The sequence below is a fragment of the Gobio gobio genome (genome assembly GCF_949357685.1).
Source record: "Gobio gobio genome assembly, chromosome: 8".
NCBI classification, from domain to species: domain Eukaryota; kingdom Metazoa; phylum Chordata; class Actinopteri; order Cypriniformes; family Gobionidae; genus Gobio; species Gobio gobio.
The window spans coordinates 20273923-20418101 of record NC_137114.1 but is presented as its reverse complement, the minus strand read 5'-3'; the positions used below and the strand labels follow the sequence as shown (position 1 = coordinate 20418101).

The following is a 144179-nucleotide window of genomic DNA, read 5'->3' as shown; positions in this document are numbered from 1 at the left end:
TCTTCTTTTTGGGGTGAGGTACTGAAGTATCTGTAAAAAAAAAAGGGAAAAAAAGAATTAAAGTTATTTTAGAATTACTTTTATTGTTTACTTGTTAACTTATTTCACATTCTCAGGTTCATACCTTCATCAGAGCTGCTGAGATACACTGGACGTTTTTTCCTCTTGGGAATGTCATCAGAGCTCTCCACAGAAGACTGCACAGCTGCTCTTTTGGACCACTTTTTAGCGGTTTCATAATCACCTGAAGTACAAATACAGTGAGTATAATTTAGCATTCAGTAACAGTAGTCGCACTAACATTTTGTTTGAATGATCCTTTAAAGTAAAATGAAATACCTGTTTCTGCAAACACTCTGACCCTGTGCCTGGTCCAATTTGTTTTATCAGGAAGTTCAAGTCTTTTAATGTTTTTGGTCACATTAATTGGTGGCCAGTAACAATATTGTACCTGCAATAAAATAGTACAATTAAATTATTAAATAAATATTGTAGAAGTAGAAAATAAATTCAAACTGAAATATGAAAGCAAAAGTAACTGAAAATCTAACTCAAGTAAAAAGTTAAATGTAAATGTTAATAATTGAGAATTGTACTCAAAACATGCTAAATAGAACTGACATTCGTTGGGAGAACAATGGGTTAAATTTGAAAAGAGAAAGATGAGGAAAAAAAGAAAAGAGTTGTCCTTACAAGGAGGTAGGGCTGCTCGATTATGGAAAAAATCATAATCACGATTATTTTGGTCAATATTGAAATCACGATTATGTAACACTATTATTTCACATGACTTTGGGAGTGTGTTGTATTTATTAAAAATACACCTTTCAACAATTCAATTGAAATTGTAACATTTGTTGTACTTTTTGAACTATTAAAATAAATAACAAATATTCAAATCAAAGTATAAAAGTATTCACGTAAAAATGATAACCACAAATAAATAAGATCAACAATATGGTTCGGCTAGATATGCTTTTCAGGTAGCCTACGTCTAACATTAGTTTTCAGGTACAGAAATGTATCAAATGTAAAATAACATTGCATATTTGAGTGCATAAATTAAAGATGAATCCTATTAAACTTACAAAAGCTATTCAATCCGGATCGGATATGCGTCGTCTTTATCGACTGTATAAAGTTCACTTAAGGCATATACAGACTATGTCTGCTAGGAAACTCATCAAGATGGACATGTTGACATACGTTTTGTGTGAGTTTGTCCGTTCAAGAGCAAGACTTGAAAGAGAACTCAATATTTGCGCGCTGAGAGACGTGTGCGCGCTCTCGGATGAGCGCACAGAGATACATTTCCTCACAGCGCGCGCGGCTTCTCATTCGCGTCTTCTGGCACTAAACCCGGGTGATGACGGTGAAAACGACTGGTCATATTCAAACATACGACAGCACTCGCATGCATTGAACAAAGTTTACAAAGAGAGATTAATTTGAAAAATATGAGGGGGAAAAAGGACGTTTACACGGCACCCCTGCTCTCGTCAGTTTTTGTTTCTTTATTAGATTGTCATAGGTCACTCTGTTTAATTTTCAAGTGGTTAAACAAATTCGTGGTGTTTCCTTGCGTTGCAGCCACTACCATGTAGCAAATCTTGCACGTAGCATGTTTCTGCTCGTCGTCTGATTCCTCGAAGCCAAACTGTTCCCAGACAACGGAGTTGGTTTTGCCTTTTTTGCTCACCAAACGCTGCTGTAACTGCCCTCCTTCTGCCATCTTTACTCGCGCCGAGTTTTTAAATTCTAGCGGATGATATGCACACGAGACTCACGATCTGAGAAAGTTTGTGGCTTCGGGAGGGGCGGATGAGCGCGTGCGCGTTTCATTCAGAACGCAAGACAAAATAAGAGTGTTCTTGCAAAACTGAACATGGCAAAATAATCGTTTTTTCTCGATTGTACTATTTTGGTGATCGTTGGGAGGCGAAATCGAAATCGAAATTCGATTAATTGCACCGCCCTACAAGGAGGGCATGAAAATAATTTTGTAAAAAGATTAAAAGGGCTTTACAAAAAAATGCGTGAATAATTAAAAAAATGCACTGTTATGTTCCATAAAAGAAAGAATTGTCAATTTTGATTTTGATGGTGACTGTAAAGATATTTGTTAATGTATGTTTTTGATACAAGTGAGATTTAATACCTCGTCTTCTTTAAAAAGCCAGGTCTGTAGAACCAAATCACAAGTCCCCTCCTCTAAAAATTCAACTATTGAATACATTCTGCAAGAAGCAAGAAAAATCATTATAAATGGAAAAGAAGCTGATTATATTTACCAATCGCCTCATCACATCATACAACAACCTATTACCTTTGATTATAACTTATGGAGGAATGACAGAAAAATCATACTCCTGTCTTCTGTAATCATCTTTATTGCATGATTTGTGAGTTCTGATGTTGGAATCCATTTACTTGTGTTGTTTTTTTGGTTGTACGTGTAGGCTCCAATCAAAAATGATGTGCATGGACTGTGGAACAGTGGGTGCGGTTTACTGTACACATGGCAAAACACTCTTTCTTCCTTGTCTGCCACTTGAAGAATCTCACAGCATCGGCCCCCACTGAGGATATATGCACAGTCTCTGGCCTTTGTAGAGATTTTCTGTTCATTTGTTTTGTTTGGAGTTTTTTTCTGTTTGCTCATCTCTTCCAGTCTCTTAGAAACCTGAATCAGTGGGTGTCTGCCAGAACGCACCATCTTCTTCAGTGACTGCAGGTAGTTTTCAAACATGAAGGCACAACAATTTTCCAGACAACCAAAGTTTTCTGCATCACTTGCTATGTGCAACATGGTATGGGTGTTGTACACAAGGAACTCCTGTCCATAGATTGTCCTACCTTTTTCCACAAAGTATTGCAGAAGTTCATTGGCATATTTGGAATGTTCCTGCACAAGACTTGGACATACTAGGATTGCCATGGCCCCATTGAAAGAAAGGAAGTGTAAGTACACGTCATCTGGCAGTATTCCCTTTAACACAATCTTCCCTGTGTATAAAAGGAACAGACGAAACTCGGTTGCTTTCCATCTGTCCAGCTCCTCAAGACCCCTAGGCTTTCGCACAAATGCAGATGGTATGCAGTCCTGAAGAGACAGCAGTCTTGCACTAATTTCTTTGTTTTGGCTGGCCGAAACCCTCACAGCTCTGTCTCCTCTGGTCCAGATGAGCAGGAGCCTTTTCATTACACCGAGACAAGCCTGGTGCATGTAATCAATGGGAAAGCACCTCACCATGTCTATGGGGAGGTGAGACACAGGTGTGTTCCCATGGTGATGCTGAAATTGTGATTGATTTCTGAATGCTTCATCTGTCCGGAGTATGAGGTCAGCAGTCTCTTGGTATGTGACTCTGTTTAACCACACACCTTTTTGCTCACATCGGTCACAGCCAAAGTACCCGGAATACTGTTTGATATTTTTTACTAATGCACGAGCTGGAGCATCACACACAAAGCACCTCAGATTGACTTTTATTTTTCTTCCCATGAAGGAAATCCTGTCATTCATCAGATGGCCCAGGTCCCTTACTGTGTCTTCCAAAAAACCAAGATCTGTTGGTCGACTTGCACCACATGTCAGAGCTGTGGGGAAAATGGTAACAGGATCCAGCATGACTGCGCAAAGGACTGGCCACATAGATCTTTTGGAGCTTTTGTACAGTGGCAATCCATCAACGTTCAGGGATAAATCAACAGAGTGTAGTTTAACTACTTCATCAAGTGGGTAACTTTCTAATGTTTCTTGTAGTTTCTGTTTAAGTGGAAAGTAAACGTATTCCTTTCCAGATGTTTGCTGCGTGTCAAGTTGCCGGGGAGTGTGCAAAAGTGTCCGGGCAGTTGAGGGTAATTCACTGTGTCCATGCCTTTTTAACATTTTAAGAAGGTTGTCAAGTGCATTTTGTTTTATTTGGTACTCTATGGCCCAGGAGGACAGCTCTTCTGCCAGTGACATGTCCTTACTGTCGTCGTCTTCAAGGTAAAAGGCCAAGGATTCATTTAAGCTGTTAATTACCTCCCATGTTGTTTCTATTGGTTGTTCTCTTGCATTTTCAGAGTGCAAATGGTGTTCAGTGTCAGATGCATATTCCCCACAATTCTGCTCCATATCAACTGACAGTACTCCGTCAGCACCTTCTGATTGTTCTTCAAGTGGAAGATCAAGTGATTGTACTTCAATGGCTGGATTAGTGTCCAGGTGAGATGGCGATCTGGACAATGCCTGCCTTGCGGTTCTCCAAGCATGCACATATTTCCTGTGTATCTATCTCTTTTCAGAGCTCATTCTAGGAGAGTAGCATTTATTTAATTTAGATGTAATTTGTACACCATTTTGATACCAAATATGAGCTTTCAAGTCAGTGAAATTAATGTCAAGCTTATTTTTCTAAAATATATGGGGACCACCGATTAACAGATTTTATTTAATTATTAGATTTTTTTATGTTTGGTCCTTTGTGATCTTTCTACATTAAAAACAAATCCTACTAGAAAGAACATGGTAATGTACATTTGTAAATATCTTACCTTGTAGTGTTGAAGGCGAAATGAAAGAACTAGTGGATAAAAACTGCAACACATCAATGTGAATGGCTTGTTATTTTTAGGCACTTGCAATCGATATTAATTGGTAAAAAGTTACTTTGCCATATATTGAACAATTCACATGAAATTAAATTGCAAATATATAAAAACAATCTAGTTATCAAGTGGGAAGGTTTGTTTACATTATGGAGAACACATTTAAGTGAAACTAAGGAAATGACTTGCCTTGAAATAAAAGAAAATACTCAGAACAGGCAGCAATGGCGGATGATCTAAAACTAAAGAAATCAAGGATGTCTGTTTGCAGACAAGGAAAACAGAAATTATCTGTTTAGTGACTATATGAATATTTCAGTATCAGATATTACATGAGTCTGAATTGATAGATGTGCTGGAGAACTTTTAAATGCCATTAAATAGAAGATTTCAAAAAATATGTCTGATTGTTAGTCAAACATATACTTACAAATCCAAAGATGATCAGTGCTAGGGCTCTTAAAAGAGCCTTTGGGGTGTAGTTAGCTGCTGTTGACACATGGAAAGGGGAGAAAAAATCGTAACATGAATATGAGTGAGATATATCTGTATGTTTTAAAATGCATTGTTTTCAACAATATGTGATTAAACAGGATGACTGCTTGATATACTGCTTGCTTACTTACAATAATGAGATGGTAATTGATAATGGAAAAGAGAAGAGAATTAATTTTATGGTATATATTCAAAAGTTAATAAAGGCTTTTGTCTAATACAATGCTTAGTAGCCTACAATATGTGTACAATAATAATATAGCATAACTATATCCAGAAATCAATTGCAATAGTACATTGGGATTTGTTTGTTGTTGTTACAGCATTGTTAGTGCTGAGAATGTTTTACGTGAATATTTATTTATTTATTTATGCATCAAAAACGAATATATGTTCATCAGTGGTTGGATGTCAAGAAGGGACACGAGCGACTGGATGAGCGAGACCACGTGATTTGCCTGTCCGACGTGGTTTTTCTTGTTTTTGGGGTTTCTACCATACAGTCTATGGTTTTCTACCAAGGATATTGGTGTGTAATACAATTGGGAGTTTGCACAGGGTGTTTATTTTGAATTTGACAATGTTTTTTTTTTAAACTTTTATTTTGTATTTATGGTGCGGCTTGGACGCGGAATCCATCAAAAATAGACTAGGCGCCTATCTTTAGCGAAGCAGCACTGTTGAACTGTCTCAACTGTAGCCTACCCCCCTGACCACCTCGAACATTTCAAGATCATTTTACAATGATCTTGCATGACACAGTCATATAATGGTTTTCAGAGCACAGATTAAGGTTAACGAAAATGTAAGTTAACTTTAACAGTCCTGTAAGAATGAGATGCTATTCAATGTGGAAGGGCCGTGAAGTGAAACTTACCTTAGAAAAAAAAACTTAGACGATATCTTCGTACTGGAGAAGCGCATGTATTTTGCACATTATGATGATCATTATTGTCATTATTAATTTAATTTCCGATCATTATTTTACAGGTGTTCGTTTAAAGATGTCCTCATTTGGCTGATTTGGAAGGACCAAGTGTCAGCATTACAAGAAAGACACAGATTGGTGAAAGATGAATGACACACGAGTGTTTTACTCCAAAATAGTTTATCCCCCCCCCCCCCCTCTCTCTTTTATTGGTCCTGCTTCTAAAACTATTTGCGGAGTTATTTATTTTTTAATGCTGTAAAAATCTTTGTTCTGTTATTCCTATTTTAATAAAACTTTTAAAGCCTGTTTGTGTTGCATTGTTTTATTTAGTCATTACTTTATGACAACGTTGTGAGGACGTCGTGGTAAGGGACACGAGCGACTGGATGAGCGAGACCACGTGATTTGCCTGTCCGACGTGGTTTTTCTTGTTTTTTGGGTTTCTACCATACAGTCTACCATACTGGTCACCAGATGACTTTCTAGAAAATTGCGTACAGTATTATCCTAGTGATGTATGCCATTTGGATATATGGGAAAGGTAGCCTACTTAATTCATTAAAGATTTTATTAAGTTATCTGGTGACCAGTTGACCACGTCTCTAAAACGTTTTCCATGGGATAAACTAGCGACGTCTTTTGAGGACGTGCCCACGACGTTTCTGGAACGTTAGTCAAGATTCTAAAAAATGGAACTTTACCACGACGTCCTCACAACGTTCCCTGTGGGATAAACTAGCGACGTCTTTTGAGGACGTGCCCACGACGTTTCTGGAACGTTAGTCAAGATTCTAAAAAATGGAACTTTACCACGACGTCCTCACAACGTTGTCATAAAGTAACGTCACGCTGACCAAATGACGACTAACTGACGACGTCGCCACAACGCACTGTGTTAGCTGGGTATACGCTTCTGGTTTATGTCTAGAGCACTATAGTATATGAAATATGTCCATGAAAAATGTTAACGCGATCGCTCCGGTCTATATCTGATATATGATCCATGAGGAGAACGCTGTTAATCTCATCACTGCGCTCCGCACAGAAACCGCTCTCTCTCTCTCTCTCTCTCTCTCTCACTCTCTCTCTCACTCTCACTCTCACTCTCACTCTCTCTCTCTCGCCGCGTGTAGTTTGAATTCTCCACAGTAATCAAGGGTTGAATCCGAAATCGCCCCCATAACCTCAAATAGGGCATTATTTGGAGGGGACAGCGCTTTGTAGTGGTGTCCGAAACCCTAGTGGACGTTATTGAGTGCACTCATTCGATCCCATTGCACCAATATAACGAGTGTACAGCCGATGTACACACATTGCTGTCCGACTTCACGCACGTTTTCTTTCACTACTTAAAATAAAGTGATAACGTAGGGAATAGTGAATGAGAGTATAGGATTCAGCCAGGCTGTGCTGTAATGCGATCTCAGCTGTGCTCTGACTGCTCTCACTAGTGTGCAGTGCATCAATGAAATGGGTCCCCTCTCAAACAATGATGCACTGCGCCGCGTTCCGAACGTTGTTTAAGCGACATATACCGGTATTGCGGTATCATCAAAATTCATATCATAAAAATAAAAAAAATACCGGTATTCGGTATGAACCGGTATACCGCCAAGCACTAATACCTCGGTTGTAACGAGTGGTTATTTCAGTCAAAGTTGCTCTTCTATCAGCTTGAATCAGTCGGCCCATTCTCCTCTGACCTCTAGCATCAACAAGGCATTTTCGACCACAGGACTGCCGCATACTGAATGTTTTTCCCTTTTCACACCATTCTTTGTAAACCCTAGAAATGGTTGTGCGTGAAAATCCCAGTAACTGAGCAGATTGTGAAATACTCAGACCGGCCCGTCTGGCACCAACAACCATGTCACGCTCAAAATTGCTTAAATCACCTTTCTTTCCCATTCTGACATTCAGTTTGGAGTTCAGGAGATTGTCTTGACCAGGACCACACCCCTAAATGCATTGAAGTAACTGCCATGTGATTGGTTGATTAGATAATTGCATTAATGAGAAATTGAACAGGTGTTCCTAATAATCCTTTAGGTGAGTGTATGATGGTCACTTCAAGGAAGTGTAAGACCGCTAGAATTCGCTCCAAGGATCGGTAGCGAACCGCGGTGTAGGCCGCACGCGTTCAGTGTTTCAGCTGGAAGAATGGATTTGATTATAATATTGTTTATCTGACTCAATTTATCATAGTTGTCGCATTTAGAAGAGAATGCCAACTGGTTGTTTGATCATCTATATTTGATAGTTAATCATACACTTGATCGTTCCGTTTTAACCTTTTGTTGCAATTAAACCGTTCCACATTGGAGATAGTTAATAATTACAGATTAATTCAGAAAGGATCAAAATGTAACAATTTATTAACAATCAAGTAAATGTAAAATGTCAATTACATCATAGACATAAATCTTTTTTAAAAGGAAACACAAATTCTAGTTATGGTTACACTTAAATTAGTTTCAAATAGATGTAAACATAAACCCTTAATTATGCTCAGTAGGCCTCTGCCTAGAATGCTACCTGTGAGATAGAGAGATAGAGAGATAGAGAGAGAGAGAGAGAAATAGAGAGAGAGCTAAAGAGCAGCTCTCTCTAGAGAAAGCCAGAGAATCCAAAGAGAGCGAGCTTGAAATCTTCTTTTATCCTGTTCCCTGATGTCACCAAACTCAATTATGACTCTTTTAAAACTGACCAATCAAACCAAACATGTCAGGACGCCGGTTTGATCTGTCTTGTTGGGTCTGTGCCGTTGTTTGTTTTTGGAGCGCATGGCTGTCTTGTCCGCGCACACGCTTTGGCGTGCGTGTGTTTGTGTTCGTTCGCCATGTGCTTCAGCACGTGTTATGTGTTGCCGTGCGTTCACTGTCAGTTGTCGCCCTGCCATCACTGCTCGTTGCTTCCCCGGCCTCATCCACTATCCCGTACCTTCTGTGTTGACTACTCTTGGTCGAGCGTTACCGCTCTTTGGACTCTGTCTTTTCTTCCTGAGGCCGTCAATGACTGTAGACCCAGCTCTTGCGTCTGTTTTGTTCTCCTGTTTTCCCAATAAACTGTATTACCCTGCAAATTGAATCCTCCTCTCTCAGAACCCTGACAAAACCGTAAGACGTTTGAAAGTAACCAATCAGACGAAACTTCTCCCATTGTATCAAAGGTGCGAAAACCATTTGGCCAGCCAGCCATTCTTTTGTTCTTCTAACTCCAACTGGCCCCTCTGATGGTGTTAAGGGGGGAGGGGGTTGAGTCGATTTCAAATATCTTGATCACGGCGATGGGTGCTAACAGCAAAGCAGATGATTTTGTTCTATTTCAAATATCTTTGATTATTTTCCACCTTACAGAAGTATTTTATTGTTTGTGGTCATGAATGTTGAATCCTTGCAATTCATTTTAAAGCTAGATATGGTGGGAGAGTTCGAGTTAACGTATAAACAGAGTAATTCAAGTTTTGTTTTGTTCAGATATACAGCAAGGTAAATGTGCCTATACCTGCAGGGTTCATTGAAGAGACGACACACATATAAAGCATATATTAAAATCGTAATATAAATTGTATATTTGCAACATATTAACAGCTATAACAAGTTATACCTGTTGTCACCAAATACATAGATGGCACATTTTAATGCTCCAGGCATGTCGACACGCCTGCCATCTTGGAACGATCAGCGTGTCGTCATTCACAGTAAGAATCTATGATGCCACACCACTGCGCAGCTTCTAGTTGTGAAACCACAGGAATTTAATCTCCAGAAGAAATGGGATAATCTTTCACAGGTGAGAAAGTGTTTGTGTTTTTATATGTATTAACTCATTACAGGTTTTTATACTATGGTATTTTTAAAGGGTTAGTGCACCCAAAAATGAAAATTCTGTCATTACGCTCATGTCGTTCGACACCTGTTAGATCATGATTCAACTCGCTGATTGATAATGCTTCGAAGCTTCATGATGCTGTGTTTTGAAATCGGTCATCACTATATGTCGTTATTTAGGGTTTTTTTGCGCACAAACTATTCTCGTCGCTTCATAAAGTTATTGTCGAACCACTGAAGTGAGATGGACTTTGTAACGACGTCTTTAGTACCTTTTATGGGTCTTGAGAGTGTACAGTGCATTGTGCCAATGGAGGCCTTTCTGAGCCATCAGATTTCAACTAAAATATCTTCCTTTGTGTTCCGAAGATGAACGGAGGTCTTACGGGTGTCCAACGACATGAGGAGAAGTAATTCATGACAGAATTTTCATTTTTGGGTGAAAAAACCCTTTAAATGTTTTTACTTTTAGTATGGTGACTTTTTAACCTGATGCCTTTGTCTATAGTGTTAGTTCACCAAAATCACCTGCTCGAATGTTTATGGACCGGCTTTGATTGTTCCAATATGGTGGGCAGCTTACGGATAATGGCCCACAGAAACAGCCCCATCTATGTATACAGTGGGTACAGAAAGTATTCAGACCCCCTTAAATGTTTATTTATTAAAAAGGAAAAACGTCTCAGGTTACTTGCGTAACCTATGTTCTCTGAGTAGGGAACGAGACGCTGCGTCACTTTAATGACGTAATGGGACGCCCTCTGGGTGTGCCGATTGTCTGAAGCCCTTATAGAATCACGCCAATTGATTGGCTGATGGCGCGCACGTCGCCCCACCTGACGTAGTCACCTATATTAGCGCGCGCGCCATCTGCTCCTCAGATTTCTCTGCTGAAAAGGAAGGCCTGTCGGCAGCGCGAGGAGCTTGGCAGCGTACGCAGCGTCTCGTTCCCTACTCAGAGAACATAGGTTACGCAAGTAACCTGAGACGTTCTCTTTCATAGGTTCACTCGACGCTGCGTCACTTTAATGACGAAATGGGAACGATATACCAAACACGCCAAGCTAAAGCACTGCCGTATCTGGCTCAAAGAACACCAGATAATCTGCATGACTAGGTTAAGCAGACAGGACAAGCGAACCCGGAGCCATGTCGAGATCCAAACTATAGAATCTCACAAAAGTGTGCGGAGAGGACCAACCTGCCGCCACACAAATATCTTCCAAAAGAGCCCCTCTAAAAAGTGCTTGAGAGGAAGCCACACCTCTGGTAGAATGCGCTCTAATATCAAGAGGTGAAGGTAAACCACGCACCTCATAAGCTAAGGAAATAGCCTCTGTCACCCAATGGGAAACCCTTTGCTACGAAGCGGCAAGCCCGCGGCGGCCAGCACCGAAGCACACCAACAGCTGGTTAGATTTCCTCCAGCCGTCTGAACGGTCAACATAACACTTCAACGCTCGAACTGGGCAGAGCAAATTAAGTTTCTCGTCTTCCTCCGAGTCAAACGGAGGGGGGTGAAAGGAGTGAAGAGTAATAACCTGAGAGCGAAATGACGTGGACAAAACTTTGGGCACATAACCCGGCCTAGGTCTTAAGGTAACCTTGACTAGGCCAGGGGCAAAATCCATACAGGTACCGTTAACAGAGAGAGCCTGTAGATCGCCCACTCGTTTCAAAGAAGACAGAGCTAACAAAAGAGCAACTTTGAGAGTCAGAATTCGCTCAGGAGCTGACTCCAAAGGCTCAAATGGAGCAAAAGCCCTTCAAGGACCTCGGAGAGGTCCCAAGAGGGAATACCTGGGGAGCGTGCTGGTCTCAGGTGCCTAACCCCTCGCATGAAAGATGAAACCAGTCTATGCTTGCCTAGAGGGATTTCGTCCGACTCCCTACCGGCAGCTATAGCTGCGACATAGACCCGAAGGGTGGTGGCCGCTGCTCCAGCAGCAAACTTCTCCTGCAGGAACTCCAGAACTGAACCAACCGGGCAGTTAACTGGATCTGCTGCATGAGTCGAGCACCACGACTCAAAGACCCTCCACTTGGAGGAATAGAGCTTCCTTGTGGAGGGGGCTCTCGCATTAGCAATGATCTCCTGAACGTCCGCAGAAAGACCAGCGTTTAGTGTCGTTGGCCCTTGATGGGCCATACCCACAACTTCCAAATCTCCGGGTGAGGGTGCCAAATCCTGCCCTGAAGTTGTGTCAAAAGGTCCTTCCTGACTGGTATCTCCCATGGGGAGGAGTCCAGGAGGAGAACCATCTCCGAGAACCAAGTCTGGGATGGCCAGTGTGGAGCCACCAGCAGGAGGCTGGCCCCACTCTCCCTTACTCTTTACAGAACCGCCGGAATCAGCTTGATGGGCGGGAACGCATAGAGTTTCAGATTGGGCCATGGATGCGCGAACGCATCTATCCCCAACGGGGCCGGAGAGCTCAGAGAAAACCAGAGCCGACACTGGGACGACTCCTTCGAGGCAAAGAGGTCCACTTCCGCTTTCCCGAACATCTCCCAAATCTGTGACACAGTTTGAGGGTTCAGCATCCATTCCCCCGACCGGAGCTTCTGTCTCGACAGATAATCTGCAGCGAGGTTTAAGACTCCGGGTACATGGACTGCTCTCAGGGACAAAAACTTGTCCTGAGACCACAGGAGGAGTCGGCGCGCATGCCTGTCCAGGGTGCGCGACCGTGATCCTCCCTGGCGATTTACGTGAGACACCACTGCCATGTTGTCGGTCCTGACAATGACATGATGCCCCCTGAGTGAGGGGAGAAAATGCTGAAGGGCCAGGGATACCGCTCTCAACTCCAGGCAATTTATGTGCCAGGAGAGAACTTCCCCCTCCCAGATCCCCATAGCTGGTCTGCCCTCGAATACCGCACCCCAGCCGGTAAGAGAGGCGTCCGTCGTAACCATTTGGCGACGGAAAACAGCCCCCATCTTGACCCCTTTCTGAAGAAAAAGAGGGTCTCGCCACATTGATAGGGCACGAAAGCAGCCGCGTGACACCTTCAATAGGCGAAGGGCCGATCCTGTTGACCGAGCCCCTGAGCGTTTCATCCACCAGAGGAAGGGCCTCATATGGAGCAGTCCAAGGGGAAGCACCGGGGAAGCTGCGGCCATGAGACCCAGGAGCCTGCGACACGTACCCACAGAAACATGATGGCCTAGCCTGAAGCGGACCAAGCATGTTGTGATACTGGAAATCCGAGCAGGGGCCAAACGGGCCTGCATCGGAACGGAATCCAGACGAACACCTAAGAAGGTGGTCTGCTGAGCCGGAGTAAGAACGCTCTTGTCTGTGTTCACTCTCAAGCCAAGAGATTGAACGTGTCGAAGAACGACATCTCTGTGATGACAGGCTAACTCCCTGGAGTGGGCCAGAATGAGCCAGTCGTCCAGGTAATTGAGAATACGGATGCCCTGGAGCCTCAGCCGGGCCAGAGCAGCATCCATACACTTCGTGAACGTCCTTGGTGCCAGGGCAAGGCCGAAGGGAAGGACTTTGTATTGATAAGCCTTCCCTTTGAAGGCGAACCTGAGAAACTTCCCGTGTCGTCTGACAACCTGAATATGGAAGTAAGCATCTCTCAGGTCTATAGTGACAAACCAGTCCTCCGCACGTATCTGAGACAAGATAGTCTTTAGCGTTAGCATCTTGAACTTCCCTTTGTAGAGGGCGAAGTTCAGGCGGCGGAGGTCCAGGATGGGACGCAGACCGCCGTCTTTCTTCGGAACAAGGAAATAACGGCTGAAGAAGCCACATTTCTTCTCTGTTGCCGGAACTTCCTCTATTGCCTCCTTTAGGAGGAGAGAAGAGAGCTCTTGTTGTAGCACAGAAGCCTGAGAAGCGCTGTTTACTACCGTCTGAGCGACCCCGTCGAATCGAGGAGGGTTGTGACAGAACTGAAGCGTGTAGCCTGACTGAATCGTGCGGAGGACCCAGGATGATATCCCTGGCAAAAGCTTCCACTTGTGAGCCCCTCTCCCAAAGTGGGAGGTATGATGAGGTGCGGTGGACATACCTGAGTTAGGGTGTCGAGCTGGACCTCTGAGGGGGGTGTGGCCATCCGCAGAGGAGAGCACGTGGCGTCCTGGCGCGGAGTAGGCAGTGGAAGGCTGGGCCGCTCTGGTTCCCGGAGAAGACTGGATGTGTCTCCGTCTGGACGAGCGGCGGATGGTGAGCCAATCAGACGTGAGGGGAGAAAGCAGACAGCGTCTCCTTCCTTCAGCGGCGGAAAAGGCGAGGATAGAGTCGGTTCTGTATTCCGAAGCACGCTGGGCGGCGGAAATGACAGAGCTGGATAGGGAGAGCTGGGGGGGGGCTGGCAGAAACGCTTGTGCGGTCTGACCCAGCCCCGGTCGTGAACTGCAGCTCCCCTTTTTCTGACCGGAGGGTCAGGAGCGACTCGAAGTGGCCGAAGCAGAAGGTTTGCTGGGCCGCTTTGGGTCAATGCGTCTGTGAGGACGTTGACGGGGAAATGGACGACCGCGAGCTCCCCAGACCGTGGTGGGTGGAGGATAACTCTGGTCGCTCCTCCGGGCGGTAAACTCTCTTTTGAAAGAGGGGCGATCTCTGGACTGAGAGGGGGAGGGGGAAGGAGCGTCCCTCGCTCTCCTCGGCATGAACTGCTTAAGAGCGGCAGACTGGGATTTTGCAGATCTGAACTTCTCAACCACAGTATTAACCGCCTCCCCAAACAATCTGGACTGGGAAATCGGAGCGTCCATAAGGAAAACTTTTTCCTTATCGCGAATCTCAGTGAGACAGTGTCAAACCGGTGCCCTCGTCCATTTCCTTCAATACATCCGCCTGATAGGCCTGGACAATGGCCATAGTATGAAGGGCCATGCCAGCCTGACCAGCCTTAGTGGGAAGAAGGGGGCGGGACTTCCACGAAGGAGCTGAAGATGGCGCGAGGTGAGTGGCCAGCGTGTCCTCAACCGCGGGAATAGCGGAATAGCCCTGTTCCTCAAAACCCACGAGGTTGGTGAAATCAGCGGCTGCCGCGTTAGTTAGGCGGGCTGAGAACGGCTGCTTCCAGGATCTGGAAATCTCACTGTGTAGATCACTGAAGAATGGTAGCTTCCTCCGCGGAGGCCTAGAATTAGGGCCACTGAGGAATCTCTCATCCAACCGAGAAGATTGAGCTTCGCGGGGTTCATCCGGCCACTCGATCGCGAGCTTCTGTGTAGCGTGCGCGAGTACATCCACAAGCTCGTCATATGCCGCTGATGGCCGCGCTTCCTGGCCGCTTGGCGGGAGAGCGTCGTCAGTATTTGCCGCACCGAAATCCTCGGAGTCAGATGCTGCAGTGAAAATGACATCCTCCAGTCCGAAGGAAACCGCATCACGTGCCTCCGGGCTGGGACAGAGATAATCATGCGAGTATTCCACAGGCGGAGTCCCGCGCACGTGCTCGGGGGAGAGAAGGAGAGAAAGGGCGAGGCCCGTCTGCTCGCACTCCACATCCTCGAGCTCTACATCCGAACCCCAGGTTGCGGATCCAAGAGAGGCCTGCGCGGCCTCGGGAGCGCGACGGGGAAAAACGGATGACTCCCTCTCAAAAACCGCGAGCCTCGAGCGGAGGGTTTTGAGAAGGAGGTTATCGCAGTATTTACAGTTAGAGAACCCCTGAACCGCGTCGCGTTCGTGAGGAAATCCCAGACATTTAACACACTTACTGTGGGGATCGTCGATCGCAATGAAGCGAGTGCACGGCGGTGGGCAACGTCGGAAATCCATAGCACTTCACCACAAGGAGAACAAAGTTCCACAATCCGCGGTCGCTGAAGTGCTGAGGTAAATATCGACTGAATCCTAGAATTTTGGGCCAGAAAAATCGATAACCGAAGGGCATGAAATGGCCGCTTCGTGAAGGCAGAGAAATCTGAGGAGCAGATGGCGCGCGCGCGCTAATATAGGTGACTACGTCAGGTGGGGCGACGTGCGCGCCATCAGCCAATCAATTGGCGTGATTCTATAAGGGCTTCAGACAATCGACACACCCAGAGGGCGTCCCATTACGTCATTAAAGTGACGCCGCGTCGAGTGAACCTATGAAAGAGAACTGAAATATCACATGGTCCTAAGTATTCAGACTCTTTGCTGTGACAGTCATATATTTAACTTAGGTGCTGTCCATTTCTTCTGATCATCCTTGAGATGGTTCTACACCTTCATTTGAGTCCAGCTGTGTTTGATTATACTGATTGGGCTTGATTAGGAAAGCCACACACCTGTCTATATAAAACCTTACAGGTCACAGTGCATGTCAGAGCAAATGAGAATCATGAGGTCAAAGGAACTGCCTGAAGAGCTCCGAGACAGAAATGTGGTAAGGCACATATGGTTACAAAAAAATGCAGCTGCCTTTAAGGTTCCTAAGAGCACAGTGGCCTCCATAATCCTTAAATGGAAGACATTTGGGATGACCAGAACCCTTCCTAGAGCTGGCCGTTGGAAAATTATTTTATCTTCAAAATAATCAGGATTCAGAGAAGTATTGAAAGGTGTCTGAAAGCTTTATACCACCACCCCCCACCCTCGCGCGCACAAGCTGCCGCACTCAACATCCTTTTTATTTTCTTTTGCAGCTTGCACACGGAGGGTTCACAAAAGTCATGTATCAAAAACACAACCATTAGCCTAGAAATCTAGACGCACCCTAGCGGTAGAAATTTTATTTTGCTACGAGTGTAGTCTAGCAACTCTCGGTAGACCTGAGAACTGGAAAAACCAAACTCTGGTCAGGCCAATCACAGCATGTGTAGAGTTGGTAGGCGGGCTTAACATAATGACGGCACGTCACGGCAGAGTTGCGGAGGTTCTGCGTGCTACTCGTAAACAAAGAAGCTGGCGAACAGCGGTCTTTTGAATCGGCTTTGGCTGCGACTCTGGAAGACTTGGAGTTAAGCTTTTATTTGAGAAAATAACAAAGGACGGCACTGAAGTCATTCTTAAGAAAAGAAGATGTGTTCGGAGTTTTGTCTACCGGATACGGCGAAAGTCTATCAAGTAACGTTAGCTCCGCTTCACCTTCTTCTTCGCTCTGGTTGTGGCGCTCATGGCGCTATCCAATTGTGTGCAGAGGGAATTTGAAAGACAACCGTTTATCCCGCCCCTCGGATTGAGCCCTGTCAATGGTGAGTTTCCAGACCCAACATCTTGATGTGGGTCTGGCTTGTCAGGCTACATAACCATAGCATCCCAGCTAACAAAAAGTTGTTGTCAGAACGTTTTGTTTACAGTCCCTTTAAGTTATGAAAACGTTATTTGGGAATGTTTTGTACACATTGAAAACATTTTGTGATGTTTTTTAATGTATTAAGAACGTTTTTTGTGGGGTCTCTGTGAACGTTACAGGAACATTCTATTCAATTATTTTGAAAACATTACGAAAACGTTATTACGGAATGTTCTTTAAATGTTTAAAATGTGCGTTTTCTTCATGTATTAAGAACATTTTCTCTTGGTTTATGTGAACGTTGCAGAAACATTCCATTCTATCATCTTGAAAACGTTATGAAAACGTTATTACGGAATGTTCTTAAAATGTTACAAATGTCCTGTTTTTTAATGTATTAAGAACATTTTCTCTTGGTTTATGTGAACGTTACAGAAACATTCCATTCCATCATCTTGAAAACATTACGAAAATGTTATTAGTTAATGTTCTTTAAATGTTTAAAATGTCCAGTTTTTTCCATGTATTAATAACGTTTTCTCTTGGTTTATGTGAACGTTACAGAAACATTCCATTCAATCATCTTGAAAACGTTATTAGTTAAAGGGATAGTTCACCCAAAAATGAAAATTCTGTCATCATTTACTCACCCTCAAGTTTTTCCAAACCTATATGAGTTTCTTTGTTCCGCTGAACACAAAAGAAGATATTTAGAAGAATGTTTGTAACCAAGCAGATAGAGCAACTATTGACTACCATAGTAGGGGAAAAAATACTATGGTAGTCAATGGTTGCTCTATCTGCTTTGTTTTGCCATGACCCATTGGAACACTATGCCGAGAGCTGTTTTTTATGCTTAACATGGCCATGACTCTCTACCACTGCCTTCAACCCGTTGCTGATGTTAATGGCAGGACTCCTCAAGGAGAAGCCTATTTTAAGCAATGCAAAAACATTAATGAAAAATAATAACATTACTGCAGATTTTGTAGGCTTCATTATATGTTAAATTACTATTACCATTCTGTATGGAAGAAAGATTCTTAGTATTTATCTAATTAATTGTATTATTATTTGTCTTTTTGAATATCTGATTTCCAGGTAGACCTAAGGTATCATACAACTCAATCAGCAATATTCAAGATAGGTTGACTATCAAGAATCAGCCCACTGACATTTGTAAATTTGATAGACATTTTTGTCTAAAGCAACTGCATTCACAAATAACACGTATTGGGAATTCTTGTGTTCACCATATCATACTCAAGACCTTTAGCATTGGTCATGCCATGCTCTACCAGCTAAGCTACAGGAATGTACTAGAAATATCTTCCTTAGGCTTCAAGGTATTATTTCCCAATTTATAATTAAAAGACTGACTGACTTGTCTCATTTGACTCTGCGGTCTTGAGCGCTGAAAAAATATTTTGCAGATGGAATAACTAGAAAAGAAAATGAAGGATAGCCACTGTCACTTGATAAATCACATAATAACGGATTACAATATGATTACCTAATACAATGCCAGGTTATATGTATAGAATTACTCTTTTGTGCACAATTATATGTGTTGTTCCCTTTCGTTCAGTCACTCCGACGTACGTCAGTGACTGACGAATGGGGGTTTCGCCTAGAAGCCAATTACCTTCGAGGTGTTTAACAGTGCCCAATGGCGTGCCAATGCCATGGGCATGCGGAATTTGCATGCGTAACTCCGCCCCACCGTGTGGGTATATACGGAAGTACGCTGGCAACATCGCATTATGTTTCTGCTTTGGAGCCAAGAGTATCTCTTCACTCCTTGAGACAAACAGCTTTCCAGAGGTGTTGGATCTACGGCGCGTTCCAGCGATCTCATGCTGCCTGCCTGCTGATCTGTGCAGTGATCTGCAACAGCTGCGTGTGTGTTTCCCTGGGCGCTTCGGGACTTCTGCAGAGCTTTCCTCTCAGAAAAAGAGCTTGCGCGTGGCACGTCTTTTTCAAGACGGTTCGCCCGTGCACTTCAGGGTGCGATCGATCTCCGTTGCTATGGGCACATTCACTGCTCGATGTGTTTGGGCTTCAGCACGTTCGGGCAGTGTTTGTGGATGTGTCATGTTCCCACTGCGGGAACGTGACCATCGCGATGTCGCGGTCGAGACTCAGTGATCTCTGTGAGGAGAGAGAGTCCCCTCTGCCACATCCCAATCTACCGTCTCCGAGAGAGGTGGTACTTTGGCTGGTGGCCAGGGTGACCTGAGGGCGGTGCCGTGGTATTAAGAACCCCAACGATCATTCCTCGGGCCACGCCCCCTCTCACACATCGCTTCCCACGAGTGTTGGACTGAAACAGCGGCCCGTCTCTGACGCCTTGTACGTTCAGTTCACGCTCCGGATAGCAGTGAGATGTCGATCGCCGCATCCCAAGGTGGGCTGGAGTCCTTTGGGGATGACGGTTGTGCTCCGCCTCCGGGTGTGTCAGCGCTGCCTGATCCGACCTGAAGTTGACAGTCATGATATCTCGGGCAGCCGCGGGTCTCGCGCTGGTGTGGAACTCCGCCCAGCCGCGAGTGCTCGTGGTTGCGCGATTGGTTCTTGGGGGCGGCACCCAACAGCTGTTGGGCCCCGCCCCCAATGCCTTTCGCTCCCGAGGTGCATGAGGAGATCACGCGGTCCCGGAAGTCCCCGTGCTTCCCGCGATCGTTTGGTGGCCTCCTCCGCCTTCTCTGCCCTTGATGGGGCCGCGGCCTAAGGGTACACTGGGGCCCCCTCTCCCCCACTGTTGAACTCTCTGTTGCGCACTACAGTGTCCACAGAGGGCTTTGACGTGGCGTGGTGTGGCTGTCCTAAGCACCCTCCCAAAGCCTGTAGGCTCGTCTACTTCGGTGGCGTGGTCCTGCAGAGCTACGGGCAGGCCGCCGCCCCTTTGCACATGCACAAGGGTGGAGCCGACCCAGGGCTCTTCAATGAGCTGCGTGCCGCAACTGATCCCGCCCCCCGGGCGGTGAAGGTGGCCACACGCTCCCTGGGTCGGGCGATGTCCACAGCTGTGGTCCGGGAGAACACCTGGCCTTACCTGGTGATGTGGAGGACGTTGAGCGGGCCCGCCTCCTCAACTCGCCCATATCCCAGGCTGGCCTCTTCGGCGGCGCGGCTGAGAACTGCGCCCAACGGTTCTCGGCCGCCCCAGAGCAGACTGAGGCTGTAACACGTACTGCCCCGGCGGCCAGCTGCTGCACCCAGCCGCCGGCTCAGTCGCCTCAGTCCGCTCGCCCGCCGAGGGCGCCCTCCCTCCTCCCGCCCGGCCCCAGCAGCAGCCTTCACCTGGGCCACGCCGTGGAGGTGGTTGAGGATGACGCCCAGTCCGCTCCCCAGCCTGGTTAAACGCCAGGCTGGAGGTGGACAACTCAGAGATGGGTTCCAGTTCTTCCCAGGGGATGGTAGCAGGGCCTCTCCGTCCCCCGGTGGAGGGCCGGGGGAAAATCCTTCCGCTGCTGGCCCCCGGGCTAGCAGCGCTTGGTAAGAACTCATGTTCCTGTCTCTGAGGACCCAGAGACCGGTGATGACGGTGTGCGCCACCCACGGGTCCCGCCACTCGCATCCCTCTCTGTCGCCAGCCTCCTGGCAGAGCAGACCCCAGTGGAACGCTCGTCCTTCCCTGGTCTCCTCTGTCAGGACGCAGCCGTTATCCGCACCCCCACACCGGGACGCTCAACAGCCTCCCTTGTCCAGGTCGGTAACGCTGCATCGCTGCCCCACTCCGGGCACGTCTGTAGTCCGAATGACCCCACTGGTGCAGTTCCTGGGAGCCTGGCTTCAGATTCAAGGGCTGTCCCGCTGGGTCGCGAAGACAATCAGACGTGGCTACGCGATTCAGTTCGCGCAGGCTCCTCCCTGTTTCCGGGGAGTCCGCTTACTATGGTCGGGGCTAATGCCCCTGTCATGCGAGCGGAGGTTGCCACCCTACTGGCGAAGGGTGCGATCGAGCCTGTCCCTCCAGCCGACATGAAGTCCGGGTTCTACAGCCCCTACTTCATTGTACCCAAAAAGACCGGTGGGTTAAGACCGATCCTGGACCTGCGCATCTTGAACCGTTGCCTACACAGGCTTCCGTTCAAGATGTTGACAGCGAAACGCCTTTTCGAATGCGTTTGTCCGGTCGATTGGTTTGCAGCGATCGACCTGAAGGACGCCTACTTCCATGTCTCCTACCTCGACACAGACCGTTCCTACGGTTTGCTTTCGAGGGGCGGGCATGTCAGTACGCGGTCCTCCCATTCGGGCTATCTCTGTCCCCTCGCGTCTTTACGAAGATTGTCGAGGCAGCCTTTGCGCCCCTCCGGCAGCACGGGGTTCGCATCCTGATTCCTCGACGACTGGCTCATAATGAGTCACTCTCGAGAGCAGGTTTGCGGACACAGAGATCTGGTTCTCCACCACTTAGCCCGTCTGGGCCTTCGGGTCAACTGGGATAAGAGCAACTTTGCCCCGTGCAGAGGATCTCTTTTCTCGGTATGGAGATCGACTCGGTCGCCATGTGCGTGCAGCTTATGAGCGAGCGCGCGCAGTCTCTGCTGACTTGCCCCCGTCAAATCGAGAGCAAGAGTGCGGTTCCACTGAAACACTTTCAGAGGCTCCTGTGGCATCTGCAGCCGCGGTGTCGCAGCTCGGATTGCTACATATGAGACCGCTTCAGCACTGGCTTCGCGATCGAGTCCCGAGATGGGCATGGCGGTCTGGCACGCTCCGGGTCCAAGTAACCCGGGCCTGCTTACAGACACTCACTCCGTGGTCGAACCTCAGTTTTCTACGGACCAGCGTGTCCTTAGAACGAGTTTACAGGCATGTTGTTGTATCAACAGATGCCTCCTCCACGGGCTGGGGTGCCATGTGCAATGGACAAGCAGCCGCAGGCTCCTGGACAGGACCCCAGTGCCTTCTGCATATCAATTGCCTCTGGCAGTACGGTTCGCCCTGCACCGCTTCCGAGCGTTGCTGAGGGGTCAACACGTACTTGTCCGGACAGACAACACAGCCTCTGTAGCGGACATCAACCACCAGGGCGGTCTACGCTCCCGCCGTATGTCTCAACTCGCCCGCCATCTCGTTTTATGGAGTCAGAAGCACCTGAGGTCCCTTCGTGCTATCCACATCCCCGGAGATCTGAACCGTGCAGCTGACGAGCTCTCACGGATTCAGCCACTTCCTGGAGAATGGAGACTCCATCCCCAGACGGTCCAGCTGATTTGGGAACAGTTCGGCGACGCACAGGTAGATCTGTTTGCCTCCCACGACTCTTCCCACTGCAGCCTGTACTATTCCCTGACCGAGGGCACGCTCGGCACGGATGCACTGGCGCACAGCTGGCCCCAGGGCCTACGCTTATATGCGTTTCCCCCAGTGAGCCTTCTCGCACGAGTACTGTGCAAGATCAGGGAGGACAAGGAGCAGGTCATGTTGGTCGCCCCGTATTGGCACGGCCAGACCTGGTTCTCAGAACTGCTACTCCTTGCGACAGCCCCTCCCTGGCCTATCCCTCTGAGACCGGACCTCCTCTCTCAGAGACGGGGCACTCTATGGCACCCGCGTCCAGCGCTCTGGAAGCTCCACGTGTGGCTTCTGGACGGGACGCGGCAGGTTGAGTGGCCTGCCACCTACGGTGGCCGCCACCATCACTTCCGCTAGGGCAGAGTCTACAATGACACCTCTATGCGTTGAAGTGGAACCTCTTCGTCACCTGGTGCTCTTCCCGCCAAGAAGACCCCTGGAAATGCCCGATCGGGGCCGTGCTTGAGTTTCTCCAAGAAGGGCTGGAGCGAAGGCTGTCTCCCTCCACCCTGAAAGTGTATGTGGCTGCAATATCTGCCCATCACGACCTCTTGGGAGACAAAAAGGTAAGTCAGCACGACCTGATCATCAGGTTCCTGAGGGGGCCGAGGAGACTGATTCCTCCTCGCTCTCCTCTCGTTCCCTCTTGGGACCTCTCAGTAGTCTTAAGTGCTCTGCAGAGGCCTCCCTTTGAGCCTTTGCGGTCGGTCGATATTAAGTTTCTGTCGATGAAGACGGCTCTGCTGACCGCATTGGCCTCTCTTAAGAGGGTCGGGGACCTGCAGGCTTTTTCGGTTGACGAAGCGTGCCTAGAATTTGGGCCGGCTAACTCTCACGTGATCCTGAGACCCCGGCCTGGATGTGTGCCCAAGGTTCCTACCACTCCCTTCAGAGATCAGGTAGTGAACCTGCAAGCGCTGCCTTTGGAGGAGGCAGACCCAGCCTTGGCATTGCTCTGTCCAGTACGCGCTCTCCGTGCTTACGTAGACATGACACAGTGTTTCAGGACCTCAGACCAGCTCTTTGTCTGTTATGGTGGAGAGCGGAAGGGAAGAGCTCTCTTTCAAAGCAGAGGTTGTCTCACTGGATAGTGGATACCATTGTTTTGGCTTACTAGCAGCACGGTCGACCATGTCCCCTTGGTGTGAGGGCACACTCCACCCGGTGTTTGGCCTCCTCTTGGGCGCTAGCGCATGGCGCCTCGCTAACAGACATCTGCAGAGCTGCAGGCTGGGCGACACCTAACACATTCGCCAGATTCTACAATCTCCGAGTGGAGCCAGTGTCCGACTATGTACTCGCCCCCCCGAGGGGCCGGTATGGACCAGGCTCTGGTGTCTTCGCTTGCTCGCCACTCCACTCCACATACTGGATACGTGCGATATTCTCCTCAGGTGAGCTCCCAGAGAGCCCTGAGCTCCTCCAGCACTGTCGACGCCGACATCAGTTCAGTCTGCCCTTTTGAGCCCAGACCCTCATGTCCGGCCAGGTGCCCCGTGTGCATGGTTCTCCTCCGGCGACCCCCACACGAGTATTTCCACCGTAAGCCTCCTCAGTGAGCAGGTGTCTTTCCCTTGGCAAGCCCCTGCCACCCCTAGGGTTAAAAATCCACCTTCGGCTGGTACCCTAGAGTTTCCCATATTCAGCCCACAGCGGGTCATATGTGTACTCTCTAAGTCCTCCCCACGGGTAGGCATCATTAGGCATTCCCTCACTGGGATATGCTTCCCAGTGTACCTTGGTAATCCTGTGATAAGTGGGAGTCCTACGGCCTTAAGTGGCGGGATCTCACACTTACGCAGGGCACTGGATGACAGCTGAGTGGCGCGGTTTTACTGGAACCCCCATTCGTCAGTCACTGACGTACGTCGGAGTGACTGAACGAAAGGGAACGTCTCGGTTACGTATGTAACCCTCGTTCCCTGAGGAGGGAACGGAGACGTATGTTCCTTAGCCACGTCAGCTGTGCTGCTGGAACGCGGAGTTCAGATCTTGGCTCCGCAGCAGATACATAATGCGATGTTGCCAGCGTACCTCCTTATATACCCACACGGTGGGGCGGAGTTACGCATGCAAATTCCGCATGCCCATGGCATTGGCACGCCATTGGGCGCTGTTAAACACCTCGAAGGTAATTGGCTTCTAGGCGAAACCCCCATTCGTAAGTCACTGACGTACGTCTCCGTTCCCTCCTCAGGGAACGAGGGTTACATACGTAACCGAGACGTTCTCTTATTTATGGAATTATTTAATATAAAAAGCAGACTAATAACCATTGTACAAACATTACTCAGGAAGGTGTGCTTGAGATCAATTTTGTCCCAGAAAATCTCTCAGGTCTTTTCCTTTTAATCAGTTCATCATCCTCGTCATCTACGAAAAATAAATAGATTTTTATTAGTGCTGGGCATCGATTAAAAAAAATTAACTAATTAATCGCACTTTTTTCTGTAATTAATCGCAAGTTTTTAATATTTTACGGTTTTAATATTTTGATATTGTAATAATTTCAGTTACTCTCCAAATTAATGTATAAACAATTTAAAGACAGCATATTTTAAATATGTGTTGTATTGTCATATTTTTATGAATGAAGGCAAGTATCACTGATACTAAAGTGTCTATGAAACATTAATGACGTTACATTACAGTATAACTGAAAGCTCCCAATTTCAACATTTATTAGGCTTTAAAAAACAACTTTTAATTTAAGTGAACTTAAAACAATCTTTACATAAACCCAAAATAATAAATGTTATATACCCATGGCCTTCCCTGTTATACATACAGAAATGTAATAGTTATCTTTCTTAACTGCATAAATAATAAATTAAATATAGATGAATCATCATTAAAGCTACACTTGTCTCTGTTCCCGTTGTTCTTTGATGAACATTAATGACAGGCATCATCAGTGCTCCTGTCACTTTAAGAACAGCCGCGGATCTCACGCGCTGTCCCGCGCATCTCATTTCCTCACAACTCTTTAAGTTCATTTAAGACGTTATTTAACTAATTTAAGACTCCTAATATGAGAATACTCAAAATCCTCTGTGTTATTGTTTGTTCAAGAGCAAAAGAGAACTCGATGTGAGCAGGAAACTGACGCGAGTCTCTCTATGCGTCGAGTGTGTGTGTGTGTGTGTGTGTGTGTCTTGATTAGCTGACACGAGACGCATCCACACAGACAGGACACTGCCACACACACACACACACACACAGGACTTTGGCATACAGCGCGTTCGCTTGTGTCTTGTCACGCTTGGAAGCATTTACATGAATAAGAGCGTGATGATCATGTAATGCTAAGCAAAAATGGATATAAAAACGGACGCTGCGTTATTTGCGTTAAATATTTTAATTGTGTTAAGCTGAAAAAATTAATCGCCCGCGTTAACGCGTTAATTTGCCCAGCCCTAATTTTTATATTTTGAGATATATTAAAAAGAAACAACAGCAGGCCTTTCGTAATGACAACACTCATGTCTCGTTGAGTTATTAAACTCACCATCATCAACATCTTCTCTGTAATGTGTGGGTTTACAGATAAGTCTTCGAGTAGGCTCGTCTTCACTCTCCAAATTTGATGAAAACATGGCATGCTGAACTTTTCGCTTGGCTTTGGCATATGTCTCTGTTATGAAAATATGTACAGTATTACGTTATTTAAAAAAAAAAAATTCAAGCACAAATAACATGATAAAGACCTTGCAAGAAGGTGAGCAGTGTTGTGCTAGTTACTAAGAAATAGTAACTAGTTACAGTTACTAGTTACTTCATTCAAAAATTAACTCAATTACTTTGTTGATTACTTACACCAAAAAGTAATGCATTACTGTTAAAGGGGTCATAGAATGCCATTTTTGTACAAGTTAATATGATTCTTTAGTGTCTAAAACAAAAGTTTGTAATATACTTTAATTAAAAATTCTCATTAGTATTGTAAGAAAACACTCATTTTACCTGGTCAAAACCAGCTCTGTTTTCAGCAAGTCATTTCAGTGTATGTGACTTTAAATGATAATGAGCTTTGCTCACCCCGCCCCTCTGCTCTGTGGGGCGTTTGGTCAACACCACAACACACGTGGAGTGTTGCCTTGACAACAGTTGAGGGTATATTTTTCGAGAAATAATGGCAACGGGAGTCTCTGAGGACACATCTGAGCAGCCTTATCATTTTGAACCGGAGTCGGACCAGGAACAAGATGACGGCCCCAATGAAGTTCGAACAGGACGTTTCTGAATGGTTGGTTAACGTCATGTCACTTTGATCTATCTTTGTACTGGCAGAGTAGCGTAGTAAGATACGAATGCTATGTGTTTACTGATGTATATGTTAGTTCATTGACAGATTGATGTTATGTTATAAGATTTTTTTTTACATTACTTCTTAATCAGTAACAGACACCGTTATAAACCATGTACAAAAGTAAGCTTAGTGTAGTGTTACCACGTTAACTTTATCACCCGCGTACACAGTTTGTAATAACAACCATAACGCGTTGTTCATTATAAACGTGGGATTATGAATTATATTGAGAACGTCATACACAGAAAGCATGCCATAATGTAACTTACCCTGTAAACTTTTCCTTATTCATCGTGAAGTGTGCAAGCGATTTGCAAAGATTAATAAAAAAGGTTAATAAAACTTTACACTCCTTTCCTGAGGTGCAGCAGGAACACGATCCTTTTTTCAAGAGCAGCTTATTAGCAAAACCTGCTTTATACTGATGCTCGTTTATAAAGCAGTCTGCTGAGAAATTATTCGGGCAAACATTGACGTTGAACGGGGGGAATATTCCCTTCTAAAACAAAACTCAGCAGCCACTGGGTCTTCAGCGGTTTGGATTTAGGAACATCAAAATGACTGCTGTGTTCGTTATTACACCCAACAACACAACACCACAATCGCTTAGACGCCATTCTGCTCCAGCATATCAACAATGGCGGACTGATGACAGCTCGCTCAGGGCGGGTCTGTGTTGAAACGCTGCTGTCAATCAACAATCTTAGGAGGGGCGTACACCGTGTAACGTCACACGATCAGACGGCTCGATTTGAGACAGGGGAAAACATATAAGGAGATTAAAAAAAACACTGGATGTATTTTTATCATTATAGGATGGTTGTGTACAGGCACTGCCAACACACATTTCCGTATAATCAACTTGTAAAAGTGCATGTACCATTATATGACCCCTTTAAAAGTAACTTTTTAGTTAGTTTTTTAAAGAACGTTCTTTAATGTTCCCATTAATGCCCTTTTATGCGTTATGGTCTATACAAACACAAAACTGACTTAAAGTAATTTTTAAACACTTTTATTAAAGTCAGACCAGCACGAACTGAATATATCACAAGGATTTCTGAAATAAATAACAAAACAAGCTGAATAATATATTCAGAATCAAAAACTAAAGTGGCTTCTGCATCATAAAAGCTGTTGTGTTGAGCCCTTAAAAATGTTCCTTTCACAGCTTAAGTATGAAAACTATCAACAATGTACAACACAACGCAAAACATTTTGAAATAAATAAATGAAAGCAATCTGAATTATTCAGAATCAATTTCGAGATTCTCAGCACCAAAAAAATGCTATTATTGACAACCATAAATTATATGCATTAAAAAAACATAAAAATATATAAATGCTGTTTAAAAATGAAATCTATGAGCAATTTTCAACCTAACCACAAATTAAGAGTTGCATGTCACCAACTTATGTAAAGTAAGCTGTGTGTATTCAAAGTGCAAAATCTGCTGTTGTATATGTCCATAAAAATGTATAAACAAACAAACAGACTATCAAAAAAACAGCATTTTTCCTAGCAATACAACGTAATGCATTTTATAATGCATAAAATTAGTGTTCTAAGATATAACAGAAATTTCACTGTGGCTACTAAACTAACCATTATTTTTAACAAACAAATATTTTTAATAACAAATGTGTGCTTATTTATTTGGAACAACAAAAGGTGCATACTAGCAAGGACCTGAATGAACGTTTAAGTTGAGTTTTACCCTTCAAACCAGTGGTTGTACCGCATGAGAAGAAGTCTCTCAAACCTTTGGTCAGACAGCTTGTTCCTCTTTGGAGACAGTACAAGACTTCCCAGGCTGAAAAGTCTCTCAACAGGTGCACTGGATGGAGTAGCTGCATTTTTCTTCAGAGAAATCTCCTTTATTGTGGGAAATTGTTTAAGAATCTCCATCCCTGTTTCGGCTGTTCTCAAGTAGGTCATTACTTCAGTTTCCACAGGGCTGAAGGTATCATCAGCCTCCTCAAAAAAGAAAAAGTCCTGCACATTATAGGAGCTTGAGGCTGGTGTTGTCGGAGACACAGGCATCTTGGCTGCTTGCTGAACAGGGCCAGGGCGAGGGATGAGCTTTTTACACTCTGTTGCCAGGATTCCTTGGACCATCTCTTTCTTCCTCTGGTCTCTCAACCATCGCAGTTTGAACATAGGAAGTGTGACAGCGTCCAGTATTGCATCATTGCTTTCCAAGACGGATGCAAATCGTGTTTTGATTGCCTGCAAAAAAAAACCCACAGTGACAGAGATATTAGAATGAGTGAAAGATTCCCTCTATGTACATTCTATGAAAGCTCTGCACCACTATGTGATTTTGACCTATAGCAGTGGCGGCTGGTCAATAGAGGGCGCTGGGGCGCCGCCTCCATCTAAATTCCAGAAATATACATGTATACAAAAATGATGTAAAAGTGAAATAAAAATAAAATAGTTTACTCATACGATGTGCTGGCTGTTAGTAAGAGCCTCAGCATTTAATACAAATTGGCTTTATCGGTTAACTATTTTATATGTTCTTCAATATGTTTCATGCGGTTTCATGTGCGAGGGACGCCGGACAAATGGATGTCTATATGAGTCCAAAAATATACGGGCAGCATGTGACCTGAAGCTGGTCTCTAATTGGTTCTTAAAGATCCTCCTCCGGACGCAGGTCGCTGAGTCCCTGGCGAATCAGAATTGAATGCATGTTATTTTATCCAATCTGACTGGTTCTCGTCACCTGTCATTCAACTTTCCGTTCTTGGCCACTAAAGCGAATGTGCGCGGGCGACATCACTCCGACTCCGCCAAAACCTTGTTATGATGATCAGTTTCGTAGAGATGGCAGCAGTTAAACCAAATTGTTTCACAAGGCATTCGTTGGAAGATCCCGAACCGGACCAACGCGATTTACAAATCCAGCAGCCGGCCAGTGACAGAGGACGCAGCTACACTCAGAGCTTCACACACGCTTGTTATGAGAAACGTAGTTGGCTGGCTGGATGTGTTGTTAGTAATGCCCTTTATTGCTTTCCTTGTCTTTTATTTCAAAGTGTCGGTACTGAAGTTTTGTGGACAAAACCTCAAATATCTGACTGAACAATGCAAACGTCATGACACTACTGAGATTACTGACTTTAATCAGAGAGTCATTGAGAAATTTGCTGGCCAGAAAGAAAGGAGAGCAAAATTTATGTTCAAGTAGTCAACATGCTAGTCTGTTGTGGCTGTTTTCTTTTGTTTTTCCTTTCCTCATTCAATTATATGTGGGAAATGAATGTGTAAAAAGATAAAAGTGAAGACACTGTTTTCTCTTTAATGCTTGAATTTAGTCAACATGCATCTTGATGAATTCCACCTTGTGGAGCATGGCACAAGCAGTTTTTTGCCAACCAAATCGCCCACTAACTCTGAAGCCAAAGTAGACCGGCTAGCCTTATTCCACAGTGCTGTGCACTTGGCGGTAGCACTTCTGTAAATACCTTTAGTCCCAGGATTTGAAAGCAGCCACTTGTCCACATCAGAGCATGAAATTAAGCTATGTGTGTGAGAGGCACACCTCAGGTGTGGTGGTAAAACAATCCCCTCCTCTGTGGAGGTGTCAAGCACGTCTGCAACATTTGTGAAGGTAACCTCTTCATCCTCATCGTCAGAGAGCGATTCTGGCTGATACATTTGGAAGGCTTTAACAAAGTTAGAGCCGTTATCAGTAACCGTAGCTGTAACTTTCGTTGACAGTCCATATAATGAATGAATGTGATCGATCTCAGCAGCAATGACATCATACATGTATCTACCTTTGATCCTTTTACAGGCCAGTGCAGCTTTCTGGCGCTGAAGAGTAGCGGTGTTTATCCAGTGGGCTGGCTGTCATACCTAGGAAGCTTTTGTTGTGGACAGACCAAATGTTGTCCTTCAGCTCACTTTCCATTTTTGAATATTCTTTATCCAAGTAGTTGGAAAAAGTTTTTCGTCCCATTTGCTGTGTGCCGCCTGAACATGATATCATGCTAACGAGCTGCCTGAAAGCCGGCGACTCCACAGTGGAGACAGGCTGCATGTTTTCAACAACATACCGTGCAATAGCTTTGTTGATCTGTCCCTGGCTAACAGATCGGTTAAAATCTAGTCACTGTTGTTTGGCTGGAGGGGCTTGACTCACTTCGAGTGTGTCCACCGACACCGGGTTAGCTTCTAGCTTTGTCGAGTTGCTATTTATCGCAGTAGATAGGACCCTCGAACCAGAAAGACACAGCTTACATTTAACTAAGAGGTTTTTTTCTTTATGCTCAACTAAGGTGAAATAATGAGTATATTTCCACTTTGAGAAACTCTCGCCCTGACTTGCCATGACTGCCGCTCATACTTGAATAAACGGAAACACGCCCACAGTGCGTCTTCATGTTTACAGTGGTTGGCATCCACCAATCCTACAATGCGTCGCTGCTGTAAACAGGTTATAGGCTACTCTTCAGCCAAAATTAATTTATTTTAAAAAGTAACGGACAACGCACCATATGGTAACGGTAACTTACGGAGTTAATTTATTTAAAAAGGAGTTAATTTATTTAAAAAGAAATGCGTTACAGTATTAGTTACTGTCAAAAGTAACTGCGTTACAGTAACTAGTAACTACAGTTACTAGTAACGCGTTACTGCCCAACACTGGTTGTGAGAACGTTTTCACTCAACATTATGAGAACATCAGTCAAGCACAAAAAACATGATAAAGACGTTGCAAGAACGTTGTTGTGAGAATGTTTTCGCTCAACATTATGAGAACATCAGTCAAGCACAAAAAACATGATAAAGACGTTGCAAGAACGTTGTTGTGAGAACGTTTTCGCTCAACATTATGAGAACATCAGTCAAGCACAAATAACATCATAAAAACGTTCCAACAATGTTGTTCTAAGAATGTTTCCTCTCAACGTTACGAGAATGTTTTTGAACTATGAAAACATTATAAGAATGTTCCTGAAACATTATTTTTAGGAAGGTTTTTTTCTAACATTTACATAACTTTTACATAACGTTAGTGAAAGTTATGGAAACATTCCCTGTTAGCTGGGATGACATATTCCTTAATATAAATACACTCTGTGTCTGCCTGTTGACGGGCAGAAGTTTCCTCTTTTACAGTTTCGCTGAACTAGGCCCTTTTCTTGTTATTTAGTTTCGGCGAAACTAAGCAGAACTTAATGTTCTCTGAAGTTTATTTTAATAAGGCATCGGTTATTGAAAATTATTTAAAGCATGCATTAAAATTCCCATTACATTAAAATTTCCATTACACCATCCGGCCAAACTGAGCTATCGGGGGAGAAGAGCCTTGGTGAGAGAGTTAAAGAAGAACCCAAAGATCACTGTGGCTGAGCTCCAGAGATGCAGTCGGGAGATGGGAGAAAGTTGTAGAAAGGCAACCATCACTGCAGCCCTCCACCAGTCGAGGCTTTATGGCAGAGTGGCCCGACGGAAGCCTCTCCTCAGTGCAAGACACATGAACGCCCGCAGAGTCCAAGATGGTAAGAAATAAGATTCTCTGGTCTGATGAGACCAAGATAGAACTTTTTGGCCTTAATTCTAAGTGGTCCAACCTGTCCAATACAGTCCCAACAGTGAAGCATGGTGGTGGCAGCATCATGCTGTGGGGGTGTTTTTCAGCTGCAGGGTGACTGGTTGCAATCGAGGGAAAGATGAATGCGACCAAGTACTCCCTATCCTGGACGAAAACCTTCTCCAGAGTGCTCAAGAAAATGACCCTAAGCACACAGCTAAAATAACAAAGGAGTGGCTTCACAACAACTCTGTGACTGTTCTTGAATGACCCAGCCAGAGCCCTGACTTAAAACCCAATTGAGCATCTCTGGAGAGACCTGAAAATGGCTGTCCACCAACGTTTACCATCCAACCTGACCTGACAGAACTGGAGAGGATCTGCAAGGAGGAATGGCAGAGGATCCCCAAATCCAGGTGTGAAAAACTTGTTGCATCTTTCCCAAAAAGACTAATGGCTGTATTAGATCAAAAGGGTGCTTCTGAGCAAAGGGTCTGAAGACTTAGGACCATGTGATATTTCAGTTTTTCTTTTTTAATAAATCTGCAAAAATGTCAACAATTCTGCGTTTTTCTGTCAATATGGGGTGCTGTGTGTACATTAATGAGAAAAAAAAAAGAACTTAAATGATTTTAGCAAATGGCTGCAATATAACAAATAGTGACAAATTTAAGGGGGTCTGAATACTTTCCGTACCCACTGTATATGGGCCATTTGATTAAACTTAGCCACTATGTTAAGACTGTGTCTTAAAGGTTCAGTGAGTACATTTTAGCTGTATCTAGCAGTGAGGTTGCGAATTGCAACCACCCACAGCTCACCCCTCCCTTTCGAAGCACATAGAGAAGCTACGGTGGCTGACACAGGACAAAGATGTCATCATCTGAGACAGCAGAGAGTGACTAGTGCTCTGTAGAGCAGTTTGTCCGTTTAGGGCTACTGTAGAAACATGGCGGCACAAAATGCCGACTTTACTGTAAGGGGACCTGCGGTGTATGTTGATAGAAATGGCTCATTCTTAGGTAATAAAAACATAATGGTTTATTATGTAAGGTCTTTATACAACAATGAAAACATAGTTATGTATAATATATTGCATTTCTGTCAATAGATCCTCCTAAATATTACACAGTGCACCTTAAACAACTAGTTTGACTAACTAGCAGTTAAACAAGGGGCAATCAGTCTTTACATTTTTTTTACAATTTAAATTAGACCGATCCACCATTTTATAAAACTGACATCAAAAAATTATAACCAGTCTTGAAGAAACCATTTAGATGGCTAACTGTTAAGACTAGTCTAAGCAGTTTATTTGCAACCGGCTGTTTTGTCACTTCTTAGGGTTGTCATGGTAGCATTCCAGGTGAAGCTAAGGAAATTACTGCTGCTTCATAGACATATTACATAGATGCCTCAGTACAAGCATGAAACACATTGTGTAAACCCTTTCCAATAAAGATTTGTAAAGCTTATTTGGATTTTACTAAATTAATTTAAAATACAGTATCCTAAAAAGGGATATTTCTCTTTTTTGCTGAATTTATATGTAAAAACATCTGCAGAGTCAATGGCTACAGACCTCCAAACTTCACCTTCAGATTCGCTCAAGAACAGAGCGTAGAGAGCTTCATGGAATGGGTTTCCTTGGCCGAGCAGCTGCATCCAAGCCTTACATCACCTAGTGCAATGCAATGCATCGGATGCAGTGGTGTAAATCACGCCACCACTGGACTCTAGAGCAGTGTTCTCTGTCTGGCAATCCGATGGATGAGTCTGCGTTCAGCATACCAAGATATTTTGGACAATTTCATGCTCCAAACTTTGTGGGAACAGTTTGGGGATGGCCCCTTCCTGTTCCAACATGAACAGGAACCTGCGCACCAGTGCACAAAGCAAGGTCCATAAAGACATGGATGAGCGAGTTTGGTGTGGAGGAACTTGACTGGCCTGCAGAGTCCTGACCTCAACCCGATAGAACACCTTTGGGATGAATTAGAGTGAAGACTCTGAGCCTGGCCTTCTCATCCAACATCAGTGCCTGACCTCACTAATGCGCTTCTAGAAGAATGGTAAAAAATTCCCATAACATCCTTTAACATCCACTGGCTGATAGAGGAATACCAGTGAAAATATAGACTAGATTCTCACCTAAGATGTGACAGGGTGTTTTCCTGTGGAAAACTCGCTGCAGTGATGTTAAGGTGTTTGCTAGAGTTTTGCTTCTGCATTTTTACACAGTTTTTAAGATGCTCTGAGGGATTATAATGTTGTGTGGCTGCTATTTAGATGGTTGCTAGTGGGTGGATTAAATCTTTCCATGTAAATTTGTGGTATATCTTACCCTGTTTTATCTGCTGTGGGTGCAATTACACACCGGAATTGAATACTACGATGAAAGCCTATATGAGCAATAGTAATAGTGATGCTCATTAATCAGAGATTCAGTGAAACACCATCAAACAATATGTGTACCATATTTTGAGCTTAAAACCGAGGTTCTGTTTTTAAGAGAACATGGAACATGGAATATTCACCACTAGTGGCCTGACTGTGAACACTATGTGGCATAAACTTGACCTCTGTGTCTTCATCTGAACAGGATGTGGGTGATAATTCTGACTTTAGCAATTGATATAGGGAGGACAAAAGTATAACACAAGTATTTGTTAACATTAGCTAATGCACTGTGAACTAACATGAACGACTGTATTTTTATTAACCAACATTAACAAAGATTAATAAATACTGTAACAAATGTACTGCTCATTAATGAGACCTTATTGTAAAGTGTTACCATTTGTCTTTATTTAATTTGACCCCAAAAAGTATTGGTAAAGCTGAAAATGTTTATGTACTATAACAAAATATCAAGCAATGACATTTTAAAGACATTTTCATGAACAAAAAGATACATTAACTAAAATTACCTTGGCATCAGGAAAAGTCTAGCATCAATTGTTTGCTGATATATGGTTTGATATCTAATGCTATTCATACCATTTTATGATATTTTTTAAGATCATATTTTATTCACAGTATACTTGGAGATTGTTTGATTGAATAGTTTTATACAAAAATGCATATTTGAAATGCTGCTTTGGCCTTGTGACAGAAATGGTTTGCAGAAAGTAGTAGTTGGAAGTATACGGTGATGGGTGATGAATTGAAAAGGTCATAGTAATATAAGAATATCCTGTAAGTTTCAGAGCTGAAAGCTTCCTTGTTAGTCAAAGAAAGCTTTTATTGACACCAGGCCCAGCAAACAATCGATCTCAGAATGTGCCAGGCTATTATGTCAGAATGTAGTGAAGCACCACCTCAACAGAATAAGTACAACGTCTGATTCTGTAGCCCTGCCCACCGACTCGTGCCACTAACATAACACAGGCCTACATGGAGCTAAACCGGATAGAATCTCTAAACATACTCCATTATATTCATTCGGATTCCAATATTATTAATGCATGGATGAACTTTATATTTAATGAATATCCAGCTCACGGGGGGAAGACATAGCGCGTCCGTTCTTTTATTTCACTGGATTTGTTTGTAAACAAGAGACTGGATTTGCAGACAGGATGAGGTTAACCACACTTATGTGAGTAAAAAAAATGTTTATATGTGAAAGTATTGCATTGTTTCATCATTTGATATCTATTGATTATGTGTACATGTCTAACTGAACTTAAATATTGAAATAACATTCCTTTCTTGGTGTGCGTTCACTCTCTTGACTTGATATTTGAAGGAAAAATACAATCGCGGAAGTTTTGATAATGCAGTCTGAAACGTACTTGGCGTGTGTGTGTGTGTGTGTGTGTGATGCACGGTTCGTGCTTATATCCACTGATCGGGCGGGCCAAGTAATACAAAAATAACATTCCAATCAATTGCGGGTGGATGAGAGATAAATCATTGTGTTTGTTCGATAAAGTTATTTTGCGAGCCCTGTGGGACGAATCATTTCGTTTGCCGTTTCTCACAGGCTTTCAAAACAATTCCCCGTGTAGCCTACTCACAGGGGAGCTAAAGCTCATTAAATATGCAAAACTGTTATCCAACCCTAGCCGTGGGCGTTTACTTCCAAGTCTTCAGTGCGGCACGCCCATTAAAACCCAGCGTTTCTTGAGAGGGCCTCAAAACCAGGGCAGAAAATAGCCTATTACTTATTCATTATGATGTTTTTGAATGTAAAAACCACTCAAACGTCATAAGTTGACCTCAGACAACAGTATAAAAAAAATTAAAAAGCCAGTTCATGACCCCTTTAATATCAAAAACTGGAGGGTGAAAGATGAAGATGACAAACAACAATAATAATAGTAATAGCGATGACAACAATAATAATAATGAACTCATTTAATGAGGGGGAGGCTGGAGGATGCAGATGATGACAAATAATTATACAAATAATAGTATTAGTGGTAGTAGTAATGAAAACAATAATAAACTAATTTCATCAGGAATGAGGTAGAGGTTGGAGGATAAGGAAGAGGTCATATAATAATAATAATAATAATAATAATATAGTAGTAGTATAATAACAACAATAACAAAATAATAATATTAATAATAATAATAATAATTATTATTATTTAAAGATTTGGGTGGAGCATCATTTTCTGGATTAAGAAACCGATTGTTTTAAATCGAACCTGCCAAGCTACAGTTTCAAGAGGTCTTGATATTCTCCACTAGGAGTCAGTACACTCAATGCTTTATGGATTGTTCTCCTCCACAAAGGCAGGGTTATATATTTCCCAATTCTGCACTGAAAATGGTTCCTGCTCAGGTTCCAGTGCTGATGGCAGATGGCAGTAGCGAATGTGATTTCCTCTTGTAAGATTTAGTTTTGGCACACTGCAGTCTTTCTTTGACACTACTTTCCAATGCTTGTTTTTCCTCAGGGCATCCTTGTAAGGGACTTTGTCTTCTGGGAAATCCTTTGTGAGCTTTTCATTTCTCCAAATATTTCTTCCTGGGTCCTGAGTCAACAGCAGCCATGATGTTCCATTGCCCATGATATATGATGCACTAGGGGAAACAAATGAACACAATAATACTATTATTAATTACATTTAAGTTTATTTACGTTGTTGCACAGTAATTATACAACCTGTACATGTATAAATCATTCAGCATTATCACACACGCATTACATGCAAAACGTATAAAGGAAAAGTATTCATGACTTTACCTGAGTTGATGCTTTTGAATGGATGTCTCCTTTGGTTTGAAATCTGATTTGGATTTAAATAGGGATGAGTGCCCCGGGATATACCTGTTTCAGCTCTCAGTGAGTGGTATGATCAGTTAGGTGTTAGATAGGTGTTTCTGTTCTTTAAATGGATTGTGGAAATTAAATGAAATTACTGAGCACAATGGATTCTCAAATAATTTTACATCAGTGATGAATCACTATTCTCACAATCCTTGATAGTAGGCTATCTAAATGATGTTGATTCAATAAGCCCTGTCTAAACATTGACTAACTACCTTGATTTCATCAGAAGAGTTTTCAAAGATCGTCTTATTCAACATTTCTTGGCATCTATATCCTCAATAAACATATTACTAAAGCTTAGATCAAGAATAACTATAAACAAAAGCTCCTTTACATCATGCAAATACACATAACTAATATTTATTTTAATTATACAATAGAGGCTATTGGTTATAGCCTCTCTCAAAAGATAGGCTACTAAAGGCTATACTAAAGGAAAAATATACTATAGGCTACTAAAGGAAAAAGGCTGGCCAGCTGGCAACCTTAAGCCAACTGATAGACTTGGTCGGCGTCGTGTCATAGCTGGGGCGTGGCATGGGGGCGGAGTTGACGAGGGGGAAAACAGTCCATTCCCACAATGGAAATGAATGGGGTTAACCCAGTTTAGCCTGTGTAGAATCACTTCTGCCACTCGACAGAGCAAGATATATAGAAAACCTGAGCCATATTGGGTCAGATTGTCTGTCCAGTATCTGTGACTGATAAACGACCCAACGGAATCAATGGCCAGTGGTGTCATTTTCTCATCAAAATATATGCTGCTCCGCCGACCCCCAAATAGGTGTGACATGCCAACTTCATAAATCTCCCAGTCTTTTGATGAAGACGTTAATTCAGTGTTCCTCAATTTAATGGATTAAAAGTATGTATTACATACATTTAACATTTTAAAATGATCAAAAAACGTGTCTTGTGCTATGAAATTGATATTTGGAGTTGACATGTCAGTGTCACAATATTATTAGAATTACTGACAATAGCGAAGTTTTTTATTTACTTTTTTATAGCAACTGAGAAAAGAATAGAACAGTTTCTATAGAATAGGAATATAGCAAAGGTAACATGCACCGTAAAAAATGATTGTGATTTTAACGGTATTTTACTGTAAAAATGCTACGGTGAAAAACAGTTAATTGGTTAACAGAAAGTATCCGTACTATATACGGTGAATAACTGTAATAGATCTAACCTTACATTTCATTTAATTTTACAGTAAAATACCGTTAAATTTACAGTTTTTGGAAGTGAAAAAGAACAAGTCATTGTGTAATTTACAGTGAAAAACCCGTAAATTGACATTCCCAGAATTCCCAGCGTGACACTTCGCATTTGATGTATTTTCATTACAATAACTATGTTTCTTCTTTGTTTTTTCTAATCAGCTATGTACATTAGGGTTTTATGTTATATCTGATGTTGTTAAATTAATGTTTATTGCATTTTTTAAATTTAAGTTTTACCATGATGGTGTTTAGTGTTTGTGTGAATGACACTAAGCACCTTCTATATATTACTATTGTTCTCTTAAAAGCTGCTTTTGATTAGCTTTGATTCATCACATGATTCTCATCACCACTGTGATTGGTGGTTGTCTGTATATATCAAAGATACATAACAGATATTAGTATTTCAGTAGGTTGGTAATTTAACATTATTTCAGTTAATGAAATATGTGGGGGGTTTTTTTACCGTAAATTTTACGGGGATTTTTTTTACAGTGTAAGCCCTGATCTAATGTTAAATAAACAGCCGGATGTAAATTTAACTGAGCAAACTCGTCAGTTTAGCATAGCAGTGACATAGATATCACGGAATCCCAATGTTGAATTCACATGTTTAAAATGTTAAATTTACTCAACAAACTTGATCACTTCAGTGTAACAATGATGTTAATATTACTGAAATCCAATGTTAAATATACATGTTTAAAATGTAAAATTCACATGCAACTCCGTAAGTATGTTTACGGTTTGATGTCATTTTTACAGTAATGTTCTGGTAACCACAGCTGCCGGTATTTTTCCGTAGAAACAACGGGATTTTTTTTACAGTGTGACTCATTACATCATTTTTCTCTAATACGATTGGTTCTGCATATGTGCAAATTCCCCCTCCCTCTCTGTTACTGGCAAAGAAAATTCGTTTTTTGATTATGTCAGCTCATTACTCAAGTGTATATATATATATATATTAGGGGTGTAACGGCACACAAAACGGGCTCGGTACAACAGTTCTGTCCTTAAATTAATTAAATTATTACTAAAAGTGTATTGAATATATTGCTGTAAACTATATAAGGAGCCCCCACTTGCACATTAAAGGTTAACAACAGAGCCCAAACTATTAGCCTAAATTCAGTTGCTATTTATTTATAGGTATAATAATCAACACTCAAATTACATTTCTTAGATTTTCTCAGCTTTTGTTCAAAATTATGCTTTTTTATGTAACTTAACCAAATTTCAGTCACAGTGTGCACAGAGTGAATTTGCGAGAAAGCTAGTTTCCCTCCTGTCCTTCCTTCAAATTTGTTCCTTCTCCCCCACTTCCTTCCCTTTACACATTCTTCTCTTCACTCAGTTCACTTAGAAAGATTATATAAAAATGATGTTCTATATCAATGCAAGTGAATTAACAGTTAACATGTTCATTTGATTTCATTTGAAATGTCTCAGTGCAACTGGTACAATGGTCTCATCTCCACTGAAGTAAACCAAAAGGTAGTAAAGGTTTTAAGAGTTTAGAGATACTTTGCTTACTGTGGTGGGTGTGTGCCTTTGCCAGGGCCAGGGTCATTCATCCAAATTACCTTTTGTCCCCAAAAGGTGTAAACTTCCCAGGTCTGGGGTCTTGATTAATGCAAATTCCCATTGTTTGCTCATGTTTCCATTTGGAGGAGGTTTCCGTCTTCGTCTAGTGTTTGAAATTACTTACTGAAATTATTAACTAGTAGATTACATTGTAGCCTATCAATTTTTACCGCAAATCTGCGTCAGGTTAGTAACGTGATTTTAGAATTCTGGCTAACTCTTGGCACTGGTTCAAGTGTACTTGGACTGTAAATGCTAAAGGGAATTTCCATTTAGGACAACAGAATGTTGCTCGACCAACCTAAATAGGGTGAGCCTTACCTCTGTTTAAAGTGACACTATCTCTAGTCACTACAGATATAAGCTGACCAACATTACTTTCTCTGATAGTAGCTTACATGAGTCCTTTTGTCAAAGCGTTTGCACTAATCCACTGTCCCCTATCAACAAAAAAATCTTACCAACTGTCCAATTATGCCACTTATGCTGATGATACACAGGGCAACTTTTTGAGCAATGTCACTAGGCAATGTTGCCATCAACGGGCAACCAGGTAAGACACAGGGCCCATGACCGATCTAAAGTATCCAGATAGAAATGTGTTGCCCATTCACAATGGGAAAGTGGCCAAGCAACATTGCTTTGTAACATTGCCCAGCAACAGTGCTCCAAAAAGTTGCCCCATGTATCATCACCTTAAGTCTTTGTAGTGAAGAATCTAAGAATGTAGTCTTACTTGAGTTCTTGATAGAAAGCTTATGTGTGCGCAGCTTCAAGAGAGCAGAGTAATGCTGTTGTACTTCATTTACATTATTATATATATATATTTTATCTCTTTACTTTGTTCTGTCCATTTCAAGGTTTTTTAACATCCCAGGACAATGTTTTTCATTGTATAAGAAAACTTGTTAAATCTGTTCTGGTCAGACAAAGTCTGCTCATTTTTACTACTTCATCTCCTATCCTGCTGTTTCCCTGTCTCTTGGACTGCTAGTGAACTTAACATGATTGGCAGGGGCGGACTTACCATTAGGCAAAGGTAGGCGACCGCCTGGGGCCCCCGAAAACCAAGGGGCCCCTAAAATTCTTGTTATATACGATACGCGTTCAGCGCGGATGCACAAGAGGTTGCTGTGGTGTTCATTACCACGACAACCCCCTTTGCGTCCGCGTTGAAAGTGCATCTGGTAGAAAGTGTAGGGATGTAGGGCCTTATGATTTCCGCGATTCCGAAAACGCGTACAGGATCACGGAATCCATTCATAAAAACAAACGGAATGTCATGGAATGAATGGCGTGACGCTCGCCTTCACAATTCTTTCACACAGAGACATAAAACATGCAGTATTCATATTAAAATATTAAAATTAAAATCACTAAATCCGCCCCTGATGATTGGTTTTGGATGTCAGAGAAAATTCAGTGGTGACTGGTTTTAGATAGGCCTACCAGATACAATGGATATCTTTTCCATAGGTCTAGTAAAGCAGCTGGATTCCCTAAGAGTAGAAATTCTGCTTAGTTTGTCAACCCACCTAAATATGAATGTGTCTGTTTGTTTTTAATCAAATAATAAACTTCATCAATTCTCGTATAGGTTTGAACTTCGCTTGGATGCTCAGCGTCCTCAAGGGATGCATGAGAAAATGAGAAATGAAATAAAGGTCTGAATTCTCCGATATCTGCGGGCCAAAATATACTTCCTGTTTTGTTTAGGCAGTTTATATCTCTGGTTTGAATTCAGTCAGTCATTCAGTCAGTTAAGGCACACCAGTCACACTCTGAAAAATAAGGTAGGTTCCCTTTCTCTTTTATATAAGTAATATAAATAATATTATATGAATGAAATTTTTTTTCCTGATTATAAACATAATATGATAATATGATCATATTTGATTGATTATTGCAGGATGTTTTGATGTGTATGATTTAGTGTATGATTCATATTAGAAGCATATGAATCACATTATTATTATTTTTTGGTTATACTGTTATAAGGTGTCTTTATAATTATAAGTACTGAGTAATATTAAGTAACTAAGTAACTGTACTTACTATAGGATTAGGGTTTGGTTTGGTTTGGTTTGGTTTGGTTTAGGGTTGGTTGGTTTTGCAGATGTAAAGGTCTTTTTGCGCTTAAAATATAAATTGTAGAGAAAACATGTCTAAAGAACTGAAACAGGTCTTTGTATTAACCTCAATAATACAATAATAATAATAATTTTAAAAAAAACTCCTAAGCGAGGCCCAAATCTATCTTTAACTTTTTCTCTGCATGTACAATATTGCTTTGTGACTTATTAAGCACAGGCAAATGATGTTTGATGGAAGACTTGTACATGCTTCTCTTCTGTCTTTACTCTCTGACTTATGAAATTTTATATTCTCTTTGTATTTGCTTAATAAAAAATTTGATTTAAATTTGTTATTTCTTTATCAACAATGTAATTTTCCAACAACCCTGTCTACTGATTCTACTTGCATCGATCAATAATATTTTATTTTTTTCGTTTTCTTCAAATTGTTATACTCTCAGGTTGATATATATATGATCACTGTAATTGAAGCCTATCCAGTGCCCTAGATAAAGATATTGTATGCGCAAAGTAATCAGTAATATTTTGTTTTATCAATTTCTGTGCCTCTTTAGTTTTATAGAGTCCAGTCCAGTATGGGTGTACGGGCAGGAGTTCTTCTCTTCTGGCTTCACGGTATGATTAAAATTGGTTGTGTGATTACTTTTCAAAAAAATATTTATATTAAGAATTTAAGTATATATTTTTTTACGTTTATTATCTTTCACTGATTTTATTATTATTATTTTCCAGTTCTTTGCGCTGTCGTGTTTGGTGATGTTTGGAAGGTGGAAGTAGAGTCTGCAATGGAGGCTCTGGTCTCATCTTGTGTCGTGTTGCCCTGTTCATTCAAATACCCTGTTACAGTACAGCCCTCCAGTCGTACTAAAGGCATGTGGCACATGAAGGACAGATGGGACGATTTCATCTACCACAATGATCCTACAAAGGTTCTAGACAATTTCAAGGGTCGTACAAAACTGGTTGGGTCACTGGGTAGTTTAAACTGCTCCTTGGAGATTGATGAAATCAAAGACCACGACAACGGCCCGTATTGTTTCAGGGTGGAATTAGAGACGTCTAAAACAGACAAGTTCTCCTTTGTGGGTAACTGCGTGACAATTAAGATGATTGGTAAGTTTGCCCTTTAACTGTCAACCCATTATTACTACAGCTAAATAGAGTCCAAAACAAGAACACAGGATAAAAAAGTCCAAATGATGATTTTGTGACTTTTTTTTTGCTTTTATTTACCATGTTAAAAATATGCTTTGTCATTTAAAATATATGTATAGAGAAAGCATCAAAACCTGTGCTGCAGGCTGAGAATTCTGTGCAAGAGGGTCAACCCACAGTCTTCAAATGCTCTGTCCGGCACACCTGTCCGTCCCATCAGCCCACTCTCAGCTGGAGCCGCAATGGAAAAATCATCATGAGCTACAAGGACATTGGACATGGAACATGGGAAGCAGAGTCTCTTCTTACCTTCACCCCAACGCAAGAGGATGATCACGGCTCTGTCACATGCACAGTCAAGTACCACGGGATCGTCCTGGGCGAAATGGAAGCCACTCACTCAATCTTTGTGAAAAGTATAACAATAAAACTCTACTCTGTATATATTGTTATAAGTGATCATTTTAAGTAATTAAGTATTAATGTTACCAGAACAAGCAAATCTCAGCCACATCCTCATACCAACCATATCTGGTCTTGGAGCCGCTCTTTTGGTTGGAATACTATGTTTCTTCGTTGTCAAGAGATACAAGTGAGTCTGGATCTGATTTTAGCATAAATATCACTGACTAATATTAAGGAATACTTTCATAAAAACATCTGATATTTGTGTAAATTCCTTAATTTGAAGTATAATTGGTTTCTTTTAAAACATACACAAAAACGAAAACCACACATCAAAGAAATTCAAAGTTCAAGATCCATTGAAAAGTAAAATTTTGCTGACGATTCTCATATTAAGTGACAAAAGAAGCAGTTGTTTAATGTTCTTAAGATTTAAGCACTGAAGATAGACTGGTAACACTTTAGTATGGGGACCACATATTCACTATTAACGACTTTTGCCTCAATCAACTCTGAATTTACTAGAAAGGTAGTTATTGTAGCGTTTAAGTTTAGGTATTGGGTAGGATTAAGGGATGTAGATTAAGGTCATGCAGAATATTAATATGTGCTTTATAAGTGCTAATAAACAGCCAATATCCTATTTATATGCATGCTAATAAGCAACTAGTTAATAGTGAGAATTTAAGCCTAAAATAAAGTTACCAATAGTCAAAGATGGACTGAAACGTTTTTTTTTTTGTGCACAGTATTTTTTTTTTTTTTTAGTGCTCTTTGGTGTAGAGTTGTCACTTTATATGATTTTAATTTTAAGTTGATCTTGAACTTTGGATTTGTTTGGTGTGCAGTTTCTTTTTCATGCTTTGTAAACTGAATCTATGCACCCAGAAAATGCTTTTCATGTACAAATTGGAGCAGGACTTTTTCTTATTCTTTTAAACACTGCACTAATATATGAGCATTTGAGAGTGCATTATGACAGTGTTACTCAACTGCTTGGGACCCACATGCCAGAATGAGATGTCTCCTTGTTTAATACACTAAGAAGCTGATGAGTTAAATGAGTGAGTTTTAATTAGTGAGATATTTAAAGCATTCTGGGTGTTAGGTCCTGAGGACTGGATTTGAGAAACACTGCATTACGACGTTCTAGTATATTTCAGTAATATTTTGTTTTAAATCACTTAAATCTTTCCTAGGAAGCGCATTACAGAGCTCCAGTCCAGAAATGACAATGGGTGAGTATCAACAGCAATTCTACCAGGGAACATTGTAGTCTCTGTCTGTGAATTGTGACTTTTGAGTTATCTTAAGTAGTGTAGTGTATACTAAAAAGCTGATAAAACAAACTTTTAGCATAATATATTTCTGTCAGGACCACTATAAGGACCAAAGATGATTGACAATTAGCATACCGTTTGGATGGCGGTATGGCTCTTTTCTGGGTTTTCTGTTCAATATTATTTGTTCTTCAGAGATTCTTCTTGAAATACAATAAGCTGTATGCAAAGTGCCCCACATTTGGTTTTCAACCATTGGAAATGGGTCAAATTCAACAATGTGAACAGTCACATTGGGATCCGCATATCTCTGGAAATGTTGTTTCCACCTCAATTCTGACTTAATATCATGCAATTCTGACTTTATAACTGTAACGATCGACTGGAGGCAAACTTGGTGATGAACCCATGTGCAATTTATTTACAATCCCAATGTGAACAGATACAGCATAGGCCCTACTTGACTTAATTAGACTTAACATGACTTGAACTAAACTTGAAATCAACATAAACCTGGACTTGACCTAAATAAACTCACCAACAGAGGTTTACACTTACAATACTTGACAAAGACACATGGCAAACATGAGGGGTTAAATACACAGACTAATGACTAACAAGGAACACATGTGAACAATCAAACAATAAACCAATAAGAGCATGACAACATAGAGCACATGGCAGGATCACATGACACAAACAAGGGAAGCACAAGGCAAACAGGAAATAAAAAATAAGGACAAGAAACATGAACATGGAACCCTTTTCCCATTTTCACCCCCCTCTACAAAATATTAGACTACTCAGTAAATATTTTGGCTTTCCTTTTCTGAAAAATAAATAAATAGAGATGAAACTGTGTCTTGACTGGGGTAGAGAGAGGAAGTACATTGTGTTTAAAGATGCTTCCTGCTGATAAAAGATCTGTTTTAGAACCTGCTGCACAAAGATCTGTTTCCAGTCTAATATTACAGTTACTAATTAGAATATGTTAAAATGTAACAATATGAGCCCATAAATAAACAATGTAATTGAAAGTAAAAAGTCATCATAATTGTTTTACTAAGAATGATAATCTCATTTGTTAAATGCTTTTTAGAGTATGGAGTCGACTATCAAGAATGTCTCGCAGGTACTTATTTTTGAGTGTATTTTTAACATCTACATTGAATAATTAATTAATCAGCCTCCCTCAGTAATGAATGTACGGAATTAAATCCTTGACTTTCTTCTTTCTCTCTCTGTGTGTGTGCGCATGTGTTCGTGTGTGTTTGTGTGTTTGTGATCACCAGATTTCGTTCAGGTGAAGGCAGCAGTGGTCCAGGTGGCAGAGAGCAGAGGCAAGTACACAACGCCTTCTAATGCCCTCTTCTGCAACAAACCAGGACAAAACAAATCCTCTAGTGGAAATATATTATATACTTTGGATTTTAGTTAGGGTATAGAGTTGTTGGTAACACTCTCTATGAAGTCCAGGCTTATAATAATTTATAGCCCCATTTATACTTATTTATTTACTTAAGTATCATTATTCTATAAATATTTTTTATAAAGACTCATTAAGAACTATACTCCATTATAAGAACAGTTATAGTTACATTTATATAATTTTTATAATTACTAGTCATGCATTTTGCTATTTCAATGCGCATGCTCATAATCCATTTTAATGATTTATAAATGATCAAATGTAAAATAGGTCCAGAAACACTTGTTTACTTTCAGTTATCAATTTTGTCTTTAATGGATAATGTTCGCATTTGAGGTCATGAATGGTAATTTTGATTTGTTATAATCTCCTCAGCCATATACATGGTATTGCTTAAAGCAGTTTGGAATTATACTTTTAAAATAATGTTGCAGTGTTTTGCTAGTATGTAACTGTTTGTATTATTTATTTCTGTTTTCCCATTATTTTCTTACATGTATTATTTTTAAACTTAAAATGTATAATGAGCACATGTTCGAGATTTCTTAAAGTCCCCCTGTGGTAAAAATCAAGGTTATGATGTTGTTTTTTAATATGTGGTGTTTTTTAATATGCTTTAAGACAAACCATGTTCAAATTCATCAGTCAACACCATTGTGACATCACAAACTACCTTGTATCTGAGGGTTGTCCCTCCCTAAAAATGTCATTAAAAACCACACTGTGTATTGTAAATAATATAATGATATATACTTCAAATAAATGTGTATAGTAAAACAATACAAATGCAGATTTAGCAAAACATGTGTTTTAAGTTTAGAAGAAGAAGTGGAAGTCGATTTATCAGAATGGTAATGCGTTTTATGCATCGCTCTCTCTACAACTTCAGATACATAACGGTAATTTTTATGATTAGCCTTTGGCTTGAATACATTATCAAACAGCTAATAATGTGTTGCTAATGTTACACAAACCATGTTCCCGTTCACCATCTCAGTCTGGCTTCTAAAAGCCAGCATCCTTAGAAATGCTTGAACAATGTCAATGGAGAAAGGCATATTGTGTATCATACCATCATAATATACATCATATACATAATTCACCCGCTATATTTCTAAATGTACCTGATTTTTCATATCAACAGAAAAATTTAGTGGGATAACTTGGCTTCTCTTTGGACTTGCATCATAGTTAATGATATGCTAAAGCTCACCCACACATTTATGTAATTGGTTATGATATATTTGTGACGTAGAGAACAAGGACGAGTGTCTTTGGTTCACTGCAGTTTTAATGAGAAAATACTCAGCAATGGTGTTTGACTGGTGAATTTGCACATGGTTTGTATAAAAAACTTGTCTGGCTATCACCAGACCAAGCTCAATCTTTAAAGATTCAACATTGGTCTGGGGAGTCTGCTATGTATTTTCTACTGCACAAGAGGCGGGATCAACGAGCATAAATCAAATGACTCTGTATGCAATTGGATAGTCCTTCAACCAATCAGACCACAAAATCAATGTTAAATCACTGTACAGGTTTCCAGCCTGAGCTGCAGGGCCAAATCAAATCGTAGGCAGATCAGGCTGGGTTTACCCAGTCTAATAAAAAACAGCCACACAGACATATAAACAACATTTAAAAACCTGATTTTCACAACAGGGAGGCTTTAATAATGATTATTTCATTTATAAAGTGAAGACTATAGAGTAGTGTTGTCAAAAGTACCAACCGCGATACCAAGTCGGTACTGAAATTTAAAAAATGTGCCACTTTGAGCGCTGTTGGGCTGAATTGTAAACACCTCTGACTGGCCATTGTGCTCACATGCTCATCGGATGTGTCTGTGATTGGCTACAATGATCAAGACACGGGAGGATTTGAAAGCACAAGCAGGCTTCGACCAGCGGACCCGTAGGCTGATAGGCGCCTGCATTCAAACGCTCCCGTGTGTATCTGTGTCGCTCTGTGAAAAACGTCATTGATGTATATTTATAACATGTTTTTGAAGCACTGGTCATTGTAGCCAATCATAGACATAGTTGATGAGCGTGTGAGCACAATGGGCAATCAGAGCTGTTTACGATTCCGCCCAACAGCGCTCAAAGCGTCACATTTTTTACATTTCAGTACCGATTTGGTATCGCGGTCTGTACTTTTGCAACACTACTATAGAGTTATTTTACATTTGATTATATTACTGTTAGACCTACCTGAAAATCTTAAAGGGATAATTCACCCAAAATTTATACCGTCTCGGTTACGTATGTAACCCTCGTTCCCTGAGGAGGGAACGGAGACGTACGTCAGTGACTGACGAATGGGGGGTTTCGCCTAGAAGCCAAATACCTTCGAGGTGTTTAACAGCGCCCAAAGGCGTGCCAATGCCATGGGCATACGGAATTTGCATGCGTAACTCCGCCCCACCTCGTGGGTATATAAGGAAGTACGCTAGCAACATCGCATTATGTATCTGCTGCGGAGCCAAGATCTGAAGTCCGCGTTCCAGCAGCACAGCTGACGTGGCTGAGGAACGTACGTCTCCGTTCCCTCCTCAGGGAACGAGGGTTACATACGTAACCAAGACGTTCCCTTTCGTTCAGTCACTCCGACGTACGTCAGTGACTGATGAATGGGGGTTCCAATATAACCGCGCCACTCAGCTGTCGTCCAGTGCCCTGCGTAAGTGTGAGATCCCGCCACTTAAGGCCGTAGGACTCCCACTTATCACAGGATTACCAAGGTACACTGGGAAACATATCCCAGTGAGGGAATGCCAAAGATGCCTACCCGTGGGGAGGACTTAGAGAGTACACATATGACCCGCTGCGGGCCGCATATGGGAAACTCTAGGGTACCAGCCGAAGGTGGATTTTTAACCCTAGGGGTGGCAGGGGCTTGCCAAGGGAAAGACACCTGCTCACTGAGGAGGCTTACGGTGGAAATACTCGTGTGGGGGTCGCCGGAGGGAACCATGCACACGGGGCACCTGGCCAGACATGAGGGTCTGGGCTCGAAAGGGCAGACTGAACTGATGTCGGCGTCGACAGTGCTGGAGGAGCTCAGGGCTCTCGGGGAGCTCACCTGAGGAAAATATCGCACGTATCCAGTCCGTGGAGTGGAGTGGCGAGCAAGCGAAGACACCTAGAGCCTGGTCCATTACCGGCCCCTCGGGGGGGCGAGTACATAGTCGGACACTGGCGCCATGCGCTAGAGCCCAAGAGGAGGCCACACTCCGGGTGGAGTGTGCCCTCACACCAAGGGGACATGGTCGACCTTGCTGCTGGTAAGCCAAAACAATGGTGTCCACTATCCAGTGAGACAACCTCTGCTTTGAGAGAGCTCTTCCCTTCCGCTCTCCACCATAACAGACAAAGAGCTGTTCTGAGGTCCTGAAACACTGCGTCATGTCTACGTAAACGCGGAGAGCGCGTACTGGACAGAGCAATGCCAAGGCTGGGTCTGCCTCCTCCAAAGGCAGCGCTTACAGGTTCACTACCTGATCTCTGAAGGGAGTGGTAGGAACCTTGGGCACATATCCAGGCCGGGGTCTCAGGATCACGTGAGAGTTAGCCGGCCCGAATTCTAGGCACGCTTCGTCAACCGAAAACGCCTGCAGGTCCCCGACCCTCTTGAGAGAGGCCAATGCGATCAGCAGAGCCGTCTTCATCGACAGAAACTTAATATCGGCTGACCGCAAAGGCTCAAAGGGAGGCCTCTGCAGAGCACTTAAGACTACTGAGAGGTCCCAAGAGGGAATGAGAGGAGAGCGAGGAGGATTCAGTCTCCTCGTCCCCATCAGGAACCTGATGATCAGGTCGTGCTGACGTACCTTTTTGTCTCCCAAGAGGTCGTGATGGGCAGATATTGCAGCCACATACACTTTCAGGGTGGAGGGAGACAGCCTTCGCTCCAGCCCCTCTTGGAGAAACTCAAGCACGGACCCGATCGGGCATTTCCAGGGGTCTTCTTGGCGGGAAGAGCACCAGGTGACGAAGAGGTTCCACTTCAACGCATAGAGGTGTCGTGTAGACTCTGCCCTAGCGGAAGTGATGGTGGCGGCCACCGTAGGTGGCAGGCCACTCAAACCTGCCGCGTCCCATCCAGAAGCCACACGTGGAGCTTCCAGAGCGCTGGACACGAGTGCCATAGGGTGCCCCGTCTCTGAGAGAGGAGGTCCGGTCTCAGAGGGATAGGCCAGGGAGGGGCTGTCGCAAGGAGTAGCAGTTCTGAGAACCAGGTCTGGCCGTGCCAATACGGGGCGACCAACATGACCTGCTCCTTGTCCTCCCTGATCTTGCACAGTACTCGTGCGAGAAGGCTCACTGGGGGAAACGCATATAAGCGTAGGCCCTGGGGCCAGCTGTGCGCCAGTGCATCTGTGCCGAGCGTGCCCTCGGTCAGGGAATAGTACAGGCTGCAGTGGGAAGAGTCGTGGGAGGCAAACAGATCTACCTGTGCGTCGCCGAACTGTTCCCAAATCAGCTGGACCGTCTGGGGATGGAGTCTCCATTCTCCAGGAAGTGGCTGAATCCGTGAGAACTCGTCAGCTGCACGGTTCAGATCTCCGGGGATGTGGATAGCACGAAGGGACCTCAGGTGCTTCTGACTCCATAAAACGAGATGGCGGGCGAGTTGAGACATACGGCGGGAGCGTAGACCGCCCTGGTGGTTGATGTACGCTACAGTGGCCGTGTTGTCTGTCCGGACAAGTACCTGTTGACCCCTCAGCAACGCTCGGAAGCGGTGTAGGGCAAACCATACTGCCAGCAACTCGAGGCATTTAAAAAAAAAAAAATTTATTGACATGCAGAAGGCGCTGGGGTCCTGTCCAGGAGCCCGCGGCTGCTTGTCCATTGCACATGGCACCCCAGCCCGTGGAGGAGGCATCCGTTAATACAACAACATGCCTGGAAACTCGTTCTAAGGACACGCCGGTCCGTAGAAAACTGAGGTTCGACCACGGAGTGAGTGTCTGTAAGCAGGCCCGGGTTATTTGGACCCGGAGCGTGCCAGACCGCCTTGCCCATCTCGGGACTCGATCGCGAAGCCAGTGCTGAAGCAGTCTCATATGTAGCAATCCGAGCTGCGTCACCGCGGCTGCAGATGCCATATGCCCCAGGAGCCTCTGAAAGTGTTTCAGTGGAACCGCACTCTTGCTCTCGATTTGACGGAGGCAAGTCAGCAGAGACTGCGCGCGCTCGCTCGTAAGCTGCGCGCACATGGCGACCGAGTCGATCTCCATACCGAGAAAAGAGATCCTCTGCACGGGGCAGAGTTTGCTCTTCTCCCAGTTGACCCGAAGGCCCAGACAGGCTAAGTGGTGGAGAACCAGATCTCTGTGTTCGCAAACCTGCTCTCGAGAGTGATTCAGTATGAGCCAGTCGTCGAGGTAGTTCAGGATGCGAACCCCGTGCTGCCGTAGGGGCGCAAGGGCTGCCTCGGCAATCTTCATAAAGACGCGAGGGGACAGAGATAGCCCGAATGGGAGGACCGCGTACTGGTATGCCCGCCCCTCGAAAGCAAACCGTAGGAACGGTCTGTGTTGAGGTAGGATGGAGACATGAAAGTAGGCGTCCTTCAGGTCGATCGCTGCAAACCAATCGCCGGGACGAACGCATTCGAAAAGGCGTTTCGCTGTCAACATCTTGAACAGAAGCCTGGGTAGGTAACGGTTCAAGATGTGCAGGTCCAGGATTGGTCTTAACCCACCGGTCTTTTTGGGTACAATGAAGTAGGGGCTGTAAAACCCGGACTTCATCTCGGCTGGAGGGACAGGTTCGATCGCACCCTTCGCCAGTAGGGTGGCAACCTCCGCTCGCATGACAGGAGCATTGGCCCCGACCATAGTAAAGCGGACTCCCCGAAAGCAGGGAGGAACCTGCGCGAACTGAATCGCGTAGCCACGCCTGACTGTCTTTGCGACCCAGCGGGACAGCCCTGGAATCTGAAGCCAGGCTCCCAGGAACTGCACCAGCGGGGTCATTCGGACCACAGACGTACCCGGTGTGGGGCAGCGATGCAGCGTTACCGACCCGGACAAGGGAGGCTGTTGGGCGTCCCGGTGTGGGGGTGCGGTTAACGGCTGCGTCCTGACAGAGGAGACCAGGGAAGGACGCACGTTCCACTGGGGTCTGCTCTGCCAGGAGGCTGGCGACAGAGAGGGATGCGAGTGGCGGGACCCGTGGGTGGCGCGCACTGGCATCACCGATCTCTGGGGGCTCAGGGATGGGAGTGTTAATTCTTTCATTGACCAAAATAGGGTGCTGCTGACCCGGGGGCCAGCAGCTGAACAAAGGATTCTCCCCCGGCCCTCCACCGGGGGAAGGAGTGGTCCTGCCACCATCTCCTGGAAAGAATTTCCCATCCCTGAGCCGTCTGTCTCAGGAGCGCCGTTTTTCCTGGCGTTTAGCGGGGCGCGGGGCGGCCTGAGGGGACTGGGACGCCTTCCTACGGCTTCCTCCGCGACCCGGCCCGGGTGAAGGCTGCTGCTTGGACCGGGTGGGAGGGGCGGGAGCCTTAGGAGGGCGTCCTCGGCGGCAAGCAGGCTGAGGCGACTGTGCCGGCGGCTGGGTGGAAGCAGCAGCTGGCCGCCGGGGCAGTATATGCTTGATTGCCTCAGTCTGCTTCTGGGCGGTTGAAAACTGTTGGGCGAAGTTTTCAACCGCTCCGCCGAAGAGGCCAGCCTGGGATATGGGGGCATCGAGGAAACGTGTCCGCACGGTGTCCCGCATTCAGGCCAGGTTTAGCCACAGATATCGCTCCTGGATCACATTTGTGGACATCACTTGACCCAGGGAGCGTGCGGTCACCTTCGTCGCCCGGAGAGCGAGGTCGGTGGCGGCACGCAGCTCATTTAAGAGCCCCGGATCAACTCCACCCTTGTGCATGTCCCTGAGGATCCTGGCCTGGTAGACCTGGAGGATCGCCATGGCATGCAAAGAGGCGGCAGCCGAGTCATCATCCTCAGAGGACTCGAGCCCACCTTGTGATGCGGTGACCGACATCGCATCATCCTCCGGAGCGCCAAACGAAATGCGCGAGGGAGCCGATTTCAGCCTGAACGCTCGCGGGTTGCGGAGCGCTAGAGGGGGGTGTGGCCCGAGGTATGAGCGTAGGGGCTTTGTTCCACACCGTAACCCTCAGGTCACCCTGACCACCAGCCTAAGTAACGGCCACGGGGGGCACGGTAGATCGGGGTGTGGTTGAGGGGACTCTCACTTCATTACGAAGATCCTTGAGTCTTGACCGCAGCACCGCGATGGTCATGTTCCCGCATTGAGAACATGATTCATCCACAAACGCTGCTTGAGCATGCTGAACGCCCAAGCATACCAAGCAGAGATCGTGCCCATCAGAGGAAGTCAGCGACCGGCCACACCCAGAAGTACACGGGCGAGACATCCTGAAAAGGACGTGCCACGTGTAAGCTCTTTTAGAGAGGAAGCCTCGCAGAGACACCGAAGCGGCCAGGGACCACACACCAGCTGTCAGACGGACCACTGCGCAGATCAGCAGGCAGGCAGTATGCGATCGCTGGAATGCGCCGTAGATCCAACGCCTCTGGAAAGCTGTTCGTCTCGAAGGCTGACAAAGACTCAGTTAGCAGGCTTGAAGGAGTGAAGAGATACTCTTGGCTCCAAAGCAGAAACATAATGCGATGTTGCTAGCGTACTTCCTTATATACCCACGAGGTGGGGCGGAGTTACGCAAATTCCGCATGCCCATGGCATTGGCACGCCATTGGGCGCTGTTAAACACCTCGAAGGTAATTGGCTTCTAGGCGGAACCCCCCATTCGTCAGTCACTGACGTACGTCGGAGTGACTGAACGAAAGGGAACATAATTTACTCACCCTCAAGCAAGGTGTATGACATTCTTCTTTCAGACAAATACAGTCAAAGTTCTATTAAAAAAATGTCCTGGCTCTTCCAACCTTTATAATGGCAGTGAATGGCAGCCCAAAATGTAAAGCCCAAAAAAGTGCATCCATCCATTATACAAGCAATCCACATGGCTCCAGGGGGTTAATAAAGGCTGAATCTTCTGAAGTGAATCAATGGGCTTGTGTAAGAAAAATATCCATATTTAAAACTTTATAAAGTAAAATATCTAGCTTCCAGCTGACCACCTTCCATATTCAACTTAAAAATAAAGTATAACGCCTTGCGCAGTTCAAAAAGCTACAATCGACAATTTACTGTTCAATTTACAGTAACTCTTTCTTTGTAAGTTGATTATGGAAACCGGTCCGCCGGAAGCTAGATATTTTACTTTATAACATGTTAAATATGGATATTTTTCTAACACAAACCCATCAATTCACTTCAGAAGGCCTTTATTAACCCCTTGGTGCCGTGTGGAGCATTTTTATAATGGATGGATGCACTTTTTTGGGCTTTAAATTTTGACCAGCCATTTACTGCCATTATAAAGCTTGGAAGAGCCAGGACATTTTTAATATGACTGATTGTATTCGTCTGAAAGAAGAATGTCATACACCTATGGCTTGAGGGTGAGTAAATCATGGGGTAACTTTCATTTTTGGGTGAACTATCGTTTTAAAGCAGTTTAAAAGGAGGTTACATGGGTCAAGAACAACGAAAACAAAAACTTTTTTTTTGAGTTCACGTAAATTTAAATATTTTATATTTTAAAAGCCTATTAAATGTTTTTTAAAAATTTGAAACATAAGTATTGTAGTAAGTAGCAGTATTGTTATATGTGAATACCGGCCTTCGTTCATAGTAGGCTTTGTAAAAAGACACAACATTTAGATAAACCATATTTTTGTTGTTTCTACCTTAATTTGGTGGTTCAATGTGAAATTATTACAAGATAAAAAAACAATTGAGTTGGTCTGATGAAAGTTGATTTTAGAGATCAAGTTGTTTTAATAAAATACACCATTAATTGCTTTTAACATTGACTTGTTTGTAATTTTGAAAAGTAACAGCACAGTCTAGAATCAATAGAATATTGCTTGTAAATTTGTTTGCTTGTGTATTATGAACACAGTATAAATGTTGGTAACTTTTTGGTGTCTTAATTGTAAGCAAAGTCGCTTATGCAGCACTAAATGTTGTTTTTATCATTACATTTGACAAATTCAAACAGTCAGAAGCTGTTGTGTGTTACTTATCTTTAGTTATTGAAAAAGTCCCCACACTTTTTTTTTCATAAACGTTTATATTCAGCACTGTTGTTGAGGCAGAATCTTCACGCTGGACATAAGCCACTAACACAATGTTCACTTTTAAATAGAGATGGAAATGTTTCACTACCGTTTCACTAGCTTGTGGTTATCAATTAATGCGCTGTCTTTCGGTACAGTTGTGGGTGGAATGTCAAACATTAATCTGTAAATGACAATTTGACAAGATTAAATTTTTTCATTTGCATTTTTCTGTTCCTCTTTTTGATGTAGGAGGTCTATTTGGAGTAGATTTTCAAGGTATTCACGCACTGCTTCTTCTGTCTGTTCTTCCATCATCTTGCTTGTGTCATTGCAAAGAATATATTAGCCTGGTTTCTGCTTTGAGTAAAATAAAAAGCTTATACTGAACAAAATGAATTATGCCCTCAAAACTAATATTATGGTACTAGTTATGTTAATTGTATTAGTTAGGGAACCATATAATGTTTTCACACCTGGAGAAAAAAAAGTAATTTAACATGGAAATATTTGTTCTGCTGATCCTAAAGATTAATATCTGTTTTTGCATTTTAAAGGAGAGGTCAAGGGCATCAAATTGATAGGAATTTTGACAACAGGTAAGTATCTGCATGTTTGGTTTGATTTTTCTTTTTAAATTATATATATATATATATATATATATATATATATATATATATATATATATATATATATATATATATATATATATATATATATATATATATATATATATATATATATATATATTATGGTTTTTGATCAATTTTAATTTAACATAGTATATCATTAATACAATTGTGGAGGTCTAATGCTATACAAAATGTTTTTGTAAATGTTTTTGTTCGGTAAAACAGTAGATTATGGTGATATCAACGCCAAAGTCATTTTCAGGGAATATTTAAAATCTTTGTTCCTGTTAATTCCTCTGTGTTGTGGACAGTGACTTCAATATATCTAAGTATTTTTGTCTTGAGCAACTTTCACTACAGGGTGAATTTATATAAAGCTATTTTTTATTCAAGTATGATGGAGGTTTTTGAATCTTCACAGGGCAAACAATGTATGTACAGTGTCAGGAAACAAGCCTTTCAACAAACCTCCTATGCCATCACCAAAGAGGTACAATGCGTTTTAACTAAATATCAGTCTCTGAATAGATTCGTGGCATTCTTCTTGCTTAAATCAATTGTCAATAATTGATTTGATTAATGCTTTAATCAATGTATTATTTATTTATTTAAACATTCTTTTTTTTCACATGATTCACCTCAGTAAGGCCAAATGCTACTCTGTGAGTATATACTTTATTCTGTCAACTGCTAAATGTTTGATTTCTTTTCCTGTAGATCATAAATAGATTTTCTCTCATAACTTTTGATTCATAGTATGTGCATATCTGATATGTGTTATTGCCTGTCTAATCTGACTTCTATATCTCTGTTAAAATCTTTCATTTCAAGGGTGATGATTTGGATGATTACACCAACACGGCAGACCTCAACTTATATGGAAATATCTGATAAAAATGGCATGTAAAAATGCCATGTGTTGCATTTTAAGCCTGGCCTAATAGCCTAAACATGTATGCATATATTACTGTATTTACATACTTTATGATGCGTCCTCTTACAAGAAAAAGTTCTATATAGGGCTCTGTCTCTTCATAGAACCCTTTAGGGTTTTTGCAATGAACCTTTTTATAAGAGTGTACATTGTACAAGTATAAAAACACTGTAGTTTAGTATCCAATTCTCACTATTAATAGTTGCTTAGCATGCATATTAATATGATACTGGCTGTTTATTAGTACTTGTAAAGCACATATTAAAGGGGTAGTTCACCCAAAAAAGAAAATTCTGTCATCATTTACTCACCCTCAAGTTGTTCCAAACCTACATGAGTTTCTTTGTTCTGCTGAACATAAAAGAAGATATTTTGAAGAATGTTTGTAACAAAGCAGATAGAGCAACCATTGACTACCATATTTTTTTCCCTACTATGGTAGTCAATGGTTGCTCTATCTGCTTGGTTACAAACATTCTTCAAAATATTTTATTTTATGTTCAGCAGAACAAAAAAATCTCATACAGGTCTGGAACTATACTTGAGGGTGAGTAAATGATGACAGAACTTTAATTTTTGGCTGAACTGCCTTATAGACAGAAAAATGCCTTATTCTGCCTAACCCAATACATAGCCTTAACAACTACCTTACTAACTATTTATAAGCAGTAATTAGGACTTTATCGAGGCAAAAGTTGTAGTTAATAGTTAGTTAAAGGATTAGTTCACCCCAAAATGAAAATTTCCTGATAATTTACTCACCCCAATGCCATCCAAGATGTTCATGTCTTTCTTTCTTTAGTCGACAATAAATTAAGTTTCTTGAAGGAAATATTCCAGGATTGTTATTCATATAATGGTTTTCAATTGCAACCAAAATGCTGAAGGTCCAAATCAATGCAGTTTCAAATCGCTTCGATGGGCTTCAGAGGCTCTGCGTGATCCCAGGTGAGGAATAGGGTGTTATCTAGCAAAACGATCGGTAATTTGCTCGTGTGAAGACTAATACAAACGCCCTTTAGCAAAAAAAAAAAAGGATAAAACAACGATATTGAACGATTTTGAAGTTGAAAATTGTGTGTTTTTGCTAAAGGCTGTTTGTATTAGTCGTCACAAGAGCGTTTTGTAAACATGGGGGCGGTTCTTCTGCCTATGTCTTTCCAACGTTTTATTTATTTTTTAAAATGACCGATCGTTTCGCTAGATAAGACCATATTCCTCATCTGGGATCACTCAGAGCCTCTGAGGCCCATCAAAGCGCTTTGAAACTGCATTGATTCGGACCTTCAGCATTTTGGTTGCAATTGAAAACCATTATATGATGAAAAATCCTGGAATGTTTTCTTCAAGAAACTTATTTTCGACTGAAGAAAGAAAGACATGAACATCTTGGATAAGATGGGGGTGAGTAAATTATCAGTACATTTTCATTTTGGGGTGAACTAATCCTTTAATAGGGAGAATTGGACTTCAAATTATTAATGGACATAATTGTAATGTATAGTACTAAAATACTTTTTTAAATGAAATACTTAGCTGAACTTTAACTGAAAGTTAATACTGTGTTTATTTTAGTTTTTTATGAGCAAAAATGACTCAAATGTAAAATAGCATTTTGATGTTTAATTTGTACCATGAAGCTTTAATAAAGTGCATTGCAGTACCTACACTGTTACTCTGGCATCTGTATTTCTATGTGTCATTCCTGCACTGTTTGGACAGGTGGCTTCAGAATAGTCAAACAAAATGTCATATACCATCTTAAATTCTGGACGTTTCTGGGTCAAAGGATTTACATGTTATTTAAAGCCACAGTTAAAATGATTTACTTACAAAATAACTCCAATCTCTCATTTCATATTGGGGCCAATGTAGGCATGTAAAAAAAAAAAAAATGTAAAAACATGTATGTACACAGTAAGTGCATGGTATCAAATTATTAATTTCAATGTTAGTACATAGTTAAGGCCACCTAATATAAAGTTGGTCCGATTATTTGTATCGAATAGACCTGAGCATAAACACAACAAAGCAATATCGCAGGCAACTTGCAGGCAACACATCTAAAAGCTATTGAAATGTATTTTAGGGGATTTTTTGTGATTTCAAGATACTTTTCGGACACTTGAATCTAAAGGGCATGTCAAGTTTTATCAAGAACATAATATTTCAAAACAAGAAAATTAACTTCAAGTAACTAGAGCTTGAAAATGTATTGTATTAAGGTATATTGTAGTCTCATCCTCTGTTGGCATAGACTGCTCACAATTTGTTCACTGTGTAAGACTATGTGACACGTGACCACAAGAACAGCCTTATTTGGAAGAAAATAAAACATTCCTCCATCTCTGTTCTTCTCTCAACCAATATGGTTTAATAATAGTGAGGAGAGTTGACGCCACTTCAGAATATTTCTCACATAACAAACAGCGCAGAGCAGTTTGCATTTCTCTCAGTCTCTCACATTTTACTTGGTGTAGACCTTTTTCATCCAGTCCACTTATGACACTGCATTAAAAAGGTAAGAATGGAAATCAAAGTTAAATATTATATATGTCTATACGTAACATGTCTAAACAGGCATAATACGATGTTAGATCTCTGTTATGGGAGCATATATCAATACCATTGCCTGCCTTAGGCTCTGCCAACCATAATTGTCTTCCTACATTTAAAAATGAGAGAAAAAATGCAGACCAAAGAGGTTAGAATCTGGTCTGAAGACTCTATTGCTTGTCTTCAGGGCAGCTTTGACTGACATCTTTTGAAGATGTTTAATGTCCTTGTAAGGACATTGATGAACTCACTGATGTAGTCTGCTCTTATGTTACTTTTTGAGAGAGCATGATTATTACTACCAAAAAGATTAATGTATATCCTAATAATAAACCATGGATGTCTAAAGCAGTTAAGTCTAGCCTACAGAAGAAGAAGTTGTCTTACTGTCAAGGAGGAACCTTTGATAGAGAAGCAGCAAAAAAAGAGGTTAAAGTGGAAGTTCTAAAAGCCAAACAAAGGTATAAAACTAAAGTAGAGAGTAAACTGGCTGAGAAGAATCTTGCTTCAGCTTGGTCTGGAATGAAAACTATAGCAGGTATACAGCAAAATGTGAGTATAACTGATATTGTCATGGATGGTTTCAGGTAAAATAGTGAACTAGTATAGTGCCAATGCTGTCAATAATCTTTATTTGAGATTTGATCAATTTGATTTTAAGGATGAAGTTGTGGAATTCAGATGTGAATTTAAAGATGATTATCATCTAGTCCTGGAGCAGAGAGCAGTTGAAAAATAATTTCTTTCTCTAAAGATAAATAAGAGTCCTGGCCCAGAAGATATATGTGGAAAACTATTGAAATATTGTGGTAATTAAGCTCTATCTTCTATGCTATTTTTAATATGCCTTTAGAGCTACAACATGTACCTAACCTGTGGAAGCAGGCTGTTATTATCTCGGTACCTAAAAACAATAGTCCCAACAAGGCTTTAAATGACCTCAGGCCAGTTGCTCTCACTTTTCTTGTAATGAAATCTTTTGAAAAGCTTCTGAAGACAGAGATTGTAAAGCAAACCGAGCAAACTCTCGACCCTTTGCAGTTTGCCTATATAGGGTAAATAGAGGAGTTGAGGGTGCTAGCATTAGAGGAGAGCGGGGCACAAAACGCTTTTTGACTTTCTCAGTTTGTGTAAATCCACTTGGCGTTCAGAGTATTTATTTTTTCCCACATTAATTGCACACATATCTAGTACAATTATGTGGTTTTGTTTCATTAATACAGTGTATACTTTTTTCTTGATATAACCCGAAAGAATGGAAGTGAAATGTGACAACATTCCCCATAGGTGGGACATTGTAACATGTGAGGGGCACATTGAAACATGACATCTTCAAACGTTATATGATCTAATAAAAAAATGTCCAAAACAAAATAGAATATTTTGTTAATAATATACAATTATTTACTTTTTCAAATAAAATAATTACATTTTTTTAATTTTAAAATAAACAAATTTTTGAGTTTGACAACAAACACACCTAAAAACACAGCTATACGGCATCGTTCTAAACAAAATAATAATTAAGCATTTCTGAGCATTGTCATGGATTTTTAAGAATTTTTTTTGTTATGGTTTCTCAATAAAATTCATAAAAGTATAGAATAGAATATCATAGTTCTAATAGGGGCTCATTGTAATGCAGTGCTACTACATAATCCACCTGCACAACTGGGATTTAAACCCGGCTCGTGTCTTCTGCTGGTCAGCTTTAAAGAATTATATCAACTTTTAAATAACAGATATAAGATTAAAATAACATCAGATTTGTCTCATTTTGAATAAACAGTTAGTTTAATAAAAAACAGAGATGACAAATTAATTTAAGAAATTGACTTTTGCTATGGTTAAATATTTGTTCAGTGATATAAAGGAACATGGTGATATTTTTTTCTGAAAATTAATACAGTAATAGTCAGTATGACTTATAGTCAGTTGAGTATAATTTTTCAGACATCTGGTATGAATATATATTTCATACATCAGGTTTTTATATAGATCATATATGGAATTCAATGATAATTGACAGATGGACAAATAAATGTTGCCATTTACATTAACATGAAAAAATGCCTGTTGTTTCATATGTGGCATTTACATGAACATAAAAAGGATATGTATGACAATTAATGATGTATGATAATTAACATGAATATTAACCTATTTTTTACAGTCTATGATATTAACATTAATTAATAATAATAAATAATGTATAATAATTCATGTATAATATATATATATATATAAATGTACTGTATATGTAATAGTACAAATAGCTTATATACACACATTAAAATAAAAAATAAAAGTCATGTTTATAAAAAAAAAACATGAAATTGTATTAACTTTGTCCTAATAAGATGAAAAATAGCAAAAACAATATATAACAAATTTTTTATCTTTGTGGTCTTGCCCTTTAAATGCAAAAGTATGAAACGTCTTTATTACAGAGTCTTTAAATCCATTTTGACCGTAAGTTCACAATTAGACGAGCATAAAAAAAAAAAAAAAAAAAAAAAATTAATAGTTGACCGTGTATTTTCAACGCTCGGCTGGCTTAGCAGGGGTAAGTAGGCTACTGTAGTTTGGGTATAAATGGCAGAATTACATATTGTGCAAAAAAACACAAAAAAAACCATTGTCTTTTGTGTTTTGATATATTTTTAAAATATATATGCTATACAAGGTTATTATATGGTACGATAGTTGGCTGTTTAATTTGGAAAAAAGCTGAGACTCTGCAGCAGGGTTAACCCTAACCTTATAAACCCCACCCCACTTTGGGAACCACTGCCCTATACTAATATGTGCCAAAGTAAGCATGCGAATAGGATTATATTGAAATTAATACAATGTGAGTATGAGACAATGTGTGCGGTCACAGCCCTATTATTGAGGAGTTTGTCACCTGGTGGTATGAATCTTATTTAGAGGTAAACAAAATGAAAACACGAAACATGATTATAGATTTTAGAACTTGTGCTTCATGTTATGACACTACGATCATTAAAGACCAGGCAGTGGATTGTGTAGAAAGTTACAAATATCTTGGCACAGTCATAGATTCTAAATTGACGTTTGAAAGGAAATGTGAGACTGTGTGTAAGAAGGGACATCAGTGTCTGTTTTGCGTTAGAAATCTGTCCAGATTTAACACTGATAAATCTAAGATGACCCTTTTCTATCAAACTTTAATTGAATCAATCTTGTCATTCTCCCTTGTGTTGTAGTTTGGTAATGTATCTTTGAAGAACAAAAATTCTCTAAGCCAAATTGTTAAATGAGCCAGTGAGATTATAGGTGAACCACAACTTAAAGGGTTAGTTCACCCAAAAAGGAAAATTCTGTCATTAATTACTCACCCTCATGTCGTTGGACACCCGTAAGACCTCCGTTCATATTCGGAACACAAATGAAGATATTTTAGTTGAAAGCTGATGGCTGAGAAAGGCTTCACACAGGCCTCCATTGGCATTCAGTACATTGACACTTCCAAGATCCATGAAAGGCACTTAAAACGTCGTTACAAAGTCTATCTCACCACAGTGGCTCTACAATAATCATACAATGCGACGACAATAGTTTTTGTGCGCAAAAAAAAATCAAAAGAACACCTTTATCCAGCTTGTTATTGCCTTCCGCGTGTGTCTCCACGACGCATGCGCGAGAATATGACGTAGCGCCGGGGCTCGGGATTCCATGAAATGCACACTCTAACCCCATTTTGAGCACTACGCCGAGACCTAAAGCACGATCAATGTAGAATCCAACAGCTTAGACACGCGCGTCTTCCTCTGCTCGTAAACAAATCGCTTCTGGGTCATATGTCCGAACGCCGGATCTGCGTCATATTCTCGCGCATGCGTCGTGGAGGCATACACGGAAGTCGAGAACAAGTTGGATAAAGGTGTTATTTTGATTTTTTTTTGCGCACAAAAACTATTGTCGTCGCATTGTATGATTATTGTAGAGCCACTGTGGTGAGATAGACTTTGTAACGACGTTTTAAGTGCCTTTCATGGATCTTGGAAGTGTCAATGTACTGAATGCCAATGGAGGCCTGTGTGAAGCCTTTCTCAGCCATCAGCTTTCAACTAAAATATCTTCATTTGTGTTCTGAATATGAACGGAGGTCTTACGGGTGTCCAACGACATGAGGGTGAGTAATTAATGACAGAATTTTCATTTTTGGGTGAACTAACCCTTTAACCTAGCAGGTCTTTACTCCAACCAGCTGCCGCGTAAGGCGAGGTTTATTATTAGAGATTGTCCCCACCCATTACATACTGAGTTCCAGCTCCTCCGCTCTGGTGGTTGGTTTGTGGCCCCTAGCTGGAGAACTAAACTATAGGAATATAGGAACTATAGTACCTGCAGCTATAATTAATAAATAAAAGTAGCAGGAGATGATGGGGGTGTGTAGAGGCACATTGTCATGTCCTTTTTTTTATTCATATATTTTTGGATATTTTGTAATATTTCAATGTTTTACAGATTGTCTTAAGGATGGATTGCTAAATCTCCTGACTGCACAACAAATTTACCCTCGGGTACTAATAAAGACACCTTGACATATTGTAATATATGTAACAGAAGAATTAAGTTTTCAGTTTCCATGCATTTTAGCCCACATTTTTCTGTATTTGGTGGTCAATACTCCACTGATTTATGTTGTTATTCTGTTGGACAGAATATGTTCTTGCCTTTATGTGTTGTGTAATAAAAAAGTTATTTTTGTTTTTACTTAAGGGCAAACCCAGGAACATGATGGGACCTCTACTTAAATTGCTTTTACAAGGTATAGAATCCGTTTCTCTTCGTTCAGTTAGTGACGTCTGTCTTGGGGCATCCAATTTGTGCTGGATTTAGTGTGTAAATATTGTTTACTTATTGAACGCTTTTCAGTTGGACTATGTTAAATATTGCAGTGTGCAGTACAGGTACAGGCCAATGTAATCATCATACACACAACTAGAGTAGGAAAGATGCAAGATATTTTCCGAATTCCCAAAATATATACAATTTCAATTTAATACTTTGTAAATCCAGACAATCTGCACAATGAAAGCTTCCCAAATTCAATTTTAACATATATGTATACATAAACTGCAAAGCATTCCATATGTAAACAACAATTCATACATTTAATACAGCTGAAACTCCTCCACAATCTGCATATTTTAAAATCATCATACCTGCACTTGACAGCAATTAGATTTTTTGTATGAATTACATTATTTGTCAAGCAAAAAGCAAAACAAGCATTGTGAAATGTGCCTATGTTATATAATTAGGGGAAGGGGTTTGTGTGGATGAAAGGTTTTTGACTGACCTGTGGGCCCTGTGATATTATGCACAATTCACCCCAGCAACGGGCACAAACTTTGTCAATGGATAAACTGACAAAGTTTCTTGTGTATTAGCATAAATTAGTTGACATCATGTTGAAAAGTAATATATACTCCCATTTTGGGAGTATTTATACATTCACACCAATATTTTTTTTTTTATTACTAAATTACTCCAATCAGCCATTGATGTTCTTCAACTATTGTCCTACAGCTGTTCTTCTGTTTGATACTGTAGCATGGGAAGTGAAAATGCCAAAAGACATTCATGGCCTCCAGGGTTCCTGTCTGGTTATACCATGTTCGTTCTACTACACATCATACCCACCCAGAAACCCACATAGAGTTGTGTGGTATCAGTGGGTCTCTAGAGGTTATCCTTTAGTTTATGATCCATGGTATCCAAACGACGTCATTGGGAAGTTCAGAGGGAAAACTGATTTATATGGAAACCCATCATATTGGGATTGCAGTCTGCTGATCACAAAACTGGAACTGTCCCACCATGGAGAAAAATTATATGCATGGATTGACCCTGAAAATGTTGGAAAATGGACCTACGCATTTTATGATGTCACCTCTACAATCCTCGTTGATGGTGTGTAAATATTCTTGGATTAATATTCTTCTAGTTTAATATCTGTGTTTGTACAACTGTGGCTGGAAGGGTTGGCCAATAACGGTCAATAACATTAGACAAAATAAAGTGCTTCTCTCAAACTGACTTGCTTTTAACTATTTTATTTTATTCTAATTCTAATGTTTCTGTCAACTGTAGCAAGTCCACAGCAGCCCAGCATTATTATTTATGGAGGTGACAGGACGGGTGACAGCATCACAGTTGCATGTTCAACTTCCCACACGTGTCCATTCAGCAAACCAAACATCATTCTGAACGGAATAGAAGGAACTGATCAATTAGACAATGAGCATATTAAAGACGGCCTGTGGAAAATCACTCTGACGCGCACAGGCGTCGTAAAGAGAGAAAGCTCCACTATTGAGTGTTCTGTAACACACCATGGTGGCACAATAGTGAAAATTAAAAAGGACAAAAGCGCACAATGTGAGTGAACACACATATGCTTTGTGATGATGAAGTTCATTTTATATCTCACAGTTGAACCTATTACAAGGTTTAATTTCAATTTCAGGTGTTCATCATAAAATAAAGATTGAGCCTGAACTGGCAGATGTCACTGAGGGCATCGCAAAGAACTTCATTTGTTCTGTCTATCACTCCTGCCAGAGAGAGACTCCAACCATCACATGGAACTATGAAAACATGCAGGTCTCAACGAGGAGCAAAACACTTTCCGGTTTAGATCGGGTCACCTTTTCCAACATAACCTTTCTGGGTGCAAAAGACGACAATGGGAAGAAACTGATATGCACTGCAAAATTTTCTGGAGGAAACATCGAAGCTTCTGTTGTATTACGTGTACAACGTGAGTAAATGCCATCTGTAATGTAACACTTACCTGAACAATAACACATTTAATTTAGTGGCACAAACATTTTGGGGAAAAATCACCCCTAAAAAAATAGTATACTGAAGTATGTTTCTAAACGTAAGGCTCAGATGTAGCATTTAATTTACACCGAAATCATAAATGAAACTTGAAAAACCTAAGCTTATTGTTTTCTACTGATTCTCTCACAGAGTATCAAAAGCCAGTGAGTCCAATCCAGAATGAAAGTATGTTTCTCCCCCTATAGCTATTCTGAAGTTTATATTGATTGCAATGGCACTTTCAGTTCTGTAATAATATTGATATATGGTATCATTTTAGCTCATTTCCAATATGAGGCAGATGTGATACCCAGGATCACTGCGTTGCCTCGTTCCTGTGTGGTAATACCGTGCAGTTTCAAGATGGAAGAGGACTATGTCACTCGACTTCGCGTTCTTTGGGTGACCAAAAAAGGTGGCTACATGTTCCACACTGACTCACATGAAGTCTTAGACAACTTCAGAGGCCGTACGAGGCTCCTGGGAAACCCGGAGGAGCAGAACTGTACTGTGGAGATGGATAATGTGCAAACTCATGACAACGGGCCGTTCTGCTTCAGAGCAGAAAGAGAAAAAGAGAAATACAGTTTCAACAACAGCTGTGTGTTCATTATAATGCGGGGTGAGGACATATAACCACTCACAATTGGTTATAAAAATGCTTTTAAAGATGCATCACATCCCATAATTAATATAACGTCTTTGTGTTTCTTGTTTAAAAGCATCTCCTGACAAACCTGTGATGTCGTCCCTCCCTGAAGACATCGAACCCGGGACACGCGTCACCGTCAAATGCTCAGTCAACCACACATGCTCCTCTCACCCTCCCAAAATCAGCTGGAGCGTCCCAACAGCCCGAGAAACTATCAGCCACAATCAGATGGGTGGAGGCATCTGGGAAACAGTGTCCGCTGTGACCTTCATTCCAACTGGATATGAAGAGAAAGACGAAATTGTCTGCAGTGTCAAATTTTGGGGTGGTAAAACACAGAACAACACTGCCTTCCTGAGTGTTAAGAGTGAGTACAGATGTATACAGTGGATCTCTGTATACAGTAATGAGTTGGGCTTGTGTCCACGTTAGACTCTTTGGTCCATTTTTTTTATATGATTGGTCAAACAGAAACTGTACTTCATGATGTGTGAGAAATGTGACTATCAATCCTTTTAACAATATTATTATCATAGGAGTTCAAGGGGTTGGAGTTGGGCCTTATGTCATTGCTTCTTCACTTGTGTTCATCCTCATTTGCATACTTGCTGGAGTCTTCATATATAAATGGCGACACAGGTTTGTATGTTTTATTTCTTCTATATCAAACCTTCTAGTGCCACCAATAGGTCACAGTTGAACTGGTTTCTGCTTACAGCTTGAATTTTGTCATAACTTTTTCCTACAGCGTTAATAAACGCTGTCCTATTACCAAATTTTGATTACGCTGTCCTTTTCCCAAATTTGGGTTAGATAATTTTGAGACAGTACTTGTCAAACTTATGTAATGCATCAAATAATCTAATGACGTGGTCACCAAAACTGAAGTGATGCTGTATCTTAGCAGTATTTAAGGGATTGAAACAAATCTTTGTATATGTCATCACCATCATGTCCTGAGGGTACAGCAACACCTACGGATCAGGAAGTCTAATGTCTTCTTTTTATATAACTTATGAAAGAATCACTGGTGTCTTTGAATTAATTAAGACATACCAAATACATGGATACCAATTGTCAGACATAATGCTATGGATGGTCCAGTTAAATTAATTTGTAATGGATCTCCCACTGCTGTGTTTAATTTCTGTCAACTTCTCACTATCACACTGTCATTATTTTTGTAGACAACCTCTGCATGATATGCAAGGGTCACAATCTGAACCAAGGTATTTAGGACATATTATACTCATTTAATCAGTTTTCACTCATTAAATCATGTTAAGAGCCTCCTCTGATTTCTAATACACTAAAAATGTTTTAACCCTTTTCTCTGACGTAGGAGATCAGTTTGGAACAGATTCTCAAGGTTGGAGTTTTCTTTACAGAACTTACATTTGTATATTTGTATTTGTTCCTAAGACTACATTTAAAATGTCTTCTCTAGTCATTTTAATATGCCTGAAGGAAGAGAAGCTTGGAATAACAGGGGAAACAGGAGTGATATCAGGCAAGTACAACGTAAAAAACTGGTTTGTGTTGACTGTTATTGGTCCAAATCTGTCCAATACTAACTAGTGCTGGTAACTGTGTACAATGGAAATGCTCTTGAAAGACCACCAAAGCCTGAACAAAGGCAGGTTAAAAATATAATAAGCATAAACTAAGCATATATTATGTTTGTAATCATGCTATTTAAACATCACATGATTATTGTTAATGTCACAACTCTCAACAGACAGAGCATCTGGAGCCGATTTTCTAGGTAATTAATATTTACATTTTCTGTTCATTTTGTGGCATGCATTACATTATTAAATGATAAAATGCTCAACATTTTTAACAGTATTCTCTCTCTCTCTCTCTCTCTCTCTCTCTCTCTCTCTCTCTCTCTCTCTCTCTCTCTCTCTCTCTCTCTCTCTCTCTCTCTCTCTCTCTCTCTCTCTCGCTTTTAGACACCAATCACCCAGAACCAATGCAAATCTGAGAGCAGAATACAAGTCAGTTTTTTTATATAAAAAAAAATTCAGTACACATTTTAGATTGTACAGTATACATTTTAATATTAAATTAAATTGTATTACATTAAATGAACCTTCTCTTTTCACAGGGCAAACAACACAGGAAACAAACCTTTCTCCAAACCTCATTTTCCATCACCAAAGAGGTACAGTGATAAAGTCCCTCAAGGTCTAAATTCATTATATTTTCCATACATAGCAAACTAATACCATTGAAAGCAGTCAGTGTCATAAAAAAAACCTGACGTTACCTAGGGCTATATTTACTAACAACTTGTACCACACTGTAAAAAATCTAACTCACAAACATTTTGACTAATGATAATGTTTTAGTTAACTGGACAATTAAATGCAAAAAAGTTGGCTTAACTGGTCAAAATAAGTTGGTTCAACAATTGTTGGACCAACCTAGTATTAATTGTAAATTCGATTTGTAAATGCAAGTTAACATGCATACAAGTTGCAACAAGTTAACAATGGATTCTGGGTGCATCATGCAAAACTCATCCATGGCTCCCAGAATGCATTGCGGTATGAAGCATGTAACCATTGTTGAGATTTATAGGCTGATTCTTGATGTCTGTGTGAGAAAATCTCATAGGAGGTCAAAGTGCTTATGTACAATCTGTTTTAAACCTTAGTCAACTATTTTGATTAAAACCATATTTGATCTTTTCTAGAATCACAATTTAAAAAAAGCTAATAGTATATTGCTCATATTAAACTCATAAAATCTGTGAATTAAGCCACTACACAATGATTATATTCTTATCATCGAGCAGCTGACAGCATTTGATTATCTTTTCTTGCCAAACATTAAAAAGTCGTCAAACTACCCAACTAAAGAAAACACTCATCACCATGATGGTGACATAAAAAAATAAAATAAAATAAAAAACTTAATCAGCTGAACAAAACATCTTAAATTGGGAGACATGTGACCTTACTCAGTTAATTGAGTTAAGTGAGTTAAGTTAACTACTTTGTTTAAAATTTGAGTAAACTCAAAAAAGCTGTGCAGCAAGTTGCCTTACAATTTTAAGTTATGTCAACTTTTCTTTTTTTACAGTGCAGCGCGAACCCTCTATGGCATTAAAAACTAGTGTCAGGATTTACTGAAGACACGCAGTGAAAAATTAGCACTGAAAAAAAGTAGACACGATTATGTTTATGGCTGACCTTATTAGATATGCATTTGTGGGAGTTTCTCTTTAAGAAACAACATTTATGGGAGGAGAGTATTTAAATGAATCACGCAAGGTGATTTTCTAAGGTTTGCGCTTATCAATTTACTGGTATTTGTGCCATTATTTACCACCAAAAAAAGTGGTCATTATGGAAATGATCTGGCTGCATCTGTGTTCTTTAATTTGCACGTTGTTAGTAGATCATGTGCAGAACTTTCCACTTCAATCGACATTTTTTTGGAACTAAGCTCTCGCTCTAATTTGCCCTGTTTAGTAAATCTGGCCCGTAAAAGTAAGTTCGCCCAAAAATGAAAAATCTAATTTTTTACTCTGGATTGAGTCATTAATTACTCACTCTCATGTCATTCCAAAGCCGTAAGATTTTCGTTCATCTTCAGAACACAAATGAAGATCTTTTAGATCAAATAGGAGAGCTTTCTGACCTTCCATTGACAGTCTATGGATGTCCATTTTCATCTACCACTTTTTTTACCTCAATTGTATAAAGCGACGTGAATGCTTTGTTTGCTAAATAAAACATAATTTACCAATTTATTTACAAGATATTACTGCATGCGTGTGATGTGTTAATGTATGCGTGTGTTGTGTTGGCACATTACTACCATTCTGGGGCTTGAAAGTGGTAGTTATATAAGCTTTCATTGGAGGGACAGAAAGTGCTCAGATTTCATCAAGATCTTCATTTGTGTTCCTAAGATGAACAAAAGTCTTATGGCTTTGGAGCAACATGAGGGTGAATAATTATTGACAGTTGAATTCATTTTTGGGTGAACCATTTAAAGATTTATTTTCCTAAACATTGTTTGTTAAAACAGAAAAAAAGAAGAAAAAAAAAACTAATTGTAGAATTTGTGTAAGCTGCAGTTTAAACATTATAAATATACCAAATGTTTCTTGTAATAACAATGTATGTACTAGAATTCATATAAGCACTGCAAGTTTTTCTCTCCTTTGCCAAATGGCCGATACTGTGTGTTCAGAGTTATATTTAGCTTAACCATTTCTATAAATTAATTTCCATTCTTATTTTTCCCCATGCATCTCAGTGAGCCAAAATTCTACCACGTGAGTACATTTATCAATTAACCTCATTTCGTACAACATGGAAGACAAGACACACTCAATTTCTGTGATTAATATGCTATTGACTGACCTTTGTATCCCTTTACATTTTCCACTAAGGGTTATGATGATGCTGACACCAACCTATATGGAAATGTCTGATGAAAATCTGAGTCCAGTTCACATAATTTCCCCATCCTGATCTTCCTATTTTATCTCTCACTATTCATTATTTTTGTAACATATTTAACATATTTTTTTTTAAATGACAACAAATAATATGAAAAAAATAAATAAATTGTTTTCTGAATTCAACAAAAAAGGTATGATCTTATGCTGTTTAATTTTAGAAAATTAAATACATAAAGTTTTAAAGCATAAGAAACTTAAGTTTGTATTTACTTTAACATGCTTATATCCTTCTTATAATATTTTGATTTTTTTTCTGGTGCGTGCGTCTCTCTTGGCATTACAGCTTTTTAAAAAAAAACAAAAAAAAAAACAACTTAAGCACGTTATCAATCCACAAATCAACTACCCTTTGTTTTCTGTGAAATGTATTGATTGAAAATTATACTTGCGTTATCTTTCTTTAAAATAATGAAAAATACATGTGACTTAAGTGTTCACAGTATTGTGTATTAGATTAGATTAGATTAGATTCAACTTTATTGTCATTACACAAGTACAAGTACAAGGCAACGAAATGCAGTTTAGGTCTAACCAGAAGTGCAATAGCAGCAAGTGCAGGATATATACAATGGTTGTGTAAGTGCAGGACATAAAAATGTTCTGAATATATATAAATATGTATAAGTAGAGAGATGGTTATTACTATAAGTAGAACTGAATTTACAGATGAATATATACAGTGAATAAATATACAGATGGCTATTACTATAAACAGAATTTACAGGTGAATATGTACTATGAATAAATATACAGATGGCTATTACTATAAACAGAATTTACAGGTGACTATGTACTATGAATAAATATACAGACGGTTATTACTTGAACAGAATTTTACAGTTAGAGGTATACAATAATATGTTAGGCTAATATGAGGAATATAGCAGTGGATTAAGTTAGTACAATAAATTATGTATTGTGTCTTAGATCTCCATTGCTTACATATATTATTCCCATATTGTCTGCTTGAAATTAAAACATTTGTATCTAAATAGACATTAGAACACTGCATTGCCTGCTGTCAACATTTCATCTGCTATAAAGTTCCAAAATTGCCTAAATACTAGGGATGCCCCAATAAAGTTTTTTTTCCCCAATACGAGTCATTCAATATTGAACTGAATTGAGTTAATCCGATGACAGCTAGTTTTAGAGGGAGTGAGGTAATGTATGTCTTTTTGATAAAATATAGTATTAAAGGAGCAGTAAGCGATTTGTAGCCAATCAGCAGTAGAAGGCATATACACTCACCTAAAGGATTATTAGGTACACCTGTTCAATTTCTCATTAATGCAATTATCTAATCAACCAATCACATGGCAGTTGCTTCAATGCATTTAGGGGTGTGGTCCTGGTCCTGGTGTGGTCTCCTGAACTCCAAACTGAATGTCAGAATGGGAAAGAAAGGTGACTTAAGCAATTTTGAGCGTGGCATGGTTGTTGGTGCCAGACGGGCCGGTCTGAGTATTTCACAATCTGCTCAGTTACTGGGATTTTCACGCACAACCATTTCTAGGGTTTACAAAGAATGGTGTGAAAAGGGAAAAACTTCCAGAAAATGCCTTGTTGATGTTAGAGGTCAGAGGAGAATGGGCCGACTGATTCAAGCTGATAGAAGAGCAACTTTGACTGAAATAACCACTCGTTACAACCGAGGTATGCAGCAAAGCATTTGTGAAGCCACAACACGCACAACCTTGAGGCGGATGGGCTACAACAGCAGAAGACCCCACCGGGTACCACTCATCTCCACTACAAATAGGAAAAAGAGGCTACAATTTGCACAAGCCCACCAAAATTGGACAGTTGAAGACTGGAAAAATGTTGCCTGGTCTGATGAGCCTCGATTTCTGTTGAGACATTCAGATGGTAGAGTCGGAATTTGGCGTAAACAGAATGAGAACATGGATCCATCATGCATTGTTACCACTGTGCAGGCTGGTGGTGGTGGTGTAATGGTGTGGGGGATGTTTTCTTGGCACACTTTAGGCCCCTTAGTGCCAATTGGGCATCGTTTAAATGCCACGGCCTACCTGAGCATTGTTTCTGACCATGTCCATCCCTTTATGACCACCATGTACCCATCCTCTGATGGCTACTTCCAGCAGGATAATGCACCATGTCACAAAGCTTGAATCATTTCAAATTGGTTTCTTGAACATGACAATGAGTTCACTGTACTAAAATGGCCCCCACAGTCACCAGATCTCAACCCAATAGAAAATCTTTGGGATGTGGGTGAACGGGAGCTTCATGCCCTGGATGTGCATCCCACAAATCTCCATCAACTGCAAGATGCTATCCTAGCAATATGGGCCAACATTTCTAAAGAATGCTTTCAGCACCTTGTTGAATCAATGCCACGTAGAATTAAGGCAGTTCTGAAGGCGAAAGGGGGTCAAACACAATATTAGTATGGTGTTCCTAATAATCCTTTAGGTGAGTGTACACTCATAATGGGAGGAAAAGAGAGTGAGCAAGAGGGAGATTTGAAGAAAGGCAGCAATAATTGTTTTATCATTAAAAATGACACATTCAAGCAGTCAGAATATGTTGTATATTACTAATCTTTGTTACTGAAAAAGTCCCCACAGAACTGTTTTTAAGACATATATTTAGCACTGCTGTGGGAAAGAATCTTAAGTATGTTCATAAGCCACTACAATGTAAATTTTTGATTAGAGATGGAAATTATAAATGAATGTGTATCAGTATAGCTGTGGGTGGTGGCTGTCAAACACTGATATCAAGATAGGAATAAATGTAAAACTGCATTATTTGCAATTTTCTGTTCCTCTTTTTAATTTAGGTGGTCCATATGGGTCAGATTCAGACTTCATTGTATCCACGCACTGCCTCTTCAGTCTGTTAAGGCAATCATCTTGCTTGTGTCATTGCAAAGAATATAGGCTTTATTTTTGAGCCTGGTTTCTGCTTTTAGTCTGCAACACAATTTAAAAAAAATATTAACTGTCTATGGCATGAAGGGCTTGGGGGTCCCTGATAATATATTCATCATTAAATGTGCCAAACCTACTAGGCCACTCATCATTTCATGGTAATGTCATTGCTAAATTGGACAAATTTTAACAGCCACACTAAGGGTGTGTTTACACTTGTAGTTCGGTTCAGTTGTAGTTGGTTTGTTTGGTCATCAAAACATTGGTAACACTTTATTTTGATGGACCCTTTTGAACATTCTGTTGACTACACGTTGTCACGGAATGCTCTGAGACTTATAAGATCCAAGCGCAGCTTTATTTGAGAATTCAGAATAATAGTCAAAATGGCAGGCAAAGGGTCAAAACACATGCAACCAATCCACAAAAATAAGAGACATGAACAAGAGCGAGTGCTCAGATGTACAGTGTAACACTTTCAAAACCTTGATGAAAATGACAGAGAGAAATATGGTTTAAGTAGGCTGAGACTAACAATGAAATGAACCAGAGCTGAATGCATTCATTAATGATGAGTCCTGGCAAAGGATTATGGGGACTGAAGATGGCTGAATAGCAATGGTCAGGGAAGGAGTGCCCACTAGTGGTCAACCTGGGCACAGCTGGGGACTGTGACACACGCCAACTAACTCTCATTAGAGTATTAGTAGAGAATGTCTGCTTAATATCTGCTAACACTTTATAGTGATGGTCCCCTAACAGACAATCTACTGACTATAAGTAATTTGGCAAGTTCATGTCAACTTATTCTAACTCTAACCCTACCAGGTTACTAATAATGTACTCTAATGAGTCAACAGAATGTGTTAAAGGGACCATCAAAATAAAGTGAAACCAAAACATTTAGTCCTAGGGGGTATTCCATAAAGCAAGGTTAACTTACCGTCACATATACCTTGAACTCTTGGTTGATTAACCCAAACCTTGCTTACTCTAGGTATGCTGGTTCCAAAAATGAGTCTGGGAGTAAGTTCAGACAGCTCAGATTATGTTCACAGTTTACACACCAGACATTCTCAACAGAGCGTTTAATCGATGATTCACCATGGAAACAGACACTAAGGCTGCGTTCCACTCCATTTTTAGACATATACTTGCAAACTTCCCTAAGCACTTCCCCTCGGGGGAATCCCTGCCGCCATTTTGTTACTTATTTTTTATTTTGAATGTTCTTCAAATCTCCTTTTACAACAATTACTTGCACACAGAAACAATATACTTTACAGGGGATCATAACATGCACGCATCCTTACATGTATGATCAATTCCACAGAAAAATGTGTCCAAAGGTACAAGGAAAAGAAGAAATAAGAAATGATTAACAACATTTAAAGTAAACAATTTGAACAAACCAAACATCAACTTAAAACAAAACATGGGTTATATTCAAGTTCCCCTGGCAAATATAACCAGTTAATTCAAATGGTCCTCCATCACCGTCATTAATGGTGCCCATCTTTCAATAAAAAGTTCCCTCTGTAATCTCAACGAATATGTAATTTTTTCCATAGTATAAATATTTCTCAAAATTGTTAGCCATTCAGCTTGGTTTGGTGGCTCATTTTTAAGCCACTTTATTGTAATTGCTTTCTTTTCTGCTATCAGTAATATCTGTAATAAATACATATTTTTCCTACTGGGTAACTGGTTTGATACCTAGAATTGCTATCAGAGGGTCTCTTATCAGATCAACATTCAATACTTTATTAATATATGTAAAAATGGATTTCCAAAAGTTATCCAACAAAGGGCATTGCCAAAAAATATGTGAGTGAGTAGCCATTGTCTCTCCACACCCCCTAAAAAAAACACTGACTTGATTGATTCAGATTCATTTTAGCCACAACTTGTGGTGTTTTGAAAAATCTGTTATTTATTTTCCATTAAAATTCCTTCCACAAATTGGCGTTCGTGACTTTATGAGCCTGAGTACATACCTCCAACCAAACTTCTTCACTTATTTCAAGCCGTAGCTCCCTAGTCTACTTGTCTTTCACATAGAATGAATTATCTCTTGTCATTGAAGCAATGATTTTATAAACATTGGTTATTGTTTTCCTCATATGTTCTCCACCCTGAATTTTTAATAAATACCGTTCTAAAAGGGAGGGCTCTATTAATCTGTTCCAGTTTGGGTGTTTCAGTATGAAACTCATTAATTGTAGGTACCTGAAAAAGTCTGTTCTTGGTAGTTTAAACTCTATTCTCAGTTGTTCAAATGATTTGAAGTTGTTAATACTAAATAATCGGTGTACATAATGAAGGTTCAAAAGTTTCCAGTTTTTGAATCCTGTATCAAGTCTCAATGGAAGAAAATCTTGAATATAAATAATTGAACTCAAAACAGAGAAATCGCCTGTTAGCTTAAACATTTGTTGTATTTCCTTCCAAGCTACGCATGTTATGTTTGACCATTCTCCCAAAAGTTCTCTGGTGGATTTAAGCCTGTTAAAGGGGATCACTGACAAAGGCATATCAGGACTGTAACTTTTTTCTATATTGAGCCATCTTGTACTTGTGTCATCTGATAGCCACACTATCATTGCACGTAATTGTGACGCTAACCAGTAATGCTTCAAGTTGGGTATGCCAAGACCCCCTTTAGTTTTTGCCAGTTGTAAGACTTTATATCTAACTCTGGGTCTCCTACCCTGCCATATAAATCTTGAGATGAAACGATCTAAAAGACTAAAAGTAGTTTTAGGCGGAGAGATTGGTAGAGTTTGAAAAAGAAAGAGGAGCCTTCGGGAGAATATTCATCCTAACAGCTTCCACCCTGCTTATTAAAGTAAGGGGAAATGTATTCCAGGGGTTCAAATCATGCTTAATTTTATCTATTAATTTAATATAGTTACTTTGATATAAACTAAGGTCAGGGGGTATATTTATTCCCAAATATCTAATTCCCTCCCTGGGCCATTTAAATGAGAAAGCAGATTTCATCTGTAGGGAAATTAAATTGTTCATGGGGAGTGCTTCTGTCTTAGTCACATTTATTTTGTAACCTGAGTAAAATCCAAAGGTCTCAGTACATTTCATTAAATTTGGAACAGACTTTGTGGGATCTGAGATATACACAATTACATTGTCTGCGTATAGCGACAACCTGTGTTCCTCTCCACTCACTTCAATACCAATAATATCTGTGCTATCTCATATTAGCTGTGCAAGGGGCTCTATACTAAGGGCAAAAAGAAGAGGCGAAAGAGGGTCCCCCTGTCTGCAACCCCTCCCCAACAGAATTTTTTGTGAGAAACACCCATTTACCCTTACTGACACTTTTGGAGATGAGCACAACAGTTGGGCCCATTTAACAATGCCAGGACCCAGACCGTATTTCCTCAAAACACTAAAAAGGAAAGGCCAGGAGACACGGTTGAATGCTTTTTCTGTGTCCAAAGCCAATGCTGGTTTAGACGTGGCATAAAACATAACATTCAGTAGCCGATGAATATTATCAGACAGCTGGCGACCAGTAATAAAGCCTGTCTGGTTTGGGTGCACTAGAGTCGTAATTACTGTTTTAAGTCCTTTTGCCAGTATGGAGGTCAATATTTTGCAGTCTGAATTTTGAAGCGCTATGGGTCTATATGAACTGCACTCTGTAGGGTCCTTTCCCTCCTTATGAATAACCAAAATTATTGTCTCTTTCCAATTTGGTGGGAATTCCCCCCTTTCAAATGCATAAGCATATGCTTTCTCTAAAATAGGGCTTATATCGTCTACAAAGGCCTTATAAAATTAATTACAGTATCCATCCGAGCCCGGACTTTTGCCGTTTTTTAACCCCTTTATTGTTTCTACAATTTCTTCTCTCATAATGGGTCGATCTATAGCTTGTGACTCTTCTTTTGATAGCTTTGGCAGGTTTATGCTTTCTAAGTAGGCATCATTTTTTTTCAAATTCTGTACTTGTGTCCGTATTTGAGTACAGTTTCTTATAAAAAGTGGCAAAAGCTCCCGATATCTCATCTGGCTTATACAGAAAGGGCTTATCTGGGTCGTTATTTTTAATTTTCTGTACAACTGTTAGGCTCATCTGTTTTTTAAGTTGGAATGCTAATAATGTACTTGCTCTACTCCCATTCTCATAATAGCGCTGTTTTAAAAATCTTAAATTTCTCTCAGTATTATTTGTGAGCAAGTCTCCCAAGGCCCTCCTGGCTTCCTTAAAGGAACACGCCGACTTTTTGGGACTTTAGCTTATTCACCGTATCCCCCGGAGTTAGATAAGTCCATACATACCATTCTCATCTCCGTGCGTGCCATAACTCTGTCTGACGCACCCACCGCTAGCCTAGCTTAGCACAAAGACTGGAGGTAAATGGCTCCAGCTAGCCTACTGTTCAATAAGTGACAAAATAACGCCAACATTTTCCTATTTACATGTTGTGATGTGTATAGTTACATTGTGTACAAAGACCGACAGAAAATGAAAAGTTGCGATTTTCTAGGCCGATATGGCTAGGAACTATTGTCACAGGTCGGGGCGGGCCAAACCAGACTGCACCCACCCCTGGAAACCCGGGAACCACCCCGAGGAACGTGTCAAGGACCAGACAGACAAGGGAATAAAATACAGTTTATTTATTATTGTTAAAAGGTCGATGAATTGGATAAGTCCTAATTAAAATCTTCTTCTTGCCACCAGGACAGTTCAAGAGTCTACCGACCTCCCGGGACGGGAGGGGAGGGACGTTCGTGGCGGACCGGAGGCTCGTCGGAGGGGAATCGGGGGGAATCCCCGCGCCGTCCAGGTAGGTCACCGGGTAAGTATTCCTCTACGGGACTCAAGAGGGGAGGCCGTGGTCAGACGAACCCCATTCAGACTGGAACCAGGTAAGTATGCCGATGCGAGGGCGAAGCGAGTCACTGGGGTTACTCCGGAGGGAGGTACTCAGAGGTGGGGGCAAGCGAGCCACTCTCTTCTTCTTCTGAGCAGGGTAAAGGCTTCCAAATAGGCGTGTGGGGACCACCAGGCGGGGGGGGACACTGAGCGGGGCGCTCACGTCAGCTGAACACTGGGACAGACACAGCACAGTTTCGACGGTTCAACAATATGTGAAGCTTTTCAACTGATATACCTTCTCTCCTTTCAAACGGGGTCAAGACTTCCAATAGGGGCGTGTGGAGACCACCAGGCGGGGAGGACACTTTGGGCAGAACGCTCCACTTCAGCTGAGCACTGGAACAGTACAGCAAGGTCTCAACGGTTCAACAGTATGTGAAGCTTTTCAACTGATATACCTTCTCTCCTTTCGAACAGGGTCAAGGCTTCCAATAGGGGCGTGTGGAGACCACCAGGCGGGAAGGACACTTTGGACGGAACACTCGACCACCAGGCGGGGAGGACACTTTGGACGGAACACTCCACTTCCGCTGAGCACTGGAACAGTATAGCAAAGTCTCAACGGTTCAACAGTATGGGAAGCTTTTCAACTGATATACCTTCTCTCCTTTTGAACAGGGTAAAGGCTTCCAATAGGGGCGTGTGGAGACCACCAGGCGGGAAGGACACTTTGGGCGGAACACTCGACCACCAGGCGGGGAGGACACTTTGGGCGGAGCACTCCACTTCAGCTGAACACTGGGATAGGCACAGCACAGTTTCAACGGTTCAACAGTACACGAAGCTTGCAACTGATATACCTTTTCTTCTTCTGAACAGGGTAAAGGCTTCCAATAGGGCGTGTGGAGACCACCAGGCGGGGAGGACACTTAGAGCGGGGCGCTCGCGTCGGCTGAACACTGGGATAGACACAGCACAGTTTCAACAGTACATGATATATGAAGCACTCAGCACTAGCGGGGCCGGGTCTTTTCAAACCGGAAGTTGGGCAGTTGCTTTATCAAGACCCTTCGTTAGAGACAGCGGGTGGAAGACTGTAGGAGAGGAGTGCACGGCAGACTTCTATTACTTCTCCACACACAAATTTCACTTCACAGCACAAACCGTGTAAATCTTCACTTCAGGCACTGCAATTCCACTCGCACACCGTGCATTCGGGCCAGCACTCACCCACCGGTCTTTTCTCCCACCAGATCGGATCTCGTCCTCGATCAGGGCTTGACTTTGCTCCGGGAAAGCAGAAGAATGATGCAGCGATCACCACATTCGGCAAGGAGAGGACAGAAGTTGGAGACAGATCATTAATTCACTCTGTGTAATAGTTCACTCGTGCCAAACGTTTTCCAAACTCTCCACACCACTTCAGTGTTAGTGCATATAAACAACGGATCAAATACTCATCACTTGCATCTTTCTCACTACGGACGATATTCCTCAAGTCTTCGCTGCCAAATACTTCACTCCTTCCTTTCCTCTTCCACAACTCCAATCTTCCCCACTCCACAGCCCAGCCTCAATAAAAAGAGCAACCCGCTGACAAACACAGCATCATACGGGAGGAGATCCACACAACAGTCTGTTTTCTCTCAGTTTTTAAAGCCTCATCTCAATAGGTGTCCCTCTCACAGCGTTCTCTATAATTGCCCCACACCTGCTGTCACTCAGGCAATCAGCCCCGCTGCCATGGCAACAGATTCACAGGGCATAAACCGGAGGTTCACTGGAAAATCCTGCAACAGTATTCACCAGGATCTTAGTCCCGTTCGGTTTGTTTTGTCACCCCGTGACACTATACTTTCATTCCTGCGTAGTAATCAAGGAACTTTGAGCCGTACCATGGATGCAGCGGCGCAATGATATTGTGTAGTTCTTGAGTCCCTTCGGGGTTGAGTCCCTTCGCCTATTCCCCGATCTAGTTTATTTTCTGGTGCACCAGAAAAGGGCTACTTCGGCTAATAAGCCTTGGAGACCTAAGTATTACAGTGGGGCTTCCCTGCCGGCACATCTCCTCGGGCCCCCATTCCTCTATCGCATCACGAGCGTGCTGAGACTTTGTTCGTGGGTGGTTCATGTTCTCTCATGAGGCTTGAATGTTTAGCGCGCTGTGTGCCGTCGAGCCTGACGGCCATGCTCACTTTCTCACATGCCTGCTGGTAGCTTACAGATGGGATTGCTGGTCCTAAATTTTTTTTTTTAAAAAGGGCCAGCGTTTCATTTTGGGTTCTGGCAGAGGACATATGTCAATTGCTGCATCGGAAAGAGGGCTGTTATGTGCTGGTAATGATAATGCTGAGTTTCCCGCAATAAAAGTGTGTGCTCATGCTGAATCTCACCCACATTCTGCCCCAGCCTGGAGTACTCACATCTTTCAGCTGCTCGAGGATTTCACCTTTGGAGAAAACTGTTGATTTTATACTCGAAAAAATATAAATATCACTATTAAAAATTAAGATTACCCAAGAATGAATTGCATTGCTAGCCCACCCAAACATTTACAATAATAATTATATATGTATGTATGTATGTATGTATATATATATATATATATATATATATATATATATATATATATATATATATACTTAATTATATATTATATTTTATTTTTTTACTGTAAATATCGTTTTAGTTAAACAAGCAAAATGCAACTTGTTGTCATATGACATAGCGATGCAGGAATACACACTAGACAAATGCAGCTTATGTGAATACACATACATTTTCAGTCAAGCAATGAATAAATGCATGAGTTAATAAAATATTTTATTTACTGACAACAATAGGAAACATGAATAAATGAGTAAAAGAGTGAATAAAAGTAAACATCACAAATTAATAAGTCACCAACACATGAAACAAAGCTTTATTCAAACTTACTGTTCAAACTATCACACATTTACAGGCGGTGAACCCCACATCCTGCCATCTCCACACAGCTGTGCAAATTCTGCAGCTTTATTTAAATGAAGCAGTTGACCACCATCAACACCTTTGTCTGTCCCAAGGGTGTAGCCCAGCCCCCGGAAAGCGTGGCGCGGCCATTGCTAACCAAGCCATCACCTGTTGTTAGCATCCCATTGACTCCCATTCATTTTGGCCTCACTTTGACAGTGAATATCTTTACATCTGAGGCATTTAAAGACTCCATTTGTCCATTGTTTATTTCTAAACAAACATGATAATGTATAAAAGGCTCCATTACCTTGTATCTTACACTATCGAATGCTTTTTCTGCGTCCAAAGCCAATGCTGGTTTAGACGTGGCATAAAACATAACATTATCAGACAGCTGGCGACCAGTAATAAAGCCTGTCTGGTTTGGGTGCACTAGAGTCGTAATAACGGTTTTAAGTCTTTTAGCCAGTATGGAGGTCAATATTTTGCAGTCCAAATTTTGAAGCGCTATGGGTCTATATGAACTGCACTTTGTAGGGTCCTTTCCCTCCTTATGAATAACCAAAATTATTGTCTCTTTCCAATTTGGTGGGAATTCCCCCCTTTCAAATGCATAAGCATATGCTTTTTCTAAAATAGGGCTTATATCGTCTACAAAGGCCTTATAAAATTCATTACAGTATCCATCCGAGCCCGGACTTTTGCAGTTTTTTAACCCCTTTATTGTTTCTACAATTTCTTCTCTCATAATGGGTCAATCTATAGCTTGTGACTCTTCTTCTGATAGCTTTGGCAGGTTTATGCTATCTAAGTAGGCATCAATTTTTTCAAATTCTGTACATTTGTCTGTATTTGAGTACAGTTTCTTATAAAAAGTGGCAAAAGCTCCCGATATCTCATCTGGCTCCCGATATCTCATATCTCATCAGCCTACTGTTTTTGTAAAATATAGGCTAACGATTGTGTCAAAACCACGCGTCTGTGTTGCGCTGTTGAGCAAATTACCGTATAGACCCGAGGAGAAGCTCGTAGGCAATCTTTTACTGTCTATGAGGCAATCGGGGGGACGTGGAGGCATAAACGCAGATAGAGATGTTGTAGATCCTGCTTCATTCATCAAAAGTTGCTCCTGCTCACTCTCTCTGTCTCTGCAAGATTCGGTGATTCAGATTTTATGTTGCACAGCTACTAGAAGATTTGCCACTGTCGGACAGGCTGATCACGTCACATCTACGTCGTCAAGCTCAGTCTGAGGCTGCGCACTATGCTCAGCCATCAGGAAGTAAGTGCTCCTAGTGTGACTTCAATTCTCTCGCTGTGTCCATTTCTTTTACTGTCTATGGTCTGTCCTAGCCGTCCATCATGTCCGCCCTGAACCCCACAACCTTGAAGCAAGAGTGAGAACATGTGCGGGACAATCTGACTGCCGCTGTGTCTGCTCCAAACATCCGTGTGCCTGCTCTCCATCAGCATGACTACCTGTAAAACATTTAAACAGATTCAAACTTTTACAATTCATGTTGTCTGTATCCCATTTCTTGCCATATTTAATTTAATATTTTTACAATTACATGCTATTTTTATTGTAGCCTTATGCCTTTTGTGGTTTAGTGGGCAAAAGCACTGAACTGATAAGCAGAAGGTTTCTGCTTCTACTTCCGTAGCCGTCACCACCAGTGTGTCCTTGAGCAACGCTCTTTACTTTACTACGCAGCCAGTATTTTAATACTATTTCGGCTCCCAGCATGCATTGCGGCATGAAGCATGTCACCATTGTTGAGATTATATGCTGATACTTGATGTCTGTGTTCCAAAATACTTTTTTCCCCGTAATGTATTTTAAATTCAGAATGTCTGATCTGCTGCAACAAAGTTTTACTGGTAAAATATTAATAAAAAAAATATTCACTTTTGGCCAAAAATTCAACATCTAAACCTGTTAATTCTTAAAAATTTCTGTTTCCAATGGACAAAAATGGACAACTACAAAAGATTTGTTACAGAATAGTTGCATCTCTCCAGAAAACAAATAATGTCAAGTTGACTCAGCTAAACATGTTTTGTGTCACAGACAACTTATTTTAAGTTCATGTAACTGTTATTTACAAAAATAGGGTCAATAAGGAAAAGCTAGAGGAAATTTCCCAGAGACGGGCACAATTTCCCAGCGTTACCCAATAGTCATGCTGGGTGGGTCTTGCAGGAACAGCAGTGACTGACCTTTGCTGCCGGGAGCCCTGACTCCCACTCCAACATAGGAGTGGTCCAGTGAGCTCAGGCAGGGTGCTGGAAGGGCCAGTATCCCTGGCGTGTTGGTAGGGATCCCAATTCACCGGTCAGTTCCGACATACGCCGAACGTGATCGACTGAAAGGGAACATCTCGTTTACATTTGTAACCCTCGTTCCCTGAAGGAGGGAACTGAGACGTACGTCCCGTCGCCAGGTGCTGTGCTTCAGCTGAAGGCCCAAATCACTTGTCTCGGCTCCTCAGTTGAAAAGCAATGATGCGATATTCCACTTACCTGCAGGACGGTGCATGGAATGCATGAACCGCATGCCAATGTCCATTGGCTCGTTTTTAATCACTCGAAGTAGATTGGTCTCTGAAAACAGATCCCAATTCGTTGGTCAGTTCCGACTATCGTTTCCGTTCCCTCCTTCAGGGAACGAGGGTTACATACATAACTGAGACGTTGTTTTACACTGCCAAGTGGAAAAATCCAGCAAAACGTGTGGGCGCATTTCTCGGGCTCTGGGGGTTAAACAATCAAGTAATCTTGACTAAATATTACTAGTTTAGTCAAGAAACTCATAAATATAAGTTAGTATAACATATATATATATATATATATGTATGTATGTATGTATGTACATCACAAATTTCAATACCGTGATAATACCGTATACCGTGATAAAAGCTTCAGCAATTAATCGCAACATGAAAACTTGATACCGGCACATGCCTAGTATATATATATATATATATATATATATATATATATATATATATATATATATATATATATATATATATATATATATATATATATATATATATGTATATATATATATATATATATATATATATATGTATATATGTATATATATATATATATATATATATATATATATGTATATATATATCCACAAGCAACTCCAGTCCATCAATTAATGATGTGAAAAGCTGTGTTTGTAACAAATGAATCTATCAAGCCATTTTAACTTTAAAATGTTGCCATTATAATGCTATAATGATGATAATGCTTCCTCTGTTTCAGAACTGTTTTGGACGGTTTTTGCTTGTAAATGGTGCTTGATCTGTGGTTATTTCTCTTCAGAGTCATAATAGATTAAACAGTTTAAAGTTAAAATGTCTTGATGGATTAAAACATTTTCACAAGATGTTAATTAAAGAGCTGGAGTGAGATTGGAGTCATGTGGTTTATTGTAATGTTTTAATCAGCACTGTTTGGATTCTGAACACATTTCACTGTAGAGGCTTCATTGGTGAGTAAGTGATTTAATCCTAAATGTTACGATGACAAACTCATCGTAAAACTAACATAATATAATTTTGCTTTGTACTAACTGTTGTAGTATGTATTATAATTGTTTTCATAATTTTGTAATTTTTTTGTCAATTAGTAATTCGTTTTTTTCATTTTTGATTTTGTTTCTTTGTCTGATCATTGAAACTGGATGTGAAAGTGTCGATCTTATTCAAGGACACCAACCTTCAGCACCCCAACTCCTTGCATTTGACTTCCTCTATTGGGATAATACTTGAAGGCCAAGTACTGTTGATGGACAACACGTAGGATCTCCCACAAGCAATGTTTCTTCATTTGTCTCATTTACTCATTAGACCTGAATTACCAAAAATGCCTTGCAAACACTTTTGATTTCATACAGCATATCAATGGGGCAGAATGCCCTCAAGCTGAAGGTATAAAGTCTTTGGCAAAACCAGATTTTTGGTTTAGAAAAAATGTTTGTCTCATTGTTGCAGACTTGGTGTCAGCATGTTTAGTATTGTCAGCTCAGTACATAATAGTATATTGTTTCTTATTCCATAATCCATTAATGAAGGATAAAAAGTATGTTTAAATTAAGTGCACAGAGATTTACAATTGATGTAGTTAGTAATTGTGTCACCATTACAGTATTGTGTACTGTATTTCATTAGTATTGTGAAATTTTTGTCAAAGATATAGAATATGTTGTTCAGTATGTTTTATTTCAGCTCAGTTTGATTGCCCAAAGCTTAAACAGTCAAATGTAATAAGAACATAGTTATTGTTACATTTACATGATCACTAAATTTTAACAATGTCTGTCAGACTAAAAAAAGTATAATGTTTAACTTAAGTTCACAGAGTTCTACAATTCTTGTAGCACAGTAGTTTATGTGGGATATTGTGACTACCGTTACCACCTTTACAGTTCTGTACAGTCTGGTTGTGTCCCAATTCCATTTCCATTACAGCAGTAATTTCATTAATATCATGACATTTTGGTCAATAAAGAAATTAAATATGCTGTTTGGTATGTTTTTTATTTTTTTATTTTCTCAGTTTGGTATGTTTGCACAAAGCTTACAGTTAAAAATAAGAATTTTATAATTGTAATTTATAAATCATTTCTAAATTAGTTGAGGTAACTTAAATATGTAAGTAAACTTAAAGGGGTGGTAAAACACATTCTTTTGAAGGCTTGATTGTGTTTGTGGGGTGCACTGTAACGTGTTCATGCTTCGTTTAAAAAAAAAAAATCAATATTTTTCATATATTTGACCTTTATTCTACACTGCTCTGTCCCTCCTTGTAAAACGGTCTGATGCTTTCCGGGTTGTATGAAGCCAGTCCCTCAAAAATACGCAATGGGCTCTGATTGGTTAGCTGGCCCAGTGTGTTGTGATTCGCTCACCGCAGTGCACGTTTGTCGGAAACGTCACGCCCCTTCCCTTCACCGGTAGACTGTGCTTTGGTCAGTATTAGAAACGATGGCGTCAATAAAACCATACCAATCTGAGCCCGAATCAGACCCAGAACATTTTAGTGAAGATGATCGAGCAGAACCTGTTCATTCCTCAAGAGTAAAGACTGCGGATCTATAGTGATCGCTACTGAATGGCACTGTTACTTTTGTATTTTTAGAACGATTATAGCCAAATATCTGTCACAATAAACTATTAAACCAAAACACTAAACACTGGCTTTACTAGTAAGTTAGCCAAATCACACACAGAACCATGTTTAGTAAGCCTGTAGATAAACAACACATAAAAGCTCTAATCAAAGAATCATTTACACTAATGCCAAGTTCGCAGTTGAGATTTTAACATTAGTGTTTGTAACGTTAGGTGTTCGTCGGATAACGTTAAGTATGAATGAGCATTTAACAGACTGGTTTGCAGAACAGTGTTGTCATCTGTTTACTTCCTTGCTACAATGTACAACCTATTACAGGAAAACACATCGATGAAAAATAAATCAGACTTACAGGTTGTGGCCCGTAAACAGCTTCTGTTTGTAAATCCAGCTTTCAGGACAAGCCGTTGTGCATATCCTGTATTGAACTCGCGAACATTGTGGAAGTTTTCCTCCGTGAAATGTGCTGCGGGAGGGAGCCCTGCGCGCGTTGTGCATTCACACACTGGCAGTGTTTGTCTTATGCAGCTGACGTTGTGCAAATCCGGCATTGATCTCGCGAAGATGGAAGTTTTCCTCCGTGAGATGTGCTGCGGGAGCCCCGCACGCGCCTGTTCCCTTCTGTCTCATACACACGTGCATATAACATGCTGTATGTTAAACGCTCTGCAACGCACCCCAGTCCCTATCAAGGCTGAACAAAGCAAGTACCCCAGACCTGCAATCCGGATGAATATACCAGCGTTTCCTCGGCATCGCGGCAACAACACTCCAGCCTAACTATACCACAACAGCGCCGCGATACAAAATGGCGCCCCCGACCCCCCTATTTAATATTGGAGGAGGAGGGGTTTATGTAAATATTGAGCCTGGTGATGTCACCAACCCTGGAGGAATGTGTGTAGTCGCCTGCTGGCCGTTTGCTGTAGTTCTTAGAAATGGATTTCTTTAAAAGCAAATATCTCCCTTTGCTTTAAACTTTGAACGTTGTAACTTTGCAGATGTTGTTTATGCTCAAGCAGCAACATTACACGCTAGCTAAAGTTAGAATAGTGAAATCGTGGTTTACCACCCCTTTAAAATTAACACCAAGTTAAGTGAACTGAATTGTTTAAGTACATTTTACAAACACCAAGTTTGGTGAACTTAACAATTTAAGTACAGTCAACATGAGCACCAAGTTGAGTGAACTTAATATACAAGTTTTGGGAGACTCCATTACTCAATTGAATTGTGGGAACGGGTTTACTAAAATCAATTGAGTTCAATCAACATATTAGGGTTTTCAGTGAATTTACACACATTTCTAAGTATAAGTGAAGAGTTCGGTTGCAAAACGCGATAAACGCCATTTTTTGACATTTGGGTTTTGTTATTGGAAATCACTGTTTAGATGTACCTTAATCTATGTGTGAATTGCTGCCATTAATAAGATTTAAAAATGTACATTTTAAGTCTACTACAAAATGTTTTTTTTCACAAAACGCGATATCCGCCAGCCCAGTTTCTTTACAAAGTGCGATATAGAACGTTCTGCTGCGCGAGCTCAGGATGTCACGCGAGGAGAGAGTCACCGCCGGTGAAGTGCTCCGAGTTTGCTCAGTGATTTAACGATAATATCAAAACAGAAAACATATTTTTAAAAAGAGGATTCAATAGGCTAACTAAACGTTTACCATTTAATTGTTTGTACTGTAGGCGAGCTGTCAGTCACGTAGGCTACGTCACTGATCAACAGCTGTCTGTCAGTCAGAGAATCAAAGCTTCAGAGTCAAGCTAACGTTATGGATTCGATGACGGATTGAAGCCGGTTATTCCAGCTGCTGTTGGGAGAAAGAGGAAGGCATCTAAAGAAAATCATCAAAGGGAGAAGACCAAACGGGCAAGGCATTCAGGGGAGGGAAAACATTCAAAGATGAATTGTGGTCATCGTGCGACCGCGAGTAATGTTGGTCTGTGTCATGCCGACAAACTGTCAGATGAAGATGTAGCCTTCAACTTCACAAAAATGTATAAAAACGCTACAAAAGTGGACCAGGATAACATTGATTCACTAGCTTTTCTTAATGGTATTACAGTAGTAGAATATAGCCTAAGGTGGATATATAGCGTTTTGCCAAAAAAAAAAAATAATAATTTTATGTTGTGTATGTTCTGGCCAAAACTAACTCGGAATCGTATTATTATTAATCAATCTTTGTATATACTATTCCATATATTTATGATGTATTGTTTTTTTAACCAATTTAAGATGTTTGACAATGTTAAGATAAATATGTTGCATTTTGGCATGGTTTTTGACTTATTTATGAACTATTTATGGACATAAAATTAAATAAAAAATATCCTGGATTTGAAGAATATTGTGTCCCTGGCCTTCACTGAGCTCAAGTAATAGTTTAATGTACAAAAAATTGTGAATGAACTTGACTGTTGATGTCTTAAATAATAATGTCAATAACCAACATTTCTCAAAATGGATACATCTCATTTTGCAACGAAACTCTTCAAGTACAAGTTGGTAGATTCCACACTTTGCGTGAAACTGTTCTTACGCACAAATCTGTGCATACACACCGTTGATAAATGAGGGCCCAGGAATGTCTGCACGTGTCTCCGCGACTGGTTGCCCTGCAAGAGCAGGAGGATTCTGACTGCTGATAATTTGTTAGTAGGATCTGCTTATAGGCTACAAAACGCGGACCAGTTCATTTGTATCTAATACCCCTGAAACATGTTACTGGCAGGCATCAAAACTTTCAAAAAAAATTAACGGAATGCATTGTAAATGCTATATTTTAGTGATTTTAGGATGCATTTAATGTCTCAGCAAAAAAAAACGTACTTAAACAGAGTGCAGGCTGATGTTTTCTTCTTTTTTGCATCTAGGGTTTAAATTATTTTAAAACAAAATGCATCAAACACCTTACCCCAGTTAAAGTGGTAATTGGTGGAGCTTAATTTCTTTTTATATTAAGGGGTATTTGTGGTCTAGACTAAGCAAAACAGACGTATTTAGAATAAAATAACACTTAGTTCCATCTCTGTTACTCTCTATACTATACGGTTTATTAAGAGTGAGGGTATGTTTCACACTTCCTCTTATAGAATCGTTCTTGCATAGCGAACTGCGTTTTTGGCTTTTTTTTTCTCATTGTTTTTTTTTTTTTTTTTTTTGCATATTGCAATACTAGATCTGCTCGTTCTTGCCTTTTCATTCCAATCGAATGAGATTGCACTAAGAAGGTAAGAAAAAAGGGGTATATTATATATGATGTGATTTTAGTGATTTTTACAAAGTGATTTTAGGATGCATTATATTTAACAGAAGACTTGATGTCAATTTCTATCAATTTAAGCCCACACTATTCTTGATTTGGTGGTCAGTTTTTGAAAATAGTTTTCACTTAATTTTGAAATGTTATTTTTTCTACATGTAAAACTGCTGTTTTGATTTCACCTAGGGCTAACCCAGGAATATGATGAGACCTGTGCTTGTTCAATTGCTTTTACAAGGTACAGAATATGCTATTTTGTTTCATTCTTCATAAAGTAGGTGCAGTAGCTTTTCTTAGATTATTCAGTGTCTTTTTTTCCGAAGATTTCTGCTGTCTTTTCTTGTACTGCCTCTTGGTAATTTCCCTGGTCTGATGGTTGCACACCATAAAGTCTGTGGCTAAATTTCAGGTTATGCATTTGTAGAGCTTCTGTATTTACATGACATCAGAAAAGGAATTCTTAACCAAGTTCATTTCAATTTAAAGAGAACTACAATGACTTTTTGACATTTAATATTTATTTTCTGTAATGATTTAGATTATGGCCTGGAAAGTACTGCATAAGTAAAGCAAATTTACAGCATAACTTCAGTAATTATAGTTTAACTATAAAGTAAGTATGTGTAGGTATAAGGGAACAATATGTAATATTCAGGGAATAAAGGGGTAACTATCAGGAAAATTAACAAATAATTTTTAATTAAGGTGTAATTATCCGTGAAGTTACAGGGTAAGTGTGAATCTATGGGCTGTAGGGTTGGGTACCGAACTCTGTACTTTTAAGGGCACCGACTGAATTACGTCGGTACTACCGAGTACCGATTCACATTAAATCAATCAGTACCAAATTTCGGTACCCGAAAATGCATCTGGTGATATAGACTAATGTCTGTGAATATTAAACCGCAAAAATACGAATCCTGCATGTGACTGTGCGAATGAATGCTGTATACGCGCGGTTTAACGTTACCTCACACACTCACTCAGAATCACGCGTGTCGCATGTTTCCATCTCTGCCGTCTCATATTAGGACATGAATGCACAAACGTCATCGCCAGAGCCACTGAGAGTCACTTTATGAGCATTTTACCGTTTCATTTGAGAAAAACTACCGTCATGTCATAAACACACAGAAACTTCTTCACGGCAACCTGTCAAAATAAAAGTTTGGCTAACTTGAAAAATACATTACTGTTGTGCAGTAGAATTTAGATACGTCTCAATGTAATAATAATACTAACACTAATGTAATAATAATAAATTATCAAAACTTTATTTTTTAACTAATAAATTAAAACTTTTCTTTATGTAATGAAGAAACATGTTCTTTTCTTCAAAAAGAAACATGTTCATGTTTCTTTTTGTTTCTTCATTTAATTTGAACTGTACAAAGCTCAGTTGTGCAGCACTTTGTTCGACAAAAAAGTTTAATTAAATTAAAATATACATTAAATTAATATATTTTGTCTTCATTTGATTACCAGAAAATACAGAACACATAATTTGTGGGAAATCTTCTCATAAAAATTTTATTAAAAAGAAAAAAAATAATAATATGGTTGATTTTATGAATTAAATTAAGTACCTAGCCTACTATTTACTAGTAAATATTACAGTACACAAACATCATAGACAATGGCAGACAGAGACCAGGGCAATTCTGGCATAATGTCAATAACACTTCTATACATTACTTACAGGTTATTTACAGTTATTGATGTAAACATCCCTAAAGTACCGAAAAAAGGTACCGTTGGGTACCCAACCCTAATGGGCTGTAAATTAAAGTGTTGCTTTTTCCCCTTTTGTTTCATGTAGTTACAGGGTAAGTGCAATAAACAACACATACAAAATCTGATATCACGTCTCTGTCTTCTAGTCTTGTTTGTTTCTCATTGCTATTATCATATATTATGTTATTGTTTGTATACTGTAGTGAACATTAAAAAAATTAAAACCGACAGCATCCGACATCCGCATGACCAGAGTTTCTCGGTGCGCTCACGTCACACTTCAAGTTACGTCAAGTGTAGAGGAAAGGATTTTGTTTGTGGTGCCCCCCTCAGCACTTGATGCGCATGGTGGGAGTGGCGGCACTGGGTGAAAGACGAGTAAACGGTGAGCACATTTCTGCGTGCACTGCATTTTCAGTGTAACAGTTACTGAAAACCCTAATAAGTTGATTGAACTCAATTGATTTGAGTAAACTCGATATATATATATGATATATATATATATATATATATATATATATATATATCAGCTATCAGAGTCATCGTATCCAAGCAGGACAGGTAGACCTCGAAGGACAAGGGTTCAGACCTCAGTTGGCCTGGCTGACTTTAATGGGAAAAGAAATTCCATTAATCCATTAATTCCAACTCATTATCAGTATGTTTGCAGTATTTTTATGAAAATATACTTACATTTCCACATGTTCTTGTCTCATATCACCTGTAACAGAAAAACAATTGAAAATATTAAAGTTAACTAAGTCAATGCAAAAATATAAAAGAAAATTACATTATTTATAAATAAAATTATAATACTGCAATGCTATTCAAAATACACCTAAACCAACAAATAAAGGTCTCTGGCTCTGATGTAAGGTGTTACATCAGCTATATTTAGCTTGCAAACTTTCTCACAGAAACGCACAACTAAACTATGGTTAAGTGTACGTTATTAACTAATATGTTTCAATAATACAAGTCAAATAAAGAATCATTTGATATCTAATTTATACCATCACAAATCCATGAATAAAAATATTGTTAATTATGGATACGTTAGCAAAGATTTTACCAGGAAAAATGTGTAATCATGGCTGCGTTGCGTTTTATTATAACAATGTACCATTACGATTTAAACAAATGATCTTGACTCCTCCTGGCCATTAAAAATCAAACAAAAACAACGGCCCCACTTTATATTAGGTGGCCTTAACTACTATGTACTTACATCAGAAAATAAGTACAATGTACTTACTGTGTTTACATTGTATTGCAAAACACCTTTGCTGATATTGAGGTGGGATACGGGTAGGGTTAGGGACAGGTGTGGTGGTATGGGTAAGTTGGGTCAGGTGTAAGGGAAGTGTCTACTGTGTAATTACAAATGTAACTACAGAAATTAATTACAGATGTAATTACAAGCAAGTATTTTTTTTAAATGTAAGTACAATGTAAAAACATGTATGTACACAATAAGTGCATTGTATCAAATTATTAATTAAAATGTTAGTACATAGTAGTTAAGGCCACCTAATATAAAGTGGGTCCAAAATAACTTTATATATTGTATATATATTTTTAATTACCAAATTTAAGATTGCGCAGCACACAATGAAAAAGTCTCCATCTTGATTTGAATCAGCAGCAAGCAACAGATGAGGCAAAAAGGACTGTCTTTTGTAAATGTCCTCCAATCAGTGCATTAGTTCTCTTGTCGCCAGGCAGAACTCCTTGCATGGCCAATCACATCAGAGCAAGACCAGAGTGAGCTATTTTAATTAATTATGATTTTGAGTTCATAAAACTTGAAATCTTAAGTTAATGTGTTTTGAAGGTTAACAAGTTATACTAATTTATATTTATGAGTTTCTTGACTAGTAATATTTAGTCAAGATTACTTGATTAAGTAAAGACAACATTAGGGTTTATGAATAGCTAAAGACATAAGATTCCTTCTTAATATTCATCTGTGGCAAGGACGAAAAAGAAGAGGAACAAGAGGTGGATGAAGCCAAGCAAGAGAAATTAATAAGTGTTGTAAATCTGTTTTTAATAACTTGTTTTTTAAATAAATGTTTCTGAGTGATATCAGATTGTGTATTTGTTTTATTGTACTTACAACTACACGAAACAAGAGGGGAACAAGAACCACTTTAATTTTCAGCCCACAGGAACATACTTACGCCCGTTTCACACATACTCCGTCTGCAGTGCGTATGCGGTGCGTGTTACGGTCCGTATGCGGTGCAGGAGCAGCACGCGCTGTTGTGCTTTCATATATGCTACGTTTGCAGCGCGCAACTGATCCGCCGTTGTATACCACAAACACAGCATTTATTCATTATTTTTTTTATTTCAAATCCAAAAGTTGTTACTGAACATGGCTTGTCAGAATTGCAATTCTCTTTGTTTACACTTTCATAGATGTCACGTTTTAACGTAGTACATTTAAAACGTTTGATTCAATTCATTACTTTATATTTATATAGCCTATACTTTAGATTTAGCTCACACAAGTGGCAAAACATTGAAATATAACATAGCATATAAACATTTTAAATTAGAAACTTGCAATAGAAACAGCCGACTCTCATCTTTTCTTTCGTTTTTAAACCCTTTTAAAAGCAGGTCATGAAGACCTTTTTTTTTCACCTCCAGGAACGTACGTGCTCTCCATTATTTCATTTTTTTAACCTAAATGCCAGGTAAGGTGTCGTTTCCTTGCTTTACCCGAGAAAAAAAAGCCATGTGTTGACTTTGAAACAGAGTATATTTTAAATTATATGCATCTGTGGTAAAATTACTAGATTTGCGTTTCAGTACATGTTTATTTTAAAGGTCCCATGGCATGAAATTTTAATTTTATGAGGTTTTTCAACATTAATATGAGTTCCCCTAGCCTGAATATTGTCCCCAAGTGGATAGAAATGTTGATCGGTGTAAACCCGAGTTCTGGCTGTCTTTCTTTGCCTTTGAGAAAATGACAGGCCAGAGGAGCCAATCCTGAAGTCTCCTGGTTTGACGTCCAAGCAGGAACGGTTACCTTCCTTTCCTCCGCCCAGAGAATCTGGCACGCCCATGCAAACGCTCATGGCTTGTGAACGAGTGAACGCTGGCAGTTTCTCAGTGTTTGGATTAACAAATGAAAACCTAAGTCTTTTTTCAGTTCCTTCTGATCTGTGATCAGTGATTTCTTATGTGTAGCTAATTATTTATTATTCGTGCACACACTGCGGCTTCTCTCTCCAGACAGATCTTCTATCTTGTGAGTCAGTGTTTTTGTACGTCCTCGTCGCGTCTATCTGTTCTAAAATGTGCATACAGTCATGAGTTTCTGCTCAACATCAGCAGAGTTACATCCTTAGAGATAAACCTCACACACGCCGAAGCTCGGGCTGCACTGGCCCGGCCTTCAACATCCCCGACCCCCAGTACTGCATCTGGCCCACAGCGGAGGCACCAAACGCGGCGTGAGATTAAGCAGACGGGGGGTAAGCGTGAGCATATCCGGGCTAGGCAGCTAGCCCCACAATAAACTGGATTACATTCGATTACTGCTGTTGTGTCTTTGTTTGCGCTGTGTACTCAATGCGAGTGACCGCTGGCAGTGGCGGTTTTCATATGATAGGAACATATCTAAAAAATAATGCTATTATCAACACTTACTCGTAACTCGTTCATCTCGACAGCTGTAATGGTACTTTGCATGTGTTACAAAGTTGGTAATAATGATGAAGACGGACTCGGTGTGACTGGGACTCGTGTTTATTCAGAACTCTCAGATACAAACACAATAAACTTGCGCTGACTGACAGCGCTCTCATAACTCTGTAGTTCCTATAAATAACTTTGTTAGCAATCGCTGAGCTCAGTCTCTGGTACATTAGTGATGTCCGGTTCGCGAACGATCTTTCTTTTGAACCGGTTCTTTTTAGTGAACCAAATCAGTTCACCAAATCGGACTGAATCATTCTAAACGGTTGGCGTCTGCAGTCAGCGCTGATCCATAATTTGCTAAAGTTACTAACTTTCTGACATGAGTGACAGTCCCTCCAACTAGAAATAGACTATAGTATATAGACTGAAGTATATGCTGTAACTATAACAGTTCACTGATCTGAGACTGACAGAACTGATGTGAAGTGAGCTCAGGTCCATCCGTCTCTCTGGCAGCAGCTCGTGCCTGCTCGTGCCTCGTAGACCTCGTTAAACCACGCCCCCTCCGCTCATTTCAAATGCAAAGATGTCAGCCAATCACAACAGTGGGCGTTTTTACTGAAGTCTCACAGCAGACACGCCTCTTGAAACAGGGCAGTCAGCCACAGGGCAAACATCAGTATTGAAAAAATGCCTTTTATTTCTAAATTATGACATTTTATGATGTAAAAATCATATTAACAATATAAGTACACCTCAGGAAACATTATAAAATAATAGAAAAATGCCATGCCATGGGACCTTTAAAGCGAACAATGTGCTGTCACTTTAATTCAGCAGTGCAGAACAGCAAAAAATAGACTCGGTACGGAAACAATCGCCGGACTGCTGCAGACACACCACACCTGGAACGGACTGACGGACAGCATCCGTGAGCAGTGTGAAAGCTGTAATCCGTTAACATGGGTACGGAAAAAAAAACGCACCGCACACGCACTGCAAACAGAGTATGTGTGAAATGGGCGTTACCCTGTAACTTCACGGATAATTACCCCTAAATTAAAAAATACTATATTGTATAAATAATTTGTTAATTTTCCTGATAGTTACCACTTTATACCCCCATATTGTTCCCTTATACCTACACATACTTACTTTATATTTAAACTATAATTACCGAAAGTTATGCTGTAAATTCTCTTTACTTACGCAGTACTTTCAGGGCCGTAATCTAAAGCGTTGTGATTTAAACTGTGATTTAAAGCAAAAAATATGTTTATGGAAAAGTTCTCTTTTTAGTTTTTCGTGCAATTATCACTATTAACTAACTATTAACTATGACTTTTGCCTGAGTAAACTCCTAATTACTGCTTATTAATAGTTAGTAAGGTACTGGTAGTTGTTACGTTTATGTTTTGGGTAGGATTAAGGGATGTAGAATATTGTCATGCAGAAGTGTTTACTTTAGGAACTAAACTAAAGTTTCAGCTATTAATTTTCTCCAAATTTCACCTGTTATCCCTCAGGTATTCTGCTGTATGATACTTTGGCATGGAGAGTGACGATGCCGAAAGACATTCGTGGCCTCAGAGGTTCATGTCTGGTTATACCATGTTCTTTCTACTATACATTATACCCACCCACAAACCCACGTAGAGTTGTGTGGTATCAGTGGGTCTCTAAAGGTTATCCTTTAGTTTATGATCCATGGTATCCATACGACGTCATTGAGAAGTTCAGATGGAAAACTGGTTTATATGGAAACCCATCATATTGGGATTGCAGTCTGCTGATCACAAAACTGGAACTGTCCCACCATGGAGAGAAATTATATGCATGGATTGACCCTGAAAATGTTGGAAAGAGCACCTATGAATTTTATGATGTCACCTCTACAATCTCCGTTGACGGTATGTAAATACCAATTTATGTTAAATAATAATAGACGCAATAAAATGCTTATCGCAAATTGACTCTCATCAGTTTATTTGATTAAAATAACATTTCAAAGTATTATATTATACGCATCTTTCCTTTATATCAAAGAAAACGATTGCATTCATTTAAAGAAATATTATAACACAATCACTCTTCTCACTCAAAAAACATTTAATTAAATAAAGCAATAGATATATTGTTCAAAATGAAGACAAAAAATCTTGGAAACGTTATGGTTGTCAAACATTGTGTTAATATTCATACATCCACAAAAAGACTACCTTGATATAATTTGGTTAAAGTGAAAAGGTAGCTCTAAGAAAAGCCTAAGAATAATGTGTTTGCACACTGCAGATCTATTACAATGAAATTCATTCATTTTTGTCCTAAAACATTTTGGCCCACTGTTTAAAAAACAAACAAACATATGCTATGTTAATTCTAATGTTTTCATGAATTATAGTTTCTCCACAGAAGCCAAACATCAATATTTATGGAGGTGAAAAGATGGGTGACAGCATCACAGTAGCATGTTCAACTCCCCACACGTGTCCATACAGAAAACCAAACATCATTCTGAACGGAATAGAAGGAACTGATCAATTAGACAATAACTGTAATAATGCTGGCCAGTGCAAATTAACTCTGACACGCAAAGGTGTCGTAAAGGCAGAAAGCTCCACTATTAAGTGTTTTGTAACACATTATGGTAGCATAACAGTGACAGATACAAAATACAAAAGTGCCAAATGTGAGTAAACACACAAATAAACTGTTTTGTGTGCTATTAGTTATAACTTCACTTTAAATGTCACAGTTGGACCTATTACAAGGTTTAATTTCAATTCCAGGTGTTCATCAAAAAATAAAGATTGACCCTGAACTGGCAGATGTCACAGAGGGCGTCGCAAAGAACTTCATTTGTTCCGTCTATCACTCCTGCCAGAGAGAGACGCCAACCATCACATGGAACTATGAGAACATGCAGGCCTCTACGGAGAGAAAAACACTTTCTGGTTTAGATAGGGTCACCATTTCCAAAATAACCTTTCTGGGTGCAAAAGACGACAATGGAAAGAAATTGATTTGCACAGCAAAATTTTCTGGAGGAAACATCGAAGCTTCGGTTGTTCTACGTGTACAACGTGAGTAATCTGTAAGAATGTTGAATTGTAAGAATATTCACCATTCAAAATCTGCCTTGTAATTAAAAACGTTTTTTAATTTTCCATAATAGTATGTTCATCAAGTTCAAAACATGATTTTAAATATCCATTTATACTGCAAACTGGTAATTTTTATGATATTATTTTGATTTATTATCATAATCATAAAAACTGTGGTTTTAAGCACAAATAAAGCATTACCATTTACTGCACTTTATTATTCTAGTTCTACCAATTTTATCATAGCAATCAGCCAGGAATGTTCTCCAACTTTTGTCCCACAGGTATTGTGCAGTATAATGCTTTGGGATGGGAAGTGATGATGCCAAAAGACATCCGTGGCCTCAGAGGTTCCTGTCTGGTTATACCATGTTCTTTCTCTTACACATCAAACCCACCCAAAAACCCACGTAGAGTTGTGTGGTATCAGTGGACCTCTAAAGGTTATCCTTTAGTTTATGATCCTTTGCATGCAAACAATGTCATTGAGAAGTTCAGAGGGAAAACTGATCTATTTGGAGACTCAAGTGGGGATTGTAGTCTGCTGATCAAAAACCTGGAACAGTCCCACCATGAAGAGACATTATACACAAGGATTGACCCTGAAAATGTTCCATGGCACAACTACAAATTTCACGATGTCACCTCTAAAATCATTGTTGATGGTATGTAAATATTCTTGGAATAATATTATTTCGCTGTAATATCTCTGATTGTCTAACTGTAGTAATTTATTTATTTAACTTTTCAAATGAAAGGAAAGACAATTTGCCACAAAAAGCTTTTTTTTTTTTTTTACTTCTTTATAAAATACCAAATGGCATGGTTAAAAAAAAATTGGAAAAGTGGCACAGAAAAAGGAAGTTAGTTCTGAGAAAAGCTCTAGCAGCATTTTCAAATTCCACTTGTTTTTGTGGTTTTGTTGTTTTTAGTTTTTCATCTAAACATTTTGAAATGTATGATGTATTAATTCTAATCTTTCTGTCAATTATAAATCAGCAAGTCCACAGCAGCCCAGCATCAATATTTATGGAGGTGACAGGACGGGTGACAGCATCACAATAGTATGTTCAGCTGTCCACACGTGTCCATTCAGCAAACCAAACATCATTCTGAATGGTATAAAAGGAACTGACAAAATAGACAATGAGCATATTAAAGATGGCCTGTGGAAGATCACTCTGACGCGCACAGGCGTCGTACAGGCAGAACGCTTGACTATTGAGTGTTCTGTAACATACCATGGTGGCACAACAGTGACAGCTAATGAGGTCAAAAATGCACAGTGTAAGTGAACATAAATATGAACTGCTTTGTCTTCTATTAGCATTGGCATTCACAGTTGGACCTATTACAAAGTTTAATTTCAATTTCAGGTGTTCATCAAAAAATAAGGATTGAGCCTGAACTGGCAGATGTCACAGACGGCGTCGCAAAGAACTTCATTTGTTCCGTCTATCACTCCTGCCAGAGAGAGACTCCAACCATCACATGGAACTATGAGAATATGCAGGTCTCAACGGAGAGAAAAACACTTTCTGATTTAGATCAGGTCACCTATTCCAAAATAACCTTTCTGGGTGCAAAAGACGACAATGGGAAGAAATTGATTTGCACAGCAAAATTTTCTGGAGGAAACATCGAAGCTTCTGTTGTTTTACATGTACAACGTGAGTAATCTGTAAGAATTTTGAATTGTAAGAATATTTGCCATTAAAAATCTGCCTTGTAATGTCTGCATACAAAATTGAGGTTGATCAGAACAAATTATTTGACTATAAAAACGTTTTTTAGTTTTGCATGATAGTATATTCATCAAGTTCAAAACATGATGTTATTTTAATATCCATTTATACTGCAAACTGGTAATTTTTATGATATTATTTTAATTTATTATCATAATCATAAAAACGGTGGTTCCCTTTCGTTCAGTCCCTACGACGTACGTTAGTGACTAACGGGTTTCGCCTAGAAGCCAATTACCTTCGAGGTGTTTAACAGCGCCCAATGGCGTGCCAATGCCATGGGCATGCGGAATTTGCATGCGTAACTCCGCCCCACCTCGTGGGTATATAAGGAAGTACGCTAGCAACATCGCATTATGTTTCTGCTTTGGAGCCAAGAGTACCTCTTCACTCCTTCAAGCCTGCTAACTGAGTCTTTGTCAGCCTTCGAGACGAACAGCTTTCCAGAGGCGTTGGTGTCTACGGCGCGTTCCAGTGATCGCATACTGCCTGCCTGCTGATCTGCGCAGTGGTCCGTCTGACAGCTGGTGTGTGGTCCCTGGGCGCTTCGGCGTCTCTGCGAAGCTTCCTCTCGTAAAAGAGCTTGCACGTGGCACGTCCTTTTCAGGATGTCTCGCCCGTGTACTTCTGGGTGTGGCCGGTCGTTGAACATGCGGGTACATGACCATCGCGGTGCTGCGATCGAGACTTAAGGATCTTCGTAACAAAGTGAAAGTCCCCTCTACCACACCCTGATCTACCGTTCCCCCCGTGGTCAGTACTTCGGCTGGTGGTCAGGGTGATCTGAGGGTCGCGGTGTGGAACAAAGCCCCGACGCTCATGCCTCGGGCCACACCCCCCTCTAGCGCTCCACAACCCGCGAGTATCCAGACTGAGATCGCGGGGCCTTCCCCGGCACCCCTGCACATTTCGTGTGGTGCTCCGGAGGATGATGCGATGTCGGTCACCGCATCACAAGGTGGGCTCGAGTCCTTTGAGGATGATGACTCGGCTGTGCTGCCGCCTTCGGGCGCGCCAGCATTGCCCGAGTCGGACCCAGAGCTGACAGCCATGTTGTCTCGGGCAGCCGCGAGTCTAGGATTAGAGTGGAACCCTCCACCCTGTCCCGAAAGCTCGCTGCTCGACGATTGGTTTTTGGGGACCTGCGCTGACTCACGTCAGTCCCCGCCCCCAATATCTTTCTTTCCCGAGCTGCATGAGGAGATTGCCCGGTGGTGGAAGTCCCCATTGTCTTCCCGTGATCGGTCTGCAGTCTCCTCCGCCTTCTCCACCCTTGATGGGGCTGCGGCCAAAGGGTACACTGGGGTCCCCACAGTTGAACGTTCTGTTGCGATGCAACTGTGTCCACAGAGCGCTTCAACATGGCGTGGTGATCCTAAGCACCCCTCTAAAGCCTGTCAATTCACATCAACCTTGGTGGCGAAATCGCACAGAGCTGCCGCCTCTTTGCATGCCATGGCGATCCTCCAGGTCTACCAGGCCAGGATCCTCAGGGACATGCACGAGGGTAGAGTTGATCCGGGGCTCTTAGATGAGCTGCGTGCCGCCACCGACCTTGCTTTCCGGGCGACGAAGGTGACCGCACGCTCCCTGGTTCAAGTGATGTCCACAAACGTGGTCCAGGAGAGACATCTGTGGCTTAACCTGGCCGATATACGGGACACCGAGCGGACACGTTTCCTCGATGCCCCCATATCCCAGGCTGGCCTCTTCGGTGGCGCGGTTAAAAACTTCGCCCAACAGTTTTCAATCGCCCAGAAGCAGACTGAGGCTATAAAGCATATACTGCCCCGGCGGCCAGCTGCTGCTTACACCCAGCCGCCGGCACAGTCGCCTCAACCTGCTCGCCGCCGAGGACGCCCTCCTAGGGCTCCCGCCCCTCCCACCCGGTCCAAGCAGCAGCCATCACCCGGGCTGGGTCGCGGAGGAAGCCGTAGAAAGGCATCCCAGTCCCCTCAGGCCGCCCCGCGCCCGGCTAAACGCCAGGCCAAGCGGCACTCCTGAGACGGACGGCTCAGGGATGGGAAATTCTTTCCAGGAGATGTTAGCAGGACCACTCCTTCCCCCGGTGGAGGGCCGGGGGAGAATCCTTTGTTCAGCTGCTGGCCCCCGGGTCAATGAAAGAATTAACACTCCCATCCCTGAGCCCCCAGAGATCGGTGATGACAGTACGCGCCACCCACGGGTCTCGCCACTCGCATCCCTCTCTGTCGCCAGCCTCCTGGCAAAGCAGACCCCAGTGGAACGCGCATCCTTCCCTGGTCTCCTCTGTCAGGACGCAGCCGTTAACAGCACCCCCACACCGGGACGCCCAACAGCCTCCCTTGTCCGGGTCGGTAACGCTGCATCGCTGCCCCACACCGGGTACGTCTGTAGTCCAAATGACCCTGCTGGTGCAGTTCCTGTGAGCCTGGCTTCAGATTCCAGGGCTGTCCCGCTGGGTCACGAAGACAATCAGGCGCGGCTACGCAATTCAGTTCGCGCAGGCTCCTCCCTGCTTCCGGGGAGTCCGCTTTACTATGGTCGGGGCCAATGCCTCTGTCATGCGAGCGGAGGTTGCCACCCTACTGGCGAAGGGTGCGATCGAGCCTGTCCCGCCAGCCGAGATGAAGTCCGGGTTCTACAGCCCCTACTTCACTGTACCCAAAAAGACCGGTGGGCTAAGACCAATCCTGGATCTGCGCATCTTGAACCGGTATCCTACACAGGCTTCCGTTCAAGATGTTGACAGCGAAACGCCTTTTCGAATGCGTTCGTCCCGGCGATTGGTTTGCAGCGATCGACCTGAAGGACGCTTACTTTCATGTCTCCATCCTACCTCGACACAGGCCGTTCCTACGGTTTGCTTTCGAGGGGCGGGCATACCAGTACGCGGTCCTCCCATTCGGGCTATCTCTGTCCCCTCGCGTCTTTACGAAGATTGCCGAGGCAGCCCTTGCGCCCCTCCGGCAGCACGGGGTTTCGCATCCTGAACTACCTCGACGACTGGCTCATAATGAGTCACCCTCGAGAGCAGGTTTGCGAACACAGAGATCTGGTTCTCCACCACTTAGCCCGTCTGGGCCTTCGGGTCAACTGGGAGAAGAGCAAACTTTGCCCCGTGCAGAGGATCTCTTTTCTCGGTATGGAGATCGACTCGGTCGCCATGTGCGCGCAGCTTACGAGCGAGAGCGTGCAGTCTCTGCTGACTTGCCTCCGTCAAATCGAGAGCAAGAGTGCGGTTCCACTGAAACATTTTCAGAGGCTCCTGGGGCATATGGCATCTGCAGCCGCCGTGACGCCGCTAGGATTGCTACATATGAGACTGCTTCAGCACTGGCTACGCGATCGAGTCCCGAGATGGGCATGGCGGTCTGGCACGCTCCGGGTCCAAGTAACCCGGGCCTGCTTACAGACACTCACTCCGTGGTCGAACCTCAGCTTTCTACGGACCGTTGTGTCCTCAGAACGAGTTTCCAGGCATATTGTTGTATCAACAGATGCCACCACCACGGGCTGGGGTGCCAAGTGCAATGGACAAGCAGCCGCGGGCTCCTGGACAGGACCCCAGCGCCTTCTGCATGTCAATTGCCTCGAGTTGCTGGCAGTACGGTTCGCCCTGCACCGCTTCCGAGCGTTGCTGAGGGGTCAACACGTACTTGTCCGGACAGACAACACGGCCACTGTAGCGTACATCAACCACCAGGGCGGTCTACGCTCCCGCCATATGTCTCAACTCGCCCGCCATCTCGTTTTATGGAGTCAGAAGCACCTGAGGTCCCTTCGTGCTATCCACATCCCAGGAGAACTGAACCGTGCAGCCGACGAGCTCTCACGGATTCAGCCACTTCCTGGAGAATGGAGACTCCATCCCCATACGCTCCAGCTGATTTGGGAACAGTTCGGCGACGCACAGGGAGATCTGTTTGCCTCCCACGACTCTTCCCAATGCAGCCTGTTTTTTTCCCTGACCGAGGGCACGCTCGGCACGGATGCACTGGCGCACAGCTGGCCCCAGGGCCTGCGCTTATATGCGTTTCCCCCAGTGAGCCTTCTCGCACGAGTACTGTGCAAGATCAGAGAGGACAAGGAGCAGGTCATATTGGTCGCCCCGTATTGGCACGGCCAGACCTGGTTCTCAGAACTGCTGCTCCTTGCGACAGCCCCTCCCTGGCCTATCCCTCTGAGAACGGACCTCCTTTCTCTAAGACAGGGCACTCTATGGCACCCGCGTCCAGCGCTCTGGAAGCTCCACGTGTGGCTTCTGGACGGGACGCGGCAGGTTTTAGTGGCCTACCACCTACGGTGGTCGCCACCATCACTTCCGCTAGGGCAGAGTCTACACGACACCTCTATGCGTTGAAGTGGAACCTCTTCATCACCTGGTGCTCTTCCCGCCAAGAAGACCCCTGGAAATGCCCGATCGGGTCCGTGCTTTCGTTTCTCCAAGAGGGGCTGGAGCGAAGGCTGTCTCCCTCCACCCTGAAAGTGTATGTGGCCGCAATATCTGCCTATCACGACCTCTTGGGAGACAAGAAGGTAAGTCAGCACAACCTGATCATCAGGTTCCTGAGGGGGGCGAGGAGACTGAATCCTCCTCCCTCTCCTCTCGTTCCCTCTTGGGACCTCTCAGTAGTCTTACAAGCTCTGCAGAGGCCTCCCTTTGAGTCTTTGCGGTCGGTCGATATTAAGTTCCTGTCGATGAAGACGGCTCTGCTGACCGCATTGGCCTCCCTTAAGAGGGTCGGGGACCTGCAGGCTTTTTCGGTTGACGAAGCGTGCCTAGAATTCGGGCCGGCTAACTCTCACGTGATCTTGAGACCCCGGCCTGGATATGTGCCCAAGGTTCCTACCACTCCCTTCAGAGATCAGGTAGTGAACCTGCAAGCGCTGCCTTTGGAGGAGCAAATTCCGCATGCCCATGGCATTGGGCGCTGTAAAAAACCTAGAAGGTAATTGGCTTCTAGGCGAAACCCCCATTCGTTAGTCACTAACGTACGTCTCCGTTCCCACCTCAGGGAACGAGGGTTACATACGTAACCGAGACGTTTTAAGCACAAATATCATTTTTATATTTATATTTGCGAATTTATACTGCGTACTGGTAATTTTTATGATATTATTTTAATTTATTATCATAATCATGAAAACAGTGGTTTTAAGCACAAATAAAGCATTACCATCTACTGCACTTTATTCTTCTAGTTCTACCAATTCTATCATAGCAATCAGCCAGGAATGTTCTCCAACTTTTGTCCCACAGGTATTGTGCAGTATAATGCTTTGGGATGGGAAGTGATGATGCCAAAAGACATCCGTGGCCTCAGAGGTTCCTGTCTGGTTATACCATGTTCTTTCTCTTACACATCAAACCCACCCAAAAACCCACGTAGAGTTGTGTGGTATCAGTGGACCTCTAAAGGTTATCCTTTAGTTTATGATTCTTTGCATGCAAACAATGTCATTGAGAAGTTCAGAGGGAAAACTGATCTATTTGGAGACTCAAGTGGGGATTGCAGTCTGCTGATCAAAAACCTGGAACAGTCCCACCATGGAGAGACATTATACACAAGGATTGACCCTGAAAATGTTCCATGGCACAACTACAAATTTTACGATGTCACGTCTAAAATCATTGTTGATGGTATGTTAATATTCTTGGAATATTATTATTTTGCTGTAATATCTCTGATTGTCCAACTGTAGTAATTTATTTATTTAACTTTTCAAAAGGAAAGGAAAGACAATTTGCAACAAAAAGCGTTTTTTTTACTTCTTTATAAAATACCAAATGGCATGGTTTAAAAAAAATTGAAAAGTGGCACAGAAAAAGGAAGTTAGTTCTGAGAAAAAAGCTCTAGCAGCATTTTCAAATTCCACTTGTTTTTGTTGTTGTTTTTACTTTTTTATCTAAAGTTTGTTTTATCCAAACATTTTGAAATGTATGATGTATTAATTCTAATGTTTCTGTCAATTATAAATCAGCAAGTCCACAGCAGCCCAGCATCAATATTTATGGAGGTGACAGGACGGGTGACAGCATCACAATAGTATGTTCAGCTTTCCACACGTGTCCATTCAGCAAACCAAACATCATTCTGAATGGTATAAAAGGAACTGACAAAATAGACAATGAGCATATTAAAGATGGCCTGTGGAAGATCACTCTGACGCGCACAGGCGTCGTACAGGCAGAACGCTTGACTATTGAGTGTTCTGTAACACACCATGGTGGCACAACAGTGACAGCTAATGAGGTCAAAAATGCACATTGTAAGTGAACATAAATATGAACTGCTTTGTCTTCTATTAGCATTAGCATTCACAGTTGGACCTATTACAAGGTTTAATTTCAATTTCAGGTGTTCATCAAAAAATAAGGATTGAGCCTGAACTGGCAGATGTCACAGAGGGCATCGCAAAGAACTTCACTTGTTCCGTCTATCACTCCTGCCAGAGAGAGACTCCAACCATCACATGGAACTATGAGAATATGCAGGTCTCAACCGAGAGAAAAACACTTTCTGGTTTAGATCAGGTCACCTTTTCCAACATAACCTTTCTGGGTGCAGTAGACGACAATGGGAAGAAATTGATTTGCACTGCAAAATTCTCTGGAGGAAACATCGAAGCTTCTGTTGTTTTACGTGTACAACGTGAGTAATTTGTTGGGGTCATGTATGATGTGTGTGAACTCTACATGTGTTGCCCCCCTAGTGGGCGATGAAAGTACTGACTACGCCACCCCTTGGACAAGACTGGTAAGAGCAAGGGGACTCTTTTCTTAAAGAACCACACACAGGCTTAGTTTAGCAAAGTAAAAAGATACAATGTTTATTTTATCTTAGTTAAAATAATGAGTCACTTTAGATAGTCAATAAATAACACACAAATTCATCATTTAACAGGGATAAGCCAGAGTAGAGTGAGCCACCAGAATGTAAGCTTAAACAGGCCCAGGTTTCGATACCACACGTGAGCTAAAGCACACCACTTTAGAGTAGAACAACCACTACAAACTTAGCTTACCCACCACAACAACATTGCTTGTTAAGCTATTACAACAGATGCACACGTCACAGCAGTACACTGCACACATCGGGTTCAAATGGGTGAAACACTCTAAGGAAACCAGACTAGAGCCCGGTAGGCTAATCGATTCTATGGGCCCAATCCACAATAGGCTATTAATAGGGAAGGGGGGGGGGGATAAACAAAAAGAAGAAACCACTAGCCGGTGGCCACCATCAGTTCACTAACACGCATATCTTACAGCCCACCGACTAGTGGTAAAAGAAAAGAAAAGAAAAAAAAAATACAATAAATCAATAAACCAAACGGAAAAATGTCTATGAAGCAGCACCTGTATATACACACATTCAAACACATTCAAGAGAACAGCAGCCGACAATCTGATTGCTGTAGCCTCTATAAAAACAAACAAACAACAAAAAAAAGAAACAAGAGACACAGTTGAGTACTCTATACACCTAAGAGTCATAATCATTCAGTCTATTTACATATCGCTACTAAATGCATGCGCACACACGGCAAACACAAGACACATAAATTACATACTGTTAGATCCTAATCAAACGTGAACCAGTAGATTTACTGCGAGAAAAACCCTCTATCATTACTTCTTTCAGCAGCGACCATAAAGCACATAACTTTGTTACCGTTTTGCTTTTTACCAAACACATTATAATTAAAACCATAACATACCTTTTTGCAAGCTAGCGATTGGGTGAGTAGACAGTGTTCCGTGCTTCACATACTCACCAGGGTCACTGGACGCTGGCGAACATAACAACGGAGCCTCATTACCATTAACGTCATAGACCAACAGAGATACGTTAAAACAGATAAAATAAAAGGGTACCTTCTCTATACGCTTGTCACTCTTGGCTTTCCAAACGTGTTTTGGAAACGTATGCACCCACACAAAACAGTAGCGCTGTTGGCAATCACTCGGTAACACCTTAGCCCATCACGAAAACATTAAAACTTCCCTTAGTGCACTGAACCCAAATAACCATTATAGTCATTCAACAACAGCCAGTTTGGACATACCTTGCATGACAAACAGCACCCAGGAACACTGCTGCACTCCAACGCGTCAGTAGCTAGCTACAATGAATGGCTACCGGCATGAGGACCCCAGGTGCCTATACACCTGCCTGCGCTTAATTGCCAACCTCTCCCACCCACATTAGGTGACGTAGCAATACGGGAAAGAGTGAAAGTGAGCGAGAGGCGGAGAAAGAGGGAGAAGAGGGGGAAAAGAGAGCGCCCCTAAATTCACAGGCTACAATCCACCCCCTCCAAATGAATCGGCGGCCCGACGATGACACCTCATGCCCGGGAGTATTCACCCTCTATTCCTGATGGACCATCATTTCTGCCACAAGTTGGCCGGGGTAGATGGTAGAGATTGGAGTGCTGCCCTGCCGTAGACCTCGCTGAACGGCGCACAGCCACAATGTTGTCCTCAGGCACCTCAGCCATATCCTCAATGTCAATGTCATCAGATGCTGAGGTGCCGGTGGGTGCAGGTACAGCTTGAGGTTCTTGTTCCGCCCCATACCAAATGAGCACATCTCGGGCATCACTATCGTTCCCGGCAGGAGGATCCTTGAGAGTCTCCTCTTCCCAAGCTGGACCAGGAACACCACCTGGCCCGGGCCTCAATCCCATAGGGATGGCGCGCATCTCAGAACGATGCACCTGTCGAACAGGTCCACCCGCATCTGCAGGGGTCACAGTGTATACCGCTCCTGCTCCAGAAGGGCAGCGTACAACTCAATAGGCCACAGAGTTCCAGTAGTCCTGGATTTTATTTCTCCCATGTGGATGGTTCCGCAGATAGATCAAATCTCCTTCTTGGAAGCCGGCATCGTTCACCTGATCATTGTGGTTCTGGTTCCGCCTGAGGGCCATTTCTTCTGACCTCGGCCGGACATGTTCATGCGTCATCCTGACACTTTGCTGGTGCTTTTAAACCCATTCTTCTAGGGTGTTGGTGTCTGGAGCAGCCTCCCTGATACCAAGCAAGAAGTCGACTGGCAATCTTGGGTGGTGGCCAAACATCAGATAATATGGTGTATGCCCTGTGGTCTGGTGTGGGGTAATATTATAGGCAAAGGTGAGCTGAGGCAGATGATGTGGCCAGCGACGCTTCTCTGTCTCAGGTAGTGTGCGCAGCAAGTCATGGAGGGTGCGGTTAAACCGCTCACACTGGGCATTCCCTTGAGGATGGTACGGAGTGGTGCGGCTCTTTTTTATACCGTACATCTGACACAGTTGCTGGATCAAGAGGCTCTCAAAGTTTCGCCCTCGGTCAGAGTGTATACGAGCTGGGGGACCAAACCTATGGAACCATTGCTGTACCAAGGCCCTGGCCACAGTCGGAGCTCTCTGTTCTTTAGTATAGACAGCCTGCAAGTACTTTGTAAATATGTCTGTGAGAATCAGGACATTCTCTCGTCCATCACTGGCCGGCTCTAACAGAGTGAAATCAAGAGCCAGGATTTCATTCGGTCTAGTGGCTTGCATCGTGCTCCAATACATACGGACCTTGGGCTGGACGGCCTTCCCCAGAACGCATCGCTGGCACTGCTGGCACCACTGTTCAGCATCTTTAGTCATACTGGGCCAAAAACATCGGCTTCGGAGTAGCTGGAGTGTTCTTTCCAGGCCTTGGTGCCCTTGCTCATCGTGGACACTCCGTAGGACCTCAGCTTGCAGGCACTGAGGCAGCAACAGCTGGAGAGTCTCTGGACCCCCCCACCCCGGTGCATGAATCTGGCGGTACAGAACTCCTTCCTCGTTCACTAGGTGGTCCCAGTGCCGGAGCAGGGCTCTGCTGGACTTGGGTAACACTTCACGCTCCATTGCACCTGGCCGTCGCCCTTCTTGATAGTACTTCCTCACGGGCCCGATGACTGGGTCAGCTTCCTGAAGCGAGCTGAGATCCTGAGGTGTACGCCCAGGTAAGGCCACCACCTCCTCGCATTGGCCCTCTATGGCCGGTATCGGACCAAGGCTGGTCTATGCGCCCAACGCGGGGACCTCTGTCCCGAAGGCGAAGCGTTCCAGATACTGACGAGAAAGGGCGTCCGCATTCTGATTGCTCTAGCCCGGACGATATCTGAGGGTAAAATTGAATGATGCCAGTTGAGAAGCCCACCGCTGTTCGGTTGCTCCCAGCTTTGCCGTGTGCAAATGGCTCAGGGGGTTATTGTCAGTAAGGATTGTGAAATGATTCCCCAGCAAATATTCACGGAACTTTTCCGTAACTGCCCATTTTACCGCAAGTAGTTCGAGCTTCATGGAGCTATAGTTCTCCATATTTCTTTCAGCAGCTCTGAGTCCCCGACTGGCAAAGGCAACTGGGCGTACTTTCCCTTCATGCTCTTGGGAGAGGACTGCACCAAGACCTCCGTGGCTGGCATCTACCTCCAAGATGAAGGGCTTCTTAAAGTCGGCATAAGCCAGCACTGGAGCCGAGGTGAGTCGTTCCTTCAGAGACAGAAATGCTTGCTCGCATCCTTCATCCCAGGCTGAGGCCAGAGGAACTGGGGGGGTCTTTCCCTTCCTTCGAGGTCCACTGAGTCTTCCTACCAGATGGTGGAGCGGGGCTGCCAGCTTTGAAAATCCCTCCACGAAGCGGCGATAATAGCTCGCGAAACCCAGGAAAGATCGTAATTCAGCCAGATGTCCAGGGCGTCTCCACTCCTTAACCACCTCTATCTTGGCGGGATCCGTGGCAACTCCCTCAGCGGAGACCACATGCCCCAAATAACTAACCTGGTGCTGGAAGAAACGGCATTTTGACAGCTTTACTTTTAGTCCCTGTTTTTGCAGACGGGAAAACACCTCTCCCAGTCTTTCCAAATGCTGCTGGACAGTGGTGGAAAAGACGATTACATCGTCCAGGTACAGTAGAACGGACTGGTATCTGCAATCGCCAAACATGCGCTCCATTAAACGCTGGAACGTTCCAGGTGCATTACACAATCCGAATGCCATTCTGTTAAACTCAAATAGGCCAAAAGGCGTACAGAAGGCGGTCTTAGGTTTATCCCGCTCCACCACTGGCACCTGGTTATATCCACTTGCAAGGTCCAAGGTGGAGAACCATTTTGCTCCTGAAAGTGCATCCAACGATTCTTCGATACGGGGAAGGGGAAATGCGTCACAGCGGGTTTTTGCATTTAACTGCCTGTAATCTACACAAAGGCGCAAACTCCCATCCTTCTTAGTCACCAAGACTATAGGGGAAGAATATGGACTGCTACTTTCTCTGATGACTTTACTATCTAAGAGCTGTCGGATATGCGCTTTTACAGTTTCATACTGGGAGGGTGGAATTCTACGATATGGCTGTCTAACAGGAGCATTGTCCAACAGGGGAATCTCATGGCTGATTAAGGACGTACATCCTAGGTCTCCCTCCCCTTGGGAAAAGATGTTACTATACTGGACAAGGAGGGCCCTGGCCTCAGCCGCTTGTTGCTGGGTCAACCCCGGAAAGTCTGGCGCCATGAACTCAGGAGCACTGCAGCACTCAACTACCTCCTGGGTGGATACATAAGCTTGACACTGTTCCCATGAAGGGTCGACGGATATAGAGGCAGCGGTTCCTGTTACAGCTGCTGCCACAACTTGTACAGTACCAATAGGACGGCGTGGGGACAACCATACCTTTGTGTTACCCACATTCACTACAGGTGCATATAGACAACCCTTTCTAGCCGGCACCAGGGTAGGGGAAACTAGTAGGCCTTCGGGCAATTGCTCCTCGTCAAAGTCCAAGGGCTCCAGCAAAAACTCTACGGACTCAAGCTGGGGGCATGTAACCGGGACCATGGTTAGGGCTCCTGCCTCCAGACAGACTGCCCGTTTCCCATGGACTTTCACTTTAAACGGCTTTGGTGCATTTACAATGGCTTGGATCTGTTCGCAGTGTCTCAACGCACGTCGGGTTGCCGGTGCCGCCGATTTCACAGGGAGTGAATGAAAGAGCTGTGACCCATGTTGTTTAAAAAGGACCTGATAGCATTCCCCAATTACATTCATTCCCAGTATCCCGGGTGTTACAAGCTTACGGTCTTTAAGAGTGCTATTCTCTGGGTCTTTAACAATTAAAATTCCCCTCCCCTGAATGCATTGCCCCAGTACCCCCACATCCAACTCTAGGTAACCAATATAGGGGATGTCTAAACCATTAGCGGCCTTAAGCCCAAGCCATCTACAATCCTTCTTTTGTAGATGATGAAAATGCTCTTGAAAGAAACTCTCAGTGATGTTGGTCACCATTGACCCAGTGTCAATCAGGCAGGGAACTGTTACGTCTCCCATAGAAACAGACAATACAGGGCAAGTTTTAACTAACTTATCATATGATTGAGGATAAATTGAGCCAGACACATCCCTGCCCAGCGTGTGGCTCTGCACACTGGGAATTTCTAGTTTCCCGATTGACTAGGGAGGTTGTCTGGGCCCGGTACTTGGTTAGGGGGAATGTCAGGGGGCAAACGTGAAGCTAACCTACTATTGTGGGTGGGGGGAACTGCCTGGCAGTAACGTGCTATATGGCCTGGCTGATCACACCGTAGACAAATGGGCTGACCATTGGGGGCACGTTTGTATCGCCCACCCCGGTGTGGTGGAGGGGGCTGTGATCTACCACTATGGTGTCCTAACTGCCTCACGAGCATGTCTAACTGAGCTTGTTGCTTAAGAACCAAGTCTTTTAATTCAATGAATTCCGATGACTGGGGGGCTGTAACACATTGCGACACAACCTGAGCTTCACTGCTTGCGCCTGGAGCACGGTAACTACGGTCTCGGTTGGACTGACCCTTCTGCACCCACCTTATAGCTTCTTTCCGTACGGCTAGAAGAGTCAACCCACTATCTGCTCGTACCAGTCGCTTGAGTTCCCTGCGCAACATAGGATCACAGACATTTTCACAAAACTGGTCTCGCAAAACAATATCAGGGTTCCTAATGGCACCTTCATTTGACTGTTTTACTTTATCCAACATTTCCATTAAAGCATGAGAGAACTCTAACAAAGTTTCATTGTCCTTTTGTTTTCTGTTAAAGAAATGCTGTTGCCAGTACACATATGATTTAGCACACCCATATACTTCCCTTAAGACTTCAATTATCGACTCAGGGTTTTCACGTGTGGCTATAGGACGGTACTTCATCTCATTTCGGGCTTCACCCTCTAAGTGATCAAACAAAAACAGGGCCTTGTCAAAATTAGACATATGCGTTGCCCGAATACCACTTTTTGCCTCTTCAATCCATTCTTCAACAGACAAAGACCCTGCAGTTGCGGAGCCAGAAAACTTTGGGCATCGCCGCTCTCGAGGTATAAAGAACGCTTTCTCCCGTCGAACAGGCTGGGTACTAGTACTACTACTAGCGTTGCCCGCTGTCCCTCCCCCCGAAAGTCTCTCATTTTCAGCCTGGAGCTGCTCCAAACGTCGTCGCAGCTGCTGTAATTCCACCGCGGACTCCTCTCCGTCACTCATTTTGTTGCCAGCTGCTGTTCTCTATACACACCAGCGTACTCTCTCTCTCCCAGACACACACACACACGCACACACACAGGTGCTGCTTAAATAAACTAATCTAGCGACACAAATGCTACCCTGCCGACTACGCCAATTGTTGCCCCCCTAGTGGGCGATGAAAGTACTGACTACGCCACCCCTTGGACAAGACTGGTAAGAGCAAGGGGACTCTTTTCTTAAAGAACCACACACAGGCTTAGTTTAGCAAAGTAAAAAGATACAATGTTTATTTTATCTTAGTTAAAATAATGAGTCACTTTAGATAGTCAATAAATAACACACAAATTCATCATTTAACAGGGATAAGCCAGAGTAGAGTGAGCCACTAGAATGTAAGCTTAAACAGGCCCAGGTTTCGATACCACACGTGAGCTAAAGCACACCACTTTAGAGTAGAACAACCACTACAAACTTAGCTTACCCACCACAACAACATTGCTTGTTAAGCTATTACAACAGATGCACACGTCACAGCAGTACACTGCACACATCGGGTTCAAATGGGTGAAACACTCTAAGGAAACCAGACTAGAGCCCGGTAGGCTAATCGATTCTATGGGCCCAATCCACAATAGGCTATTAATAGGGAGGGGGGGGGGGGGATAAACAAAAAGAAGAAACCACTAGCCGGTGGCCACCATCAGTTCACTAACACGCATATCTTACAGCCCACCGACTAGTGGTAAAAGAAAAGAAAAGAAAAAAAAAATACAATAAATCAATAAACCAAACGGAAAAATGTCTATGAAGCAGCACCTGTATATACACACATTCAAACACATTCAAACACATTCCAGAGAACAGCAGCCGACAATCTGATTGCTGTAGCCTCTATAAAAACAAACAAACAACAAAAAAAAGAAACAAGAGACACAGTTGAGTACTCTATACACCTAAGAGTCATAATCATTCAGTCTATTTACATATCGCTACTAAATGCATGCGCACAAACGGCAAACACAAGACCCATAAATTACATACTGTTAGATCCTAATCAAACGTGAACCAGTAGATTTACTGCGAGAAAAACCCTCTATCATTACTTCTTTCAGCAGCGACCATAAAAACACATAACTTTGTTACCGTTTTGCTTTTTGCCAAACACATTATAATTAAAACCATAACATACCTTTTTGCAAGCTAGCGATTGGGTGAGTAGACAGTGTTCCGTGCTTCACGCACTCACCAGGGTCACTGGACGCTGGCGAACATAACAACGGAGCCTCATTACCATTAACGTCATAGACCAACAGAGATACGTTAAAACAGATAAAATAAAAGGGTACCTTCTCTATACGCTTGTCACTCTTGGCTTTCCAAACGTGTTTTGGAAACGTATGCACCCACACAAAACAGTAGCGCTGTTGGCAATCACTCGGTAACACCTTAGCCCATCACGAAAACATTAAAACTTCCCTTAGTGCACTGAACCCAAATAACCATTATAGTCATTCAACAACAGCCAGTTTGGACATACCTTGCATGACAAACAGCACCCAGGAACACTGCTGCACTCCAACGCGTCAGTAGCTAGCTACAATGAATGGCTACCGGCATGAGGACCCCAGGTGCCTATACACCTGCCTGCGCTTAATTGCCAACCTCTCCCACCCACATTAGGTGACGTAGCAATACGGGAAAGAGTGAAAGTGAGCGAGAGGCGGAGAAAGAGGGAGAAGAGGGGGAAAAGAGAGCGCCCCTAAATTCACAGGCTACACATGTCTTGTTATTTTAGTGGTTATCTTTTTTGGTTAAATATTTTTGTATACGTATTTTTTTATTTTTTTTGTAAATTTGAGAATATTCACTATTCAGTCTGCCTTGTTGTAATGTCTGCATACTAAATTGTGATTGATCTTTCTTTTTTTTGTGTGTGTGTACTGAATTGTGAACGGAACTGGTTACTTGAACGCAGCAAGCAATGATTTTGTGTGCCTTGCATTTTGAAATGTGTAGGACTGCAATTCAAAATGCATTGCAAGTATACATTTTATTATAATGAACCGTAAATGGTTAGCATAAATGGCTTTCTTTTAAATACACTTTTGGGACAGATAGTGTGTTAATTGTATTATATTTTCATACTCAATTAGAAAAGGCTATGCTATGCTAATACTATCAAAGCATTGTGTTACCAATGAGCAAGCTAGCATTTATTGATTTAGCTAGTTAAAGCTAGCCAAGTTTCCACTATTAAAAATTATGATTTTACAAAGTACAAAATCAAAATCTGCAAGTTCTGCTTACTTAAACTTTAAATGTCTTAACTTTTTTTTTGAGTTTTGCCAACTTATTCGGGTTTAGGATGTACCCAACAACATTAATATTGAGGCTTGTTACTGCAATTCACATAATTGCATAAATTAGGTTTCTAGCCTAAGGCTCAAATGTGACATTTCACTTACGCCAAAACCAAACATAATTGTTTACCCTGGTTTCTCTTACAGAGTATCAAAAACCAGTGGATCCAATCCTGAATGAAAGTATGTGTTTGTCCCCCTTACTCTCATATTTTTATTATTACACTGCACTCATGTTTCAGTTCTGTAATAATATTGATTAATCCATTATACGGTATCATTTCAGCTTATTTCCAATATGAGGCAGATGTGATACCCAGGATCACTGCGTTGCCTCGTTCCTGTGTGGTAATACCGTGCAGTTTCAAGATGGAAGAGGACTATGTCACTCGACTTCGCGTTCTTTGGGTGACCAAAAAAGGTGGCTACATGTTCCACACTGACTCACATGAAGTCTTAGACAACTTCAGAGGCCGCACGAGGCTCCTGGGAAACCCGGATGAGCAGAACTGTACTGTGGAGATGGATAATGTGCAAACTCATGACAACGGGCCGTTCTGCTTCAGAGCAGAAAGAGAAAAAGAGAAATACAGTTTCAACAACAGCTGTGTGTTCATTATAATGCGGGGTGAGGACATATAATCACTCACAATTGGTTATAAAAATGCTTTTAAAGATGCACCACATCCCATAATTAATATAACGTCTTTGTGTTTCTTGTTTAAAAGCATCTCCTGACAAACCTGTGATGTCTTCCCTCCCTGAAGACATCGAGCCCGGGACACGCATCACCGTCAAATGCTCAGTCAACCACACATGCTCCTCTCACCCTCCCAAAATCAGCTGGAGCGTCCCAACAGCCCGAGAAACTATCAGCCATAATCACATGGGTGGAGGCATCTGGGAAACAGTGTCCACTGTGACCTTCATTTCAACTGGATATGAAGACAAAGATGAAATTGTCTGCAGTGCCAACTTTTGGGGTGGTAAAACACAGAACAACACTGCCTTCCTGAGTGTTAAGAGTGAGTACAGATTTATACAGTTACATCCAAGATGGTTTGGTTGATCTCTGATTGTATCCATGTTAATGAGATCGGCTTATACATCGGTCCATGTTTTAACATGACTTTTGTAAAAGAAACTGCTTTATGATGTGTGAGAGATGTGTGACTATTAATTCTTTTAGAAATAGAAGTTCAAGCGATTACATCGGAGACTTTCGGGCTATATGCCATTGCTCCATCACTTGTGTTCATCCTCATTTGTGTACTTGCTGGAGTCTGCATATACAAGAGACGGCACAGGTAACTGTTTGCACGGCTTATTCTCATCCTTCAGAATGTCTGTATTTAAATTTGAGGTCTATATGACAAACTGGATGCCAAACAGAAAGTGAGGCTGTAACTTAAAAATGCTTTAAGGAATTGAAACAAAATGATGTACATATCATTACCATCCTGAAGCTACTTTGAACAGTATGGACACAGCATCACCTACTGGTCCATCTCAATTATTTATTCTTTTCACAAAACTTTTTGAAAAGCTTGACCTGAAATCATCAAACTTTTGTTTAATGACAAAAGGGTGTCTTTGGATTCATTAGGACATATTGAGTACATTTAAATAATGAATCTGCCACTGCTTATTTTATATTTTTATCAGTCAGCATTACCAATGTCTCACTTTTACATTGTAATTATTGATTGTAGACAACCATGTCAAGATATGCAAGGGTCACAGACACAATCTGCACATAGGTATGTGTGACATGTTTATTTAACCAAATTTCACTGATTAATTAATATTAAAACCTTTGGTCCCACTTTATATTAGGTGTCTTTAACTACTAACTACTATGTACTAACATTTAAATTAATAATTTGGTACAATGCACTTACTGTGTACATACATGCTCTTATATTTTACTTAATATACTTACTACTATAATATATTTTACTTTACTATATATAAATACCTGCCTGTAATTACATCTGTGATTAATTTCAGTAATTAAAATTAAAATTATACTGTTGACCCTTCCTCTTCCTCTTAATCAGCCCTTAAACCTACCCATACCACCATACCTGTCCCTAACCTTACCCGTATCCCACCTCAATAGCAGCAAAGAGTTTTGCAATACAATATGAACACAATAAGTAAATTGCACTTATTTTGTAATGTAAGAACATAGTAGTTAAAGACACCCAATATAAAGTGTGACCAAACCTTTAATTGGATAACAAAGTAACAATTTTAACTCTATTCTCTGATGTAGGAGATCAGTTTGGAACAGATTCTCAAGGTTGGAGTTTTTTCTTTACTGAATTTATTTTTGTATATTTGTATTTGTTCCTGAGACTAAATGTAATATTTTCCCCCAGTCATTTTAATATGCCGGATAGTAGAGCAGCTTGGAATAACATGGGAAACAGGAGGGATATCAGGCAAGTGCAACATAAAAAGGTCATAAATAAATAAATAAAAACAGTGTTGGTCTTTGTTTCCAATGCACTAAACTTGTGCAATCTACAGGTGCACTGGGAATGCTCCTGAAAGACCACCAAAGCCTGAACAAAGGCAGGTTGAAAATTTAATTATAACATTACAAAAAATAAGCATAAACTATGCACACATTATGTTTGTAATCATGCTATTTAAACATCACATGACTATTTTTAATCTCTCAACAGACGGAGCATCTGGAGCCGATTTTCTAGGTAATTAATATTTACATTTTCATTTTGTGTACTACTAATAATAATAAAAACTTCAAATTTGATAACTTTATTCTCTTTTTTAGGCACCAATCACCCAGAAACAATGCTAATCTGAGAGCAGAATACAAGTCAGTTTTTTTTTTCTTAAATCCATTCTTCCAATGCATTTTTGATTTTACAGTATACATTTAAATAAAAACACCAAACTTGTCTTGATCTTCTTGGTGCCAGATATCACAGCGTACCTTCAGGGGTCTAGTGGAGTCCAAACCTTGAAGGGTCAGGGCTGTTAATGGGATATAACTTTATAGTAAATTAAATTGTGATGACAGACCACAAATGTACAGTATATGTACTGTTTTCATACTGTTACAGTGAAATGCAAAAGGAAACAAAGAAAATAATCACGAGGAAAAGAATGCAGCAACTGAAACAGCTATTCTTGTTGTAACATATCATATACTCATAACGTACTTTCATGTTAAAATACCAAGCGTTACTTTATTCTCATGTCTGAAAATAAAACAGGAAGGAAAATTGACAGCTCATTCATTCTAACTGACAGATAAGCTTTATTTGTTGTCCAACCTTACGATTTGAAATGACTCGTTTCAGTCTTTATGAATGGAAGTTCCCCAAACCGGAAGTGCCACCCATAATTCAAAACGTAGTAGGTTCGCCAGGAATAAGATGGATACATTTAAAATAATGTAGGCCACTTTTTACTAGTAACATAAGACTTGCGCATTATCAAATATTCTCCCATTGCATTTTTATACATAAAATTCAACATTACGTATACATTAATTTATACACAATACAGATTGTCACTATCCACGATACATTTTGGTGCATTTTTGTATCGTTGTATCGCGATATATTGTGGCACGATATACTCTAACATCCCTAATGATGAACCCTCTCTCTTCACAGGGCAAACAACACATGTACAGTGTCAGGAAACAAGCCTTTCTCCAAACCTCATATTCCATCACCAAAGAGGTACAGTGATAAAGTCCCTCAAGGTCTAAATTCATTATATTCACACAGCAATAATACCAATAATACTGTTCAATAAAATGTAATAAAAGTGTTATTATAAAAGTGACAAAAATCCCCATGCCACTTCAAGATTCCTGAGCTTGGTTCTTTAACATTGTTTGTTATAACGAAAGAACAAACGTCTCGGTTACGTATGTAACCCTCATTCCCTGAAGGAGGGAACGGAGACGCCACGTCGGAGTACCGACGAATAGGAATCTCGCTCGCGAGAGCCAATCTATGAGTGTAACTAAACGAGCCAATGCACATTGGCATGCAATGATTGCACCAGGTGCTCATGCCACGTTGTGCGGGTATAAATGAGACACAGGTGATTGCATCAAATCAGCCTTTTGCTGAGGAGCCGGGTAGGTAGACAAGAAGGTAGAAGTCCATCACTGCTGTTCCGCATGACCCGCTCAGTGATTATTGGATAACACTGGGAAAGCGTGCCCTAGAGAAGGGAACGCTGCGGAGCCCACATCGTACCCCGAAGGAGTTATGTGGAGTACAATGCTGAGCCGTGGCCCACATGGAGAAGGGGGCTCAGTCCCACTGCAGGGAAGGCTCTCCCAAGGGAAAGATACGGGCTTCCTGTAGGAGCGACCATGGAAGAAAATATGGGATCCCCGCAGGGTCACTCATATGGCCCAAGCCCAATACCGGTTCTCAAGGATTCAGCGGCAAGGGGCCTGATGCCGAGGGCGGTGGAGGACTCACAGAGTTTGCTTCTGGAGAATATAAGCACCGTAGCGCAGCAAGCCGACAAGAGCCGGGGCCTCTCAGTGCTTCTACCAGTTTGAGGTGAGAACACAGGAGGAGACCGGCTCTACACGTAGGCTATAGAATTTAGCGAACGTGTTGCGTGTCGCCCAGCCCGCAGCTCTACAGATGTCTGAGAGCGAGGCGCCACGTGCCAGCGCCCAGGAGGATGCAACACTTCTAGTAGAGTGTGCTCGCACCCTGAGCGGACAGGGCACACCTTGTGCTTGGTAAGCCAAGGTGATGGCATCCACTATCCAGTGGGCCATCCTCTGCTTGGAGACAGCCTTTCCCTTCTGCTGGCCTCCGTGACAGACAAAGAGCTGATCTGAGGTTCTGAAGCTTTGAGTTCTATCCACGTAAACCCGCAGAGCGCGGACGGGACAGAGCAAAGCTAGGGCTGGGTCTGCCTCCTCCGGGGGCAGCGCTTGCAGGTTCACCACCTGGTCCCTGAAGGGAGTGGTAGGAACCTTGGGAACATAGCCAGGCCGGGGTCTCAACACCACGTGGGTATCACCCGGCCCGAACTCTAGGCACGATTCGTCGACCGAAAATGCCTGCAGGTCCCCTACCCTCTTGATGGAGGCCAATGCAGCCAACAGCAAAGTCTTCATAGACAGAATCTTTAGCTCTGCTAACTGCAAAGGCTCAAATGGGGCATTCTGAAGTGCTCGGAGAACCAGAGTAAGATCCCAAGACGGTATGGAGGGAGGGCGAGTAGGATTTAACCGTCTCGCCCTCCTAAGGAACCTGACGACCAGGTCGTGCTTCCCAACCGTCTTACCTTCTACATGGTCGTGATAGGCGGATATTGCAGCAACATAAACCTTGAGGGTGGAGGGCGACAGCCTATGCTCCAACCCCTGTTGCAGGAAGGAATGAACAGATGCAATCGAACATCTTCGGGGGTCTTCTCGGCGAGAATAACACCACTCGACGAACAGGTTCCACTTCAAGGCGTAAGCCTGTCTTGTAGACGGCGCTCGTGCCGAAGTGATGGTGTTAACTACCTCTTGGGGTAAGTCACCTAGAACCTCCGCGTCCCGTCCAGGGGCCAGACATGAAGCTTCCACAGGTCTGGATGCGGGTGCCAAAGGGTACCCCGTCTCTGAGTCAGAAGGAGGGGCTGTCGCGAGGAGCATAAGTTCTGGAAACCAGGTCCGGTTGGGCCAGTACGGCGCCACCAGCAGGACCTGCTCCTCCTCCTTCCTGACCTTGCACAGAGTCTGTGCAAGTAGGCTCACTGGGGGAAACGCATATTTGCGCAGCCCCTGGGGCCAGCTGTGCGCCAGGGCATCCGTGCCGAGGTTACCCTCGGTCAGTGAATAGAACCACTGGCAGCGGGACGTTTCTGGGGAGGCAAACAGGTCGACCTGTGCCACCCCGAACTGTCTCCAAATCAGCTGAACCACCTGGGGGTGGAGTCGCCACTCGCCTGGGAGTGCAGCTCGTGAAAGCTTGTCGGCCACACGGTTGTGCACACCAGGGACATGAATGGCCCGAAGCGACCTCAGACACTTCTGACTCCAGAGGAGGAGATGGCGGGCGAGTTACGACATGCGAAGGGAGCGCAGACCACCTTGTCGGTTGATATACACAACGGTCGCAGTGTTGTCCGTGTGGACCAGTACATCTTTGCCCCATAACCGCGCTTTGAGGCGGCTCAGAGCAAGATGCACTGCTAGCAACTCGAGGCAATTGATATGCCAATGCAGGTGCAGGCCCGTCCAAACCCCTGACACTGCATGCCCATTGTATGTGGCTCCCCAGCCCATGGCAAAGGCATCCGTGAAAACCACAGCGTGCCTGGACACCTGTTCCAGGGGCACTCCGGCCCGAAGGAACGAGGGGTCTGACCATGGACTGAAGGACTGGTGGCAGGCCGGTGTGATGCTCACCCGGTGAGTGCCGCGTTTTTATTGAAAATTTTTTATTGAAAATTTGGTGGAACAGAAACAAAACGGAACACAAGATTCTCCTCCTGGCCCTCCTCCGGGGGACTGAGCGGTGCGGTCACCGTCTCCAGAAGAGCAGTCCTCCCCATCTCCGGGTCGCCCGTCTCAGGGCCGCTTGCCCTTGACCCTGCCTTTGCCACCTCTCTTGGCAGGAGCCTGGACGGGCGGAGCGGCCTGCTTGCGCCCGGCTCCACGACGTCGCTTGGGTGGAGGCTGCTGCTGCGACGCGGGAGCGGAGGCAGACGCAGGCGGCCGCCCTCGGCGACGAGCAGACTGAGGTGTTGTCGGCGGCGGGGTGGAGACAGCAGCTGACCACCGTGGCAGGATGTGACTGATGGCCTCAGTCTGCTTCTGTGCGGCCGAGAAACTGCTGGGCGAAGTTCTGGACCGCGTCGCCGAAGAGGCCGGTCTGGGAGACGGGGGAGTTAAGGAACCTGATCTTGTCGGTCTCCCTCATGTCTGCCAGACACAGCCAGAGATGGCGTTCCTGGACCACCATAGTGGACATCGCACGACCCACGGCCCGCGCCGTAACCTTTGTCGCACGAAGCGCGAGGTCCGTTGCGGTTCTCAGTTCTTGGAGGCTCGGGAGGGGAGACACGGGTTCCCCCTGGATGTGGAGTTAGGGCACAGTTGCATAGCAACGGCCCGTTCGACGGGAGGAACCTGCGTGTAACCCTTTGCAGGTCCGCCATCGAGGGTGGTGAGGGAGGAGGATCCACTGGGCCGGTTTCGGGCAGTAAAAGGTGCCGTCCATGACCTAGTGAGCTCCTCTTGCACCTCCGGGAAGAAAGGAACCGGGGTGGGGCGCTGAGAACCAGCACGGGCCACCCCGAGAAACCAATCATCCAACCTTGAAGTTTCGGGAAACGGTGGAGGGTTCCACACAAGCCCGTTCTTCTCGGCAGCCCGGGAAAGCATGGTCATCATCTCTGGATCTGTATCGGGCACAGCGAATCTTCCCGAAGGAGCCCCCTGCGCCGACACGTCATCTCCAGAGAAGTCTGACCCTCCCTCCGATGCAGCGATGGACATCTGATCATCAGGGGGAGCCCGGAAGGATACGGATGGTGCACATCTTGAGGACGGCCCACCACATTCCAACGACAGCTCTACTGGCTGCGGAGTGCGAGAGGGATGAGGGTTCCCTGGGGGAAGCGCGCTCACCGTAACCCTCAAATCACCTGTGCTACTGCCTGAAGTAACCCTCTGTGGACCCCTTGCGAGATGGAGTCTAGACCGCAACTCCGAGATGGTCATGTTCCCGCAGTGAGAACATGAGTCATCCACCAGCGCTGCCTCAGCGTGCTGAACGCCCAAACACGAGATACAGCGCTGGTGACCATCCCTTGGTGACAGGTAACCACCGCATCCAGAAACAGAAATAGAATGTCATCTTGAAAAAGACGCAAGCTCTTTCAGAAGGACGCTCTCCTTGGTGCTGAAGCACGCAGGGGGCGGGGTCGCGGCGACACAGTCAGGGTGTGGGTGCAGCCTGACATGCGCGCTCTCTCACACGAAGGCGCTCTCTTACCAGCCGTAAGAACGGCTTTTCAGCGCTCTCCACCTAGCGCACCGAACCAGCTGTAACAAACAACACAGAGAGATGATCCGAAAACTACGAGACCGCTGCTGTGCCGTCACACCAACACCGACTGAAGAGATCACTTCCGAAAGGCGGCTTCCGTCTTCAGTCAGGACTGCGAAGTAGTGAGTGATATCTGGCGTTACCATCTACCACCCGGCTCCAAAGCAAAAGGTTGATTTGATGCAATCACCTGTGTCTCATTTATACCCGCACGGCGTGGCATGAGCACCTGGTGCAATCATTGCATGCCAATGTGCATTGGCTCGTTTAGTTACACTCAAAGTAGATTGGCTCTGCCAATCCCGACTGAATGGGAACTGAAGAATTTATGCAAAGTGCAGTTTTATCATTATACATATTTATATTAATAATAATGCATGTATTATAATTCAGAAGCTGTATATGTGCCTCTCCTTTGCCATATGGCAGGTGATTTGATAAATTCAAATATTTATGTGACCTTTTTTTTAAATCTTTTTTTTCCCCCATGCATCTCAGTGAGCCAAAATTCTACCGCGTGAGTACATTTACCACTTTATTTGCTCTCTTACACCATGTAAACACATTAAATTTATGTCATTTCAAATATGCTGAAATATCTCTGACCTCTGTATCTCTTTAAATCTTCCTTTAAGGGTCATGATTATGATGCTGCTTGCACCAACCTATATGGAAAAGTCGGATGAAAATGAAACATCATCAGAGCTGAGCATGCACTCAGGGTTCCAGATCGCATAATTTTCCTGTCCTGTCCCTCTGTTCAACATTATTAACAAATGACAACAATGTGAAATGGATATGGAAAACAAACAAACAAACAAAAATTATAATCTTATGCTTCAGTGTGTTTAATTTTAGAAACGTAAATACATAAATAGTCTGTAGTCTGTATTGACTTAACATGCTTTCACGCTTCATTATTCTGTATACAAAATATATTTCGATAAACTTTTTTTTGGTGTGTGTGTGTGTGTGTGTGAAAATGATGCTTGTACTACCTTCCTATAAATAAAGAAACATACATTTGGCTTAAGTGTTCAAAGTGTTGTGTTTGTTTGTGTCAAAGTTGCTTGCTAGGATATCTACTGTTTTTAAGTGGGGTGGATGGCAGCATCATTTGTCATTTCTAGGGTTTTTTATAAAACCACTTCTTTCTGTCCCCAACCTTAAGCCTTCTTTCACTTCATGAATTGTATATTTTTGCTATCCTTAGTCTATTCTTCCCTGATCCACTTGTTTGAGCAGGACAGGAGCCTATGAATGTTAGAAATAAAAGGGGGAAGAAAAAAACGTTAAAAAAGGGGAAATTATTTGTTACATTTAAAGGGTTAGTTCACCCAAAAATGAATATTCTGTCATTAATTACTTACCCTCATGTCGTTGGACACCCGTAAGACCTCTGTTCATCTTCGGAACACAAAGGAAGATATTTTAGTTGAAATCCGATCGCTCAGAAAGGCCTCCATTGGCACAACACACGGTACACTCTCAAGACCCATAAAAGGTACTAAAGACGTTGTTACAAAGTCCATCTCATTACAGTGGTTCTACAATAACTTTATAAAGTGACGAGAATAGTTTTTGTGCGCAAAAAACCCTAAATAACGACTTATATCATGATGACTGATTTCAAAACAAGGCATCATGAAGCTTCGAAGCGTTATGAATCAGTGAGTCGATTCAGCGGTTTGAATCGCCAAAGTGACGTGATTTCAGCAGTTTGGCGGTTTGACGTGCGATCCGAATCATGATTCGACTCGCTGATTCATAACACTTTGAAGCTTCATGATGCATTATTTTGAAATCGGTCATCACTATATAAGTCGTTATTTAGGGTTTTTTTGCGCACAAAAACTATTCTCGTCGCTTTATAAAGTTATTGTAGAACAACTGTAGTGAGATGGACTTTGTAACGACGTCTTTAGTACCTTTTATGGGTCTTGAGAGTAGTGTTAATTTCGTCAGACGAGACGAGACTAAATATGTTCGTTAACGACCTTTTTTTCCATGACGAAGACGAGACGATGACGAGACTGCACCAATGTCCAAAAACACTGACTAAGACTAAATTAACATGCATTATTGTTGACGAAAAAGGACGAGACTAAAATGTTTTGCATAAAATAAAAACTAAGATAAAATCTCTCTTCATTTTCGTCTACAATTGTCTCTACTTTTTCATCATGAGATGAATATTCAGCTGTTCAAAATATTCCGAAAGAGTTCCCGCTGTTGCTCGAGTAGGCTACAGGTCTCTCTCAGACTCCTCCTGTCATCTCGCGGCCGCGCGTGTGGTCACGTGGTTCCCGGAGCGCTCAACACTTCTAGCGCTGTGTCAGTGTATGTGAATGCCGCGCAAGTTACACAACAGCTTCACTTTACAGGTGTTTGCAGCAATTTTTGGTAAACCGTACAGCATAGTGTGCGTCAGCCACATTTACAGTATCATTTTATTAGGGAGAGTGGTAGAGATGCAACATTGTTAACATTAATATTAATGTTTTTCTTGTATTTAACCCTCAGGTATTCCTTACTAATTAAGTCACACTTATACTCATTGGTGGTCAAATGTGACCATACACCTTAACTATTTCAAAAATAAATAGCCTATATTTTAATTCAATAATATTTATTGAATATTTTGAGGAGATCTTTTGGTACTAAATACTATTTGTGCAATACTTATGGTCCATTAATGACCACTTAAAATATTTTTCTTCTAATATTTTTATTATTTATATTACAATTAGTGTGTTAATTAAGGTTAAAATAGAGAATTCCACTGCAAAGAGGTAAATTAGAGCCATTTTGTGGCTGGAAAAATAAAAAAATTCACTTGTAATGCCATTACCCACTGGGTGCCTGTATGGCTCTTTAATAATACACATGTAGTCTAGTTGCTCAAAAAAGTATTGCAGATCATAACTGCTTACTTATTTGTGAAATTTTGAAATGTTAATAATAGTGAATAGTAAAGAATGCAAGCAAATATAATATAACCCCAAAAAAGTGTAAAAAACGTATTGTTCCTTATATGTACAGTAGGCTATATACATATGAATTCATACTGAATCAAGATCGAAATCAATATTTGTGCCCATCGTCTCATGAGCTAATGCTGATTTTAGGCATCTATGCTGTAAATCAACCAGTTAGCTATGGTGTTGTTGCACATTATGCAGGTTATATATATTTTATGTAACTTATTTTGCCACAAAATATATTGAGTTTTCCTTTGACTAAAGCTAGACTAAAATGACTAGACTTTTGGTCGACTAAAACTTGACTAAGATACCTTGAGTTGTCTTTTGACTAAAACTAGACTAAAATGACAAGACTTTTAGTCGACTAAAACTTGACTAACAAAAAAAGATATGTGAATGACTAAATATGACTAAAACTAACAAGGACATTTGGCACAAGACTAAGACTAAGACTAAATTAAAAATAGGTGACAAAATTAACACTACTTGAGAGTGTACCGTGCATTGTGCCAATGGAGGCCTTTCTGAGCGATCGGATTTCAACTAAAATATCTTCCTTTGTGTTCCGAAGATGAACAGAGGTCTTACGGGTGTCGAACGACATGAGGGTAAGTTATTAATGACAGAATTTTCATTTTTGGGTGAACTAACCCTTTAAGCAAAAGACAGAAGAGTAATCTCACTTATTTTGAAGCCACTTTCACTTCTCATTTTGGTAGTTTCTTGTGGTTGCAGGGCACAGCTGAAAACATCCAAAGATTTTGCAATGCAATTTAATTTGTGAAAGTCCCTAAAGAGCCATTTCTATTGTTAAGACGTGCTCGACAGAACATTGTATTGCTTGTTCCGAACTTTTAAAGGTCTAGGGTTGGAACGTAACATGTAGATATTAATAATGCTGTAATGGAGCAGGCAGCAGAAAAGACCAGACACACAGAGAATAAGGCCAATTGATTTATTTGGTACATAAAGCCGAAGCCACTAGTATGTGTGTGCTATGTTACAAAGCAGTAAGGAAATATAAAGGGAAATAATAAACTAAATGGGGAAAATGGAACTAGGTCGGCGCCAAAATTAAAGAAAAGAAGACACACACACACACACACACACACACAAAACGCTCTGCCTAATCAGGACACACCGGAAGACTTTAACCACCAGGGCGGCACTCGATTAGCTACAGAGATGACACCTCGATGAAGAGTGACAGTCGCTTCCTCCAATCAACGGAGACCTGAGAGCAAGACAGAACAACCAGAGAACAGAGAGGCAGAGACAAAAAAAAATATTAATAATAAAACATCTGAAAAACGCAGCACGTAACACTGCTATCAACATTTCATATTGAACAGCAATAATATTGTGTGGGAGTATAACGGGACCTTTGATACATTCATTTATTTTTCCAAGGTACAGTGTGTTTTCTTTAACATTTTCTTTTCTACTACTGTACATTTATTCATCAAATTAAATAAAGTCTTTAAAATGACTTAAGAAGGATATATGATACACAGTATTGCCAAAAACAAATGAACAAGAAAGCAAATAGCAGTTCAAAAAACACTATATGCTATTTAAATGACTTTTTTTGTTTACTAGAATTAAAAATTAGGAAATAATTGAAGCACTCACAGAACTGAAACAGTCATAAATACCAATGTTGGCAAGTCTGCTGACAATTTTTTAAGTTTGCTATTTCTGTTATATTGTAGTCTATAATAATAATATTAATAATTGTTGATAATTAAAATAATGGCCACTTAAACACTCCTTAAATGACACCAATTTTTGTCCCACAGCTGTTCTTCTGTTTGATACTTTAGCATGAGAAGTGAAAATGCCAAAAGACATTCATGGCCTCCAGGGTTCCTGTCTGGTTATACCATGTTCTTTCTCTTACACATCATACCCACCCAAAAACCCAAATAGAGTTGTGTGGTATCAGTGGGTCTCTAAAGGTTATCCTTTAGTTTATGATCCTTTGCATGCAAACAATGTCATTAAGAAGTTTAGAGGAAAAACTGATTTATATGGAAAATCGAGTTGGGATTGCAGTCTGCTGATCAAAACCCTGGAACACACCCATCATGGAGAGACACTGTATGCATGGATTGACCCTGAAAACGTTGGAAAGAGCACCTATGCATTTTATGATGTCACCTCCACAATTCTAGTTGATGGCAAGTACTGTAAATGTCTTTAAATGTTGACTCCTGATCTGGTTGTGAGAGTGCGTTGCCTAATTATGCCATCTCTGCTATTTTTAGCAAGTCCACAGCAGCCCAGCATCAATATTTATGGAGGTGAAAGGATGGGTGAAACTATTACAATAACATGTTCAACTTTTCACACGTGTCCATTCAGCAAACCAAACATCATTCTGAATAGTACCGAAGGAAATGATCAATTAGACAATGAGCATATTAATGATGGCCTGTGGAAAATCACTCTGACGCACACAGGCGTTGTAAAGACAGAAAGCTCCACTATTGAGTGTTCTGTAATACACCATGGTGGCATAACAGTGACAGCTACAAAAAGCAAAAGTGTTCAGTGTAAGTGATCTATGTGTATATGAACACATACTCGCCTTTTAAATTATTAGTTATGATACTTTATGTTGTGCATTAATGAGGATTAATCTAATCCGTTTAGCGCCTTTAAATTACGAGACAGACAAAACTGTTGGACTGAAGACTGTTGGGCTTCATTACCTAATGCCCTCACTTGTGTTCTTCCTCACTTGCATAATTGCTGGATTCATCATATACAAGAGACGACACAGGTAACCCTTTGTGTGTGTATATTACTTTAAGCTAATACTTGTTCTTTATAAAAGGTTTAGACTTGTGTATCTATGTATTTATCTTCAGTGAACATTTTTAAGTTCTCATATTGTCATTATTGATTGTAGACAGCCTCGTAATAATTCACAAGGGTCAGTAACACAATTTGAGCAGAGGTATGTATCACATATTCATTTCTTTTATTCATAATTTTTTCTTGAAAACCCATTGATTCATCCTATTGGAGACAATTACTTTACATTTATAAAACACTATTTAACTCTTTGATGTAGGTGATCATGTTGGAAAGGGGGGTGGGGCTTAATACAATGATATACAATAACAATTGCAGAAAAAAATAACATTACAATGTCCAGAAATCAACTTCAATAGTACACAAGTTTAATTTATCAACACAGAATTCATGTTTAACGTTATAGTTAGAATCCGCCCTTGTGTTTTTTTCTCATTAAAACTAAATGTGTTTATCAGTGATTCTATATCAAGAGCAGGGATACGTTTGTGTGCCTTTTGTTTTGTGATTTCACCAGAACGAATAGATAGTCTCTTAGTTTATTGTTGTTTAAACTCGTTGTATCCAATACTGCAATGGTGAAACTAACAACTAACAAATGTTTTTTTTTTAAAACCTTTATATTCAGTCTATGAGCAGAGTTTCATAATAAAAGTTCCCATGCCACTTCAAGATTCCTGTAACTGAACATTTGCCATGAATGCAGATATTCATGTAATTGTGTTTTTTTTTTCCCCATTCTTTTTCACCATGCACCTCAGTGAGCCCAAATCCTACTCAGTGAGTATATTATTTATTTCTACCATTATTAAACTGGGCATAACATATTCAGATTCTATGATTTTCAAATGCTGTATTTTAATCCTTGTTTCCCCCCTTAAGGATTAGGAACTCAACATGTTAAGGAACTCAACATGTATGAAATTTAATCAAATCAACATCATATTTGCACAGTCTAATCTAAAGGCCTTTGCGATGTTAAATTGCGAAGATCTTGAGTTTTCACTGAAGGGCGTGTCCGTGATGGCCTGACAAATTTCGATGTTTCGCCATGAAAGAGGACGTTTTTGTAGCTCAGGCATACAATGGCCAATCTGCCTCAAACTTCACGTTTGATAAAAGTCCTGACCTGAAGACAACTTCATGGCAATATTCAGTTATAGTCAAAGTGCCACCTGCTGGCAGAAGGAAGTGTGGCACATCAAAATGACTTTGCTGTATTTCTCCTATATTTACCCGCTTAAATGCATCTTGCTCACTACCCTTGCAGACAAATCTTCCTGGAACCACCAAGGCTATACAGATCTATCCGTCAGAGCAGATCTAAATGGATCGTCCTCACGCCGGAGGGATTTCGGTATAATATTTTTCAGGTTACTGTGTGTTTATACAGTACCCTTTCAGACAAATCTTCCTGGCCTAACTCCAGGGCTAACAAGATCACTCTCCCTTCTCTCAAACTCTTCCACCCAGACACCCTTAACAAAATAATAAGAATTAAAAGAAATAAAATATGATACAGGCATAAAATAATTAATAGAGTAAAAAGATGCAGACTTAAGGCCCGGGTATACTTCGGCCGTCCGCGTTCGTGCACCGCCCGCATGACGTAATTTTCGTCACTCGGAGGGCTCGCGGCCGGCCGCACACCCCGTCCGCGCGCAGCCCAAATTTTCAGACCGCGCGGACGGTCCGCGTGCAACAGCGCATGCGCCAGCAGTACAGAAGAGTCCACTAGGTGGCAATACGCACAGTATTGAGCACAGTGTTCAGCCGTCGAAGAAGAGTGTGCAAAGACCGGTTTAAAAACAACACGCTTGAAAAAAAGAGATAATTTTTGATTCTTCAGTGTTTCTTCCAAACTATGTTGCAATGGTGGATGCACTACAATTCTTCTCCGATCATGCCCAGCAAATGTCCCGTTGATGACAGGACTCAGTGCTGCCCTCCGATGTCTGGTAGAGCATAGACACTTTTTTACTGCGCATGTGTCGAACGCGATCATCCGCGCGCATCCGTTGTGTGTAGTATACTTTGAAAGACGCGCGGACAGGGCTGCGCGCGTGACGCGTCCGGGCGCGGTAAGTGAAGTATACCCGGGCCTTTACAATGGCACATTAAAAACAGTAATACAAATAATTAAAAGAATAAAGAGATAACACATTAAGATAAATGCAATCAGTCTGAGGTACAGTGACACAGTGCTCATTCTGTAAATGCACAGCTAAACAGATGGGTTTTGATTCTGGATTTGAAAGTGGCTGCTGTTGGAGCACATCTGATCTCTTCTGGAAGCTGGTTCCAGCTACAGCCGGCCTTGCTTTGAGTGAACCCTTGGTATTTCTAACTGACTTGATCCTGATGACCTGGGTGATCTGTTAGGTTTATATTCTATCAGAATATCTGAAATTTATTGAGGTCTGAGGCCATTGAGTGATTTATAAACAAGTAATGTCATGAGTTGGGTTTGGCTCTCTTCTCCTTCCCACCTGTTTGCTATCACAATCAGCGTGCTCTCTGATTGAGACGCACCTGTTCCTCTTTTCATTGATCTTTATGGCTATTTAGTGCCTCCTGTTTGTGGCTTCTTTGCCAGATTATTATTGTATGCTTTTTGCTCTAGTTCACGTCTCTCGTTTGCCCTGTCTGATCTGTTCGGATCGACCTGTGTTGTCATGTTGGTCTCACCTGTTTTTCTGTCCAGTTTCTTGCTGTACGTGAGTAACCATCTGGACGCTGTCTATGGTGCTGAGTGCTTTGACTGGGGCTGTTTTGCTCGCCACTGCCTTCCCGTTGCGAGCACAGACATCGGCCTGTTTCTAAGGACTGTCATTGTTTGTTGCCTGTGTTATGCTCCAGATCTGCATCACCATTTCCTGTGATCGGCAGTCTGCCTAAGTTCCTTTTGTGACTGAATAAACATTTCTGTTCTGGACCTTTGCATTTGGGTCCTCTCTCCGTTCACTGACAGAATAATCTGGCCACCATGGACCCAGCAAAGGAGACGCCTTTCCGCACTGCTGTTGAGATGCAAGGAGCTCTGCTGGGCAAGCATGAGGGGGAGCTCTCTGTCACCAAGCATGCTGTGGAGAGTCTGGCAGTCCAAGTAACCAAACTCACAAACCAGCTTCACCATCTTCGCCTGGAGCAGTCTGCGGGCGCATCTCGTAGTTCCGCGGAGCCTCGAATCAATAATCCCCCGTTACTCAGGTGAGCCCTCTGGGTGTCGTGCCTTCTTAACGCAATGCAAGGTGATTCTCTCTCTTCAGTCTACCACATATGCAGAGGAACGTTCCAAGGTTGCCTTCGTTGTCTCTCTCCTCACGGGACGGGCTCGCGACTGGGGGACGGCTCTCTGGGAGGTTGGTTCCGTGTGCTGTCAGCAATTCGCTACCTTTAAGGAGGAAATGATAAGAGTGTTTGATCCCTCCATCTTCGGAAAGGAAGCTTCTCGGCAGCTCGCCGCCTTGCGCCAGGGTAAGCGTTCCGCTACTGACTTTGCCATTGAGTTTCAGACTTTGGCCACTACCTGTGAATGGAACGAACCCGCTCTTTCTGTACGTTTCCTGGACGGGTTAAACAACGAGCTCAAGGACGAGATTTTTGCACGAGAGATCCCTTCTCAGTTTAACCAACTGGCGGAGCTGGCGATCCGCCTTGACAAACGTTTTGATCTGCGTCAACCAGCACGCGGTAACAACCCAGAGCAACCGAGGTATCCTTCCACTGCACCCTTTTCTGAATCAAGTTCTGATCCTGAACCAATGCAGCTGGGGAGAACACGGATTTCTTCCACCGAACGTCAACGGCACATACAGGAGGGTCTCGGCCTGTACTGTGGCGGCGCTGGTCATTACGCGGCTACCTGTCCAGTAAAAGCAAGAGCTCGCCAGGAGCCACCGGTGAGCGCAACCCCCATGTCCCCACTTCACAAGAACCGCATTATGTTTGATGCTGTCGTGCGCTGGCGGGGCTCATCATTTCCCTGTTCTGCCCTTATTGACTCCGGTGCTGAGGGAAACTTCATTGATGAGAGCTGTTCTATTGAACATGGTATTCCCTTAAGGGAACTGTCTGATCCCCCCACTGCCTTTGCATTAGATGGCCGTGTGCTGTCTAACATTCATCGAGCATCAGTAACAGTGAGTCTCACCATTTCTGGTAATCACCAAGAGACTATTTCTTTTTTTACTTTTCATTCCCCACTAGCCCCTATTGTTTTGGGTCACCCATGGTTACAACAGCATAATCCCCAGATTAATTGGGTGGAGGGGTCTATTTTATCTTGGAGTTTACCGTGTCATGTCAAGTGTCTTGTATCTGCTGTCCCCGCTGTCTCTCCTATCTCTGTTTTTCAGGAGGAGTCTATTGATCTTTCTAGGGTTCCTGAGGAGTACCACGATCTGCGGGCAGTGTTCAGTCGTTCACGGGCCACCTCTCTCCCTCCCCATCGACCATACGATTGTAGCATCGATCTTCGCCCTGGTACGACCCCAACTCGCGGGAGGTTATATTCTCTATCTGCACCCGAGCGCGAAACGCTAGAGAAGTATTTGTCTGAGTCCTTGTCCGCCGGAACTATTGTCCAGTCCTCCTCTCCTGCCGGGGCGGGGTTCTTTTTCGTGAAGAAGAAGGACGGCTCGCTGCGTCCCTGCATTGATTATCGAGGGCTGAACGACATAACCATTAAGAACCGGTATCCGTTACCGTTGATGTCGTCAAACTGGACCTCTGCAATGCGTATCATTTAGTACGCATTAAGGAAGGAGACGAGTGGAAGACTGCGTTCAATACCCCTCTAGGCCACTTTGAATACCGCGTTCTTCCTTTCGGGCTGGTAAACGCTCCCGCATTTTTTCAGGCGCTTGTAAATGACGTTTTGAGAGATATGCTAAATGTCTTCGTCTTTGTGTACTTAGACGATATTCTCATTTTCTCGTCCTCGCTCCAGGAGCATGTCCAACACGTACGATGCGTGTTATAGCGCCTTTTAGAGAATCGTCTTTTCGTCAAGGCTGAGAAATGCAAATTTCATTCTGAGTCTGTAACGTTTCTCGGTTCCGTCGTGTCGGCAGAGGGAGTTAGTATGGATTCCGCTAAGTCACAGGCTGTCATCGATTGGCCTGTTCCCGATTCCCGTATGGCTCTCCAGCGTTTCCTGGGATTTACACATTTTTATCGACGTTTATCCGTAATTTCAGTCAGATTGCAGCTCCACTTACCGCCCTTACTTCTGTTAAATCGCGTTTTCTCTGGTCAGATTCCACTCAGCTCTCCTTCGAATGTCTGAAGACGTCATTCTCCTCTGCACCTATCTTAGTTACAACTGATCCCCAGAGACAGTTCATTGTGAAGGTTGACGCTTCAGATGTGGGTGTGGGAGCGGTTTTGTCACAATGCTCGTCTATTGATAACAAGATCCATCCGTGCGCTTTCTACTCTCACAGGCTTTCATCCGCGGATCGAAATTATGATGTGGGAGACCGTGAGCTTTTGGCCATTCGGCTGGCTCTCGGGGAGTGGCGTCATTGGCTAGAGGGGGCGGCCGTTCCGTTTATCGTCTGGACCTACCACAGAAACCTTGAATATATTCGTTCTGCTAAGAGGTTAAATTTGCGTCAAGCACGATGGTCGCTTTGTTTTTGGACGGTTTGACTTCACCATTTCTTTCAGACCAGGCTCTAAGAACCTTAAGCCTGACGCGCGTTCTCGTCAGTTCGGCTCCTCGGGGGAGGGTTCCACCACTGAGTCCATTTTGCCTAAGGGCTGTGTGGTTGGTGCGCTCGTCTGGGGGGTCGAAAGGTCTGTTAGAAGAGCGCTCGCCCACATTACGGTTCCTCAAGTTTGCCCAGAGGGTAGATTGTTTGTTCCTAAGACTGTTTGATCCGCCGTTCTCCGCTGTGGTCACGCTTCCAAGTTTGCCACTCACCCTGTGGTGAGGGGTACCTAAGCCACAGTTTGCCAGCGTTTTTGGTGGCCGTCTATGACTCGCGAGGTTCGTCAATTCGTGGCTGCCTGTCCTGTCTGTGCCCAGGCTAAGTCCGGTAATTCTCCTCCCGCGGGTCTGCTCCTACCCCTCGCGATTCCTTCTCGTCCTTGGTCCCATATTGCCCTGGATTTCGTTACGGGGCTTCCCCCGTCCTGTGGCAATACGGCGATCCTTACAGTTGTTGATCGTTTCTCGAAGGCGGTCCACTTTATTCCCCTTCCTAAGCTTCCCTCTCCTAAGGAAACTGCGCGACTGGTCTTTGACCATGTCTTTAAGATTCACGGGCTTCCTACCAATGTCGTTTCCGATAAGGGGCCTCAATTTGTCTCGCATTTTTGGAGGGAGTTCTGCTGGCAGGTTGGCGCTACAGTCAGCCTATCGTCAGGATTTCATCCACAGACTAATGGCCAGGCCGAACTTGCCAACCAATTTCTCGGGCGATTACTTCGCTGCCTGGCCAACCGCAATCCGTCTTCTTGGAGTGAGCAGCTTACATGGGCTGAATATGCTCACAATGCGTTACCATTGTCATCTACCGGGTTATCTCCGTTTTTCTGTTGTCTGGGGTATCAGCCGCCTCTGTTCTCTTCTCAGGAACCTGACATGGCTGTCCCTTCGGTCCAGTCTTTTATCTTGCGCTGTCGCCGTACCTGGAAGAGGGTGCGAAAAGCTCTTTGCCGTACCAGAGAACGCACCAGCCGTGCTGCCGACCGTCGCCGCTCGCGAGCTCCTAGGTACGTTTGCGGACAAAAGGTGTGGCTTTCCACACATAACCTGTCCCTCATCTTCTCGGAAATTGGCACCTCTTTTATCGGACCCTTTCCCATTGTTAAGGATCTCAGTCCGGTGGCTGTGCGCCTTCGGTTATCTCACTCTTTGCGGCGTGTCCACCCCGTTTTTCACGTCTCGTGCATTAAACCCGTCATTCGGGCTCCTCCCTAATTTTTTATGCTCATCACACTTTGAATATAAAGATGGAAAGGTATTATTTAATTTGTGGGAGTGCAGTTATATACTTCTGATTTTTACATTCCCCATCTGATTTACCTTTTTGGCTCATTTTGTCCCTTGAAATCAAGAGTGGCATAGTTTAAGGTAGATGTAGCTGAGTCATTGTCCACATATTCAGGTTTTTGTGGTTTTGGAGAACATTTTCCCTGTAAGAACAAAAAGAGTTGTTTGTAATTTTGATGTTACAATGGCATCCTGTTGCATTAAAAGAAAAACATTCACTCACCTGTTTCATTTGTGGCAGTTTAATGGCAGAATACACCATGTGGATATTAGTGATAGTTCACCCCAAAATGAAAATTTGCTGTTAATTTACTCACGCTCAGGCCATCCAAGATGTAGGTGTCTATATGACTTGGTGAGTCATAGAATAAAGTCAATGGCTACCATCACTTTGAGTGTCAAAAAAACATATACAGGCAAAACAAAATCACTACCCGTGGCTCCTGACGATACATTGAGGTATTATGAAGCAAAAAATTCAGTCTGTGCACGAAACTGAATATTATTTACAACATTGTAATCCGCAGCCTCGGCGAACAGTCCTGAGAAAATATCCAACAACTCCTTGCACAGTGTGATATATTTAATGCTGCTGTGTACTTACATTTTACCAAAAGTTCCCAAGGATTTGTAAATCCAGAGAAGTTGTGTGAAATTGTCATTCAGTTGGGAGAGGATTATTCATTGGCAAATAAAGAAAATCCCCCCAAAATATAAACATAGATCAACTGAATTCCCGGGCATACTTCACTTTTTCCTCAGATGCGTGTGCAAGCCTTTCAAAGTATACTCCTTTGTATACTCCCGTGAGCGCAGAAAGACGCAATCTAGTGGATCAATATCGGCGTGGCATTTTCGGGATGGAGAGCTTGGTGACAAACTTGGACTTGACAGACTCTCGCATGTTTTTTTTCATAGACAGGTAAGCAAATAATTATTGTATATAATTATGTGTGGTTATGCTGGAGAAAACTACACATTGTTATATTGCTCTTTGTTTGTACTTCAGTTAGGCCTACGCTTAAGTCTGGTGACCAAGTCCATGGCAATGAAATGAAATACAGTATGTGGTGCACAAAATGTTTTAATCATTACTTGCAAATACTGTGGGTTAATTAAAATGTGCAGATTCACTTTGGCCCAATCCCAATTCTATTTTATACCCCTTCGCCTTCCCCTACACATTCCCCTTGCCCCTTGAAACAGAGTGCCAAGGCGTAGGGGTGAAAATATTCCCCTAATAAATGGGACACCACTACTATATAATTACACGTCATCACACGTCATCATACCCGGTTTCTTTTATCAGTGTCCTGTGACATTTAACCAGTATGAACAGCAATGAAGTGCGTAGCCTATATCCAACAGAAATCAGGCGCAAGAACATTTAACAAATTACTCACTCCCAACAGAGTTTTGCGCTGTATTTGGACTTAATAAAATGGCGCTCGTTTTCAGTTCAGAAACGTATGAGCCAGAGTTTCCTAAGACGATACAGAATGAAACAGAACATACAAGACTAGTGAAGCCGCTTTTCCATCGGGCCAAATCCCACACTCTCAGAAAAAAAAGTACAGTGCTGTCACTGGGGCAGTACCCTAAGGTACAAAAGTGAAAAGGTACATCTTTGTACCTTACTCACCCCTAAAAGGTACATATTAGTACCTGAAAAGGTACATATCAGTACTTTAAGAGTGCGTATTAGTACCTTAAAGGTACATATTAATACCTTAAAGGTACATATTAGTACCTTTTTTGTTTTGTACCTTGGGGTACCGCCCCAGTGACAGCAATGTACCTTTTTTTCTGACAGTGCAGATAGTATTGTGACATTGAGTCAATGTTGAAATTCCATCAAAATCATCAATTTGGTTGAGGTTGAAATACCAATGCTAAGTAATATTGGATCAATGTTGAAAATTCAATGCTAAAAAAATAGTGGACCATGCTTTTCAGTGTTGAAAAGACAAACATTGAATCAATGTTGATTTTTGGTCAACTTAATTCTCAACTGGTGAGGCTTACTATCAATCTATCTGTCCCATCATTCAACATGTTAAAGCAAATCCAAATCAATTGGATACATTTCTGTGAAATGTAAGCACATTCATTATTCTCAAAGGATGAATCTCTACCAACAAGTGTGTGGATTAACAAAGAACTACTACCATAAATTAAATGGAACAAACCAGTTTATTATTACAAGTAAGCATATTGTTAATATTAATGTTTTAATTTTTGTTTTAAAATCTCCGCTATCATGGAAAACATCTCCAATCCTCTAGTGTTTTTGGCTAGCTACAGCACATGCATAGATATATAATGACTGTAACAGAGTCCTTAGTTCTTGTGGTCATCCAGTTATATAAATCATAGCCTGTTTTAAATGTATATAATGTAGGCTATTATTATTATTTAAAAAATCATGTATAATTTACATACATTTAATTATTTATCTAAAGAATACAGGGTTAATAAAGAATTGTTAATAAACAATCCAATCCAGTAGGTGGCGGTAATGCACCTTCAGATCAAAGCCCAGTTTAACAGACTTCAAGCGTGGAAGAGACAGAGACAGGACAGCAGCAGTGTTTTTTTAGAGGTAAGTACACAAAGATTAATACAATTCATCTCAATTTTCATTTTGTGTTTTTATTTATCTTTATTTCTTTCAACTTTTGAGCTTCTCCTGGGCGAGTCAGAGTGAACAGCGACGTTAATAAAGTCACGTGAATGCCCTCCGTGCACAACCAATGGCCAGGATATTCTTTAATACATTGCATTTCAGTTTGTTTTTCACCAAACACTATCATATTTTTATTAAACTTTATTTCTTAAGCTGGGTATACCAGTGCAATTCTGCCGAATTCTGACTCGTGCAACTCTTCTTTGGGTCGGGCCGATTTTCAGTTTTGTCGTGCATCGTTTGTTGTGAGGTGTTTGTCTATGAAAGGATTTTCGTATCAAAATGATTCATCTGTGCGTGCAACGAGTAAGATGTGCATTTGTGGATCCAGAGCATGCATTTATTAATCATTTTATTAGTAAAATCATCCCATATTCGTCCAGTGTACAGGGAGAAACGAGAGGTGGTCGGATGAATTTCTGGCATGTCAGTTCTTCTGGTCGGACCTCGTGTAGGTATCGCACAGCTGAAGCAGAGCTACCTGATTTCCCTGTTGGCGGTGAGGGGAAATAGGACAATCAGTAGCTCTGCTTCAGCTGTTTGATTAGCTCACGAGGGCGGCCACAATTACAGAATTCCAATTTAATCTTTAATGCAGCAAGAAAGAAAACGAAAGAAGAGTGAGATCTTCTGTAGGCAGCTAATGTTATATCAAACTGCAGAAATTTAGCAAACTGCTGCACTCCTCTTTTATTAATTTAGCAATTTGATTATTAATTTACTTGTTTCACTTTCACACTTTATTTGTTTATTTACTATTATTTACTATTAAATACAGTATTAATATTAGATACAATAAGATAGATATTTGAAGATATTTTCACCTTGCTTTTCCATTAATTCCTCCTGTGTGTCTGCAGGTGCTTTAAAGGGAAAAGTTTATAGTAAAATTCATTAAATAATCTTGAATTTAAATTCAGCGTGTTTTAACTGGAATGTAAAGATTTTGATCACATTTCAAATTTAACTTCATTTTGTAGTACATTTGTAATGTATAATTAGTCACATTTCCAAATATTTACTAACATCTTGTTGTTTTAGGTGCATTACAAGTGAATGCTGATAAAAAGGAGGCATCAGAGTTTATCTTTGCTGGGACGGTGCAAAAATGGCTCCGTTACGCCCCTGAAAGGCTTGGGGGCACTGTTCGTGGTGGAAACCCCTGAGTTTAGAGTATTTAATTCTTTCTTCTACCTTTTTTCTTTCAGTAGTACTGTCCCATTTCTGTCTTTATTGGCGAGTTTCCATTTGTATTTACTTCCCTTTTGCAGATGCAGGTTGTCATGTTTTTCACTTGTGTTATAAATTCTGATGTAATTGTTTTAAGTCAATGTGAGATTTCCTGTTGAAACTGTGGGGGCATAAATAAATACATTTGCATGTAAACTGAAGGATGTTGTTTACTTTGAGTGACTTTTTGATACAAAATCATATAAATTGCAGCCATACATGAAAATGAACTGGCATAGAATCCTGCTGTACATAAAGCAAGATTGATTTTATAGTGTTTCTATGTAGATTCAGTGTTAAATAAGTGATTTAATTAAAGTTGAAAAAATATCGATTTTATGGCCATCTTGATCTATTTTTCTTCGTTGAAGTAACATTATTTCAAGGTGCAAACCTGATGAAAAATCTAACAAACACTTTGTTATTATGAGTTTTCATCGCGCTGCACTCGGGGCAGAAGTTCTCAATAGGTTCGTATCGATGTGTTATTATTAGTGTTAAACGCGCTGCCCTCAGGGCAGAAGCACTCAATAGGTTCGTATCGCTGTGTTCTTATTAGTGTTCATCGTGCTGCCCTCAGGGCAGAAGCACTCAATAGGTTCGTATCACTGTGTTATTATTAGTGTTTAACGCGCTGCACTCAGGGCAGAAGTTCTCAATAGGTTCGTATCACTGTGTTATTATTAGTGTTCATCGCGCTGCACTCAGGGCAGAAGTACTCAATAGGTTCGTATCACTGTGTTATTATTAGTGTTCATCGCGCTGCACTCAGGGCAGAAGTACTCAATAGGTTTGTATCGCTGTGTTATTATTAGTGTTTAAGGCACTGCCGTCAGGGCAGAAGCACTCAATATGTTTGTATCACTGTGTTTTTATTAGTGTTTAACGCACTACCCTCAGGGCAGAAGCACTCAATATATTTGTATCACTGTGTTATTATTAGTGTTTAACGCACTGCCCTCAGGGCAGAAGCACTCAATTGGTTCGTATCACTGTGTTATTATTAGTGTTTAACGCGCTGCCCTCAGGGCAGAAGCTCTCAATAGGTTCGTATCACTGTATTATTATTAGTGTTCATCGCGCTGCACTCAGGGAAGAAGTACTCAATAGGTTCGTATCACTGTGTAATTATTAGTGTTTAACGCGCTGCCCTCAGGGCAGAAGCACTCAATAGGTTCTTATCACTGTGTTATTATTAGTGTTTGACGCGCTGCCCTCAGGGCAGAAGCACTCAATAGGTTCATATCGCTGTGTTATTATTAGTGTTTAACGCACTGTCGTCAGGGCAGAAGTACTCAATAGGTTCGTATCACTGTGTTATTATTAGTTTTCATCGCGCTGCACTCAGCGCAGAAGTTCTCAATAGGTTCGTATCACTTTCACGAGTTCACACTTACATCAAATTAAATGGAGTAAAAGATTATGCGTATTTGGCGTGCTGTCCGGGGGAGGGCTCCGGGCTCGGAATTTTGGCCCGAACCCAGAGTATCCCCCGTGATAGGATTGGTCTAGAACAAGACTGTATTGCGTTATGGATTGAGTAGATGTCTAATAGGTTTATATTCAATCAAGTGAGGAGATGGGGTGGTGGAGGGATGCTAAGAAACTGTCAACGAAAGGAAGGTGAGTCAGCTGTATATAAACACTCCTCCTGTTGTTGATTGAATTGATTAGTTCAGTATGCTCCACTCGTGTTTAATTAGGTTTTAATTATCTGGGCGTGCTCCACTTTGGTTTGATTATATTACGTTATCTGGCGTGCTCCATTATTTAGAAGGTTTAATTATCTGGAAGTGCTCCTCCCGAAATTAGTTACTAAAACTTCACTTCACGAGTTCACACTTACATCAAATTAAATGGAGTAAAAGATTATGCGTATTTGGCGTGCTGTCCGGGGGAGGGCTCCGGGCTCGGAATTTTGGCCCGAACCCAGAGTATCCCCCAAAATGCAAATAACCGGACAGCCACCATGAAAACCACCCCCCAAATACGCCGATAATTGGTGGCCTGGCGTTTTGATAGGCCTGGTTGCTAGACCAGGAGGGCCCGTGTTGCCTCCGGTGGGAGCAGCTCACAGCGTCGGCGGAACGGGTCCTACTGGCCGATGTGCTGGGAGCAACCTTGGTTTGGAACGATCGATCGGGAAGGCTCTTACAACATCTGAGGGGGGCCCGGCTCACT

The 144179-nt window shown here is 41.9% G+C and overlaps 4 protein-coding genes across 5 annotated transcripts; all 4 read left to right on the top strand.

The window, feature by feature from the left end:
- The first annotated feature begins 42070 nt into the window (after positions 1-42070).
- LOC307130513 (sialic acid-binding Ig-like lectin 14) lies at positions 42071-59088 on the top strand. The gene is made up of 13 exons (XM_079823545.1): positions 42071-42100; positions 42958-43018; positions 43136-43516; positions 43678-43974; positions 44051-44150; positions 45163-45201; positions 46343-46375; positions 46536-46583; positions 56100-56126; positions 56405-56446; positions 56901-56969; positions 57123-57141; positions 57311-59088. Exons 2-13 carry the CDS (start codon positions 42979-42981, stop codon positions 57368-57370), a joined length of 1155 nt encoding a protein of 384 aa, XP_079679671.1. The 5' UTR covers positions 42071-42100; positions 42958-42978; the 3' UTR covers positions 57371-59088.
- A 686-nt stretch (positions 59089-59774) lies between these two features.
- LOC307130207 (Schwann cell myelin protein-like) lies at positions 59775-72254 on the top strand. Of its 2 annotated transcripts, none has more exons than XM_079823152.1 (17): positions 59775-59934; positions 64719-64767; positions 65532-65915; positions 66096-66383; positions 66472-66765; positions 66981-67016; positions 67111-67452; positions 67553-67849; positions 68019-68121; positions 68670-68711; positions 68825-68851; positions 68930-68992; positions 69221-69247; positions 69438-69482; positions 69593-69649; positions 71758-71776; positions 71894-72254. In XM_079823152.1, exons 2-17 carry the CDS (start codon positions 64734-64736, stop codon positions 71933-71935), a joined length of 2100 nt encoding a protein of 699 aa, XP_079679278.1. In that variant the 5' UTR covers positions 59775-59934; positions 64719-64733; the 3' UTR covers positions 71936-72254. The 2 variants fall into 2 exon arrangements, with proteins under 2 accessions (XP_079679278.1, XP_079679277.1); XM_079823151.1 differs by lacking the exon at positions 59775-59934 and adding an exon at positions 60439-60521.
- Positions 72255-91036: 18782 nt separating this feature from the next.
- Positions 91037-126313, top strand: LOC307130206 (uncharacterized protein). The gene is made up of 24 exons (XM_079823150.1): positions 91037-91066; positions 91285-91336; positions 98016-98399; positions 98891-99178; positions 99279-99572; positions 99878-100258; positions 100593-100880; positions 100970-101263; positions 106581-106961; positions 107303-107590; positions 107680-107973; positions 117357-117392; positions 117496-117837; positions 117938-118234; positions 118399-118516; positions 118922-118969; positions 119488-119514; positions 119594-119656; positions 119745-119789; positions 119903-119929; positions 120013-120057; positions 120863-120931; positions 125774-125792; positions 125911-126313. Exons 2-24 carry the CDS (start codon positions 91300-91302, stop codon positions 125959-125961), a joined length of 4116 nt encoding a protein of 1371 aa, XP_079679276.1. The 5' UTR covers positions 91037-91066; positions 91285-91299; the 3' UTR covers positions 125962-126313.
- Positions 126314-129530: 3217 nt separating this feature from the next.
- Positions 129531-132560, top strand: LOC307130602 (myelin-associated glycoprotein-like). Its single transcript, XM_079823671.1, has 6 exons — positions 129531-129669; positions 130059-130439; positions 130527-130814; positions 130915-131044; positions 131174-131221; positions 131841-132560. The coding sequence occupies exons 2-6, from the start codon at positions 130097-130099 to the stop codon at positions 131965-131967; spliced, it is 936 nt and encodes a 311-aa protein (XP_079679797.1). The 5' UTR covers positions 129531-129669; positions 130059-130096; the 3' UTR covers positions 131968-132560.
- Positions 132561-144179: the final 11619 nt, after the last annotated feature.

What these genes read in the sequence shown, in the direction of transcription:
- LOC307130602 (XM_079823671.1), top strand. Translation starts at nt 130,097, where the DNA reads ATGCCAAAAGACATTCATGGCCTCCAGGGTTCCTGTCTGGTTATACCA. An exon ending in CTCCACAATTCTAGTTGATG is followed by an intron (nt 130,440 to 130,526) that starts GCAAGTACTGTA and finishes TGCTATTTTTAG; the next exon opens with CAAGTCCACAGCAGCCCAGC. An exon ending in ATATACAAGAGACGACACAG is followed by an intron (nt 131,045 to 131,173) that starts GTAACCCTTTGT and finishes TATTGATTGTAG; the next exon opens with ACAGCCTCGTAATAATTCAC.
- LOC307130207 (XM_079823151.1), top strand. Translation starts at nt 60,492, where the DNA reads ATGAAAACTATAGCAGGTATACAGCAAAAT. An exon ending in TGTTGTATTACGTGTACAAC is followed by an intron (nt 66,766 to 66,980) that starts GTGAGTAAATGC and finishes ATTCTCTCACAG; the next exon opens with AGTATCAAAAGCCAGTGAGT. An exon ending in GAGTCCAATCCAGAATGAAA is followed by an intron (nt 67,017 to 67,110) that starts GTATGTTTCTCC and finishes GTATCATTTTAG; the next exon opens with CTCATTTCCAATATGAGGCA.
- LOC307130206 (XM_079823150.1), top strand. Translation starts at nt 91,300, where the DNA reads ATGATGAGACCTGTGCTTGTTCAATTGCTTTTACAAG. An exon ending in CTCTACAATCTCCGTTGACG is followed by an intron (nt 98,400 to 98,890) that starts GTATGTAAATAC and finishes CATGAATTATAG; the next exon opens with TTTCTCCACAGAAGCCAAAC. An exon ending in TGTGTTCATTATAATGCGGG is followed by an intron (nt 117,838 to 117,937) that starts GTGAGGACATAT and finishes CTTGTTTAAAAG; the next exon opens with CATCTCCTGACAAACCTGTG.
- LOC307130513 (XM_079823545.1), top strand. Translation starts at nt 42,979, where the DNA reads ATGGGTGTACGGGCAGGAGTTCTTCTCTTCTGGCTTCACG. An exon ending in TCACTCAATCTTTGTGAAAA is followed by an intron (nt 43,975 to 44,050) that starts GTATAACAATAA and finishes TAATGTTACCAG; the next exon opens with AACAAGCAAATCTCAGCCAC. An exon ending in CAGTCCAGAAATGACAATGG is followed by an intron (nt 45,202 to 46,342) that starts GTGAGTATCAAC and finishes AATGCTTTTTAG; the next exon opens with AGTATGGAGTCGACTATCAA.